The 121,896-nt window shown below is 33.4% G+C and overlaps 2 protein-coding genes across 2 annotated transcripts; one reads left to right on the top strand and one right to left on the bottom strand.

The window, feature by feature from the left end:
- Positions 1 to 2,096: 2,096 nt before the first annotated feature.
- Positions 2,097 to 3,821, bottom strand: LOC125053273 (centrosomal protein 20). The gene is made up of 2 exons (XM_047654564.1): positions 3,645 to 3,821; positions 2,097 to 2,517 (listed from the first exon to the last, which is right to left on the bottom strand). The coding sequence occupies exons 1-2, from the start codon at positions 3,738 to 3,740 to the stop codon at positions 2,179 to 2,181; spliced, it is 435 nt and encodes a 144-aa protein (XP_047510520.1). The 5' UTR covers positions 3,741 to 3,821; the 3' UTR covers positions 2,097 to 2,178.
- A 3,274-nt stretch (positions 3,822 to 7,095) lies between these two features.
- On the top strand, positions 7,096 to 64,388 carry LOC125053302 (acid sphingomyelinase-like phosphodiesterase 3a). Its single transcript, XM_047654615.1, has 10 exons — positions 7,096 to 7,241; positions 31,294 to 31,395; positions 47,659 to 47,727; positions 48,839 to 48,998; positions 49,982 to 50,184; positions 51,477 to 51,634; positions 59,126 to 59,294; positions 60,629 to 60,741; positions 62,981 to 63,168; positions 63,876 to 64,388. The coding sequence occupies exons 2-10, from the start codon at positions 31,326 to 31,328 to the stop codon at positions 64,096 to 64,098; spliced, it is 1,353 nt and encodes a 450-aa protein (XP_047510571.1). The 5' UTR covers positions 7,096 to 7,241; positions 31,294 to 31,325; the 3' UTR covers positions 64,099 to 64,388.
- The last annotated feature ends 57,508 nt before the right edge of the window (positions 64,389 to 121,896 follow it).

Below are 121,896 nucleotides of genomic sequence, written 5' to 3'. Positions count from 1 at the left end.
TCTAACCCGTTATAATATTATAACCTCTTTTATCAAGATCAAGATCAAGATCCTCTTTTGTCAATCTTATAATTTTGGCACGAGTTACGTGTGCAGGAGGCTATATAATGTTAAGGGACACAGCCGCCCATGGACACTGTTAGTAAATACAATGCATTTACACTCGGCGTCAAAAAAATCGCACCTTTTCTAAAATTCGTGTCAAGCGATTATAACTCCGAAGATCCTTCCTGTACCCTATCATTATTAGTATCATTTGAAAGCTAATGAAATCCCTTATTTGAAAACGGAAGGAAATTGGTAACCACCCCCATAAAAAAAGAAAATTCTGGGAAAATGTGAAACAATGTGTATTCTGATCAAAATTACAAAGAAAATGAACAATACAAAAATTAAAAATAAACAATAACAATAATTAAAAATTAGTCTTAAAACCTAGTGTTGCCTCCTCTTGCCCTCCGGCCAGCTTCCAAGCGGCCAGTCATGGACCTGATGAGCGTCACGACGTGTTCCTGGGGAATATTGTCCCACTCCTCGATGACGGCATCTCGAAACTCATCGAGAGTGGCAGAAGCTGGATTACGGGCCCAAACTCGCCGTTTCAGCTCGTCCCAGAGGTGCTCGATAGGATTGAGGTCTGGGCTTCTTGCTGGCCAGTCCATAACCTTCGACGTAGGTAGTCCTTGATAATCAAGGCTGTGTGGCAGCGGGCGTAGTCGTGCATGAACTCGAATTTGGCGCCAACAAAACCTGCACATGGGACCACAAGCTCCTCCAAAATCTCGGTGATATACCGGTGGGCAGTCAGAGACCCCTGGCCGCGACCATCTCCAGCTCTGGAGACGCACACGAGGTCTGCTTTGCCGTCGATAGAAATGCTGCCCTAGAACATGCAGGATCCTCCTCCATACCCGACGGTTTCCACGGTGCAGGCTGGTGTGAAACGCTCCCCTGGTCGCCTGTAGACTTTCTCACCCATGTCTAAGGTGTACAGGCACACTCGGGTTTCGTCGGAGAACAGGACATTCCTCCACTGGTCGAATGTCCACGGCACGTGCGTTTCGTAAAATCGCTTCCTGTTCGTCCGGTGGATGGCAGTCAATTGGGGGCCTGTAGCAGCTCTCCGGGGCAGAAAATTCTTCTCTCTCAACCTTCTTTTGATAGTGGAGACGCTGTCTGCTGTCCTTCGAGTAGCTCGAAGACACTGCTGCAGCTCCACAGCGTTGGAGAAGCGGTTCCGCAAAGACGTCGAAAAAAGTAGCGAACATCTCTGACGGTAGTGCAGCGACGTCTGCCGGATCCATGTCTCCTCCAGTCCTCCAGATGTAACCTCCAGTCTCTTGGAACCGTTGGTATACCCGTTGCACTCGAAATCAGCTGATTTTCAGTTGCCTAGCAACTTCAACCTGCCGTAGTCCGGTTTGAGGTAGGGCCTCCACTTGAGCTGCTTCTCCTGCCATGGTATCCATTTTCACTGGGTTTTTTACTGTCGAAGTTCTTCAGGTGTGACCTCTGTGACGTCTGGATAGCGAATAACCCATAATTGACTTTTACCCCCTCGTTTTATACGCGTCCAGGGTGGTACAATTAGTGAGCCTCCAAATGCGTACATCGCCACTTTTTAATCAAAGTGCTGGCGATTTGTGGTTTTTGACTTTACGTAAACATATGATATTTTTTTTAAAGCTTATTAATTGAGCTTTTAAATGATACTAATAATGATAGGGTACAGGAAGGATCTTAGAAGTTATAATCGATTGACACGAATTTTAAGAAAGGTGCGATTTTTTTGAAGCCAAGTGTATGTAAATCTTATAATTAAAATATCACGCGTTCAGTTAAAGTTGTGATAATTTTTTAGAGAACAGGTGGTAAATGGAAAGGAGACTTACAGAGAGATATGGACATCGCCACACATGGACCATGCAAGTTGCAACTTGCAACCCAACTTCTAGGAAATGGTACGACCTTTAAGCGCATTTTATTTATTCCTTGAAGGATGCTTGTCGAAAAAAGATACTTGTCGTAAAACTCGGGATGGGAAGAAGTAAAAGGTTTTATAGTAAACTGGGATAAAGTGTCAATAATTTATAAAATGTAGGCATATAATATATTTTATTTCGCAGACAAGTACATCAAAAGCATTAAAATTTTTCATAAGCAGTTGTAATGACTCAACTATTGAGTTACTTTTTTCATCCTATTGATTTTCCGTTTGATTCTTTCAGTGTAGGCTGCAATGATATTTGATAGTAGGGGTAACGTTGACGATTTCTCATCATCCTTGACCCCTACTTCCGCACATAACTCTCTTCGAGGACGCTTCACGGGCGACATTCCGGCCTCTGAACTCATAACAGATGCGGTATATAAGTACCCATTCCATTCGAGATATTCTCGAATCAATTCGTTGATAAGCAACACTTCATCTGATAGTTTTGGCGCGCCCGTGTTTTTATAATTGGGATTGAGGGCTACTTGTCTATTCTGAAGGATTTCGGTTACTTTGGCCCTCATCTAAAATAAAGTTAATCAAGTTGAAGTGTTTTCTAATATAAATTTATACGCACAAATGTTACGTGCTAATTTCTTATCTTATATATAAATAAAAACAAACGTTTCTGAATGTTTCTTTGATACCCTATACTAAATAATGGAAATTAGATGAATATCTGTGCCAACTTAAGTGTGAAACAATTATTGTTCACTGGAAAACGAACTTCAGACTTATGCTTATGCTGCGGCATAAAAGGAAGGAAGGTTACTCTTCTCCGACCTAAAGGAAAGATTCTGGACTAATCCAATCTCTGACTGGCTGGTTCAAAGGTAACTAATGTCGAGTTGTATATAGCTTGGTTGGAATAACTTTGGTAGCGCTTTTCAGGATATTATGATAATGTTATCACAGTAATTGTGGTTTCGAATTATAGGTGTCGCTACAGGATTAACTTTACATTTAAATGTTCTATACAAAGGTAATGGATATATTACATTTATTATTAATAACATAATTGATCGATTGATAAAATATTAACTACTAGCAGACCGGCCAAGCGTTGCTGTGGCTGAGGTTTTTGTAATATTCATAGTAGCAAACTATTCAAGAGAAACGGCAGAAGAACTCCAATCCACCATGCTTTTTTGGTGGTTATGCCATTAAATTTTAGCTTATGTGAAACGTTGGTGCTTTAAATACCGCGTCATCTGTTAGAATTGTGACTATCAAATAATAAACAAATATTTTGCAATAAAATAATAATGTGGGTATAAATTGAGATGTAAGCTATCCTATCTATTAAGTTGGTTCAAACTACACACGTTGTGCAAATTTGATTGATATCGGTTCGGTAGTTTAGGAGTCCATAGCGGACAAACAACGTGACACGTAATTTATATATATTAAGATTATAAGTTTTATAACATATTCAAATATCTTCCTATTAGCATTGTAAAACAGTCCAGTTTCATTTAAAAAATGAATGTGTAATCTATGTAATTAATAATTACACAAATGTAGAATAAATTATCAAAAATGGGCCATTGTGTGTGTCTGTCTTGAACCTTTATGGAAAATTGAAAAATAAATTTTTTCGAGCTTTTATTCTGTCCAACATGATTAATTATTTCATTTTATTCAAAGTTACCTCTGCTTGAAATTTATTCAGGTGACCGCCTTTTCTCAAAAGATTTTTTATCGCATCCAAAAGCTCTTTTTCCGACACCGCTTTGTTTTCACTCATTTCGCCGAAATTTAATTCCAAGAGATAAAAATTGATTTAATATAGGGGCCTTCAAATACAACCCTTCGATTTCAATGGCATTGGCGTGTGTGTCATTTGTCAGTGGTTAAAAAGTATATTAGACAGCCAGTATTATAACCAAATTCTATTACGATATAGGTGGAAGTACCATGATTAGGATTTTGGGTAACATTTTGGGAGGGAACTTCTTTAATAACGTTGGTATTTGATTTATTCATAAAAGCTATTAAAATAGATTGAAAGCTACATAAACTGACTAGTCACATAACCTAAAGAAAATAGAAAGAAGAAGAAATAAGTCAAAGAAAGAGAATTTCGATGAAATTATTATAATCTATAACATAAAAATGTTTTTTTCTTTAAACTGAGACATCATTGAACATTATGTTGTAAATGTATTATACACATTAATATTTAACATTTAGACATTAAGACACACTTGTGTTCTTTTTTAACTTACCACTGTTTAGCACTTAAGATAAACGCACTAACACTTATTCACTAATCCAAATAGTTTAGTATGTTTCAATCTTCTTACAAGGCACGTTGTATCAAGAAGTTTGAAACTAATAATAAATTAAAGATATTCACTTACTTTAGGTTTTTATTATTATATGATGTACAAATGAAACTTTGCTATACTTTAATACATTATTAAACCCTCCATAAAACATATATAATATAGCTTTGATTTTAATTATCTGCCTTCACAAGACTGTATTTGTCTTGATTTTATTGAAACTCGACCCCTATCAATATCACTTTCCCTAAGCTGGGTCTAACGAATCAAGGAAGAATTGAATTTATGTTGCACACATTATTTGTGGCGTGCACCCGGTAACAAATGCCATGGGTATTAAGGCGAGACAGTTTGATCTTTGAATCTTTTTACCGCGTACGATTTAAGATTGAGCAACCGACAACGGGATACATACAGAGTTTTTTCATAGACAAATTTATCGCAAAGTAGTGCATTTCATAAGAATTATATCATTATAAATATCAATATTAATAATAATATAAAAGATAACTAGCTAGAATTGTAAAACTAGAATGATACTCGCTAGAATAGGATTAACATTTTGGAAATAAATAAAACGTACGAGTTACATTTTTATTATGTTTATTTAAGATAATAATGTTATATAGAGGAGGAGATATCACTTCTAAGTTCTTATTAACTTCTGATTAAATTTTATTCAGTAATACTGCCTTGATGCGGTATTAACACAACATCTTAGGACGTTGATTAATATATATAATGAATAAATAAGCTATGAACTATAAACTACTCTATTGATATTGTTAAACTAATTTATTTAGTAAATTAACCCTCTTTGAAAAGCTACTCAGTATTGCTTTTCCTATTTATATAAGTCAAGAAAACCTTTTAAAATGTCATAATTATGTAAAACTCTTTTAAGGTATCACGTATTAAGTATCGCGGTAATTACTCCAAGTACATAGCCTTTTTAACCTTTTAAGCCTTGCTCACATTTCCTATGACCCAGTTGACTAAAGTAGGTAACTAGTTTCGCTATAAACTCATGCTTTTTTCTTTGTTGGTACTAATTTCTCTCTTTTATATAATGTTCTATACTCTTCTATTGTCTTACTTAATTACGCATAACTTTAAAATAATCCAATATTGGAAAATATGTTAATGAAACTAAATCTGATATTGTTCCTTTATGGAAAACCCACTAAGACCACCTCGGGAAGTTCCTATAAGCAAGGCTGGGGCCTTGGTTTATACCATCACCATTAAGTATTTTTTTTAGTAATGTGTGATAGTTATTATTCGGAACCACGTATTGTATTTATAGCTTAATACTTTTTCTACTTCTTGTTTCATTTATTATTACAATTTTATGTTAACATGAATTTCAGTTAGATCAATAAATTAAGAATATTGATTATCCGAAATCAAGGGTGCTTTGATGTAAAACTTAACAACATATATTTCAAGAACTTTGAGAAGAGCGCCTGAGGGATTTCTTCTTTAAGTAAATAAATAATTTGTTGAAATATGGTGCAAGGTATAATCTTATATCTATTTTCCCTTCAAAGTGGCACGAAAGAGTCTTTAAGGTTCACTAATTTTACTACTTTGAAAGAGACACATGTGTTAGATCGAACAGTGTTAGGCTTGTGTAAGGCTGCTTTTTATCTATTGGGCACAGAGATTTATATACAAAAATATAATATATATGTATATATAATGAATGTGGTCATAACTACAATAAAAAAATACCTATTTCAAAAATTTGTATTGCCTTATTATCATTATATCAATCTCTTCCTTACGTAGTAATTCGAGAAGCACGAAAGCATAATTGTGAAATTGTTTAAATACCGGCATTTTCCCGACAAAATGATTTTAAATGATTTGTTCGTTATATATCGTATATTTTAAAGACCTTCAAGATACGTCCAACAAATTACTGCGCACGGCTCTTGACCGCTCTTAAGATCTGTTGTAGTCTTACATTTGTTTCCAATGACCATGCGCTGTAGATAATGGGTGCTCTTAATAATATGCTCTGAGAAGTATTGCGTAATTTAAAAACGGAACAGGACATATTTAAATCAGTTTTCGTACAGATCTACGGATAACGATGTATTTGTACAGATAGTCTCATGCGATCTTGTTATAACGTTACCATGGTAACAAACACGGTATTAAATTCAATACACGTTCCATAATACAATCTATACATACTTACTTTTATATTATGTATGTTTTTCTCAGTAGAAGTCGGTTAATAGCTATGTATTACGCACTTGTAAGTTTTAAGTCTTTGGAGAAGTTCGGCCATAGAGGACAGTCATTGCAGCCCATGGATACCCATTCAAGGGGGACGTTGGCGGCCTTTGACGGCGGAGTATCTTCCAGGAAAGATCCCCACCGGGAAACGATAGCAAAGTTCGCAAAAGAAAATGTTTTGTGAAGTGACCGTGTGATTTTATTATATAATATTTTAATATATTATATTAATAATAGTTCTCCAGGCAGTTTTTTGTGGTTTTCGGTGCCTTTTATAATAATAAAACAGAATGCAAATAGGTAATTAAACTAAAATCTTCTCTATAAATAGGGAAGCGCTAGGAGCTATTAGCCGATTTATTTTGCAATCTCAATCTATATAAAATTCAACTATTTCAATACTGCATCACCATTTACGAAAAATTTCTCTTCCAGATTCAATTTTTCAGCTGAAAGCCTTCAGTTGTGAAACTTCAGAATATGCGAAGCCGAGCTTTTCCGAAGAGTGCCGAGAATTTACTTTGGAATGACTTAAAATGGGATCGCTGCCTCAGTTTAACGTTGATAGTCGACGAGGGAGCATGTGATGTTTAGTGTCCGTCTCTCGATCGTGTGTGAAATGAAGTGTATAGTGATAAAACTCGAGACATAAGTGATCGTTTCAGATTTCTAGTGTAAGTGACGCTTTAGTGTAAAGCAGAGTTAATTTACAGGTCAGTGATTTTGTGTAATCAAAAGTTGAGTTTAACATAAAGTTTTAGTCATTTTATGGGTTGAACGATGTTTTATAACCAAACTTTAGCTAGTGCACATTAAATGTGTGTTTCTTTTTGTGCTATGAAGTTCGCATCTATCAGTGATAAGATATCATAATTTAAGCTTTACCTAAAATATAATGTGTATAATTCTGGAAAATATTTTATAAATTTTAATATCAAACCCTATTTTATAGAATTTAATAAATATTTGGTGAAAAAAATACATAAAGCAAACGGGACACTCAAAACAATTATGGCAAAAGCGTAGAAGAATAATTACGCAGTGAATTATCTACAAATCCATCGATTCATTAAGTCAAATACTACAAATTTGACATGAATGCTTTCAAATTATAGCCGCATAGAAACGAGAAATATAATGCCAACAATCGATTTATAATAATATAATAAAGATTTCGTGCTACTCGACACGCGATCAACAGTAAATAATAAACAGCGAGGTGGTTTACAGATGATTATCATTTTAATTATGAAGTGTATTTTACGAATATACTAGTAGTATGCATACTAGTATTTGAATTTCGAATTTTCGAATTCGACGTACTTGGCTATATTAAGGTGTACTTTGACTTGTGTGGAATTGAATAATTTTTGAGTATAACGAGTATGATTGCAATATCAAACCTCTAAGCGTAGCTAAATTTCGTTATTTTCGTATCGAGATGATTCTTTAATTTACCTAAGTATATTCCAAGACAGGGAATGTTAATTTTAATCAAAATCGGTTTGGTATTGGTTTATATCTACGCACGTCTAGGGGTGGGGGGGGTTATAAATTATATAAAAAATAGGCATTGGAAGCCAGTTTTTTGTTAATTAAAAAGCTATAACTTGAAAATAGAAGGGTATTTATTTAAATTTTTGTTGACATAAATCCCCGTTCACTTGAAGACGTCTGGACTGTTGGGCAAATACGTTTTTATTTTTCCAAGTGATCCGATAGGCCATGAGTCAAATGAGAGAATAAGAGATTAGTTTTTAAACTGATTTTGAAAATATTTGGAAATTTACCGACTTATGCTTTTAGTAATGGCCATTCTAGTTCCAATCTGTCTTTTTATAAATGCACCCGCCATTCAAATAAACAATTACTAATAGCAATATATATTTAACTTAATTAACACAACAACTTACAAACTTTAAGGTAGGTAATTTCTCAAAAAAAAATTGTAGTTACACTTTTTATGGACTGTAGTTGAGTGAACTTATCTTATGTTTAGGAAGCACTTCTTTGATATTACAACTATATGCAGACGAATTCTCAAGCATTAGCTAGCAGAAGCTTGAAAGGAGGCAAAGATATTATAGAAATAGCATAAAATTTATTACTAACGAAACATACACAGAGAAACACACAAAATAATAATATTTTAAGTGTGTAATGTGTGTGTGTTATGGTTCTAACTGGGTCTGGCAGACGTGTTCCATAACGCTGCATTCACTGCGCGTTATGGAACACGTGCCGATGCCTCAGACGCAAAAAAAATAATGTAATAACAATAATAGTATTGAAAATAATAATAGTAAAAATTAACAATTAATAAAATGGCTTATTGAAATAATTTCAAATTGTCCATATTTTCCTGATTTTTTATCGATTAGTTTCGACAGGATTAATAAAACTGAAAATTTTATTTGAGAGAGACTTATGAACATCTCACTTCACATGACGATATTAAATAGAGGAAGGCTGTCAACATTTTACTCATTACGACGTAAGATTATACAAACTACGTGCTAATTAGTGAAATAAAAATATGAATTTTTATATGTATACTCGTATATTATAGTTGTAAAATTTAATTTCTGTACGTACTACTGGAACGATATTAATAATTATTTCACAAATTGAAGCTTAAACGGTCGCTGAGGCTATTTATATTTACAAAATATTTTAAATAAACGTCCAACCAGAATTAGGAACAACCCGTTAGTCATGAATGCATTATAAAATCTAAAGACATCATTTCGTTTAATTGTAATTTGCATTTGGTAAAACTTTATATTAACAATAAATCATATTTTAAAAGTATTGTTGTTGCTTTAAAATTTAAATATAGCTTACCCTAGCTTCAGTAAGTTATAGTACGGGAGGTAGCAACGTTTGACAAAAAAGAATTTTAGGTCAGCTGATTTTGTGATATGTCTTCCTTCTTGCACTTCCGGTTAGAGTCTGGGCAATCTGGCTGGCGGTAGTGGTTGCGTTCATTAGTGCGCATCCTATCTGTCCAGGTAAAAATCCTGGATTTTAAAAGCATTTTAAGAAGCGTAATTTTTAATTTTTCGTTTTTAAATACGTCTACCTGACATACTTTTTTTATTGCCAGACATTTTTCACGTTGCTAACTATGTGCCAGACGCGATTTTAAGTTTTATTTTTATAAAAATTTCAAAGCATTTTAGAATGTCTGTAATTTTAATATTATGTTATTTAAATATAAGGAAAACTGAAAATGAATTTGCCAGACATTAATTCGGTTGTTAAGTCTTGAATTAAAATGATAAAGTTTTGCAGTATGATGAAGCATTGCATTTTAAGAAGCGTAATTTTTTATTTTTCCTTTTTAAATACGTCTACCTGACATACTTTTTTTATTGCCAGACATTTTTCACGTTGCTAACTATGTGCCAGACGCGATTTTAAGTTTTATTTTTATGAAAATTTCAAAGCATTTTAGAATGTCTGTAATTTTAATATTATGTTATTTAAATATAAGGAAAACTGAAAATGAATTTGCCAGACATTAATTCGATTGTTAAGTCTTGAATTAAAATGATAAAGTATTGCAGTATGATGAAGCATTGCATTTTAAGAAGCGTAATTTTTGATTTTTCCTTTTTAAATACGTCTACCTGACATACTTTTTTTATTGCCAGACATTTTTCACGTTGCTAACTATGTGCCAGACGCGATTTTAAGTTTTATTTTTATAAAAATTTCAAAGCATTTTAGAATGTCTGTAATTTTAATATTATGTTAATTAAATATAAGGAAAACTGAAAATGAATTTGCCAGACATTAATTCGGTTGTTAAGTCTTGAATTAAAATGATAAAGTTTTGCAGTATGATGAAGCATTGCATTTTAAGAAGCGTAATTTTTGATTTTTCCTTTTTAAATACGTCTACCTGACATACTTTTTTTATTGCCAGACATTTTTCACGTTGCATGAATTATTCATAACTTACATTTAGTAATTAGGACAATTTAAATAAAGTGTTGATTATTAATTTTAATCTAATTTTATATTCCTTTTTATGCTCGTACTACAAGCATTATACTGCAATACTTTTTCATTTTAATTCAAGGCTTAGTAATCGAATTAATGTCTGGCAAATTCATTTTCAGTTTTCCTTATATTTAAATAACATAATATTAAAATTACAGACATTCTAAAATGCTTTGAAATTTTTATAAAAATAAAACTTAAAATCGCGTCTGGCACATAGTTAGCAACGTGAAAAATGTCTGGCAATAAAAAAAGTATGTCAGGTAGACGTATTTAAAAAGGAGAAATCAAAAACTACGCTTCTTAAAATGCAATGCTTCATCATACTGCAAAACTTTATCATTTTAATTCAAGACTTAACAACCGAATTAATGTCTGGCAAATTCATTTTCAGTTTTCCTTATATTTAAATAACATAATATTAAAATTACAGACATTCTAAAATGCTTTGAAATTTTTATAAAAATAAAACTTAAAATCGCGTCTGGCACATAGTTAGCAACGTGAAAAATGTCTGGCAATAAAAAAAGTATGTCAGGTAGACGTATTTAAAAAGGAAAAATCAAAAATTACGCTTCTTAAAATGCAATGCTTCATCATACTGCAATACTTTATCATTTTAATTCAAGACTTAACAATCGAATTAATGTCTGGAAAATTCATTTTCAGTTTTTCTTATATTTAAATAACATAATATTAAAATTACAGACATTCTAAAATGCTTTGAAATTTTTATAAAAATAAAACTTAAAATCGCGTCTGGCACATAGTTAGCAACGTGAAAAATGTCTGGCAATAAAAAAAGTATGTCAGGTAGACGTATTTAAAAAGGAAAAATCAAAAATTACGCTTCTTAAAATGCAATGCTTCATCATACTGCAAAACTTTATCATTTTAATTCAAGACTTAACAACCGAATTAATGTCTGGCAAATTCATTTTCAGTTTTCCTTATATTTAAATAACATAATATTAAAATTACAGACATTCTAAAATGCTTTGAAATTTTCATAAAAATAAAACTTAAAATCGCGTCTGGCCATAGTTAGCAACGTGAAAAATGTCTGGCAATAAAAAAAGTATGTTAGGTAGACGTATTTAAAAAGGAAAAATCAAAAATTACGCTTCTTAAAATGCAATGCTTCATCATACTGCAATACTTTATCATTTTAATTCAAGACTTAACAACCGAATTAATGTCTGGCAAATTCATTTTCAGTTTTCCTTATATTTAAATAACATAATATTAAAATTACAGACATTCTAAAATGCTTTGAAATTTTTATAAAAATAAAACTTAAAATCGCGTCTGGCACATAGTTAGCAACGTGAAAAATGTCTGGCAATAAAAAAAGTATGTCAAGTAGACGTATTTAAAAAGGAAAAATCAAAAATTACGCTTCTTAAAATGCAATGCTTCATCATACTGCAAAACTTTATCATTTTAATTCAAGACTTAACAACCGAATTAATGTCTGGCAAATTCATTTTCAGTTTTCCTTATATTTAAATAACATAATATTAAAATTACAGACATTCTAAAATGCTTTGAAATTTTCATAAAAATAAAACTTAAAATCGCGTCTGGCACATAGTTAGCAACGTGAAAAATGTCTGGCAATAAAAAAAGTATGTTAGGTAGACGTATTTAAAAAGGAAAAATCAAAAATTACGCTTCTTAAAATGCAATGCTTCATCATACTGCAAAACTTTATCATTTTAATTCAAGACTTAACAACCGAATTAATGTCTGGCAAATTCATTTTCAGTTTTCCTTATATTTAAATAACATAATATTAAAATTACAGACATTCTAAAATGCTTTGAAATTTTTATAAAAATAAAACTTAAAATCGCGTCTGGCACATAGTTAGCAACGTGAAAAATGTCTGGCAATAAAAAAAGTATGTCAAGTAGACGTATTTAAAAAGGAAAAATCAAAAATTACGCTTCTTAAAATGCAATGCTTCATCATACTGCAAAACTTTATCATTTTAATTCAAGACTTAACAACCGAATTAATGTCTGGCAAATTCATTTTCAGTTTTCCTTATATTTAAATAACATAATATTAAAATTACAGACATTCTAAAATGCTTTGAAATTTTTATAAAAATAAAACTTAAAATCGCGTCTGGCACATAGTTAACAATGGGAAAAATGTCTGGCAATAAAAAAAGTATATCAGGTAGACGTATTTAAAAAGGAAAAATCAAAAATTACGCTTCTTAAAATGCAATGCTTCATCATACTGCAATACTTTATCATTTTAATTCAAGACTTAACAACCGAATTAATGTCTGGCAAATTCATTTTCAGTTTTCCTTATATTTAAATAACATAATATTAAAATTACAGACATTCTAAAATGCTTTGAAATTTTTATAAAAATAAAACTTAAAATCGCGTCTGGCACATAGTTAGCAACGTGAAAAATGTCTGGCAATAAAAAAAGTATGTCAGGTAGACGTATTTAAAAACGAAAAATTAAAAATTACGCTTCTTAAAATGCTTTTAAAATCCAGGATTATTACCTGGACAGATTGGATGCGCACTAATGAACGCAACCGCTACCGCCAGCCAGATTGCCCAGACTCTAACCGGAAGTGCAAGAAGGAAGACATATCACAAAATCAGCTGACCTGAAATTCTTTCTCGAAAACGTTGCTACCTCCCGTACTATTATATCAGGTCAAAAATGTCGCATTAAATTTCCAGTTTTCATGCATTATAATAATGATGTCATATTTAAAGAAGTGTAATGCTACGGTTTGCTACGTCGTAGCGAAATTGACCTTTTCGAATTTGGAATTTTATATCACATAAGGGAAATAATTCGACATAACTTTTAAATAGTCAATTTATGAAGGTAATTTAAGATTTAAGTTGATAAGAAACACTTTATTTTATTTATATGTTTTCAAAATTTGAAAAAATTTAGTATAATCTAAGGGTAATTTTAAAGTCGAAACATGGCGCTTATTAATTATGATTTGACCAATTCGTTTTTGACATACAAAAATCATACTTAATAGCACTAAGTCTTGACTCTAAATCTTATCCTAGAGCCATTGCATCGTCAGCTACAACACGTAAAGGTCTAGCTAAAATACAATATAATAACAACACAAAATGAAATATTAACTTAATTGCTGTACCATTAATGAGAAAAAGTATACATGCGTGAATTCAAAACACTTTATACTCTTATAATAAAAAGCGATACTTTTAAATTTTTTATTAAAGTTAATTTACTACATATAATATTAAAAATTTAATTTTTACCTTTTATGCTTTTGACAATACATTTTATATTTTCCCCTAAAATAAAGTTCACAAAGAGAGCAATTACAATTTAGCTTATACAATAATTATGACTAATAAGTAATATTGTTTTGACTTAATTTTCTACAATACTAGTGAATAGCTTAAACTAAGGTAATGTTCATTAACAGTCTTAGTGTTCTAAAATGTTTTGACACTATGTTCGTGTGTCCGAGATACCGCACTTGCACTTATATTCACTACACTAGGTTTATTAGCTCAAAAGGTTTAGTTCTCATTAGGCGTCTTATTCCAGTTGTGTCAAGAAGTTTGATTGCCTCAGTATTCACATGGCTATGTAATCTGTTTAAGTGAGCTAAGGCAAACCGTTTCGCCGTATTTAGGACTGTATCCACATTAAGATCCTTGTAGATACTTTCATTTTTAATATACCATGGTGCAATGCAAAGACATTTGAATTTAGCACCTAGGGTCAACCCCAAGTATTTAGCGGTATTAGCTTATATTTATATTTAAGTATATTAAATGATGAAAAGGTATATTTTTCGTAACGGCGTCGCGTGTCGCCTGAATGTAATTGGTAATACCATCTCTAGTACTGTTGAAGAGACGCAACCCGATCCGTTTTTCCTTAATAATTAAATAAAATGCGATTTTGTCTTTTGTTTTACATCACAGTTTAAAATTGAAAGGTTAAGTACATATTATGTCGATTTGATATAAAAAATATATTAAGGTATCAGGATTAGTCCGGATATCAGCAATCAAACAAAAAATACGATCATTATAAATCATAATTTGAAAACTCAGTTTAGAACAAACACTATTTAAAATAAAAGAAAATAAATTCGGATACCAGATCTAATTTTCTCTTTAGCATCAATAAAAAAAAGATTTTCAACATTGTGTTCCCCAGTTTGTTTTTGACATAAAAAAGCAATTTATCAAATATTGTCATCAAATCAAGTTTATCACTTAGTAAAGAATAACTTTAAATCATCGCAGTCAGTCCAATCTCCCCTCGACCTCAATCAAATTAACTTTTTGCGCATCGCAGCCACTTTGAGACACGTCCACAATCCTGCGAAACTCGAGACTATTACGAAATACGGAATAGAAGGAATGTGTGTAATATTATTATTATTTTGGTAATGGGTTTAGTCTTGAAACATGTTTAAGAATTTTTGATGCAGTCATTTATGAAGAGTTAAACGGTAGGAAATTGATTTTGATATACGGGACATATAGTATTGTCTTTTATTGACATAACCTTTACACATTTAAAGAAAAAACTTTTTAACCGCCATTTCTGCCAAAACCCTCGCTCTTTTAGTCCATACATACTCCGGGGAAATAAGTACAGATAATGCAACTTTTTCTACAGCTGTGATACTTTTTAACATCCAACACCTTTTGTCTTCAGCACCGTGACCACGCACGCTGTAAAGCACGCGAAACGTCGGTTAAATTTAAAATTATGTTAAATATAATTGTAAATTTATAATAATACTTAACTTTAATCCGGTAAAAAAGTTTTTTCTTTAAATACGGGATATAGTTCTCAAATCTACCCTTAGGTATTTTGCTTACGCTAAACATAGTTTCTTGTATTATAATAAAAATACATTCTATATTTGCAATGAAAACGGTAGATAAGTTGGATTCTGGGTTAACAAATTTCTGATTGCTTAGAAAGAGCTCACACTAGTCCTTACGTGTATATTCATATCACTCATCAATGTGTAAGTTACGTCTAAGTACGCTGCATAAACCTTGCCTTAAGATTTCTCCTCCTAATTTTTCTACATGGGCAAACACACTGAGGAGAAACCAACCTATAAATCTAAGAAGAAGGAAAAACATGTCAAAATAAGATTTGATCTATTTGGATCTAAACCTTATATGACTTATAATTCCTGCAAGTAAAGAGCGTACCAATTATTAAATTCACATGCTGGTTGTTTTTAACCGTCTGTAATATTATCAAATGAAGAGTACCGTTCGCATACATTTGTAGAAGTCAATGACAAAAGACGACATTATTTGGTCACATAATAATGACAAGATGCTTGTAGTTACTACCTAATACTCGACGGCGTAACGCATCAATGGAGCAGTGTTAGTGACTTCACTGTGGGGCCCTCGCCTGAACTCGTAGGTCCGATCCCCGACTGTGAATGAATGAAAAACCAAAGAGCTTTCGACTGCCAACAACAACGACGAAAAACATTGTGAGGATATCGGGATGCTATAGACCCAAAAAGTAGACGCCGTATGTCAAGCATAAATGGCTTATCAAGTATTTGCCGGCAAGGCAGATACAGAAATCTGAGCCCCGGAAAAGATCGTCAAAGCACGTGAGTGAAGGCGGGTTCTTACCAATAAAAATCATCTAGAAAACAGATACTGAGATCTGTGGCCATGCGATATTGATTTTTTTAAATAAATGAACTGAGCGTTTTAATCCTGCTGAAGTGTATTTTAAGTTTATTCAGTAGCTTCGTTTATAAAGCTATTCTCTACCATTGAACATCTGCAACAGTTTTTTAAGTTTGGAGTTAGCGAAACTTTCCTCTTACCCGGAAAGAGGAAAAACTCAAAGCACTTTTAAATTAAACTTTGTGCAATGTTTAATTTAAACACCGTTAAACACTGCTTCTTGTTTATGTAATTTGGTATTCTATATTTTTTTTAAGAATATAAAAATAACGGGGAAGCGCTTTTTGGGATTTTTGCATAAGTGTGTCGGCTTTTTACTTCCACATAATATTTGAAATACGATTCCTTTGCAATATTATAAATATATTTATAAACTAGTAGACTCGGCCAAGCGTTGCTGTGGCTAAGATTTTTGTTATATTACATAGTAGTAAACTATTCAAGAGAAAAGGCAGGAGAACACCAATCCACCATGCTTGTTTGGTGGTTTATGCCATTAAATTGTAGCTTATGTGAAACGTTGGTAATTATTTTGATAAGGATCAATACCTAGGTACGAATAAAGAGACTTTTCTAGCGGTGGTATTTTAATTAAAAAAAATAATGAAAGGACGCTTATTGTGACGTAACTATAAAAGATAGAGACATGCTGTCGCGACATTTTTGTAATACATAATTTTGTTCTATCATTAATAGTTTTCGCAGCGCACGCGATTGTAGGAAGTTTTTGTATATTTTTTTACACCTTGGGTTAGATTATTCAAGATTTAGTAAGCATCCCTAATTTTTTTGAAAATGAAACATAGCCTATGTCACTCGGAATAGCGTAGCTTGCCAACGGTTAAAGAATTTTTGAAATCGGTCCAGTAGTTTCGGAGCCTATTCATTTCAAACAAACAAAAAATCAAACCTTTCCTTTCCTCTTTATAATATTATTAGTATTAGTATAGATTTAAATCCTCGGCATGTAAATTAATTGTGTGTTTAAAGTATCAGCAAATACAAAGTAGAATACATAGAAAAAATACAAATATAACAAGAAACTCACATAATAAATAAAAAATACTTCCTTATAAGTTTGACGTTGAATAATCGTTAGATTTGCGTGTAATAAGATTCAAGAGTTCCGGGCTATGAACAGAGTGACGAAGGATTTAACGTCACTAGCATATGGCGCGTGACGTATTCATGCATTTGTTACACCATTTAATGACTTGACTTAGTTTTTGGTAAGGACTAAAGGGGATAGAAACAGATGAAGTGAATAAATTGATAAATTTTTCACTTTTAATATAGTCGTCATGACGACCATATTTGTTTGCAGGGAACCTTGAGGGAAATGCCCGATAATTTTGAAGCTCGAGTGGTATTCGGGGGATTATTTTTCCGACCCAAATGTCGGCCAATAGAATTGCACCATGAGACGAAATGTACAGTTAACAAATAAGAATTTCATAATGAATAAAACAACTACTTAATACTTTTCTTGAAGCAACGACCAGAGAAAATTTTCACAAAAAATTTTCAGTATAATACCATGTAGGTTGTACCACGTGACGTCGAATGGTGCAATTCTATTGGCCGATATTTGGGTCGGAAAAATAATCACCTTAATCTCACGTACTAGACTTATTGACCCTGTGTAACATAAACTGTATTTATTTAAGAGATATTAAAAATTCCCAACAGCTGCCATAAGAAAGTATAAGTAATATTTTTATACTACTAATGAAAGTGACAAGTACTCGTAGACCACAACAATGGGGCAACGGGACAGTTATTGTTGCAATGATCAATTAAATTGTTTAATGTTTATACTATGAATAGTTATATTTAGTATGATTTGTTAATTATAATATAATCTTAAACACAATATCTTAGTAATAAATCTATACAGAAGATTTTTATAGACGGTCCAGTTATTTCTTTATTTTTATTTGGTTTCATCCGTCACTAGCATTTTTGATAAAACTTTTTGCCATTCCCTGTCGAAGTTCTATCTCTTCTATTCCTAGGATGTGTAAGTTAGCCAATAAATATTTCCCCTCTTATCACAGCTTCACATCATTTTGTCAAGAAACGTTATCATTTATATATAGTAATAGTAATGATCAGATTTTTTCATTAATTAGTATTTTTTTAATTAGTTATTAAATACAAATCATGCACTGCACTTATTAAAGGGTGTATGTAATATTAGTATACTCCTTGTTGGTATAACAAAAATATGAACACAAAACTATAAATCTTTCCTATTGATAATATTAGTGTTGAAAAATCTTCTACATTGGTTTACCAAAATTCTTCACATAAAGAGATTTCCAAAAATATTACTAATAGTATAATAGCCAACTTACGCCATTACGCGAAGTAGAAACGGACATAATGTTAGTTTTGCGGTCCTTTTCGTGATAACGACTCCATCGGAAGTTTTAATAGAATTCCTATAACAATGAGAAGGAATAAGAATATTGTTCGAGTTTTGTTTCGCGATTAAGCATAGTAAAAGTAATTTTAGATTGGAATGCAGCAGTGAAGGCCTAGTGGTAAAAGCGTGCATTATACTTAGGGGTATATTAATAATAATTCAATGATCTTCTAGTAGTCATCATTAATAATCGTGATATTGATAAATAATGAAACCTATTTTCGTGATATATAATAATTGATAATAATATATTCGTAGAAAAAAATATTTTATGAATAATTTTGTTATTTTTTACAAGTATACTCGTACATTATATTATAAAAGCAAGCAAGAAAGTGAAAAAAAAGCAAAGCGGTTCCCCCATTTAATTATTTTAACTCATAGTTAGTGTATAAATTCTATTTGATCTGATTCCACATCATTCGTGGCCGTAGAGGACCGTGATATTAACGGCTGATCCCGTGGCTGGACGCGGACAAGGCTACGCTGTTACCGTGTCCTGCCCCGGACGATTGCTGGTGGCGCCGTGGGGTTTTAGTGGGTATGCACAACAGCGTGTCCCACATAACCCTTCCACACCAGGTCAACCGTGCCGCGGGAGGGTATGCGTAACGCATTTCCCCACGAAAAAAATATAACTAATATATATTTAAAAACTGTGGTAATTCAGTATACTATGAAGAAAAATTTGTTTTTAACTTCCTTCCATGAGGTTTGCATTTTACTAAGTATTTCAAAATCAGTTACTAAAAATAAATGTAATTATTATTTAATAAACTAATAACTCATCGGGCACGGCAGCTAATCTATTGAAACTTGCATATTATGTATATGTGCATAGGTATTTATAGTAATATGCACTTTTGAAATTCTCATACCTCCCTATATCGACTACTGCGACACTACTCTAGTTTAAAGACTTTTAAATTTACGCATTCTTCTGAGGTACAGTGGACACCGCAAAATACCTGACACATTTCCTTATATAGTTTCTTAGGTAAATCACAGAGTTGTTATATTTTGTCCCAACTGGGATTCAAACCAGGAGGCATATACTTTATTTATTTAGCTTATTTTGATTTCATTCTATTGTAAATAAAAAACATGATATTTAAGCTAGATTTCACCCTGCCCAAAACCATAATAATTCAACAAATAATAATTAGACAGGTATAATTTATTCTCACTTAATTCGTAATTAACTCAAAACGTAGTCGGTAAACATGAATAATTACTTAATTTACAATTTAAATTAAATAAAGGTTCAAAGCTGTTTAATGGTCAAGGCAGTGTTGATGTTTTAAATATTATTCTACAGTCTGGTTAAGTGCACATTTTAACCGTGAGAATATTCGGGCAATGCTCACGTTTTATGAACTAGTTTTCTATCATGGCTTGATTGTATGGTGAACAAGAACATCGTTGGCATGTCTTAGACCCAAAATTCGACGATACGTCGCCAGAAACATAATATGTCTAACCCATATATTGTATATATGATAACTAGCAGACTCGGCCAAGCGTTGCTGTGGCTAAAGTTTTTGTTATATTAAATAGTAGTAACCTATTTACGGGCAATGTCGAACGCCAGTCATGGTTATGTCATTAAATTGTAGATTAAGTGAAACGTTGGTACTTTCAACACAGCGCCATCTCTTAGAATTGTGACTATCAAATAATAAACAAAGAATTTGCAATAAAATAATATTGCGGGTATAAATGAAGATGTAAGCTGTCCTATCTTTTTTAGTTAGATCAAACTGCACACGGTATGCAAATTTGATTGAAATCGGTTCAGTGGTTTAGGAGTCCATAGCGGACAAACAACGTGACACGTAATTTATATATATTAAGATGATTCATGAATCTCATGCAGAAATCTAAATTAATTGTAAACTAATTAAGTTTTTCTGAAAGTGTAATAATGATGAAGTAATCGAAATACATACGAAAATGAAAACGGCCTAGATTTTGAACTAAACGTTTATGACACATTTATGATGTAGAAGAGAATCAGACATTATTATTTTAACACATTTGTAAGATTTAATATTGGGGCCGCCTCAATGTTATATTGTTTATATTTCTCGCCTTTGGTATAAAAATATTTTTGCATTCGTTTGAGTGGTCCCCAAGTGTCATCGTGGCACTTCAGCTGGGTCAAGATTTCTTTAACTGGTGAAAACTGTAACACAGTTTTTAAGAACACTCTCTCGCTTGATGGAGAGCGGTATCTCAATGTTTTTATGTATTTTTAATTAAACAAAAACAATGTAGGTTATTTGATTGTGTAAGTTTTTCTTTATCACTCTGGCGTCTCTCAGTTGTATAAACAAATCCAATGGTAAAATAGGAGTGGACATGGACGCCAGCTATTATAAACGTACGTAATTGGAACGAAGTTCCTTATCGCGCGTTGTGAAAGGGGGCTAGACGGAAAAAATTCTTACGAAAAGTTGTCACGACACTTTTTTGCTATTTGCTATTGTAATACACCGGTTCTCGTCCGATCACCAAAGTTAAGCAACGTCGGGCGAGGTTAGTACTTGGATGGGTGACCGCCTGGGAGCACCTCGTGGTGTTGGTTTTTTTTTTTTTTTTCGTCGTAAGATTGGTGTCGAGAAAATCTATCATACAGTTATGATACCAATTAACATATAAATTAATCGAAAGGAATTTCGTTCCATCCGGGTGTCCCTTGACACCTCTAAAGTTTTTTTATTTTAATATATTATATAATTTCAATTGAATTAGACCATTTTTCAATAATTTAAGGAAAGAAAACAGCCACCCTAATAAAAAAAAACAATTGCATTAACAAAATATGATAGCACTTATACTAAAAGTCTTCTTCTTCCTTTAAAAAACTTGAAATAAAATTATTTGAAGTATCAATATGTAATTGAATTGGGTCTCGTCGATGAAAGTAAACCGAAATCGATTTGTTAATGGTATCTAGTCTATAATTTCTATAATTGTATTACAAAGTTTCTCCAACGATTACTTTGAATGAAATTACACTAATGCATTTAGTCTCCCCAACTCTAAAAAGTATAAAACAGTTTGCAATTTCCTTATTTATGTCTGCACGCGATCCTCGCATCAACGTTTACATGTTTTTATAATTGCAATATACATTTTCATCTTTCTAATATTAAAATGTTACTAGAGAGGGAATTTATCTGTGAAAAACATGGACACTTTTCAGTGTCTAGACAAGGGGTCTTAACCATCATCATGCATTCGTAACACAGTACACCAATAGATGGTCCTTTTAATGTGGGCATTTGACACTTGCTCGTACGGTGAGGCAATAAATAGCGAAGCTAAAAACTTGGCTCATCACCTACTTGCTACACACGTAATAGAAGGAGTATTATTATAAGAGTATTATTATTATAATATTCATTGCATAAAATCACCTGCATCAAGAGCATACCCCACATAGATAGATACCTTTTCGTACTTACCTTCAATTTTACACCATCAAACTACACAGCCAAATTTGGTATCACTTAGTTAAATATATGGAATAAATTTTGTTGTTTTGTTCCCTTTTGTAAATATTTAACTTTTTGTATGTGATTACGAAATAAATAAATTATTAGCTTTTTATGATATTTAAAATTATTTAGTAATTACCAACGTAGATACACGATTCTTAACGACTAATTCAAATATAAATGGAATAGAAGACCATATATAACTTTATTCTAACAAGAAAAATAATATTTAATAATGCAGTATAATAAACTCAAAGGTCATTAAAGCTTAAAGCTTAATATAAGTCTACATACTATATGACATATTTAATTATTAGACTAAGATTAACTTAAGGAAGAGATCACTCCAGGTGAAGTGGTAAAGGATACTTGAAGCTAATTAGAATCAAGTTTCCTTGAATCCTTATGATAAGAATTATATTCAGCTATTACAACGGTGTCTTGAGTCAATCCATTCGATTTATTGATCGTTTGTGTTTTGACATGGGTCTTAGGACACGAAACGAATCAAGTTTATTTGTTTGTTAGATAACAAAAAACGGATTTAATTGCGTTATAGACTACGTATTAAGGATTTATTTTATTTAAATTACGATTTATTTTGCCTAAAATTGATCTAAAAATAAATTTATAATTTTCTGTTATATAGGTGAGCAAAATCACTAGGTATACCATAATACAACATTAAAAACGTCCAATCGTAATTATTTTATAAACTAATAGAATGTCATGTATGAAATTTGGTGTGACAAATATAACAACTGTTGTTTAAACTTTATGAATGATAAATTAAATAAATTAAAGGGTAATTATTTTATTTTCTTATTGTTCTTGTCTATTATCAAAATAAATCATCATAATAATCATTGGATGAAGTCGTAGTAAGAATGTATTATCAAGTCTTAAATTATAATTTTGTAATAAAAACGTTATATTATATAACAAATAATCATTTAGACGGGTCTTTAGTTAAATTAACAGTAAATTTCATGTCACGATTTACATTCGTTAGTTGTAGCTAGTAATATTACATTGACCAGAGTACATTCAAACATCTAATGTGTCAATAAGGCTTTCATCTAAGGCTCTCATATCGAACTCAAATCCGACGACGGCTCAACGACTTAATAGTCGGATTACTGGACAGATTCATGATCGTTTTGGATGGATCGGTAAACCCTAGGCTGTGGCTCTACGGCACAATGTCTGTTGCTTCTACTAGCAATGGTATTGGCAATAAGCATTTTTTCATACAGTTTCTATGGAGTTTCTCAATATCGCGCTACGCTGATGAAGCATCCTAGGTTTCGCGAATATATTTTTGAAGTGAAACTTCTTTATCGGGGTTGGAAAAAATTTAGTGTAACATTTTTTCGTTACGCGTCACGTTTTTCGGTTACGCGCCATGTTCCTTTTTGAAGTCAAACTTCTTTATCGGCGTTGGAAAAAAATTTACCGTCACATTATTTATTATTTATTGAAGTGAAACTTCTTTATCGGGGTTGGAAAACAATTTAGTGTAACATTTTTTCGTTACGCGTCACATTTTTTTAATGACAGTTAAATACATTAAATTCTTAACATATATTCCTTTTTCCGTCCCTCTAAGTATCGGAAATCTCAAGTTTTAGATTTGTATAAATATGAACAACACTTAAAGATTAGTTTGCCACAGAAATTTCACTTCTGACATGTGTACTTTGTACACACACACTTTTTTTTATTCTATTATTTAGTACTCTGATGAATAATATACATATATTGCACATGACTAATACAACTCATTTTAGGGTTTTGAACAGCAAAAAGTTATGTATATGTCGCAGCCAACTAGCTTAATTAGCCGTTCAATTAACAGTCTAGCCGTTTAACTAAACGGCGCCGTTTAACTAGTGGTCTGAAAGATGTTCAGCCAGTTGATCAAACAGCTAGGCAAAGACTTGGATCGATGACGTTCAATTACTTGCCTAGCCTGTTGACTATTAATTTAAATTTATGTCCACTTTCTGCCACTCTCAAACTCAAAACGAAACTCTTCAAACGGCCAATATGGCGTAGGCAAACCACAACTTTGATGGTGTTTTTGAAAGATTCAAGTAAACCAACAAGTACAATGAAATAGTGTATTGCCAATAATAATGTGAATTTGAGACAAGAAATTTAATTCTAAAAGAAATATTTGTATGTTTCATCGTTTTTATTTCTGCCTAATAATAACTCTATCGTACGAATGGCCTAAACATTAGCCAGCCAGTTTATTAAATATTGTAAAAAACGCTACGGCTGAATATCTTTCAGGCCGCTAGTTAAACGGCGCCGATTAGTTAAAAGGCTAGGCTGTTAATTGAACGGCTAATTAAGCTAGTTGGCTGTGACATATATATTACGCATAAAAATATCTTTTTAGTGTGATGATTTACGTGACCTACCCAAAAGTCATACAAAACAGCTTTAGCTTTAGCAAAGCTTTTGGACGATTATATTTTGTAGAAGATTGTTGTATAATCCAAAAATCTTTTCAATATTATATACTATATAATATTATATACTAAATAATATTTAATATACTATTCGCTACCTAAAGAAAGTAATTGAATATAATTTCTTAACATTAGTATATGATATATACAATTTGCTCGCGACTAATAGAAAATTATAAGTCGTAGCAAATATGAATATTTGCGATCTTAATATTATGAGACTTATACTTCAAAGGCTTCTTTGTACACACATTACCTATTTTCTTGTGGCTTCCATTAGTTAATTAGTTTTAATTTTACTCTTAAAATATAACGTAAACGTTAAAGTTTTTCAAACACTAGAAATGTATCTAAAAATGTGTAGCAATAAATAAATTTTATTGTTATAATATATAGCACACGCACAAATTAGACAAAACTGCGTACCTACATGAAATTAATATTTGTTTATTTAGAGATAAGTAAACTCATCTTTACCTTAACATAGTCAACATTGTTTACTTATCTAATATATAACATTCTCGTGTCGCGGTGTTTGTGGTTAAACTCCTCCGAAACGGCTTGACCGATTCTCATGAAATTTTGTGTGCATATTGGGTATAACTGAGAATCGGACAACATCTATTTTTCATCCCCCTAAATGTTAAGGGTAGTGCACCCCTAATTATTTTTTTAATTTTTAGATATTTTTTTTTATGATACAGCATTAAAAAATACACACAACCCCTAATTTTCACCCCTCTCCAATCAACCCCTATTTTTTATTATAAATGATAAACATGGCATAACGACGTTTGCCGGATCAGCTAGTAATTATATATAAACCTAGACTATAAATTTACACTGCCTCGTAAATCAAGGGCGTTGAATATAGCTAATTGAAATCTTCTATTTGAACGTCCTTAAATCAGTTGTTAATATATTGAGCTATTTTTCATGTTAAGAAACACAGTTCGTTAGAATATATATTAAGGTAAAGGACTTTGAATTGACCGGGTAATTTTTGCTGGTGCTTATTTACCAATTCTAGTTAGGGTCCTTTAAGAAAAGAGCGTGCCAATTCTTAAAAGGCCGACAACGGACTCACGAGGGGCGGTACATGGGCTCACTTAACATCAGATGAGCTAATAACATAAAAAAAATAAGAAAGCAGAAGTTAGATTTCCTCCGAAGTATTAATTTTTTATCACCTATTTCTTGCCATACAAAATTAACAAATGAAAAAATATTTTCCGCATATGAAAGGCATGTCCAATTGTTGGAAGATGTATAAGCTAATGCAACATATATAAGTAGTTAATATATTTAAGTCGGCAACATAATTGATAGAAATCCATTTAAAACCTCAAACAGTGCATTTCATTAAAGTAAACCTTCAATATATGTAATCTCTTAAGAAGCTTGACCAATATCTAGTTCTTTCATGTCAGTCTCTAAGATTTTATTCAGGAAATTGGATTCTTTTACGATCGCATATAAATCTCACTCTCTTCGCTAAGTGAATCTATTTGTTGGCTCTTTTCAATACTGGATTTTTAGATTGCTTGGAATAAAATATTATTTTGGCGATTCATGAAAATACGTTACTCTTATGTTACTTCAATAGAAATCATTGATGAAGAACAAATATTTTCTAATCCTATGTGACTTGTATGCAAAATATTTTTTGTCTGAATGCGTACTTCCGAAACGTACTGCGTACTTACGAAAAATTATATACATTATAAGTCTAAAGGAGTTTTGTATTAGGATGGGATATATTGTTTTAAAAATATATATTTAACTAGCAGACCGGCCAAGCGTTGCTTTGGCTAAGGTTTTTGTTATATAACATAGTAGTAAACTATTCAAGGGAAACGGTAGGAGAACTTATGTGAAAGGTAGATAGCTTATGTGAAACGTTGGTACTTTTAACACAGCGCCATCTGTTAGAATTGTATAAAATAATAAACAAATATTTGCAATAAAATAATATTGCGGGTATACATTGAGATGATAAAAAAATACCTAATATCTTTTAAGTTAGATCAAACTGCACACGGTGTGGAAATTTGATTGGTATCGGTTCGGTAGTCTAGGAGTCCATAGCGGACAAACAACGTGACACGTAATTTATATATATTAAGATTGGATTCCACAATAAGTTAATAGTAATACTAATGCAATCCGTGAGAGCTCAGTGGCTAAGGGTGAAATTTTAAACCAGGTTGTGTATTTAAGTCCTGGCTATCTGCAACTGGAAGTTTTTCTGTATGTTAACTTTCTCACATTGAATAGAGAAACCATAGGAGACCGTTCCTTGATACAAAAATGGACGTGTAAGGCAGCCACGGTTAAATGCCTTCATGCTACAAAGAACTATTAAATAATAAACAAAACGGATTGAGTGGGTCTCATCGGATGGTTGCGTGTGTAAAATGAAGTAAATGATTTTTTAGTTTGTAAACTGTCACCAAATTACTTAGATTTCTACGACGTAGCGCATACTTCGCGCGACCCAGTTACAACTCAAGGTTACTTTCGTCTTCAAAACAATATAACCCTTATGTTAAAACTGTTGCTTAAAACCGAATATATTTAAACTACATAATATGCCATATCAATCAAATCAAAATAATGTATTCATATAGGTAATAAAATGTACATTTAAGAACGTCAAAAAAGAAATACATATTGATTCTAATTTTACATTTACTGCCAGGTCTCAAATCAAGGGCGTAGAACGGAAGAGAAGAACTGGCAATAAATTCTCCGCCACTCTTTTTAATTGCCAAGTTTTCCACAATGTTTGTAAGGAGCTGCAACCATTACGCCATGTTCCACATGACATCTTAAATAATTAATACTAAATTTTGTTAGTTGTCAGTTGAATTAGGAGTACGCACTTACATTCTTGTAGGAACAACACGCAAATGCATAGTCAAAAATAACTAGCATCACCGCATATACGAATTCAAGTCCGACCAGTCACCACAAGTAGCACCCGTTCACGAGTATGACGCATGGCCAGCCATCGGCCCCCTCGCCATATTGAGGGAGAGAGACAACCCGACATAGTACGGAGTACCCTACTCGGTAGAGCGCATTTTTACGTGCGCAGTTGATACTTTATTTATAGACGGGATCACATGCACGACGGTGATACCACCCATAGTTACACATGAATGAGCGCAACGCCCGGCTTTAAAGAATTGGTAATAATTCGTGTAGGAACCAAAGTCCGATTTCTGGTTTCATATTGTGGTTTTGCGCAGCAGACTATTGTTTTACTTATTTATATCCTGTATATTTTACGTAACATGTACCAATCGTATTATTAACCACCAAGTTCCCTGTACTTATAATTAATTCGCTACCGATTCGTTATAAGTTTCGAATTAAGCTGAACTAACAGAAAGCCGAAACCACGAGGAACTGTTTGAAATTTTTGGATAAAATTAAATTGCTTTGTAGAAAACTCCAACGCGGATATTGTACACGTTTGTGGCATACTTACGAAATACAAAGACGGCCCAATTCACAATTTTAATCGGATTTTTATGAAACTATTCTTCCGGTCGCTTATTATTATAATGAATAAGTACCAATCAGTTTTATGATAACATTCATATTCATATTAGTCTAATACATAATCTCTGACTATAGATTGGTGTTCAAGCATCAAGACACTTAACAGCTATGAAAACCAGATTAGGTTTTACTTTAAAAGTATTGTAATCATTAATATAAATCTATTGAACTTAATACAACAATTACATAATTATTTTGAATTGTAGAAACGTCTATATATTATCATTGTAATGTAAGCTGACGTATACGGTTACGAACAGAAAATTGTTATTAATTTACTTTCTACCGTCACATGAACTTTTGTTCTAATTAAAAAAATATACGTCATGAGTTAACTGAGGAAAATTTTGTTGTAGGTTTGGGAAACCTACAACAAAGTTGTTTCTTTGCCGTGATTCTCTTTGAATGACTTTTACTAAATCTCATATTATGCTCATTTTGTGAGTACAATCATCAAATTATACAATTAATTGCCCCATCTGCTATCGCTCTTTATAAATGTGATAAACTTAAAAGCTACTATAATGTCATGTCTGAATTCATCGTGTGTATTGAAATAAAACGATTGTTGTTTTTATTCATAAAATTGCAAAAATACGCGTATTCCATGCGAGTGCAGATACTGATAATTTCAGATAAGACAGTAATACATTTTATGTTGGATGAAATTAAAAAACATATCAAACTAGCATGCAAATGTAAAATGAAAATTAAACGCAATTAAATTATTTTATCATGCCGTTTCCCGTAGAACTCCCGCGCGTTACGATCGCGTTATGAAGCACAGTACGTTGAAAAATCTTATCTAATTAGTCTATTAGTCTTCGTTTATAGTCATTTTTCAATATTTTTTGAGTGATTAGATTATTTTAAAGATTTTAAAGAAAGTGAAAAGATTTCAATTTTCGCTACGAACTTATCTCTCGGCATCTCGCTGTTGCTACCTTTTTTAATATATCCATTCGCTTATTAAATTTGCCTATTTATTTGTCTATTCGATATTTACGTAGTTCAAAATTAAATTGTCAAATCATTTGGTACTGATTGTACAAAAATTCACAAACAAAATAACATTTGTTTAAATTGGTAATCGCCATTAACAATGTACGTACAAGCGAAACTAAATGATAAATATGTAACGCCTCTATTTCAAAACGTCAATAAAAGTACAAAACAGCCATTTTGCGGTTGGAATCGCTGCCAAGCCCATGAAAGGCTTTGTTTGGCGAAAAAGATTAAATGGCTAAAGTCTGAAACAAAAGCCTGACGTTTCGTAGCGGGGTTACGGTTCGGAAGTCACTTAACTTTAGCTCTGTTTGTCTAGGTAAAGGTTTGGCTTTATATATATATTCATATAGTATATTACACAATGCAATATTAAATTAATAAATTGAGGATTTACACTAATAGAAAATTGTAAAAAAAATTATGTGAAAAATAGAAATTTACAAATATGTTTTAATAACAACCAGATTTTTTAAATAGTATTTTCTACTGTATGTATACGAAATATAACTTATAAGTGTATAGGAAATAAACAATGAATTATATTTGTATATTTTCCTACACCTTATTTTTACAATGTGCAAGTAATTTACGTGTTTATTGGGGCGTTGTTTGGAATTAAGACATGACAATATTATCACTTTTATCGGTCTCATCTATAAATACCATTATAAAGGGTATTTCAACAAGAAGTTTGTTTTTCAATTGTGGCAACACCGAGAACGTGATAGTTTTGACATTTAGTTTTTGGCGGTATTCGTAGCAGGTGCTTTGGCAATTATTACAATGAATTCAATTTCGCTCGAAAATCGCATTAAAATAATTCAAATCCACTATAAAAATGGTGGTTCTGTTAAAGTTACATTTCGTAAAATTCGTGATATTTTCGGCCAGCATAATCGTCCTTCTGAGACCGCTGTTAAGAATTTGGTCGCGAAATTTGAGTCGACAGGCTCGGTACAAAATGTGCCAACACCAACACGTGTTCGACCGGGTCGTTCAACAGAAAACATCGCCGCCGTGAGCCACAGTGTTGAAGTAGATCAAAATTTGTCAATTTCACGACGTTCTCAACAATTGGGGTTATCCAAAAGCACAACATGGCGAATTTTGCGAAAGGATTTGGCTTTGAAGCCTTACAAGATTCAACTGATGCAGGAATTAAAGCTGATCGACCATTCAAATCGCCGCAGATTCGCTCAGTTCATTCAGAAACAACCTGCTGGTTTTTCTGGAAAATCATTTTTTCAGACGAAGCCCATTTTCATTTGTCAGGGTACGTCAACAAGCAAAATTGTCGCATTTGGGCTTCTGAAAATCCTAAAGCAATTATTGAGAAGGCTTTGCATACTCAACGTGTTACTGTGTGGTGCACTATGTGGTCTGGAGGCGTGATTGGGCCGTTTTTTTTCGAAGATGAGGCTGGAAATGCGGTAACAGTCAATGGATCACGGTATCGCGAGATGTTAACCACTAAATTTTGGCCTATTATTGATGACATGGATATCACTGAAATGTGGTTTCAACAGGACGGTGCCACATGTCACACAGCCAATGAAACGATCAATTTATTGCAAACCAAATTTCCCGAGCGCATAATTTTGCGAAATTCAGCTGTTAAGTGGCCAGCCAGATCGTGTGATTTAACACCACTGGATTATTTTTTGTGGGGCTATGTTAAAGACAGAGTCTATACGGAGCCAATCGAATCGATTGCAGCCTTAAAACTCAAAATCCGTGATGTCATTAACGAAATAGACCCTCCATTTTGCCAAAAAGTGATTAAAAATTTTGATGAAAGAATCAACATCTGTCAGCGTGGTCGTGGTGGACATTTGCCAGATATCATTTTTCATTCATAATTGCCAAACTTTTCTCTTTGTAATACAATAAAAATTTTATTCATTTTCCTCTAAATTCTTTGTTTTATTTTGTTTTAGAAAACAAAGTTCTTGTTGAAAAACCCTTTATATAGACGTGTAGTAATACTCAAATAACTTAAGCATTATTTTAGATAGTATCTTATGGAATTTCCTTTTTTTTTTCAGATTATATTGGCAATGACGTAATCGCCTTCAAAATGCAGTCAACAAGCCTAGTCCTGACCTTCACATGTGTTCTTTTGCTGACCTGCACTCAAGCTAAAATAGGTAAATAATTTTATTACACTAGCTGCCCCGCGAACTCCGTTTCTCCTTATGCCTAGCCTACCTTTTTAGTACATACCAACATGGAACATTTTGCTATGCTGCCCCAGAGACTGTTCGGTTTTCCGGATTGAAAACTATTTAGGTTTTTCTGTGATTTTTCTCTACATAAACCTCAGATTTCAATTTATAAGTTCTTAACTTACAAATAAAAAATAGGGGTTTATCGTAGAGGGTAGATGAGAATTAAGGGTTGTATAAATTTTTGTATGTTGTATCATAAAAAAATAAAAACAAAAAATTTTATCTAAAAAATAAAAAAAAAATATTTTTGGGATGGACACCCCTTATCGCTTAGGGGTTTAAAAGAAAGATAGTAGCCGATTCTCAGAATTACTGAATATGCATAAAAAACTTCATAAAAATCGGTTGAGCCGTTTCGGAGGAGTATGGGAACATTGTGACACGAGAATTCTATACCTATCTTTAGAAAAAGTTTTATATCTTATAGCTGTACTCAGAGTCGTTTGATTCGTTGAGATTCAAAGGTTATTTTAGTAGTTTAATGAAACAGGCAACCCGCCCCAGTTTCGCACTAATCACGCTCAACAACTTTTCTCTGGATCTCAATTAATATTTTCCCATCGCTAAAGCAGCGATTTTTTTTGGAGAACAGGAAGCAAACGGCCAGGCTTACCTGATGTGGTAGCGCTGCCCATGGACACTCAATGCCAGAGCGCTCGCGACTGCGTTGCTGGCCTTAAAAAATTATGCTCTTTTCTTGGTGGACCCTAAGTCGAATTGGTTTGGAAATATTTCAGTGGGCAGCTGGTTCAACAAAGAGGTGGTGCGCGGAAAAAACTGCTTTAAAACGCTCAGTTGTGGAACGTCGGACGTCGAGGTGATATGGATGGAATTTCGTATTCAGCCTCGACGTTCGATGAAAACGTCCGGTCATAAGAAACGTTTTCATCCGACCGTCTTCTCCTATTTACTTTGCTTTTCCAAATACCACGATATTTTCATACACTTACGAATAACTTTACTGTCTATTGGTAATATAAGTTTCTCTCAGAGACTCTTCCTCGTTCGCTCATTACAAGGTTATTTAGGTATTAAAGTTTTTATCTCTACCCTCATTTTCATGCAATACCAAAACTTCATTCAAACGGGCTCGGCCGCGCACCATAAGTCTACCTTAGATAGTCCTGAGAGACTGTCATACTCTATGATCTGAAACGCTCCAAGACCTACTACACTCGGCGTCAAAAAAATCGCACCTTTCTTAAAATTCGTGTCAAGCGATTATAACTTCTAAGATACTTCCTGTACCCTATCATTATTAGTATCATTTAGAAGCTCAATTAATAAGCTTTCAAAAAAATAATCGTTTGTTTACGGAAAATCAAAAACCACAAATCGCCAGCACTTTGATTAAAAAGTGGCGATGTACGCGTTTGGAGGCTCACTAATTATAACACCCTGGATGCGTATAAAACGAGGGGGTAAATGTCAATTATGGGTTATTCGCTATCCAGATGTCACAGAGGTCACTCCTGAAGAGCTTCGACAATAAAAAACCCAGTGAAAATGGATACCATGGCAAAGCAGCAGCTCAAGTGGTGGTCCTACTGCAAATCGGACTACGGCAGGTTGAAGTTGCTCGGCAACTGAAAATCAGCCAATTTCCAGTGCAACGGGTATACCAACGGTTCCAAGAGACTAGAGGTTACATCAGGAGACATGGATCCGGGAGACGTCGCTGCACTACTCTGACGGTAGTGCAGCGTGATCGCTTCATTGTGTCGACGTCTTTGCGGAACCGCTTCTCCAACGCTGTGGAGCTGCAGCAGCGGCTTTGAGCTACTCGAAGGACAGCTCACAGCGTCTCCACTATCAGAAGAAGGCTGTGAGAGAAGAATTTGCTGCCCCGGAGAGCTGCTACAGGCCCTCAATTGACTGCCATCTACCGGACGAAAAGGAAGCGATTTTACGAAACGCACGTGCCGTGGACATTCGACCAGTGGAGGAATGTCCTGAACTCCGACGAAACACGAATGTGCCTATACACCAATAACGTTTCACACCAGCCTGCACCGTGGAAACCGTCGGGTATGGAGGAGGATCCTGCATGTTCTAGGGCGGCATTTCTATCCACGGCAAGACAGACCTCGTGTGCGTCTCCAGAGCTGGAGATGGTCGCGGCCAGGGGTCTCTGACTGCCCACCGGTATATCACCGAGGTTTTGGAGGAGGATGTGGTCCCATGTGCAGGTTTTGTCCGCGCCAACTTCGAGTTCATGCACGACAACGCCCGGTGCCACACAGCCTTGATTGTCAAGGACTACCTACGTCGAGTTGGCATCAAGGTTATGGACTTGCCAGAAAGAAGCCCCGACCTCAATCCTATCGAGCACCTCTGGGACGAGCTGAAACGGCAAGTTCGGGCCCGTAATCCAGCTCCTGCCACTCTCGATGAGCTTCGAGATGCCGTCATCAAGGAGTGGGACAACATTCCCCAGGAACACGTCGTGACGCTCATCAGGTCCATGACTGAGCGCTTGGAAGCTGGTCGGAGGGCTAGAGGAGGCAACACTAGGTTTTAAGATTAATTTTTAAGGATTGTCATTGTTTATTTTTAATTTTTGTATTGTTCCTTTAATTTGTAATTTTGATCAGAATACACATTGTTTCACATTTTCCCAAAATTTTCTTTTTTTATGGGGGTTGTGACCAATTTCCTACCGTTTTCAAATAAGGGATTTCATTAGCTTTCAAATGATACTAACAATTAAAGGGTACAGGAAGGATCTTCGGAGTTATAATCGCTTTACACGAATTTTAGGAAAGGTGCGATTTTTTTGACGCCGAGTGTAGTTTCAATATTTATCTTCCGTGACAATTGTGGGACATTGAGCCGTAAGAGAGAACTAGAATTGAACAAAAACAAAAAGTTTAAGGTCAGTTGAAGACATTAGTGTTTTAAGTGCTTTTTAGTGAGTGATATTTATCTTATTCGAAATTTCGAGAGAATTAAGAATACTTTATTACACAAATATTTTTATGGTTTCGAATAATATTAATAAAAAATCTTATACAATATATCTGATGAATTTTGTTTATTACCACTAGAGTCACTTGATAGACACACTTAGTGTTCGTACACCAAATAAGGTTTATAGTACTACATCATAACTTGAATCTTAAATCGCTTGACTGGGAAATTTACGCTTTTATCTAATGAATCTTACGCATTAAGGCAGAATATACTTAGGGATCCAGTAATTGTCTAAGGTTAATCTTTAAAAATAAAGACCTACAGAACCTCCGTGAGTGAAAACCTGATTAGAGAGCCGACTATTGGTTTAGGACCGAGTTCTCTTAACCTACTTTCTATTTACTTACTCTAATGAATTTTACATTACTTGCTTTGTATATATTTAGTGTAAGTGAGATGTGCAGGGGGTTTGACTTTGTTAAGATGAAACTAGTTTAAATATGTTAATGTTATAAAAATGATTTTCACCTATATACAAATAAGGATGAAACCAAAAAATTATTTTTTCTAATACAATTTAAAGTTATTACAAGTTCAAATGTGTGGGTGTAAATAATAGATACTTTACCAGTTGCTCCAGAGCAATAAGCATTTATTTAAATGATCCTATGTTCTCTTTATTTTATGTATATAATGTTTAAAGAACTTTATTTCTTATTACAAATAAATGTATTTTTTACATGAGAAGCTTAACATATACAAACGAGATACACGTCGCCATCAGACAGCCGTCCTAATTTTAGTCTACTAGTCTCATTCTGATATGTATCTTTCATGCCCTTTTAAATTGGTTAAACGCGTTAATATTACGAATTTTAGACGGTAATTGATTAAAAAATTGCACACCCTCATACTTAATAGACTCTTCAAATAATTTGTACACGGCTTCGGCAAGATAAGCAAACTCGCTCGACGAGTATTGCGTGTAGTGGTGCGTTTGATTTTTTAATATGAAAAGCTGCTATGGAGAGAATTATTTAATTTAAAAAAAAATTATGTACATGTGCTTTAAACTTATGGTTGTTAAATCGTCATAATTTTGGTTTCTTGGTAGATTTTATTAGTCTGTGTTATAAAGTTGTATCGAAATAGTGCTTTTATTAATTTATTTTGTAGTGTTTGTATGTAGTATTTATATTTCCTCTAATCTAAGCTTACAATGTATTCTAAATTACTTCAATTACTTGGCAAAGAATGCAGCTATTAGAAATGTTTTTCTTTGTAAAACATTTTAGTGACGTCATAGCAAACGCGTCATATTTAATGAAAGCAGTAATGGCGTCACGATCTTGACCGGGTGTTTCAATGGGAAGCATTCACAATATTCTAGAGCAAGTTTCAAGAAAACCTGTTTTTAATGTTCTAGTTTCAGACGTTAGGTGTTTTTATATTATACAAAATGTGATGTCTCAAAAAGTTAATGAAATCACTTCATTATTCTTTTATTTGTTTTTGAAAAAAATATTGTATATATGGTATTTGAATAAAACCCAAACTCAAAATAACTTTATTCATATATGTAACCAATGAACGTCAATAGAAAATAGGTTCGGTTGAGTCTAAATTTACATTTACTACCATTTCGCAAGTCAAGGGCGTAGAACGGGCAAAAAGAACTGGCAAGAAACTCTCCGCCACTCCTTTTAGTCGCCAAGTTGTTTGTAAGGTAGAGCAGCCATAATTAATTGAACTAGAGCAAATCAATCTCGAGGATCAATTATTTAAATAATCGACGTAATTAAAAAAGCTTCATTGATTAATTAACCTTTAACGAGAGTTTTGAATTTATTCAGTGATAATTCTCTAATTTCGCTTGGGAGTTTTTTGTAAAAATGTATACAATTGCCATAATATAAGTTTATCTTCTAGAGCCTGGTTGCTCGTGACACCGTCACTATTGGTTTTAAAATCGTTTATATTTTTTGTACATACATGGGCTTCATGAATATATCCAATATCTAACATGATGACGCATTGCAATACGAAACAATGATTGTTACTATCCACACAAATTTCCTCTTTTAAATCTTTGAATTGCAAAATTGCCTAAAAAGCATTTTAGGGTAACGTCAACTTTTACAGTTGTGAGCTTTCATCACAATGTAACCATTTGACATGTAATTTAATATAGTTTTATTATTTAATAAATTGATTATTAACAGATTACATCAAGATGAAAATTTTAGTATAACTGCATAAACACAATTAATTTCAGAGACAAAATAATTTTGAGTCTCCCGAGTATTTCACATTAATAGCAATCCCGTGTTCTACACGGATCGCACGGAATGATAAATTATTCTGTACTATGAGAATATAAAGCTGCGATCTTATAACAGCGATTGGCGGATAGTGACATGGGCACTAACCATTTATTATTAATAGAGCAATTATTCCCATAATTTTAATTTTAGGAGTAATGAGAGGTTAATTACTGGCATTTTATTTGATAATATATGTACAAATTTGTGTTTAACTCTAGTAATTTTTAATATGTTTTTTAATTGAAATTACATAGCAAATCTTTAAACATGATTTACTTATCAATGGCAATTTCACAATGATCCTCAATTGCACTGCGTATCGCTTTATTGTTTTGTAATTATATTATTATGTCACGATGTTTCAAAAATGAAATCGTTATACATTTATAATCTAAAATGGTATACATATATATTTAACCTCACAAATGTTATTTTATTAGTCATATATAAAGTGATTACGTAGCTAAATTATAAAAGCAATATTAACACTGAAGAAACCACTCAATTAAAATATATTTTATTATTCAATAAATAATTAATATAATTACTTTCCAACTATATATTACCTTTGAAGAACATAACGCCATTAGGTTTTATTCGCCTCCGCTACCGCTTCCGCTACCTCCATATCTCTCTTAATGTTAGGCCCAGCCTTACGAGTTTCAAACAAGACCGGTAAACCCAAATTTGGGGTATATTAGAATTTACAAAATTAGTAGTTATAGTGTTTTAAAACTGGATAAACTTTAATAGAAGTTGTTTAAAGTTAATGTTTATTTGTCGAGTTTGTTTGAATTTCCGGGCTTATCCAACTTATGGTTGGCGATTAAATAGACTATTCAAAATTCAGAATAAAATTCTACAATTTGCTTAAATATACACAACGGAAAGAATATGTTAAGTAGTTTTTAAAGATTTTACTGCTGCTTACATTGCGCTACGCTTACAGAGATTTTGTTTCAATATATCAAGTGAAGCATGGCATGATGATTGCAGTTCCTTAAAATAACCATACACCAAAACTTGGCGATTAAAAAGAGTGGTGGAAAGTTTCTTGCTAGTTCTAATCGACCGCTCTAGGCTGTTGATTTGGGAACTCGTAGTAAATGTAAATTTACATCCTTCTTAAAAATATTAATACGTACTTACATATGATCAAATAAATTTGGAATTAATTTTATTTGAATGATAAATATTGTTGTATGTTTATAGGTATGGTAATAATTTCTCTATCAAATAATAGTTAGCAAAATTTATACTGAAACATTGTTAGCATAGTCTTTTAGCGTTATTAAGCGTTTAACCTGGATATTGTGAATTTAAATCCAGCTAAATAGATTTGTAATTCCATGTTCTTAAATAAAACTTGCTCCTACAATGGCGTAAAATATTGTAAGGTACAAGAATTGACGTGTGTCAGGCACTAAAGATTGATTACGTACAGAAGGCAAATAACCATTAAAACATAGGGTATAAATATACCCTATGTTTAATAAATGTAAATATATATGTATGTGCCTATGGCGCTACAGCCTTTTAGTATTAGGCCTCAGATTTCTGTATCAACCTTCTGTGCCGGACAAACACCGACGACTTTTTGGGTCTAAGGAATGGCGGTTTCTTTATCAAAATTTGCCGAAAAAGATTATCAATTCGTATTTTTAAAAGTAAAGGCAAGTCATATAAAATAAATCAATCTAATTGCACCGCTGTAACTAAAGTATTTGGGTAAAACAAAAAGATAAGAAAGATATAAAGAGATTTATCATTAGCCTGATTTACCTAAACAAAATATAGGATAACTTCTATTTGAAATCTCTATTGAGATTGGCACATTTCACTTATCCTACAATTTATCTACAGATCGTCTTAGACTTGCGGGAAATTATGTTCACATAAGACAGCGCAATTAGAATTGAAACGAGCAATTCGTCCTTCAACGCGCGCCATCAGAATTTCATATAATCCCCGAGGCTATTCTTACAGATCTTGATAATACATGCGGGTTGGATTATTTCCCCTACTGTGCTTGGCACATACGTCACTGGATAATTTAGGCACGCTAATCACAGACCGTCTCCCTTTGTTGAACTTGATTGATGATATGTATATTATCTTGGCTGTATTGTTAGTGCAGGAAATGTACTTGTGATGGATTTTATGTCAAAATTAAAGGCAAAACTATTCTGAATATTCGAAATTATAAAAGTTATGCGCAGAGCCCTTTGACTGGGGCATATTCAAATTGAAGTTTACTACTCGAATCTAATATTTTGCGCACAACTTTACTGATTTGCTCTTTATTTATTTGAATTGAAAGTGATTATTTAATATAATAACGAAAGTAAGTATTATTTTATAGACTAAGATTGTATATTTTTTTAGTTAGCTTTAATCTAATGTATTTATGTTATACTAGCTGGTCTGGCGAACATCCTACCGCCTAACAATCTATTCTTTATTTTTTTTAAATACTTATTCTGCTATTCGGGACACCGGTCTAGCTAGTAAGATAAAAAAAGAAAGTTGATAAGACAACAAATACATTATGTCAAAAATAAAAATTTACCTTCCCGGAACCCCACTAACACTTGAACTCTATGATATGGTATTAAAGTTCAAATTGACTTAAGTATTATTATTATACGAATATTTTGTATGGGCAAATAGAAAAGTTGTTTTTAGACTTTTGCACTCAGTTTTTTTTAATTTTTCCATTAAACCATCCTCGTACTTCAAGGAATATTATAAAAAAAAATCAGACAAATCGGTCAAGCCGTTTTCATGTTATGTCGTGACAACGGAAAACGGGTTTCATTTTTATATATATAGATGATAATATTTTAATAATAAAGTTGCTTTCAACAAAGGAATAAAAAAAATAACTTCAAACACCTGTCAACTGTAAAGTAATTCTTCTTCTTTTAGTGCCTCTCCATTACTGGAGGTTGGCCGTCAGTATCTTGAAACGTGTCTTGTCCTGTGCCAGATGCAGCAACTCTTCTGCAGTTGCAATACCTGTCCATTCTCTAACGTTGCGGAGCCATGATTTCTTCCTTCTACCAACACGCCGTTTACCCTGGATTTTACCCATTATAATTAATTGAAGGAGGTGGTAGCGGTCATGGCGCAACACGTGGCCCAGGTACGCAACTTTCCGTTGTTTAATGTTCTGCAAAAGTTTTTTCGACATTCCAACTCGTTTCAGAACCTTCTCGTTAGAGACCTTCTGGATCCAGCTTATTCGAAGCATGCGACGATAGCACCACATCTCAAATGCTTCTAAGCGCCGGCGGGTATCTTCTTTAATTGTCCAAGCTTCACAGCCGTACAGAACAATTGGCCATATGTAACAAAGGAGAAGTCGGACTCGGAGTTTAATGGTCATGTGACGGCAGCACAAAACTTTCTTCATTTTGTTGAAAGATCCTCGGGCAATTTCGATTCGAGACCTAATTTCCTGATCAGGATTCCACTCGTTTGTAACCCAAGTTCCCAAATACTTGTATTGCCGCACCCGTTCCAACGTTCTACCAGCTACGGATAAATTAGGAACTAAAGTATCGTTTCGGGAAATGACCATCACCTTCGTCTTTACTGCATTAATAGTCAGACCGTCTCTTTCGCTAGTTTCATGAACTTTATTAACAAGCATTTGTAAATCATCCATTGACGAGGCTATTAAAACAGTGTCGTCTGCATAGCGAATGTTGTTGATTATCTTTCCGTTAACTTTCACACCAACCTCTAACCCCTCAATGGCCTCTGATATAGTTGCTTCGGAATGTACATTGAATAGCAACGGAGACAATATACAACCTTGACGAACACCACGGTAAATGCCAATCTCATCCGTTTCCTCGTGATGCACTTTCACGGTTGCTTTTTGGTCTTTGTACAGGTTTCTGATTACTCTTAGATCCTTTTCATCGAGACCGGTGTCAATTAAACGATTTATGAGAACGTCATGCTTTACCTTGTCAAAAGCTTTTTCATAGTCTATAAAGCATAGGAAGACGTCATTCTGCATATCTTGACACTTCTGTACAAGGACATTCAGAGCAAAAAGAGCCTCACGTGTGCCTACACCAGAGCGAAAGCCAAACTGGTTATCTCCCAATTGTTCGTCACACTTGCTTCTTATCCTGTTATGTATGACGGTCAAAAATAACTTTAGCACGTGGCTCATAAGACTAATTGTACGATATTCCTCGCATTTTCTAGCGTTTTTCTTTTTCGGGAGGGTAATAAACGTAGATCTTAGCCACTCGGATGGGAGGTCACCTGTGTCATAAATGTGATTGAATAATCGTTTGAGCAAGTTTATGTTCTCCTCTTCCAAGAGTTTAACGACCTCTACTGGGACAGACGGCGTGGTGGCAACTGAAAAAATGTATTGGCAATTATCAGGTCTTTTTCTTGACAGAATTGTATCAAGGTGTCGCCCCTACCATTTCGGTTCCCTAAGCCATAGGCACCAGTTACCTCAGGAACTAACTTTGAGCCAACTTTGGCATTCATATCTCCCATAACGATGTTTATATCATGTTTATTTGTGTGGTTAATAAGCGTTTCTATGTCTGCATATAGATCTTCTATCTCGCTCTCTGGTTTTTGCTCGGTTGGTGCATAAATAAGCCGGTAAGCCGGTCGGTAAAGTAATTACAGATATGTAATTATGATAACGTTGATATACATAAGTGATTAACCTTAAAAATATCTCCAGAAATGTGTGGATGCCCATATCCACTGTATCGATTTTGATGAAACTTAAACAGTTCCCTCAGAAATCAAAAAGGATCATAATATCGATATGACTTTAAGTTTCCGATAAATTTGTGGACCGACATGCTAAGTAACAATTTTAATAGGTATAGGAAATTAAAAGAAAAAATTTTTTTGTTTTAATCCTTGAGTTGCTTTTTTTTATTTATTACAAATTTAGTGCTGTTAGCTGTAGTGACTAAACATAAACCTGTAAACTTTGTTTGTAATCCTACTTTGCATCCTATAACCAGTTCCAATATTGACCTCAAACTAATGCATGATACATGCAATGGCCAATCACAAGCGTGCGACCAATACACCTGTGGTACAAACGTGTCGTGTCGGGAATGACTGATTTGATTTGAAACAAATTACTTTCGCAAATAGGCGATGAACAGTCGTTTTACCATAACCCCGTTGCTTAGTACTGCCACCGTAATGCAGAATTTATAGCATCATTGTAGTTATGGATATGAATTTTAAATTATATCTAACGAAATTTAATTGTTAATATCGCACTTGCAATTTAATACATCAATAATATTTTAAAAGTTTTTTAAATAGTAAAACATAACGTCTTATGAGGAAATGAGATCGAAGAGTTGATTTTTTCAATTTTTAATACGTTTAACTGGGCTCTGATTATGAGGAAGTTATATCCTTAAGGCTTGCTAGGCCAGGCACAATCTAACTTAATCATCAAGTTATTCCAAAGGAAATGCAACATTCATATGAAAAATGCCGAAATTCCATAAAGTATATAATTCATTTTCATTGATTTAACAGCAACTAACAGAACTTTAATATATTATATACAACTAGCTGGTGCCCGCGACTTCGTCTGCGTAGTATTTCGAGTAGGTCATATTAGCACGGCGTAGAAACGAACTAACATTATGACATTAAAATTATCTCATACATAATTTTTGAGTCGCATTTGAAAAATATAAAAGCCTGACATTATTGAGATGCTACAGTCACACTATATTAATATTGTCAACATAAGAAATATCGTAACTGCACCCTAATCATAAGGTAGCTACTGTAATATGCTCCGAGAAACTATATTTAACGATTTTTTTTTCTTCAGCATAAACATGCAGATTTTTCGCTTTGGAAACAGCTCGCAAATGGTAGATTTTTTCCTACTTACTTGATATTTTAGACAATTCATACAATATACAGTTTATAATATTAGTAGGGCATAAGAAGAGGTATGTACGTTTCCTTTACTTATCTTGAATCTTTTAAAACAATATCATGCATCAATCTTCCGTTCAGTTCTTTTGTGAAGGTGCGAAACATTAATATTCAGTGATTTATATCAGAGATTCCGACCACTTACCTTTATTTAAGACGGCCAGCCATATTACATTCGAATTTATTAGATTGTACTTTGTTCAAGTCGCAATCTGATTGTAATTTCTTGTAAAATATTTATTAAATAAATGTATTTTTATAGAACGGGCAGCCCACCTATTGTTGAGTGATTCCGTCGTCCATGGACACTCACAGATAGCTCGCGAGTGTCCGAGTCCTGTATACCTTGAATGGGTCATGGAGTAGACAAATTTCTGTGTCTGTTACATTAACTATATTTATTTAGATAAATAGTTAGCCCTTGTGTGCGCGACAGACATCAATATGTGGGTCAAAGTCAGCCCTGCGATTCTGTAACTCACTTTTCGAACTCACACAGCGGTTTTCGCATCGGCGGTCGCTCTCAAATCAGTCGTGAAGCAGTCTTTTTATGATTTGGCATTCTGAAAAGGTGGGAGCTTGTAGTTTATTGTTACAGAATCGCAGGGCTGCTCAAGATGTGATCTTCGTGTACGAGCAAGTATTTATATTCCATACAGCGTCAGAGTGAAATTCACATATAATGACAGATGACAATGCTAAAACCATGTATTAATGTGTTATTGTCTACTATGTCTAGTGAGATGTGTTGAAATTCATAAAATTTGCTAAGAATTGTGAATTATTAGGGTTGTAGTCGCTGCGGTCACATTGCCCGCGTTTATGACGAGAAATGGCTCAAAATAACCCTTACTTGGAATGGCCTAGTAACAAGATAAAAAGAGAGGACACCCACCTGGGAAGATGGAATAAAAAGTGTAGCGGGAAAGGACTGGAAACTGGTGGCGAGGATGAGAGAAGTGGAAAAATTTGGGGGCCTTCACTCCGTCGGAGGTCGTGTACTTATGTTAAACATAATGACATAGACTTAATGTAATCCTGATCAGTGTTAGCCTAGTGGCTACAGCGGGCCACTCTCATCCCTGAGATCATCTCGTAGATTACATCGCTGGCTGTGCACCAATGGACTTTATTTTCGCATTTAACATTCGCTCGAACGGTGAAGGAAAACATAGTGAGGATGACATCGGAAGGAAAACATCGGCGTGTGTTAGGCACTGAAGGTTGATCACCTTCTTGCTTATTATAGATTGAAAAATGATCATGAAACAGATTTAGAAATCTGAGGCCTAGACCTAATGAGGTTGTAGCGCCACTGATTTATTTATTTTTTAATGTAATCCTGATAATGTGGTTTTCGAATACAGGGTATTTTTTTGTTTTTATAACATCTTGTTTATTTAATTAATCTTTTTTCCATCTGTGAAAAATTTTTACGATCCATCCATATATTCTAATAAAATAAAAAAAAAAACGAATAAATGAATGGAAAATCTCCTGACCAAGTTAACCATAAAACTTTACGTAAAGGCTGAACACATAAGCTAAGTATTTGTTGCAATTGTATGTTCATGATCGTAATAACAATAAGAGATAAATAAGTGTAGGGTCACCGTAATTCCAGTCGAATAGAACATTCATAACGTCACCCCACAACCCGCAATCTTGTGGTTACTGCGAGAAATAATTGGATTCGCTTTGCAACTACAAATTCATAACCAGTACAGTGGTTCAGATACAGATAAAACTTAATATACTTCCTCAAATTTAGTGTTGAATTTGGAAATATATAACTTTTAGTAATAAATGGGAATGTGCAATATTGAGCACGTAAAATTAGATTTTGTGCATAATAACTTGTTTAAATATGTTTTTTTTATGTTTAATATGATAAAACTGTACTGGTTTATGACCTGGGTGTTATAAGGTCAGAGGTGAAGCAGAGAGAGGCTGATTACTACTATAATTTATGAATATAACAAGACTGTACGTGGCGTGATATCCCAACTTGTTGTAACACATTAATACATAACTGTTTTTAAATAAGTAAAGTAAAATACCAAGATGTTTATAGAAAAAAGTTATTTCACTATTAGAGACTTAGACTTGCTATTGATTCTTTGAAGAAACGTTGGTCCTCTTTGCGACGAAGGTGTTTGGCGTATGAAGAACTTTATAACATCCTAGTCAACGCCAACATCGTCCAACTCATAAAGTGCAACAGGCTCAAGTGGCTGGGACATATGCACCCAATGGCGAACGACAGAACTCCAAGGGTTCAAATCCTTCAAATCCTTACCTCACAACCCGGTGGCAAAAGAAAACCCGGTAGACCAAGGCTGCGTTGGTGGGATGAAGTTGTCAAGGACCTCGAAGCAATAGGAGTTCGAAATTCAACGCGGGAAGTACTGGATAGATTCCGATTGCGAAGTGTACTTGAGGCCTAAGGCCCACAAGGGGCCATATAACCATTGATGATGATGAAGAATTGCTATTGGAGACATTGTTAAATTTTTATTTGTTTTTAGTTAGTTCTGGTTAGTTTAAAATGGGGCTTGATTGTTTGATTGATGTCATTAAGAGACAGACAATAAAATATACAACAAAGATCTACTATAGCAGCTCCTTACAAAGTTGTCTAAAAAAAACATGGCGATTAAAAAGAGTGGAGGAGAGTTTATTGCCAGTCCTTCTTTTCTGTTCTACGCCCTTGATTTGAGAACTGGCACTCAATGTAAAATTAGAGACATTAATATGTATTTCTTTACTGACGAGTCATAAGTATACAATGTGTTACCTATATGATTAAATGATTTTTGAGTTTTGATAGGTCCCTACGGGCCCTGTCCCTCAGTAGGTCACTGATCGATACATTAATTATCCCTTGTCACCTTTATTTATAACGTATTACTGAAACCAATAATATATAATATATAGAATAGAATTAAAAGTTCATAAATTAATGTGAATGAAAAGTTGCAAAAAGTTAATGTTTTATAAATACCTAGACGAAAATTCATAAACATGTTTATTTAAAAGTCAAAAACTGTTGAGTAACAAAAAAGCGTAACACGGTTATCGTGTGTTTGAGTAATGTGAATATTATTCATTTTATTATGTTCCGTGAAAATTTTCCTGTTCTCCGTTCCCAGCTTACTGTTCATAAATCACAATTACTGTTTTATTTCACTCGTATCTTCTGTAATAATTAATTTAATACAAGTCTATTTAAGTTTAAAGTAATATGGTTTTGGAAGATTTATGAAGTTAATATTGTCTTAAATGGCATGGAATCCTGTGTCTTTTTTTATAATTTCATGATTAGATCGTAAATGTTTGGAACGTAAGCATGCGTCAGTTGCAGGCTCCTTGCGATGTTTTCTTCATTTTTTTACGCAAAAGAAAATGCAAGCCACGATTCAAATGTTTGACACGGTTGAGAAACGCATCTTAATTTATTACACACGGCCAAGTATATAGGTTTAAATGTATATATCGCTATTGCTACCAAAAATTATGATTTCCTATTCAAAATTAACTAATGCGAAATATATATTAGTATAATTCAAAATAGTAGAAATGGAATTTTTTAAATTAAATATTTTACTATGTTCCAAGTGAATCAACCTTAAATTATGTATTTATAAAAATCAGTTTATTGCTTTATGACTGAAGCTAGAAATAATTAATCAAAGCATAAATTAAAATATTTTTTGTAATACGTAGGTGTATTATAATGATTTGATATATGATTTAACTGTTAACGTAATTAAAAACACTTAAATAAAACAGGATACTACAATTAAAAAATAAATGATTTATTATTACATGTATCTTAGTTTTTGTGTCTTTTTTGCAATCACAATGATTTAAACTCTATTTAAACACAAAATATGTGCAAATTAAATTAACACATTGATCTTTCTCTACTTTAGATATGTCGATATCATTCGATTCCTTATATATTTTATACAAATACTTATATGAAATACTAAAAATGTACGATTTGATTAACTTTTCATTCTGTCAACATTCATTATTTAACCAGTATAAAGGTGGCGCTTCTAACCGTTCGTTAGTCTACGAATAACGCTACGAATAACTGCTACGTACTTATTTGTGACACTGCGGCGTTGCTACGTGGCATCGTGGCCTTTGATCATTCTTGATTTTAAAGCTACGTGCTACGAATAATATCTAATAACTCATTATTTACTAGACTACATATTTCATTTATATCATATTTATATATCAATCCGAAGGTCGACTTCAACCTTTAATATAGTTGTATTTTATCAGATATTTAAAGCGACGATTGTTGAGTTAAAAATTGCAAAATTGCATTCGCTCGAACGGTGAAGGAAAACATCGTGAGGAAACCGACATGTCTTAGACTCAAAAAGTCGACGGCATGTGTCACGCACAGGGCACGCTACTTGCCTATTAGATTGAAAAAAAAATACATTATAATAACATCCCTAATATTAATAATAGCATATGGAATAACAATTGTAAAAAAATATCATTATAGGCTTGTATTTACAATGCTAGCAAAGGTAGTCATTATATTTTCAACGTTTCTCTCACAGTGAGTTAAAAAACGATTGATTAATGACGTAGCCGCGGACTAATGAGCGTGAATGTTCGAAATATCTTTTGGGAATCGTTAAGCACACGCTGCCACTTTTTGTATCACCCCGGAAATGTTTGAATACGCTTTTCAGAGTATTTAAATGCCTATTTCCGTGAATGATTTTCAAAAATGGAAATTACACCCTTTTCATTGATGCGTGCTTTAGTATATTGCTGTAATTAAAACTTGATGTATGAGCATTAATTTTTTTGTGTAATTACGTAGACGTTATAATTATTTAAAAAATATTTTTTAATATAACTTCAAATCTAATGCGTTACCAAAAAGTATTAAAATGTACAATAAATAGTTTTTGTATATTAAAATGACGTTTATTTGTTACAGGTTATTTCTGGCATATAACGGACTTTCATTATGATCCATTGTATTCATCACAAGGTGATACAAGAAAACGTAAGTATCCATTACTTTAATATGAAATGAACGAAATCGAAGTTACATTCGCGTGTTTTAAATTCTATGTAAAAACAAATACCAGTGGCGCGTTTGATCTTAACCCTTAAATTTCTGCGTCTCGATAAATTTTATTAAAAGAAGGCTTTGTGTATGGTACATTCATTTTCATTAGAGAATCGATACCAGGACTATAGAGACCGCACTTACGATGTCAAGTGCAAATTTATTAAAAATCTCAAAGAATGTATTTGCGAACATATAATTTAAAAGTCGCCTGACTTTATACAGAAGCTTTTTTTTAAATACTATTAGTAAAGTATTCTAATGGTGAAATAATTTTTAAAATCACTTCAGAATTAGTCAAAACATATATTATAATTAAGTTTGGACGTGGGTCTATTACAATGATTTGATATATGATTTAATCTTAACAATTAAAAACACTTAAATAAAACGGGATACTACAATTAAAAAATAAAATATTTATTATTACGTCTGTCTTAGTGTTTGTGTCTTTTTTGCAATTACAATGATTTAAACACTATGTAATTACAAAATATATGCAAATAAAATTAACACATTGATCTTTCTTTACTTCAGATATGTGTCGTTTATTCATTCGATTCCTTATATATTTTATACAAATACTTATATAATATACTAAAAATGTACGATTTGATTAACTTTTCACTATATCAACATTCATTATTTAACCAGTATAAAGGTGGCGCTTCTAACCGTTCGTTATTCGATTTCGATTTTGAATTTAATTGTTTCAAAATACAATATGTGAACTTTTTCTTTTTCATGAGTCCTTTTTTATTATTGTCCTGTTCACTGTTTACATATGTTTTAATTTTTTTTGTTTTCTTTCATTAGTTTTTCTAAATAACTATGTTTTATATATTTTTGCACTTCTTACCTTATCTAATTTAAAAAAAACTCACAGTGGAGGCCTAGAAGAAATCGCTCGAAAGCGATAAGGCCACCAGGTCCTTTTTATTTAATTATGTCAATTGTATTATATTTCTGTACATGCAACGAAGTGTTCATAAATAAAACAATATTATGAAATCACCCATACAAAATGTATTTTTTATTCATTTAGATTGCCGTCGAACTGATGAACGAGGCAGTTCAGGCCACCATCGGGCGCTCGGACGATTTGGTGACTACTCATGCGATAGCTCATTAGATCTCATACAATCAGCACTGCGGTATATGCGTACCAGGCATTCGGAAAATGTTGAATTCGTGCTATGGACTGGGTAAGTGTCGTATGAAGTGTGAACGCATTTGGTCCGTTGTGTGTGCTGGCTATTATTAGTCAACAAACCCAAACAAAGACGTTTACACAATAAAAATGCATACCTGTTCTGAACTGATATGTATATCATGTATATAAACTATGTAACACTTAGCAAGGCAATATAATAAATAAAATAAAATAAAAAGCCTTTTATTTCCCAATATAGTTAATTAATAAGGTACATTTCTTTATGTGGTTTTCTAAACCTTTGCAAAACTTAACAAAATCTATTAGTAAATGAATAAATATTATGACTATATTTCTATCATGCTAAGTATTATTATTTACAGTTTTTGATATTCTAATTATTGTATAGGAACCCCTCTTCAAGTGAAGGCCTCTTCCAGCTTTTGCCAGTTTTCTCTATTTTGCGCTATGTGCTGCCATTTGGGGCCAGCTATTTTTTTAATATCTTCTTCCCAGCGTGCGAAAGGTCGCCCTTTGTAGCGTTTTCCTTTAGAGCTGGTTACTTAGATTGTTTTCTTCGGTGATGAGTTGGTAGCAAGGCAATATATTTATTATTAAATCGTAGTAAAACTAAGCTGTTGTGAAAATAAAGTAGCTGAAATAGCTAAAATATATCGTGAACTGTAGAGGTGCTCGCCACACTACAGTCAACTAAAATGCACTTGAGGTGCTTAGTGCAATTAAAGTTCACACGTGTATAAATGAAATATTTTCCATAAACATAATATTTCGAAAATGTATTAAATTGCTAGACTCAAAGGTGCACCAATCGTAATGAGACGCGAAGTTGATGTTTAGGTGACTTTTTGTATCGAAGAAGTCGCATAAATTGAATAATTCACTATATAATTAACCATTGCCATATATAATTTAACTAAATAAAGTGAAACGTAAGATGTTTAAGAAATTAATCATTATAAATTTAAAATTTAATAAATAAATTTAAAATTTATTAACTTAATTAATTAATTTCAGAGATATCATAGCCGCCGGATACCATACGAATGAGGATGACAGGTACCAGGCGATAAGAAACATGACGGAGTTGCTACGAATGACATTTAGCTCGCATTTCGTTTTCCCCGTATTGGGGCATACGGATCCTGCCCCTTCAGAGAGGTTAACGAATTTATGGAGCCATTGGTTGCCCATGGAAGCTTTGCAAACCCTGAAAAATGGTACGGCTTTATAGCTTTTTTATTCAGACGACTTTTATATTGAAGAATGCCCTTTTACTCGCCAATGGAGGTTGATTTAATAGAGGATTCTGCTTTAATATCCCGTAAACGTTATAGATAGAGTGCCAATTTGTGACTAAAGTGTGTATGGCACTAGTGCCAACAATCCCCTAGGGGATTGTTTGAAAAATGTACCGATGTTTAGAATTTTTAAAATTTTGTACTGTATTTAGATATCTTTATTTAGGTATTTTGGCATGACTTTGAGGTTCCAAGAACTGACACTACACAGTGCACGGTCATAACAACTCTCAGCTACACTCTCAAATACATTCGCATACACACCCATTCACACACTCACACATTCACTCATACTTAATGTATTATAAGACATAGTTTTAACGCTAAAACTTACTTTTATGTTCCACGGAATAATTATTTTCTAGTTACCCAAAACACAGGGACTCGATAGCGATATATATGAATTTTGTCTCAACCCTTTTTGTCATAAAAAAATATTGGTTGTTTGTAAAGTAGGTTTACGATCGAGATGTTTACGTGATAACGTCTTATTGGTGATATAAGTTTTTGGGAAGTAAGGAATTAATGAAGATAACAATTTTTTCAAATTTTAAATTACATCTATCGTTTTATTCACACTTTTGATGATAAATTTCGGGTGTAAAATGACAAGTTTACTTATTCGACTATGATATACATTTTTCTTCATACATTCACGGAATGACTGGCAGCGCTCGAGATGAGACGGGAGATCGGTCCGTCTCTCTCTCGTTATACCTGCGATCGCGCTCGTGAGGTTTTGGTGTGACACAAGTTTCTGAACATGTCACCCGACTAAAACGATTTTAAAGACGTTATCACGTCAAAAATATCAAGATTTGATTATTTAAACATCTGAGCTTAGCCCATGGTTTTACATGTTTTTTTTTAAAGTAAAAAAGTTAAATCGGTAATTTAAGTAACACACTTCTATAAAACTGGACATTAAGGCCTTTTTGTCTGGTAATATGGTATTTCGATGCAGTGTATTGCTTCGAAGTTAAGCTATCTTTTCTTAAAAAATAAAGATATTATATATATATTTGTATATACTCGGAATATTTGCAGATTAGTTATCTAGTACTCCACTCATAATAATATCTGTCAACATGTGGCACTCTAAAACGTTGAGTAATGTAATTTATGTAAAGTGTATTAGGTATAAACTTTACATTCATTACAATACATTACTTACTTAAAGGATTTCTATTTAAATAAGGTCATCTTTACAGGTGGATACTACACAATAGAGCAAACACAGAGCAAACTTCGAATTGTAGCTCTAAATACAAACCTATTTACACTACGAGAAGAAAATACGCTACCTGCCCGTCGACAGTGGGAGTGGCTGGAAAAAGTCCTCGATAAAGCAACTACAAATAAAGAGATGGTAAGCTTTTTAAAAGTGGAATAATTTTACTTTGTCCTACGTACTAAATTGTTTTGTAATATATTTAATAATATTAATATATACATAATCTTCTTTACATCAATTTATTACTCACCCAAACGGTGTATTGTAGTGAATAACGTAAACATACATAGAATAAATATGCATATTATATTTATTCAGAATCGCACACCCTGTCTTGTACCTGCCAATAAACGTATATATGCTCTTAGACAAAAGTTAATAGCCCAACTTATTAATAATGTCAGTTTATTATTTGAAGCAACAACGATTACTTTATTAATAGTAACGATGAAAATGTTTTAGTTGCAATTTAAATACTTCTCAGCTAAACCGCTGTCAACTGTTGTGTTTTGTTTATTGTAATAAATCTTTTGTTGTGTCCTTACAGATAAAGTGTCGTTGGTCTCCTTCATTTGACACGTTTTTATTCAATTACGCAACATAGCTCGTTGTTGTTGTTGTACTTTTAAATAATCATGTTTAATTTTATTACCAAATTTGTTTTGTTCTTGGTTGTCATTATGAATATTTTTTTTAGCTTTGGTATTTTTTTTATAATTTTCACACTTCACACAATTCCCTTATTTATTTTAACTTATAGGGTTGCACCACGTAATTTATTAGTATTCTTGTATGTGCCATAAAGTTTTCCACAGATATTCAGATAGACATCTATTACATTATAAATCAAAGATATTTGAAAATAATCTATGTAATATTATTTTAATAATAATACAGTTGATTATAAAAATCCGTAATCTTGTATCTCAATAGACGCTTGCCTAACCGTCTCAAAGATGAATTCCAAATTTGAAAGTTGGTAAGTGGTAAGTTTTTAAAAAACTTCTTTGAGAGCACTATTGTATAATAACGAAATATTTATAGTTCTCGAAGTATGAATTTATTTATTAAAACTAAAGTGCAAATTGAATACCCACAATAAGCACATAATTAAATATAAATGACAATAAGCTGGATTGATCGGTATAAATATAGTTTGTCATTCGACTGAATGTAACAAATATTTTGGTGATCCGTGCGTAGCAGTATTATTACTACGAGTCACGTATTATTATATACGGTATGGACAGAAAAAAAATATTACTTAATTGCACTACAAGTAGTAACAATTAAGAACGGGTAAATAGAAAACTACAGTAAATTGACAAAGCTTGCTCTCTTCAAGGTTTGTAATAACAGAAACGAATTATTCGGTAAAATGATTTATTTTTGTACATTTTAATTAAGCGAAATAATGGTCGAATCTTTAGCAACGTAGCAATTATATAAGACCTCTTTAGATCAAAGTATTAATTGTATAAAATTTTCTCATCGTCTGCAAAACTAATTATACGGTTGACGAAGGTGAACTGACGGATGATATGATTGCCTCAATATGACTAACAAATTCCAATATCTTTCAATAAAGCCCTAATGTTGCTTGATGTACAAAAACAAAATTAGATGAATTTAATATGTGTATTTAGAAGTTTATTTTAATCATGGAATAACTTTTAGAATGAAAATTCGCAAACCCAAAGATCCTACAGACCAAAGGTTTACGCTTGGCCAAATTTTAAAATTCATAAGCGCTTCATATCAGTGGGTGAAATATATAAATTATTCAGTAAAATATGTATTCAATCGGACTTTTCGATAAATATACTCGATTTTCGTATGCAAATCGATTCGAAGTTGATCTGTTGTGTGGAATAATACAATCGAATGTGGCAATTTATATCCATCTTTTAATGTCATGCATTATTTAAATAAGTGAAATTGTAAAGAGTAGTGTTGGTCTAGTGGTTTCAACGTGCAACTCTCATTCCTGGGATCGTCGATCCCCGGACCAATAGACTTTATGTAATTTTTTTATAGAACAGGGGGCAAACGGGCAGGAGGCTCACCTGATGTTAAGTGATACCGCCGCCCATGGACACTCAATGCCAGAGGGCTCGCGAGAACGTTGCCAGCCTTTTAAGAATTTTTTTGATTTTTTTTTATTAAAAGTCAATTCACACCAATTGACCTAGTCCTATGATAAGCTGGTGAAGCTTGTGTTATGGGTACTAGGCAACGGATATACATACATATTATAGATTGATAGACATATAAATACATATTTAAACACCCAAGACCTAAGCACAACACCAAATGCTCATCACGTCGATGTTCGTCTCAGCCGGAGATCGAACCCGGGACCCATGGATTCGCAGTCAGTGGTACTAACCACTAGACCAATGAGTCATCAAAGCATTGGTACGCTCTTTTCTTGAAGGTCCATAAGTCGAATTGGTTCGGAAATACTTCAGTAGGCAGCTGGTTCCACATAGCGGTGGTGCGCGGCAAAAACTGTGTCAATGTGCGCATTTACGCACGTACGGTAAAGGAAAACATCGTGAGGAAACCGACCTGCCTTAGAACCAAGAAGTTGACGGAGTAGACGGTACAGAAGGTTGATCATCTATTTGCCTATTACAAATTATCACGGAACAGACAGTAACATAGTGAGCAGGGGCCATTTTGCGTTAAAAATATAGTATTTTTGTGTGTTTTTTTAATGGAATATAATGGTGATTATATTTTTTAAACAGTGTTTCTATCGTTCTTAGATTATAAACTTCGACATACAACATATAAAGACCTGATAAATAATGTTAATGAACATTTAATTTTGTATTTATATGCCAGTTTGATATATCTGATTGTGCTGTTCATTAAGCTCATCCATCGTATTATGTACCATAGCAAATAAAGAATTTATTAAAGAAAGAACATACCAATATCATTGTTTGTTGGAATTAGCTATACTCAAGAATACTGGTGAGAATTGAACTGTTATTGTATATTTCGCAGCCAACTATTATATAATATGTCATATGTTTAATTTTTTTTATATGTTACGAATCTAAATATTTTTATCGTACGAATGGCCTAATCATTAGCCAGGCAGTTAATAAATGTTGTAACAAACGCTACGGCTGAATCTTTCAGGCCGCTAGTTAAACGGCGCCGTTTAGTTAAAAGGCTAGGCTGTTAATGGAACGGCTATTTAAGCTAGTTGGCTGCGACATATTATACATATTATTGATCTATTTATAGATACAGATTACAAAACACGTTGATAAATAGAGGCAAAGAACAGAGTATACAATCTAAGCAGCGTTATATTATTTATTGATTTATTGGGTTGTCTAGAACATTAATCGTTTAAAAAAAAAAAACAAATGAAAAATAATCTTAATCATTTGTGGGATTTTCTTAATTAAAGCCTCGTCTTTAATCATCAAGAATATCTTCACTCGAACGTTAACTAATAACGCAGTATTTACTTTCGTAATCAAATTACATAAAGTTATGTGAAGTGTACCTCAAGTTTTCGAACTCAACGAAATTATACTTAGTTAACAAGGTCGTTATCGGATTAGGTGTAATTTACTACCTATACAGGCCCTTAGCAATCGTGTTAGTCGATAAGGCTGAAGTAATTTTCGGGTAATAAAAAAGTCATATTCATCATTTTCTGCTGCGGGTAAAAGTGCGCTGTTGATTACGTCCTTAAAAACAAGGTCTATTATATATAAAACAATCTTAATTTAATTACAAACGTTGTGTAAAACAAAAAACTTGGCGATTAAAAAGAGTGGCCGAGAGTTTATTGCCAGTTCTTCTCTTCCGATGTACGCCCTTGATTTGAGAACTGGCAGTAAATGTAAAATTAGAAGCATTTAATGTATATTTCTTTTTTTAAGTTCATAAGTGTACACTGTATTACCTATATTATGAATAAATGACTTTTCACTTTGACTTGGAATTAAAACGTTATAAAACACATGTACATAAATATCTGTTCATTGATATTGATACCAATTCTTCCTTAAAAAAGCCCTAGGTATATTTTTATAAATGTTTAATGAAGGGCCATTTCACGTGAAGTGGACAGCGAAAAAAAGTGAGGTCGTAGAATATGTTTATATTCGGGTTAATCATACCTCTAGTGGGTATAAACGCAAATACGTAACATTTTTTTTTGATGTTTATTTTTCAAGCCTTCAAAACATAATGCTAATTGAAATTCCGAGTTTTTTGGAGTAGATTTTCTAATAGGATTTCTTTAAATATCACGCTTTGCTGTTTGTAAAGATTATTCTTTTTCCTTTTTGATTATTAAAACATTTCGGAAAGAAATTGGTCTCCAAAACTGGAAGTAAAAATTTCAAATAAGTTTTTAAAAAAACTTCAACCAATTTTTTTTGTGTTTTTAGTGTGTGTCATGTATGTACCTTCTCCACGTATCTTTCTAACTAGTAACCCACTATGAAACATTTTGCATACTTATAATATACTTTAAGATATTTTTTAATACACATATTTAATTGTTGGTAAATAGATTTTTGGTTGAATTAAAATTTGAGAACTCAATAAAACATGTTAATGTTTTAGATATCAGACGGTAAGTTTAGTTTCATTAAAGTTTAAAGTTCAGTTAAACATAAAAATATTGTATATTAAAATATAATGATAGAACAATGTCAGAACAAGTTTTCTGGTCCGTCCCTTTTGTCTGACAGATCTGTCTTGCAGCGGGCGCACTACAGACGCGCATTCTCTATTTATACTAAGATATTATATTCGATTTTTGAATCCTTATTTATTGATACAATACTAATGTCGCTGTATTAATGGAAAACGTACCACTATTTGAGAAAAACATGTACATATAAATAACAGAAATAAGCATACAATCTTATTTTTAAACTAATCAATCAAACATATCATCTTTAAATGAGATGAGAGTCTAGTAAACGAATTCCTAAATCGATCTATTGTATCTTATGCGAGTTATAATTGATTTATTAGACGTTTGACTATACCTAAAGAGTTGCTCGGGCTTTAAAGGCAAATATCGTGAAGAAATTGTCTTAGCCCCAAAAGTTAACACTTCTCACGCACAAAACGCAAAACTTACAAGAAATATTATCAATGGAACCGATGGAAGGCCAAGAGTCGTACCGTCATTGGAATATTTATATAATTCATTGTATTTATTATTGTGAGTACTGATTATAATGCGTTACATGTATAGTTACACAACGACGCTTTAATATTTTTTTTGTTAATAGAGTTGGGACAAGTTAGCTGTAAGTGCTTCTCATCTATTTTACGCTTTATATGTATTTATTCACATTCAATATAAATTGTTTCACCTATATGATGAGGATATTTGGGTTTAATTAAATAGGCCAATAAATTCATAGGCCATTACAATCAGTATACGGGTTTAATAGACTTAGTTTCGTGAGGACTATAACAACGGAAGTAGAAATTACGGTTACCGAGTCTAATAAATTATAGATTAGAAACTCGTTAATCTAACAGCCTTTGAAATTGGAGGAAAGAATCCATGTTAGCTCGGATTTTTCTTGATGTTTTATCGCCGGTCTTGTACTTGACTTAATGTTTTTAGTTAATTACCGTGCTCCAATTTATTAAAGAAAGAAAGCTGAGATTCTTTGGGCTTACTCCTACGTTGAGTTTTCTTTATTGGAGACATTTTTAACTTTTAAATCATTTTCTTCACTACACTTTTTAGTTTTAAACTTTTAAACTAAATTACACATTAATTTACCTTGGATCATAAAATTATTACAAATAGGTACTGAAAGTTGCGTTGTATACCTATATCTCTAATAATTTTCCTAAATAAATGAACGTGATGGCATAATATTCGACGACCAAATGTTTTTTTAATTACAAAAAAAAAATTGTTTTTCTCAATCGATTCTTTCTTACGTTTTAAAAGAATAAATTGTAAATTTTGCCTTAAATATTGTTTTTACAAATACACATTTTAAACATATCTGCATAGATCAAAACAAGTAGCCTATGTACTAAAATATACGCCAAGTCCCTTTAATGTTTGCGTGCAATCTCATAATATGAAAAATGAGTTAGTGAAAACACAGTGATCTGCAAATAGCGATTTTGTTATAAAAATTTTATAATTATGATTAACTAAAAATCGAAATAGTGGATTGTTCATTTATTAAGGAAGAAAAATCATAACTACGAATTATTTCAATTAAAACCTTACAAAGTTTCCGATCATTTAAGACTTCTTTATAATTAATTTAATTATAAAACAGCATTAATTCAATTTTGCAAAGGATGTTATTTTTCTCTTCGTCATTATTTGCCCTTAAGTGCTTGTTTTATAATTATATTTAACGAAAAACGAAATAAGTTAATGAAATAAAATCTGTTTTTGGCTAAATTTAAAATTAGAATTGCGAATACTTTAAACAATTTGGGGACATGGAAATTTTACTGTATCCTCGATATAAAACTTTTCCAATTAGTACAGTTACAATTATTATTAAAACATAGCAACTCACGCCCCGACGAGCAAAGGGTTTACGAATTCAATTTATTTCTATTTTTTCGCCGCCCTAAAGCTCGGGATTTGAAATTCATTTAAACAGAAATAACTCTCGATCGTGTCAGGAGGTCAAATTTCCTGGTGTTTACATAACTGTGTTGCCATGTTCGATTGGCAACGGCTACAAGTATATTTAATATTAATTACAAAGTTATGCACAGACTAATTAAGTGTATGCGAAATTTAATGAAAGCTTTTATTGATATGGTTTTAATTATCTATTAATGCTTTTTAAAGTTAATAAGTTGGGCTAGTTTTTGGCGTGAGACATTCATATATATGAATAAGTTTTATTAACTATCGAATGTGAGATAAAACTAACTTTAGAATTAGTGTGTAGAATTGAAATATTTTTTGTGAATAATATAACCTTTTACAGAAACATAGACTTTACATTACACACACTGATTTCAATATATATTAATTACAAAAAATGTCGATCTCAATGGTGGTGTAACAAGTGAAATTAAGCCAAATTGAAAATATTGTGAATACAGTCAAACCTGGGTAAGTGAGAACTGGATAAGTGAGAAAACTCTATAAGTGAGAGTAATAGCCGAGGCCCGTCAGTTTAAGCTCCCAATACCTCTATTAGCGAGAAACAGAAACCTTTGTAAGAGAGAGTCGTTTTTCCCTCATGGACCTCCGTAAGTGAGACTGCTACATATCTTTACCTCTATAAGCGACAGTCGGGCTTAATTTATAATATGTACTTTAGATGCGTTAGAGACGGTCGCACTTGCTGTGACTTGTTATTGTTGCGTATCTCTATAAATGTACCTGCATTAGCGAGAAACTCGGTTTAGTGAGAAACCTCCATAAGCGAGAATGAGATTGTGCTCCCTTGAACTCTCGCTTATCCAGGTTTGACTGTATACACATATACAATATAGCAAAAACCGTATCAGCATTACAGTGCCTAAGTAGCATATATGAATAATTTTTATTTTTTATATAAGTTTTGAACGAACCTCAGGGTTCTGAATAAAGTATGTACTAACTTTAATATATATTTTTATTTTACACAGGTATACATAGTGGGCCACGCTGCACCTGGTTCGGATTCCCGGTACAATACGTTGTCCGTGGACGCGAACGGGAAGTACCTACGATTGGTTCGCCGCTACGCCCGTATCATTGCCGGTCAATTCTTTGGCCACTTGCATGCTGATACCTTCCGTGTTATATACGATAAAGGTACATTTATCTACGGCACTACAAGCTCTATCACTTTTTTTTGAAGTGAAACTTCTTTAAGCGCATGAGGGTAATTTTTTTACGGATGAAACGCTATAATAATATTAGCATCACGAAGACGTGCAGCGTTTTTGTCGAACAAAAGCGAAAGAGCGATTTAGACCGATTGAGAGAGAAGAGCGAATTACCTTATAGAAATTCTATTTTTAAAATTAAAATTTCATTACGAGAATTTATGATATATTAATATTTTATATTTTATGCTAAATAATTTACAGAAATCTCAAATGACGAATTGTAAATTTAAATGCCACGTGTTTTTATTATCGAAGAAAGAAATTTAAAAAATTAAATTTATAATTTGTATTAATTTTCGACACTTTTACTAATATTTTAATGACAATTAAATTCATTAAATTCCTGACATATTTTCCTTCTTCCCTCTATCTAAAGTTTTAGTACATGTGTACCTACATTGTACGCACGCACTTTTTTCTTGAAAGTTAGGACTGAAACGTCTTCGACTTTCTGGGTCTAAAGGATGCTGGTTTGCTCTCAAATCATGTTTTCGGTATGCGCACACAGAAAGAAATATTGGTGCACAGCTGGGGTTCCAACCTCAGGAATGCGAGGCGCACCCTCAAGGCACTAGGCCAATTCTACCCAAAATAAAAAAAAATATATAAAAAAATTACTTTATTTTATTTTATGTACGAGGTTGTTATGTTAAGAGAAGTTTTCGAAAACCACGAGTAGCGTAAGGTTCTTAGTTGTTTGAGTGTTCTACTCTTCTATGATATTTTTAACTTTCATTTCAAAATAAAAGTTATGTATATTGAGAGTAAATTTTCACAAGAATGCCTTTGACACGCGGTAATTGTTCGTAAGTTTTCCAAACTTTCTTTCTAGTTATTACAAAGGTTCTCTTATTTCATAGTTTTTGTTTCAATTTTTAAGTTATCGTTGAAATATTATTGTTATAATAATTTTAATTAAATACAACCGATTAATTGTCTTTTGCCTTTTACCATTTCGGTTTTTGTTTTATTTATTAATTTATCAGAATTGTAATTTATTTATTTACATTATGGGGGACTAAAGTTTAAGTATGATATACAGTATTAGTTTAGTTTGATTAATTATAAATATTTGGGTATAAGAGCGGCTGTTTTGTTAATAGTTCATTATGCTACATATTTTTATTAATTCAGTGTTGGAGCTCCCTTGAATATTTTAAGGTACTTAAAAAAAATTACTCACGCTGAATTATCTAAAATATAAAATTATACTGCAATAAGTATATTAGAAGGAACTTATAATACTTTTTCTTGCAGAAAACCCTGTATCCTGGGCTTTATTAGCACCGTCCGTTAGCCCACATCGAGAGCGAGGAGGATCTTCTAACCCCGGCCTCAGGCTGTATAAGTTTGATACCGACACAGGAAAGGTAGTCCTTTGTATTTGAATTTCTTATTCTCACAATGACAAACACAGATCTTCATCTGTTTCGCTGATACTTTTTTCTTACCATCCAAAATATTATAGCTGCAATAATTATGTTTGGAATCTGGAATAAACTCTTGGATAACTAAAAAATTGACATGCATTATAAAATGTAATACGTATATTTAGATGATTTACAGATTGACTGTATAGTTTAGATAAAAAAAATCAGTGGCGTTACAACCATTTTTAAGTCTGGGCCTCAGATAAGTTTCATGATCATTCATCTAATAGGCTAGAGGTGATCAGCCTCCTGTGCCTGACACGATGTCGATTTTCGGTCTAAGGCAAGCCGGTTTCCTCACGATGTTTTCCTTCACCGTTAGAGCGAATATTAAATGAACACATAGACAAAGTCCATTGGTGCACAGCCGGGGATCGAACCTTAGACCTCAGGGATGAGAGTCACACGCTGAAGCCACTAAGCCAACACTGCTGCTCATAGTTTAGATACTTTTTCTTAAAACACCACATACACTATTTTTCCTTTCTTAAACTACTTTAACACTATAATCTACATTTATAACTACTTATATTATTATCTAATATATAAAATTCTCGTGTCTCGGTGTTTGTGGTTAAACTCCATGAAATTTTGTGTGCATATTGGGTATGTCTGAGAATCGGACAACATCTATTTTACATCCCCCTAAATGTTAAGGGTAGTCCACCCCTAAATATTTTTTTTTAATTTTTAGATATATTTTTCTGTTTTTTTATGATACAGCATCAAAAAATACATACAACCCCTAACTTTCACCCCTCAATCGACGATCAACCCCTATTTTTTTATTATAAATGATATACATGTCAAAACAACGTTTGTCCGGTCAGCTAGTTATATATAAAATACAATATTTTATTATATTATATATACTAGGTTAAATTAATATTTAACCAACTATATATATAGAATCAAAACCTAACCTTTAGTGGTTCATTAACCACAAAATGATGGCCCATCTTTATCCATCATAAAGATGATGGACAATATTTTTTATAACCAGTGACACCGTGGTTCTAAATCCGATCACTTCTGTCTGTAAAGAAAAAGCCTTACAAATACGTTATCAACGAAAAAATTATTTTAATAAATATTCTTCTATCATTTAGTAATATTTATTCGTGTAAGAAACCTTTTCTGAGCAAGAATAAAATGATCCTTATATTTTTTGTTTACATTGCCTTTATCTTTCGTGTCCTTTATTGTATTTTTTTTAACTTTTTCTATCTAAGAATATCTTATCACAAAGACACTGAGGGTTAATCGATCCTAGTACTTGAAAGCTTTGTGCACAAGCCCACTACTAGAATACGTTAGCCGATCTTAGTTACGTGACTTGAGTGGGAAACTGAATCTGGGGTTGGGTAATAGAACTGGAGTTCGACAATGATGCACTATGGTTGGATTATTTAAAATTGGAGGAAACCGTCCGTCATATCCGTGTCGGAACTGCTGTCATTCCAAATTCCTGATAGTTTGAAAATCGATGTTTGGTTGATGTTTTAGAGACGTCGAGCTAATGATACTGCACCTAATATATACGTAAGCTGGCTGTTTGCTGTCAGTTATTGAGGAAAAACAATCATATTTTTCTACTTCTTTTTGCTAAAAAAATTATTTCATTTTGATGTTCATTACTTATTAAACGCTTCATTACTTAATTTATTCATTTTTTAATTAAAGTCATAATAAGTTTTAAACAATTGCTTTTAATTTTATGAAACTCGTGTAAAAACTTTTTTATTTAATACCATCGTAATATATATAAATTACGCGTCACGTTGTTTGTCCGCTACGGACTCCTAAACTACTTAACCAATTTAATGATATTTGCACACCGTGTGCAGTTTGATCTAACTTAAAATATAGGGTAGCTTTTATCTCAATATATACCCGCAATATTTTTTTATTGCAAGTTATTTGTTTATTATTTGACAGTCACAATTCTAACAGATGGCGCTGTGTTGAAAGTACCAACGTTTCACCTAAGCTACAATTTAATGGCAGTAACCACTAAAAAGCTTGGTGATCTCCATGACTGGTGTTCTCCTACTGTTTCCCTTGAATAGTTTACTACGATGTAATATAACAAAATCCTTAGCCACAGCAACACTTGGCCAAGTCTGCTAGTAATCATACAAAATAAAGCTATTAAAGTAAATTTAAACAATTTTTACAGGTCTTGGACTATACACAAATCTACTTGGATCTAGAGACGGCTAATCGTGCAGATTCAGGAGCGGAGTGGATAGCGGAATATAATCTCACTCAGTATTACGGCCTTCGCGATGTATCTGCCGAGTCTCTCCATAATTTAGCTGAAAAACTGCGAATTGCTTCTCCACATGAAATGTCGTACTTTAACAAGTAAGTGTTTTTGACGATTAATTTAATAAAAATTACCTACGAATGGTTTAATTTAGTGATGAAACCGTAATTTATTTATTTATTTATAAGTAATCTTTAAGCTAACATACATATTATAAAACAAAACACTTAGAGAATACAGAAAGCCAAAACAGATTATATAGATAAACAATATACAGGTTGGTCAAAAAGTCATGGACCAAACGCAACTAGGGCTGAGCTTCGAGGCCTCCCGTAGAACAATTTTTTGCAGGTGATGACCTCATCTATCCCCTATTTGCGTTTCATCCACGACTTTTTGGCCATCCTGTATATGAAACAGAAAAAAGTAAGAACATTAATAGACAAAAATATGTTTAAAAAAACTAACGAAAACTGAAATTTAACATTTGAAACAACAAATAATACTTTATATTTTAAATTACTGCTTAAACAAAATCAGAGTCTTCCCGCCTCTTCAAATACTTTCTCACATCTTCTTTAGTAGGTGGAAAATATCAATATCCTTATAATTGGTGTCATAGTTAGATAAAACCCGAAACATTGGCGAATTATGCAGGTAATTTGGGTTTGTACGAGGTACATGAAACAATTTTGTGTATCTTGTCGCATAAGGAGGTGGGATTTTAAAAGAAATTAACGACAGCAATAGTTCCTTCAATTAATATTTAAAAAAAAATCCATATACTCGAAGTTTTCCTTTACAGGTACATACGAGCATACAGCGTTAAATATGACAGCGCACACAACTGCGATGGTGCGTGTGCGCATCAACACTTCTGCGCAATCACGTGTCTTGAGCATGTAGCGTATAGACAGTGTGTGGAGGCTGCAGCTAGCGCCCTCGCAGCTTCTGGGCGATCTGTTGCGCTGACTCCGCTTGTGAATGTAGTATTTACCCTTTTATTTATTGTACTTAGCTTTTGTTAGGAATCAAAGTGACTGAACAATTTTAGTATTAGTGGGAAAATGCTCAGGCAGTTTGTGATATTCAAGTATTTGAGAGAGTGAAGGTTTTTCTGCTACAATGTTATGCTGTCTATTTGTTAAGTTACTTTTTATTAATTTAAAATGTTATGTACTGAAACAGATTGGAAATTATTTGTGTAACTGTTTAGTAATATTCCACAGCCTTGCGATTCTGTAACTCACTTTTCGAACTCACACAGCGGTTTTCACAGCGGCGGTCGCGCTCATATCAGTCGTAAGGCAGTCATTTTACGATTTGGCATTCTGATAAGGAGGGAGCTTGTAGTTTATTGTTTATCGAAAAGTGAGTTACAGAATCGCAAGGCAGTTTTAGAAAATATTGATAATTTTTACTATTATTAATTTAGAAATATAGCCAAAATATATTACGTTAATTACCATTATTACACGCAAAGCAAATAATAAGTATGTTTTATTAAAAAATGCGAGACTCGCGATTGTTTAATAATCAAAACGGGTTATATGTAAATATTTTTTATTAATCTGCTAATGCAAATGCATTTTGTAAAAAGCTATTCGGGATTTGCAGGTTATTTATTACCCAATGTTATGAGAGTGAAACTTGTGTTTATCCAATGTCAATTTACTTCCGGTTTGATAGTTTAAGACCTTAGAGTTAAACAATATCTTCGTAATCGTTGTAAATTAAGTATTTTATCTTATTGTAAATATTTTAGTGTGTAATTCATAGGCGTTGTAATAGCAAACGTAAAAACAGTGTTTTAATTCACCCTCAAGCTTATAAAAATAATAGGTATATAGTGTGAAAGTGTGTGCAGGCCACAGCCGACGCCCTCAGAGTTTGAAGGCAATTTACTGCACTCACTTCACTTGTGAACACAGTCTCTACACGTGTGTAATGTATTCATTCCATATGTTTTCCCCGATTAGGTTAAATGCTTGTAAAGCTTCATAATTTAGAGTTAAAGAGAGATGTAAGTCAGAACCTCTTTGGACAACAGCCTTGCGATTCTGTAACCGCTGTGTGAGTTCGAAAAGTGAGTTACAGAATCGCAAGGCCGGTGTGAGTTATATAGATAAAAATAACCACTAAAAATAAGTCCACGGAGACTTAAAATATAAAACCTTTTATAGCACATTATTTTTACATTATAATAACATCAGGTTATAATAGGATACAATTTGCACGTTGGATAACGTGCAGTTTTTTACATGTGCGTAAAATTTGTTGCAATCCATACTAAGCGTTGAAGTTGCATTTAAAATAATTAGACATTTCATAATTTGATTTTTAATTTCGTAATTTTAAGAAATTTGTGTATATAAAGTATATTAAATTTGTAAACGTGGAACAACTAGTCAATAAGATATTATTGAAAGCTTTTAATTTCAGGCCATTTATTTTTCTCGATCGTGCGATAAAAAAAAATTTAGTATAAGTTTGACGTTATCGGTCATTAAAAACTAAATGAGCCAACGAGCATAACTTGTCTATCATAAAAGCAATTAGAAAAGCGCTCACTACTTAATTGTGTGTCTAAAGGTGGTTTCACACCGACAGAATCAAAAACAACTGAATATAATAAATTTCGAGTACGATCTTTAATAAAAAATATACATCGAATTGTTTACATTCTAATTTTTTTTAACTCGTCTATGATCGACAATTTGTTCGTTCATTTTTGTTATCTCTGAATGTATTATGTGTATGTTACAATCAAAAGCCAACTGAAATACTTTCGTTAGAGAACTTATGGCGATCTTGTAACGACATCATTTTATTGTTTTATTAACAACTACGCTCGATGTAAAGCCATCTTTAGACAACAAAATCTATGATTAAACCTTTCGCTCGAGAAAAATAAGTACGAGCCACACGGCCGAGACCAAAATGCTGATTAATTTTGCTGTAATATATTATTTATAATATTGTTCCCGTTGATGACATTAAATGTTTTAGTTAATAAACGAATGTATTCTAATGCTTGTTTTATTCCTTAAATCATTTAATTAATTAATTCGTTATTCAAAACATAATTTTTATGTACCAGGTACGACGGCGATCTTTTTAAAGTCTAGATAAAAAAACAGTGACCCTACAACCCTTTATATTAGCTTCAAAAACATCGTGATTGTTGTTCTTAATAGCAAAGTTGATCGGCTTTCTATGTTTGACAGTCACCATCAACTTTTGGGACTAATGGATACTGGTTTCTTCACGATGGTTTCCTTCACCGTATAGCGTGAATGGAATGCTAATGTTATAAATATTATCAAAGTCAAAGTCAAAACATGACTTGATTTAATGTCCCCAGGTAGGGTAGAGGGCAACCAGCGTAGAAAGCCATCCTGGGTTCTGGGCTGCTCTCTTAATTTCATTCCACATCATTCCTGCTTCCTTCGCCTTTGCAATGATGCTTCGAAGCCAGGGCTGTTTCGGCCTTCCTTTTGCCTTGAGGATTGGTCGAGAGCTTGCAATGGCAATGTAACTTGGATACCTCTGGAGCATATGGCCCACCCACTTCCTCACTGTCGCTCATGTTAGTAGCCAAGTTTAGGTTACACCTTGGATAAATAGTAAAATATATACGTATATATATACCTTTGGTCATAGATTAGACAATGATAAGTACATTCATTCATATATCGAGTGTTTAATATTTTAATAGTGCCTATAAGATTTCTTAATAATTTAATTGCTTGTCCTGTAAAGTAATTAAATTGCATTTATCTTATTATTATTATTACTATGGCTATAGAATTTACATATATTATTTGGGTTTATTTAAGGGTATAGCTGAGGCAATGCAGTTTGCGCCTTGATCCAAAAAACAGTGGCAAGGGTGTATTTTGCTTTTATTTTCGAAAATAGCGAATATCTTAAACCGAGAGACTTTTATGAAACATTAAACATATTTTTCTGAACCGCCGCAATGTCTTCAACCGGCAGGTAATATATTATCCATTTATTACGCCACACACACAGTTATCACAGACCCGAGATAAAACATTTTTGTTCGAATTCCACGAACACCCTGTAATTTTCGTATACAGAATTAGAAAATACAGAAATAGATATAAAATAATATACAAACATAACTCTTATATTATTTACAAAATAGATCTTCTTAGTTTCATTTTGTTGTATTTATGAGAACAAAGTGTAAAAAGCATTTAGATAAACTGACACAAAAACCCATTTGCGCAGAAATATTCCACCCTTATAAGCTCCTTTCAATGTGTTGCGATTGTTATTTCAATAAAATAACATCCTCAAGTACAATAGGATTCTACACAAATGTAAGGCTCAACAAAACGTGATATCATGAAATCTTCGAAGCTTTCATACAAGCATGGATTCACAAGAAATATCTTTCGATTAAAACAAAATAAGCTTTTTCATTTGAATTTTTATTTTGTATTCCTCTGTTTAAATCTGTTAGTATAAAAATTATGTTTACTAGGCAAACTCGGCAACGCCGGCTTTGCCGAGAGGTTTCGAAGACTGAGAACTAAACATCCTTATCTAACACGTTTGTGATCCTCACTGCTAACTTCTAAATTTATACGGACGGGCTACTGTTAAACCTCAAAATTTAGTATTTTAATTTTTTCCATCCGGTTATAGACGGGACTTCATGACGTGTAGTCAAATATTCTCATCCCTAGACTTATTACAATATACATTATGATGACGGTTATAATCTTTAACATGGTAAATTATAAAAATATTAATATTGGTACGTATTTTTGTAAAAACGGTGTAACATAAGCATTACGTTCATGGGCTTACTGACCGACACGCAACAGGCACTTTACAATCGAGGAAGAAAGTTTTGGAAAATTACTTAAAGTGGAATAATAGTAATGCAGTCTACAAGGTTGGTCATAATTATTATTTCCATGATATGGTCCTTGTATTTAAAAACATGCGGCGTGGAAGAAACTGAATTTTCATAAAGTACTAGCTAGTAAACATTATCAAGAATACGATGAAGTTTTATAGGCGTGGTTCTATTAATTTAACTAATTACTTGAGTTTTAATCTTTAACTGGCGTTCGTGGTACAACCTGTATACAGGTAAAAATACTTTATACTCGGTGTCAGATTTTAATGAATTTACTCCGAGATAAGCTATCAGTGCAAATCTGGAAAGAATCCGGTAACAGATTTTGAGATTAATGAGCACATTTACCAAAAACAATGTCGCTCCGACTTTCTATATTCTCAGATCGCATTGTCATTTCCTTGAATTTATAGGAAATTACAAGGCTTATGCCTTCTGTACCTCACATAGATTTGAGCCATCGTACACACCAAATATTGCTTACATTCTATCAATTTATCTTTATTGGCAATAGGGACTTTAAAAAGACTTCTATAAAACAACAATATTGCCCCAAAATATGTAACGAATTTTAAAAATTTCCAAACCTTTGAGACATTTTTCTAAAGTCAAATTTTCTGAATGTCCTCGGGGTGATATCATTTTCTGCAAAGTAAGCAACTATAGAGCATCTTGTCATGCAAATTTATGTAAAATACAAAAGTCGATACGCTATCTTGATGAAACACGCATCGCATAACATTATAACCTTAGCCATAAAAAATCTTGCGTCATTTTAAGATTATTTAATAAGATAATCTTTTAGTATGCTGTGGTTAAAACATGATGCAAAAAATTACAAGAGAGTTTTTTTTTAAATATAATAGAGGGGCAAACGAGCCTACGGGAAATAGGGTAGTCATCGCAGCCCATGCATTCATAATAAAATCCCAGAGGCTCTTTTATCTCTGCCTTTTAATAAATTTAAGAAATGAAAAGCTGTGTGAAAAGGCTTACTATAAAGTTAACGATTATCTAGTTGATAAAAGGGCCTGGGACTAGACAGGCTATTTCTTATTAATTTCCGATAGTTGTTTTAAAATAAGTGTTGTTTGCCATAGTCATTTTGTATGATGATTTGCTATTTTAAAAGAGTACCGAGAGCTTTTTACACCGGCTTTTTGTCTCGGCCTACACCCTCTGTCTTTTGTGTCAATGAGCAGGGATGTCTACCGATTCAAATCTAATGACGTGGAATAAGTGAGACCTGTATCTTTCCATAATAAACATTTCTTTTTTCATGGACACCCATTTTTAGGGGATGCGTTGCCGGCCTTTAGTTCCATGTAATACAGATTTAGGTTGTAATCCTGTTCAGCAATGTTATTTTCTTATTTAATTTTTCATTCTTAGGTTCATAATAATACGACGGCTTATTGGTCTAGTGGTTAGTACCCCTGACTGCGAATCCATGGGTCCCGGGTTCGATCCCCGGCTGAGACAAGACATCGATGTGATGAGCATTTGGTGTTGTGCTTAGGTCTTGGGTGTTTAAATATGTATTTATATGTCTATCTTTCTATAATATGTATGTATATCCGTTGCCTAGTACCCATAACACAAGCTTCACCAGCTTAGCATGGGACTAGGTCAATTGGTGTGAATTGTCCAATCATATAAAAAAAGGTATATTATAAACATACCTTATTAATTATAAAGAATTGTTTTAGCTGGTTCGTTCTTCCTACCTAACAAAGTAACAAGGAAATTGCTGTGGCGTAATAATTTACTTTCCGACCTACGTCTTTAACGTTGCGGTAAAATGTCACCGTACCTGCCTTTTTGGATCAGGTTTTCACATATATTTTTTTTAATTTAATGAAAGCTCCGAAAGGGAATCGATTCCGATACCCAGTCACAGGACAGGCATCATCATAAAGATGCTACGTTCCCGCGCCATGTCTTTACACCTTCACAAAAACAAATGAATTATATTCAATGTTTGTATCTCGTAACAAACACGTGTAAAGAAAGGAACATTTGTCCTAGTACGTAGTGTTTGCGTTCAACAATATACACATAACATTATTGTATATTATTTTAACACAATATGAAAGAAGAAATTATGTCAACATTTCTACAATTACGGGCGATTAAGAACTTAATTTTCACGTAAATAAGACTTCAATTCGGTTAGCAAGAGTTTTTTATGGGCCAAATCAAGGTTACACTTTGCGTGAACTCTTCTATTGAGGCGTGAAAAGCCATCACCCAATTCAATCCCCATTACTGCTTGGACAAATTATCGACGGGGAATTATTTTCGGTAGAAATTGAAATATATTTACAAATATTTTCTTGGCTTTTAGTTTAAGTTCAATTTAGTCAAGCAGAGCCCTGCGATTCTGTAACTCACTTTTCGAACTCACACAGCGGTTTTCGGATCGGCGGTTGCTCTCAAATCAGTCGTGAAGCAGTCATTTTATGATTTGGCATTCTGAAAAGGTGCGAGCTTGTAGTTTATTGTTTATTAGAATAACAAATCATAAAATGACTGCTTCACTACTGATTTCAGAGCGACCGCCGATGCGAAAACCGCTGTGTGAGTTCGAAAAGTGAGTTACAGAATCTCCTGTGCCTTCCAACCTTTGTCGTTCATTGACATCAAAAATATAAATTTCTATTCTCTAAGTGATCACGCATCAGATTTCAGTATCAAGTAAGCAGCTTTCTTTATAAGCCACAGTTCAATTTTCGTTGAGATGTCGTCTTTCTCACGACGTTAAACTTCATTTTACGCATGGAATTATTAGTACCAGGGTTCAAACACTTCAGGGTTGAGAATAACCCGCTAGACTAAGATATTTTTTGTTATATGTGACCAGTAAGCCACGAAGCCTTATTTAACTCTTCTTATGTTAAACAATTTTCCCCGTTTTTTATTCATTATTTGTATGGCATAAGTTTTGAAGTGAAACTGCTTTAGGAGCATGAGAGTAAATTTTTACGGAAACGTCACGCAGATGTGCAGCGTTTTTGTCAAAGAAAAAAGAGATTGAGACCAGAGTTGAGAGAGAGTGAGAAGGGTAATCCGCCCTTATAGATATTCTATTTTTAAAATTGTTTATTTTAATAAATTCTATACATTATACATTGAAATAAAAATTAACATTTCGTAAAGAGAATTTATGAAAAAATAGTATTTTATATTTTATGCAAAATCATTTATTGAAATCTCAAATGACGAATTGTAAACTAAAATGACACGTGTTTTAGTATCGTAGAAATAAAATGTATAATTTGTATTTACTGTCGACACATTTAATATTTTAATGACAATTAAATTCAGTAAACTCCTTACATATCTACCTTTTTCCCTCCCTCTAAGTCTCGGAAATCTAAAGTTTTAGATTTGTATAAATATGAACATGACTTAAAAATTAGTTTGCCAAAGAAGTTTCATTTCTGCCATGTGTATGCCGCCATGTTTACTTGGTATGCACGCAGTTTTTTTTCTATATAAGTCAACCGTTTAAAATACAATGCACATAAATCTATATCCCTTTACCTCGAAATTTACGGGGCAGGTTGACCAATGTCGTTTGTAAAATATTTTTTCCTTAACCGGTAACAACTGCTAAAGAGGGAAATATTGCAGCAATAAATTATTACTTTGTATTGAACCTTTGTACCCTATTTCGTACATTTGGGACGCGAACGGAAAGCTTAAGAGAAGAATAAAGGGAATTGATTATACCTTTTTAGAGTTGAAACTTATTTTTATAGCATTTTTATTGGTATGACCAAAAACAAACGAATTACGAACGGTATTTTAATGAATCCATCTATGTTCGTATGAATGAACTCCCTTATTCATATTATTAAATACTAAATTTGGAACTTTTAACCTTCCGACTCCCAGAACCAACATTGGGTTCCGTGAGCCTCTTCACATGGTGTGTTCTGCCTTGGATTCTGCCACTAACGTTGACCCTTTTTCGCACTCCTCTACTGCTTCATTAAAGAATAAGTTAAAACTCTTAATGTCTTAAGCCTTGTATTTTCCTGGTTTTTTTATAGCTAATTTATAAATTTTGTGCTGTCATGTTTTGTCTTGTTTTGCTTTGTATTGTATTTTTATCAGTGAAACTTTTTGTGGAAATGTCCAATGTGTTTATTTTATGTTTTACTTTTATTTTATTTTTACTGTATCGAGATGTATCTGTTTAGTTGCCTTAATAAATAAATAACTCGTTTCTGACGGCCAAAATATATTTATTGATCTACTGTAATTCTCATAAACGTGAATTTGTTTAAGTTTTGTAAAGAGGTTGATGGTTCTATAACTCCTGGTTCTAAAACCACGGAACTTAGTCGCGGACTCGTGGTTCATAAACATTTTTAATCTTTCCATACAATAATGATACCTTAAGTACTAGTGTGTGCAATGCAACGACGCATTATTTCAGAAGTAATATAAAGTTATTTATCTTCTTTAATAATGATACCTAAGGTATTACTTGGAATACAGTGAAGTTTATTGATAAAGTTTGTGTAACAAAGTCAGCCTTCAATTCGATTATAAAGCCGCTGGACGACCTTTACTCTCTTTGTTTATTCCTTGATACGATTTAGCTTCATCTGAATAATTTGTAAAACAAAATTATTATTTTAGACTATACAAGTATTCTTCCCAACTTTCGGACAAATACATGTAACTCGTCTTAATATTACATAGAAATGTGGAATGTGGTGTAATGGTTGCAGCTCCTTACATAAAAAGAGTGGCAGAAAGTTTATTGCCAGTTCTTCTCTTCCGTTCTATGCCCTTGATTTGAGAACTGGTAGTAAATGTAAAATTAGAATAATTTAATGTATATTTCTTTTTTGACGTTCATTGTATATTGTGTAAGCTACATGAATAAATGATTTTTTATTGATTTGATTGATTAAAATGTGTCTGTCCGTTAAATTATTAGAAGTAAATTCAATTCAAAAATTTAATTATCTTATTAAAAACTCGGCAGTACACACCAATGAAACAGTTTTCAATTTGTTTTCAGTTATCCGTATATTTTAAGACAACTTTTATAAACTTCTTTACCAAGAAGTCTAAAAAATGTCCTTTAAGATACTTTCATTGTGACAACTTTTTTCACTCTTTTAGAATTGTACTTAAGAACGTGAATAAGTTTTTGTGATGATAATATTATTTATTCACGCGAGTATTACTAATATTTTCTTGTTACAAACTTCAAAAGTTTCAGTAATACAACTGGGGAATAGTAACAAAAGGTGCTAGAAATCCATTATTTTATAAAAAGTCCTTTTTCTTTTGACAAGCGATATATTCACATAGTCAAAGTTTGCGTACGTAAGTTTTGTGTAAAGGTAGTGATTCGGAAGGGATTTTATGATTACTTTGGACCGCTGTATGTAAATCTTATGACGTATTTATATTACGATCGAGTTTCTACTTCGCGTAATATTACGTAAAGAAGGGATAGGGGATTTTTGATAAGAATTTTTAGATTCCTCCTAAAGCCAAGATAAATTGTATGGCATCTTGATTTTGATCGAAATGCAACGACGCATTATTTCAGAATTTATATAAAAAATAATAGTTATTTATTTTTTATATTTATTCTCAATAATATAATTTTTTGCCTTTGAATGTTCTTAAGAAAGTTTAAGATCGCGCGGATCAAATTAAAAAATTGTAATAAAACTAGACATTGTTTGTTTTAATGCATTTTACGATAAACATGTACAAATATTTAATACATTTATTTCTGTTGAGATATATTCTTAAGTGAATTGTTTACTTAACATCAGATGAACCTCCTGCCCGTTTGCCTCCTGAAAAAGCCTGCTGTAGGCAGTACATGTCTCATTTGAAAGTTACGCAACTATAAACAAATTAATATCGTTAAATTTATATAAATAATTTCAATATGTATTTACGTTCATAAATTTGCTTTGTGGGTTTGTTATTGTAAGGTTTCTATAAAAGAAATCAGAGAGTTTTTTTTTGGTCAATGGTATGACTGTGCCAAGATCTTCAATCAAATTTATAAAATAGTAGATGTTTCGTTTATTTAGACGCTACGGCCAAATTAATGCGGCTAAAACCACAAGCTTTTATAAAAAAAAGAAAACATGCTATCATTAAACAGCATTAAAGTATAAAAAAATTCAAAACATCTCTAAAAAGTTCATATTTTTCCCGTCGGATCGGATATCCCGACACATTTTTATTTATAGTCCTGACCGCTGCCAGGCTATTAATGTCCCCACTTTGAATAATTACACTTTTTCCCTCAGGCTGAGCTTAAGAAGCGAAAAACGACTATGTCATAGCAACAGTAATTAAAAGCGAAACAAACTATTGTTAAGCAGAATATCGCCCGAGTAACAAGCAAATTGTCTTTTAATTGAAGCAAAATGGTCTATTTTATTGCAACGTTCGAGTTGAGTTTCTATGAAAATTATTTCCAATTTGCTTAATTAATTCTCTCGTTCATTTTATATGATAATTGTTCGTACATCTTTAATACTACAAGGTGATTAATTATTTGTCTCATTCTATTGTGTCTGGTACGGTGTTTAGCATGGCCAGTACTGTACCGATCTCGTGACATCACGGTCATATCAAACATGTAGGTACCGTAATATGAAATTTATGGACAAGTGGAGGCACTGCCAAACACACTTATGCGTAATATCGTCTACGTTGTCAGACTCGAAAGAGATAAACTGAAGTAACCTACCCTACAACTGTTTAATATTATTAAACAATTACGTTTCTTTTAGGTCTCATACATACTGGGGAAATATATATTAAGAAACTCACATACTTCATGTATTAATAATGCTAGGTGTTACGTTATTATTAGATAAGTTAGTAAAAATGTTTAGTAGCGTTAATGAATTGTTGAATAACGCTTAGCCTGGCGCAATTATGTCCTATTTCATCTTAGTGCGATGGCCATTAAAACGGGATAAGACAAGTCAATATTAATAGAGACCAAGATAGGAGGTTATTGTTCTAAATCTACGAGCTATAATTCGTAGAGTCAGACTAGAAGTTGCTATTAAGTTTAATATTTCTTGGAGAACTTTTCCTATCATATATTCTTTAATTTGCGTGTATTTGTAGATACTAAATCGAAACAAGGTTACACACTGATACAATATTATTTAATAAGGGCAAATTTAAAAACCTAGAAACATAAACAAATTTAAACTAACATGTGACCTATATAAGAGTCTTTCCTCCAACTTCGACCCTCTGAAGTAGAAACTGTTTGGCCGTGGGGTTCAAGTGTACAGGCGCTAATTAAATATTTAAGTTGGCACCGGGTAGATAGTACCGGTGACCCCAGAGCTGGTGCTTTCCTCGCTTAATAAATATGTATCGCAATACAGCGATGAAATGCTGTCAGCTTAAAAGGTACACTGCCACAGGGACCAAACTTTTTAAATTTGTTTTTATTTTTTTAAATTAATTTTATTATTACAATGTAGGTTAAGAAAATTTTAAATATATTTGATTGTTATGATTACTGATAAACATATTAAAAAATTACATGTGGCCTCGATAATTGGAAGGCGTGAACAAACACAATATAATATACTTATGTTCAAACAAACCAAATATACAAGAAATAATATTTATGGGTAACTGAAAATTAACAGAAAACCCTATTGAATGAGCAGTCCGAAAGGGTGTAAAGTTTTTCTTTAATATTTCATTCCCAAACATGATTTATGCACACAACACTTAATATTTAATTTGTTAAATCGTTCACTCACCAAGCCAAATAATAAAGACTACATACATACAAATTGCGAATATATTGTCATGAGAATTATAATGTGATAATATTAATTATTTTGTACCACGCACCAGTGCTAAGTATAATTGACTTGCAACCCTGTACACGTTAATTATGAACCATCTACCAAAACATGCTCATTTTAACTGTTAACTTTCCAACCATCAAGTTTTTTACGAGGCCCTATCACGCGAAGTTACATCTGCGTAAATTTTTTAGTGTTACACCGCAAATAAGCGTTATTTAAAAAAAAGTCAGGTTATTTTCTCATTATATGAAATGTACTTTTTGGCTGTGTATATGTATATCACCACATACCGAATACAAAAGTGGTCATATGAAGAGGGAATAGAAGCAAAAGTGGAACAGAATCGTACCGGAGTGGTACCCACGAAGTGGGAAACAAAAGAGGGGTAGGCAGATAAGAATATCGGAGAACCATATAAATATGGTAGCGGGTGCAATGTGGTTTTAACCTCTAGAGAACGCCAAGCAAAATTTTTAGGAGGCGTTTGACGAAGGGCAAGCTGTAATTAAATAAAAAACCGATTGCCGATAGATAATAAGTACAGATTCAGATACATTACTTTATATATAGCATAATATATTTATTTATTTATAATACATTTATTTACTTATTATTATTATTACAGAAATACATACATTATCCTTACAGACTATGCCAATACGATAATGTCGAGAAACATTAAATAAAATATAATAAAGTAGGCACATATATAATATTAAACACATAATATACACAATATCGCTACTGTGAATTCACTCTGCGAACATATAAATATGTCGATAGTGTCGGAGACAGCATTCAGTAGGCGCAACGTCTTTGATACCGGGGATCTGTGCAACAGACTGGTTCTTGTCCTATATATGCCCTTAATAAGTATAATTGTTTTTTATTATATAATTTATGTTATGTCTAAGAACATAGGTGCATTAAATACCACTGCTTTAAACTTTAAAGCTACAAGTTTTAACTGTATCTACATTATTTAAAGAACTGTACTGAAACACCATTGGTTACAGGTAACAAGACAAATAACTTTAATTGCTTATTTAAAAATATATAATAAATTTAAAGTGTTTTAATTATTTTGGTAACGAACATCTGAATATTTTGTTCATCGTTCAGAATCTATTATGAACAAAATCTTATTTTTCAATTTTATCGCTCTTTGAAGTTATCGTGTTATTAATACCGTAGGGGAATAAGATTTTTATATGGAAAATCTTTTTAAACTTGCTTTTAGTGAGATCATAATATAATAAAATCCCGTCAAGTAAACATGTTTACGAAATTCTCGCTCACCAGAGTTTATCTCGGATCTAATCGAATCAGTACTCGACTTACGTATTCATATTACCATCATTATATTATTAAAGGTTGATTCTTTCTTGAGTGATTTTTATTTTATTTTATCTCATGTGAGATAAAACGATTTTATATTTATAGACCAAGGTAAAGAGATTTCATTAGAATAACATTGTTCTATGAAAAGAATTAAGTGAAAATATCTAATAACGTAAAGTCTTCGAACAATTCCAAGAAATTTGTTTAACCGAAGAGAAGCGATGAATAATCTGAAAGACGCGCATTTTCTATATTCTATACTCTATGGTATATATATCACGCTCATGCGTTTTGTTACATAGTTATAATGCGTATAAAACTGTTCATAGATACTTAAACATACGTATTTTATTGACATAACCTTTACCAATAAAGAAAAAACTTTTTAACCGGATTAAAGTTATGTATTATTATAAATTTACAATTATTTTAACATAATTTTAAATTTAACCGACGTTTCTATATATCTCTCCTTGTCTATAGAGGACGCCGTGAGCCATTTCTGCCAAAACCCTCCATCTTTTAGTCGATACCAACTCCGGGGAAATAAATACAGATAATGCAACTTTTTTGTACAGCTGTGATACTTTTTGACATCCAACACCTTTTGTCTTCAGTCACCGTGACCACGCACGCTGTAAAGCACGCGAAACGTCGGTTAAATTTAAAATTATATTAAATAATTGTAAATTTATAATAATACATAACTTTAATCCGGTTTAAAAGTTACTTCTTTGAATGTTCATATACTTGTGTAATTTGCCTATTTCCTTATAAACAGACATTGTATATGTTAGAATTTATTCTTTATGATTTTTTACGGCTATGGTTTAGTTTTCGACTCTATGGAAATATTGTAAGCTAACCCTCATTCGTAAAAACTAAAAATGATAATTGCACCATTTTAACTAAATCTCTTTTCAATACAATGAAAACACAATTTGACAGAAAGAGACGAAAGAGAACTAAATAAAAGAGTACAATTACTGTACAGTTAGAGTCATTTATGAGTACCTAGTGAATCAAAATGTCAAATACTTAATTTGACATTACACACTTATTTGACATCACTTCGTTACCATAATATACAAAATCTTACATATTAAAAACAAAAACAAAAAAAGCAGGTTACATAAGTTATTAGGCAACGGGCGGCCTTATAGCTAACAAGCGATTTCTTCCAGGCAACCCTTATATGGAACAATAAAAAAAAAGAAACACCTACAGCGGGTAAAAAAAAGAAGTGCATAATTAATTAACAAAAAAAAAACTCGTAAACATGTAACTAAAACTAAATTTAAATAAACTAAAATATAAATAATAATATGTATAAACAAAAATGTAAAAGCTTATCTAAACGTTAATTGAGTCACAATTAATAATAATAATTAGTCAATAAAAAATAAATAAATCAATTAGTCATAATTTATATGTATATAAGTAGTAGCTAATTACAAGGCAGAAGAAAAATGATCAAAAAGAAGATTTTTAAATAAATTTAAAGACTGAGCTCGTCTGTTATCTATTGTTATATTAGTATTTTTTAACTAATAAAGTTGAAATCACATAGCTAGATTCCTCCAGATTAGATTAATTTTAAACTCGACGGTGAAACAAGAAGGGCAAATTAAAAACGCCAATGTAGTAGATTGCTATGTCAATCAGCTTGCCTTAAAGGCAATCAATCTTCATGAGGCCTAAGTCTTTAAGAAAAATAAATTGCCTGTGAGTTTGGAGAGACAATATTTAAGCAAACGGGATTTCAAATAACTAATAGAATTTGTATACATTCTATATCGATACTGATGAACTGAACTGCGAAATTAAATTGATATTTTTAGATTGTGCCAAAAACTTAAAATTATATTAAAATTTTACTTGAGTGTAACTTATTCTAACTTAAATCTAATCACTGATTTGTTCCTCCTAACCCAATCATAGTGTCTATATTTCACGTCTTCTATCAAATCTTTAGAAAATTTGACATTTATCATTGCTTGCCATAGATGGATACCTTGGAACTAGGAATGTTTATCGGGTATATCTACGCTATTATAGTTTCCCATTTAAAATATATACATTTCCATAAATAATAGGCAAGTTTTAAGGGATTTCTGTTGGATTAACTGTGCCATCAATCGCACAAAATGAGTGGTACAGATGCCGCCGACGCCCGCGCGGGATTAACAAATTGCTAGTTGTTTGATAAACGATATCCGAAGCAGATCGCTTCGTTGTTCATGGTATCCTGGTACTTTTGCTTAATACAAGTGACTGTCGATAGATAGAAAGAAATAGCTTTTTTATACCATCTAGGTTTTGTCAGATTAATGATAAAATGACTCTAACTTACTCTATTCTATCTACACTTAAATGCTAAAAATACAGTAGAATTAGAATAGTTAAACATTTAAGGATAACTCTTGGCTTTATCGCTTTCGAGCGATCTCTTCCAGGCAAAAATTAAAAAAGGTAAGCGCAAGAAGTGCAAAACTACATTATACATACAATTACTTAGACATAAATAATGGAACAAAACAAAGCAATTAAAACATATGAAAAGAACAATAAAAAAACAGACATTAGAATAGATTTTCAGATTATTATTAGATCAGTTACTATGAAAGTTAGCGATATGGTGTGTGTGGTAGTAATGTTTTTAACTAATTATTAATTAAAAGCAGTTTCACGTGAAAAATATAAAAGGAACGCAACGTAGTTATAAATAAAGTAATATTTTATTAAATAATTCTTAGTATTAATAAACTGTTAGTTCATAAATTAATTACTTCAGTTCGCGTATATGTACTGTATTTCTTGGAATAAATGGTGAAAATTTAAAAATTATTAATTAAGATTTTCTAAAGGAAAGTTGCGAGCACAACAAATTAGCGACAGTTTTATTTAAGACTGACGTAAATAGCGGACGAGCACTTTAATTAAAGCTGTAAAATAACCTCTCTATGGGACTTTTGACTACGGATTTCACTTCTTAAGGATTATTTGTTTTTACGCTTACGAAGCTTTAAAATCTCGCAAGTTTTATGTGAAATGGTTCCGCTGGAATGGTGTTTTACTAAAGCGCTGATATTGTTGCAGATCGTTAATTTGTAATGGATATAATTTTACATTTGAGTAGCGTATAACAAAGTAGCTTTATTTTAGAGCATCCAAAAACTCGTTGCAGAACCTAATTAATAACTTATAAATTTGTGCTTAACGAAAGATAAATTGGTACAATAAAAAAATAATTATGCCGTTTTAACTAAAACACTTATCTGCATCAACTTATATCACAGCAAACACAATGACAGAAAGTGAAGAAACAATGCTTTAGAAAAGAGTGCAATAAGACAATTTTACTTCTTATGTGTAATATAATAAGGAAACTTGATATTACAGTAATCTAATACATGAAATGTTTGACAAATTTGTGCGTCAGTATGACACACAAAAAAGCAATAATGCGAAGTGGTTCTGTGTTACCATGGCGACGATCCCTAAAAGTGAAATATGGCCAACGTTTGCACAAGTAAGTTGGTAATTGGCACAGAATAAACTTTAAACTTTTGTCTCCTTTTTTGTAAAAACCCGGAGTTCCAAACTAATGTTTTGTATTTTTTGCCCATTCGCTTTTGATAAGCTGCAAGGATAAATGCAACAAACTTTGCAAATATAATTTGTTATTTCTTTCAAATTTTAAGCTATTCAATTTGTTCTCGGATTTTTCTTTAAATTAAAATAAAGTAATTAGGTTACTACAATCTAGATGCTATATCTTAGTTGCATCTGAATTATTGCATGTAGGTATGAACCTTATAAAAGTCAAAATCATTTATTAATTTAGGTAACACAATGTACACTTATGAACGTCAATAAAGAAATACATTTTAAATGCTAATTAATGCTTCTAATTTTACATTTACTGCCAGTTCTAAAATCTTCATTTTGTTTCACACAATGTTTGTAAGGAGCTGCAACCATTTCACCATGTTCCACATGACATCTTAAAATTATTAGTTAATTAATAATAAAAAAAATTAAAAACAAAGATTGGTCCTCTATCAGCAGCAGTAGGCATGGTGAAATAGGAGCACACACATTCTCGTGGGAACGACACGCAAATACATAGTCGAAACACCTAACATATACCTATTGCGATTAATTAAACAATCCTTTGTTGGCCACCACCCGGACAAGATGGTAGTCGTCAGCAAGTTGGAAGAAAAAAGCTTCCAGCCCGCTCCACTGGCAATTCTCCTCGTGTCACAGCTGTCCATGGGCGGCGGGAAGTACCAAGCGATCCGTCTAATCGATTGCCAATCCGGTTCAGTTTCATAGCACCTTTTTATAAAAAGGAGTACCTACATAAACAAAATGTTAATTTAATCATATAAATTTATATCAGCATGCTAAAACATCTTAATCATTTTCCTTTTTTAGCAATCAGATAATCAGCCTTTGGACTAATAAATAATTAGCCTTTGTAGAAGACAACGGAAAACAGATATTTATTTATTTATTTATTTATTCAGGAAACTAAACAATTACATCTCGATACATAAAAAATAAAATAAATGTAAAACATAAAATAAATAGACACATTGGGCATATCCACAAAAAAAAATTTCACTAATAAAAAATACAATACAAAGTAAAACAAGACAAAACATGACAGCACAAAATTTAACACTAAACTAGCAGCTATAAAAAAAAAACAATTCCGCTTATAAACAGAATAAACGATTGATGGAAAGTCTTTTCGAACATACGATACGCTAAACATTAGCTTAACAGATGGATATTATAGCTATATAACTTCTTCATACATGAATTCCAAACATGTGTAGCAAATAGGTCAGTAAAAATTGTGTACAAATAATTGTTTTCTCCTGCCCTTTGTTCCACAAACAACGCCATTTGGCAAACGCAGATGTGTCGCGGTGCCGATAAATATTGTAAATACTCTAGCAAACAATTTTATTTTTGACAGTACGAAGTCGATGAGAAAATATTTTTTAAAGTTTTAAATGTTCCGCTACTAAAAATATCAGAGGCGCTACAAACCTTGGTCTTGCTGATGGTTTTGTGATCAAGATGTGTGTGTGTGTTTTTCCTAAAAGGCTTTTGAGCAGCTTTCTGTGTCTGACACTGTCGTCGACTTCTCAGGTCCAATGCTTCCATTACCGTCTAGCGAGTGTGTAATGTGGACAAATCTATTGGTGCACAGCAGGGGTGCGAACCTTAGGAATGAAAGTTGCACGCTCAATACATTTCAATACTAGAAAGGCAATTAGCAAAAGCAAACTATTATTCCAAATAAAATAATCTTATGTTATTTATTCGGTTAGGCCAAAGATCAATTCCACGAAGCGTATATCCAACAACAATCCTTTATAGAGAGCGGTTTTATCAGCATACAGGGCTAGCTCCACATTGGGAGCTCTAGGGATGTCGCCGGTGAATAGCTTGAACATGATGGGTGCAAGGACTGAGCCTTGCGAGACTCCGGTCCTGACGGGTCGAGGGGATGACAACGTTCCCTCTACACGATAGCGAACAATTTTAAAACAAAAACTTTATGTTCTCGACGTTTGCTTGGATTACTATAAATTTTAAACCGACTCGTAATACTTCAATTGTAAAATTTTGCTTGAAACAGCGACAAAGTACAGTCGAAGTGTTTACCTTACATAAAATATTATTCAATACGTTTTCTACTTCACAGAATTTTAAATGTTATTTTAGCGTTTATAGCATTCGCCTTAATTTAATTAACTAGGTTACCACAAGATTACCACAATGTAATGAAAGGCTCTTAATATCTTCCCTTCCTCTTGTCATTGATGGAAACCAAATTAATTAATTATATTGCACCTGAATGCTTCGTTCTATTTAATAAATTGTCCGGTAATTTTTAATTGGTACTTCAATTGGTATAGAGGTTGTACTAATTATGGTAACAATGTAGGTAAAGATGGAGTTAGTAGGTCAAATTTAGAAAATATTAGACACAAATTGAAATTGAAAACCAGTGATCCGATTTTTAATTTTTTCCTAATTGGAAGTCTTCGAGTGCTTTTTATGCCTGGTTGAGCGAAACAAAAAATAGCTAGATTAAATATATTAATTATTTCATATGGCGTGGATATGAAATGCAAATATAAAATAAATACCTAAAGCCTTTTTTGTTTAGTTTTAGTATTACTAGTTTAATTGACTAATTTTATGAGAGCGATTTTATATTAATTAATATATTGCCTATACAATAATAATATTAAACTTATTATCTATAATACTAATAAATACCTTAAACTAAGATAATATTCATTAACAGTCTTAATACTTATATTAGAAATGCGAATGTTTGTAAGTATGGATGGCTGTATGTCACTCTTTCATATAAAAACTAGTGAATGGATTTTAATGAAACTTTGGTTTTCCGTTTACATCGTATCTAAAAGTTAATTGGAAATTAAAGTTTAACCACTCACATACGATTTAAAGTTATTCCTTATTTAGATTTAATCGGAAGCAGTGGAATGTTAAATGAAATGAAAATCATTTTGACTGTGAACAACGTTTCATTACATCTTGAAATTGAAATAGGTTTTTTTATTTCCCGCCGAGCGGAGACGTTGAATGCAAAACTTATTCCGCGGCTCTCTTTGTGACTCTAATAGATTTTTAACTGTTCCACTTTAAAATATTGTTTCTTCTCGGTATTTATTTTTAAATGCTTTCAATATATACAAGTACAACTGTGTAATTATATAATTATAAAAAAAATGTGTGCGTGCACTAGGTGTACACACGTAAGAAGTGAAACTTATTTATGACCTTATTTTTCGAAAAATGATCTACTATATGCAACTTTACAGAAATTGGTTAAATAAAGTTAAATTAGATAAAGTTTAACAAAAGGATTTTATTATCATAGACATGAATACAAATACAATTATTTCATTTTAACTTATTACTGTACTACTAAGATTATTACAGAATTTCATTAATTGTAATAGAATTATTAGTATTACTATCATTGTTATCGTTATTATATATTTTTGTTACTAATGGCTTCGAATCTCTTCGGATCAACCGTGGTAGGGTCAAGAAAAAGATGGGGCATAACCGAACAATGTGACAAATGTGTGTAAAATTTTTTCCAACGCCGATAAAGAAGTTTGACTTCAAAAAGCAACATGGCGCGTAACCTGCTACAAAATTTCTCCCATACGTCGATAAAGAAGTTTCACTTCAAACGATGGCGCGTAACGGAAAAATGTGACGCGTAACGAAAAAATGTTACACTAAATTTTTTTCCAACCCCGATAAAGAAGTTTCACTTCAATAATTTGTTAGGTTTTTACATTACGTACTTAACCTGATTATAAAAAAAAACAAAATAAAACCTCTACAACCATGATCTGGGCCTCAGATTTCTGTATCTGTTTCATGATCATTTGTCAATCTAATAGGCAAGTAGGTGATTAGCCTTCTGTGCCTGACACACGCTGTCGACTTTTTGGGTCTAATGCAAGCCGGTTTCCTCACGATGTTTTCCTTCACCGTTGGAGCGAATGTTATATGCGCACATAGACATAAAGTCCATCGTTGCCCAGCCGGGGTTCGATCCTAAGACCTCAGGGATAAGAGTCGCACGCTACAGCCACTAAGCCAAGACTGCTTAACCAAATTATACTAATATTGAATCTGAAGAGTTTGTTTTAATCGCTAATTTTAGTAACTTTGGGTATCAACTGAAGACTTATTTTTGTATTGAATATTAAAGTTTAAGCTATTTAACAATGCGCTACGATAGCATTTACGCGAGAGTAACTGCAGTTCATAGGACAAATACATCAGGTAGATATGTAAGTGATTTTGGGATTAAAAACCTTAAGGCCAATTGTAATAAATTGACAACTAAATATATTGTTCTACCATGCATTTAATTTATAATTTAAGGGATATTATAATTTGTTAAAGACAAAAGATAGCTAGTTCTCGTATATGTTATGTTTATTATGGAACATAAGATACATGTATCACTTATATATTAGGTGATAAAGTTGCTTTCTGATTGTAGCCAGTTGATTTAATAAATAAATCGAAAAATCTAAACCTAACGGATATACTAATAATGATAAAACAATATTTCTATTGTAAGGTTCAGATTATTATCTACCAAATATAATTGGTGATTAGACGGCAGGAAATAAATAGGACTATATATTTAATGAGTCAAAACATTTGTCGGATATCAAAAAGAACAACGGTCCATCGTTTATTTGACTAATCACAATAAAACGCGCAGTCTACATTATTTTCGTCTCAACAATATCTTTATACGAATTTTAATTTGCAAGAAATGAAAACCACATCGTTCGAACGCATGCTGGTTTTACAATATTTATTACCATGGTAATAACTATGATCATGGCAAGTCAGTTTTATTACAAAATCAAGGGATTATTACAATGTAGAGCAATGATTTATGTTGGACAATGTACGGGAATGTAATATCTGAGACAATAAATAATACCGCTATGCCGGTAAGTAACTTATATCATAGTTACAATATGTAAATCATAGCTACATAATATTAATATATTTCGTTTAATAGTTATAATTTCCCTCGATCGAAACATATACATAAATGACTATCTATATATAAAATTAATTAAAAGATATTTATTTGTTTGTTTTTGCTTGAATTCTTGGAACCCTAATAAAACATATGTCAACTAGCTTAGCTAAGTAGCTATGACAACAGAAATTACACAAAGCTTTTAAGCTCATGAGTTTGAGATTTCGCTTATCAAAATATTCGAATAGAGCAGATATAGAGCAGTGATGGCCTAGTGGCTTCAGCGTGCGACTCTGATACCTGAGGTCGTAGGTTCCATCCCCGGCTGTGCACCAATGAACTTTCTTTCTATGTGCGCATTTAACATTTGCTCGAACGGTGAAGGAAAACATCGTGAAAACCGGTCTTAGATCTAAAAAGTCGACGGCGCGTGTCAGGCACTGGAGGCTGATGACCTACTTGCCTATTAGATCTAAAAATGATCATGAAACAGATTCAGAAATCTGAGGCCAACTTTAAGAGGTTGTAGCGCCACTGATTTATTTATTTTAAATATTCGAATAGGCAATACAAAGAAACTGCCAAATTCATATAACCTTGTTCGTATAATTGCTAACTGTTTCCGTCTAGTAAATTTTACGCTGCCTTTAATAAGTGCCGTGCCAAGTCAGTGTATCTTAGTAGGGAAATCGCGCGCGGAACCTTTGGGCGCTTGCCAAATGAGTTAATGGTTGATAAGCTAAGGTTAATTTAGCTTTGTTTCTGCGTCCCGCCTTGATATTACGTTTGCTAAACGGTACTGAGATCTGGAGAGAAATAATTGTTTCATTGTATTTATGTATGAAGAACAATTTTAAAATAAATGGCTTTTCTTCTATCTTCAAAATCCTATTGCCCAAACATTTTGTAATGACCTGATTGAATTCAAAAGTGTCGCTTTATTCATAATTTATTATAAGAAACTTTCCTTTTTAATTTATTCTTGTTTATAATTAAATTGATAAGATATTCTACATGTCTATATGTACTATTATTATTCGGGACACGACATATAGACAGAGCAGCTATATTTGTAATTTCTACATCCTCAAAACATCTTTTCATTGATATGTTTCATTACATTTCGGTGGCATGTTACAGCTATACCAGAACTATTCCAATTTATTATTTAATAAAGTCTGTAATAAAGCTTTGCGTTCGGATCCGAGCTGTGCGCCAATAGTTGTCTCTTTCTAAGAACGCAATTAACAATTTCATGTTCGATGACAGAAAATAATTTAAGAAAAAAAATTCTATCAAAAACATTTACATTTTTCTCTTTAAATAAATAATATATATGATGGGATTAAAAAAAATAGTTTCATATAAAAACAACCTTATTAATTCAACATTCCTAACACAGCTTTAAACAGCTATACTTAAAAATTCTCATACATTTCAAAACGAGTTCTATAAACGAACATTATGATATCAAAACTGACGTTTTTCATATAGCGTGACACTGAGCCTGTATTCGAATGTATTTGTTTAAAAATATGGCGTTAAATGGATTATGTTGAGCTGGTTATTCTTGTTTCGAAGTAAATTCATAACATGTCAGACTCTATGAATATTGTATGAGGTTGCAGGTGACCAGTGAAAACTTAAATTCAGTGGAACGGATTTAACGTAGCTGCTTAATTTATGTAGGAACCTTTTCAACAAGAACTTGACTCTAGTGGTTAGAACATTCAACTACAGTTCACGAGTCTCAAATTTGTTTCCCGGTTACAACAATTACAAAATACTCCATTTTTTGTAAGAAATAAAATCAGTGTCAGTTTATATAAGTCGTTTGATCTATGTTGTGAATAGCGTGTCGTTTTATCTTTTAGATTTACCATAACGAAACGAGTGATCGCTTTTTGTTTTATATTCACACCTTCCTGTGTTATGCGTGAATATAGTGGTTTGTCAATAGTACTATGTGAACGACATCACGAATTAAATGCTTTTTAATCGTTAAAAAAGTCAACCTAGACACAACTAGATACTTGGAATAATCTTGATTCGATATTGTTAACTAGTTAATACCACGATGCGATACGTAGTTATGTCAATACGTCCCAAGATGTTCGACATATATCCAGTTTCCTATAAATTAACACTTGAACAGGCATGCAAATATATGTACAAGTTGTGAACCGAAGACAGTTATAGATTTATATTATGTTGATCTGAATGGTTAATTTTATTACTAACATTGACTTCACCCTCGTAGAATCGAAACGTCACTTCAATTTTCGTATACCCGATAGTTGTCACTGTTAACAGATCAATACGACTAAAAGTAATTAAATATCATAAAGAGACTTCTACGTACTTTTTGACGTGACAACGTCTTATAAATCAATGGAGCCGGCTGCACGCACGAAAAAACATGCGACTCATGCGGCGTTACCTCGCTCTGAGGCGTTACCTCACTCTGAGGCGTTCCATTTAAGGCTTGAAGTGCAAGCGAGAGCGCGAAGCGACAGAGAGGCACAATCGGACTCCGCGTTCTTCAGCGTTCGACATCTGTCTCTCTCCTACTTGAGTGAGCAATTCGTGACGTTGTCACGTTCAACTATCGTCAGCAAACCGACTTTACAGACAACCGATTTTTTTTAATAGATCAGGGGGCTAACGGGCAGGAGGTTCACCTGATTTTAAGTGATAGTGCCCATGGACAGTCACACTGCTTGCAAGGTACACGGCAACGCGTGTGTGTCTCAACGCTTGTAAATAAATGACTTGTTGGTTTATTTAATGTAGTACAAAAATTATCAAATAGTAAGGAAAGTCATTCAGAACAAAGAAAATCCTCGAATGCCTTAAAGCGCTTTGAAACTTAATACGCCGTCAAATAATGTCATTAAGTTCACAAAATCAAACTGTATTCGGCGCAGCTGTAAATTCCGTCCGTTTTAAATAGCATCTTAATACTAAGCGTTATTAATCTCCCAAGATCTTAATATTCGCGCTGGCAACACAGACTGATTAAAATTTTCCCTCTGAAAAGGTTCGGTAATAAAATACAAATGTTTCCGCGTCAATTCCAAAGGGCGATTGATGACAGCCGACATTTATAGAGCATCGTTGAGAATTCAAAATTTCTGTCCCTGATCCTTTGATATCTTTGTTATGAAGCGTATTATGATAATGAGATATATGGTTGGCGTACAACCAAATCATAAAATCTATTGTTAATGTTAGTACTTAGTAGTAATGTATTTATAGTGCCAGAGGGGACTATCTTAATATATATAAACTACGTGTCACGTTGTTTGTCCGCTATGGCCTCCTAAACTACCAAACCGATATCAATCAAATTTGCACACCGTGTGCAGTTTGATCTTACTTAAAAGATAGGATCTTACATCCGGAGAGCTAACATCTCAATTTATACCCGCAATATTATTTTATTGCAAAATATTTGTTTATTATATTTTAATAGTCACAATTCTAACAGATGGCGCTGTGTTGAAAGTACCAACGTTTCACATAAGCTACAAGTTAATGCCATAACCACCAATAAAGCATGGTGGTCCCCATGACTGGTGTTCTCCTACAGTTTCTCTTGAATAGTTTACTACTATGTAATATAACAAAAACCTTAGCCACAGCAACGCTTGGCCGGTCTGCTGGTATAATATTATGTATCTCAGTCATCATGATTAATAATAATTATAAATACTTAATTTAGATCACAAAAATTACAAAACCAAACAGGTTATTAGATTATAATGTTAATAAGAACAGTTTCTAGCAACATAAATCATAAAACGAAATAAAATTAGTAATAAAAGTTACTTAGTTAATGAAAATAGTGTTAAAGTATAACCTGCAGTAGGTAAGTAAAGTATAGCCCCGCGAGGGATACACATTTGTCGTGGGCGTTAATTAATATTTTAAAACCATGTGAATGAGGCCTTATGTTTTAATAATAATTACTAAGCCAGGAATCTAAACCAGTGTCTTACGTCTTCGGATTTTTTGATAGTTTTTTAAAGACTATATTCTTACTATTAAGAACTAAAGCAAATCTTCTGTGCATAATCAAAATAATAATTCGTCAAATAGAACTAGAAACATGAAATTCAACCGCTAAGCTTCAAAAGCGATGTGACAAAACCTAACTAAATCGTAGATACTAAAAATAATATTGGAACATTTCAAAAAAGCCAATGCTTAAAGCATAGGTTTTGTTTTTGAATGTACAAATTGATCAAGCCTTTTTCAAAATACACACGGCATTGAACAAACGGATAGGATTGAAAAATGAAATATGACGAGGCTGGTTTCCAATTTCCTTTCTGTTTTCCACAATTCGAATGTTAGGTCTTGATTTTTCCTGACTTTTACCGAGCTCTAGGTTGTTGTAATACTCTAATAGTTACCAATATTCGAAGTAGATTTCGTAGTATTGTGGGGTATATTTTGGTCAATGTAGAATTTCTGTGTCCTGCTGTATAACCTGTTTAGGGATGTTGCTTCGGGTTGATTTGCTTCAGAGTTATTTGGTCGATGTTAAAATAAAACTCCCTAATTACTTGTAGAGAAGAGGTGAAGACGGAATAGTGAATGATTGAATGAATGATTTTATTTACAAAACTGTGTACAATTATACTTAAAAATTATCCTACACTTACAACTAATATTGACATGTGGTGCCAAGATGCGGAGCGTTGATTGGTTGCGCAGGTACCAGAGTAGGCGATAAAAATGCGGCGCGGCAAAAAGTTGCCCTTTTTCTGCACGCAGCCGCCGAAGCGTACGAACGTGTTCATCTCAGAACACTTCGGTATCGTAGCCTTACGATAACGCTAAAAACTGTCCTTTTCAGGACAAATTACGTTTCTCGACTAAACGTCTAACAACTGTCCTTTTCAGGACAAATTATTCTTGTTTCACGACGAAAACGTTTGAAAACTGCCCTTGTCAGGGCATATTACCGTGTCTTGCGACACGATGAAACTGTTCTTTTCAGAACACACGACCGTATCTATTCTGATATGTTCTTCTCAGAACACATCACTGTTTCAATACGACACGTTAATCAATCACCTACAGGATTCCCCCTCTAGCGAAGCGTACCGGCAGGCGTATAACGCGGCCTCGGCGAGTTGTCCTTGTAGGTATTGAGTTGTTCAGGTCTTGTTGTTTCAGGTCGTTGTCATTTTGATGTTTCAGGTTGTTATCGTTTTGATGTTCCAGGTTGTTGTCGTTTTGATGTTTCAGGTTGTTATCGTTTTGATGTTTCAGGTTATTTGATGGTTTAAGTGGTTCGCTCGCACTTGATGTGATTTGCTTGTTGCAGGTACTCGGTATTGTGTCAGTGGGCACATCTGGCTCGGCGATTGTGTAGGCGGGTTTGAGTCTGTCAATAGAGATCTTTGTTTCACGGTTAGGTAACTGCAGCGTGAATATCTTGCTGTCTCGTTTCAGCACGCGATAGGGTCCGTCGTAGGGTGCTTGTAATGGCTTCTTTACGGCGTCTATGCGTACGAATACGTATTCACATGTCTGCAGGTCGCGGTGTATGAATATAGGTTTTGTGTTGCTATGTGGTTGGTTAGGCATTGGTTGCAAGTTACGTATTGCGTCGCGCAGCTGATCGATGTAGGCAGAGTCCATAATGACGTTATCGCGGGTCGTTGATAAGAAATCACCGGGTAAGCGTATGTTGCATCCGTAGGTAAGTTGGGCAGCGCTTACGCCGGTGTCACTTCGCATAGCGGCGCGTAATCCGAGTAGGACGGTTGGTAGCTCGTTAATCCAGCTTCTTGCGGTCTGTAGTCTTGCCTTTAATGCGGCCTTAAGAACACGGTGCCATCTTTCGATGATACCGTTACATTGTGCGTGGTATGATGTTGTACGCGTTTTTTCAATTCCGAGTAAGCGAGAAAGAGATGCAAATACTCTGCTTTCGAATTGGCGTCCTTGGTCCGTTGTTATTGTAGCAGGGCAACCGAAACGGGAAATCCAACCTTCGTATAATGCTTTGGCGACGTCTTCAGCAGTTATTTCGCATAATGGGTATGCTTCGGGCCATCTCGTCGCTCTGTCGATCATTGTCACTAGGTATCGATGACCGGTGGCCGCGGTAGGTAGCGGACCAACGATATCGATGTGCACGTGTTCGAATCGTTCGGTTGGTGAAAATATTGATAATGGACTTGTTGTATGGCGTTGTATTTTGGCGCGCTGACACTGTAGGCATACTTTTGCCCACTTGCCGACATCTGCGTTCATTGAGGGCCAAAAGTAGCGTTGCGTAATTAATTTCCTCGTGGTCTTTATTCCAGGGTGGCTAACGTTATGTACTGCGTCGAATGCGGTACGTCGGTATTCTTCAGGTAGGTACGGACGTATGCATGAGGTTGAAGTTTCGCAGAGTAATTTGATGTTTGACGCGGGCAGGCTTACTTCCTTGAAGTATAAGTTGCTCTGTAAACCGAGTGCTTGAATTGTATCGCTATCGCGCTCTTGAGCTATTGCAAGTTGATTGTAGTCAATCGGCGATGGACATGTGATTGCGTCGATGCGTGATAATGCGTCTGCGGCTGCATTTTGAGACCCACTGACGTGTCGTATATCAGTGGTAAATTCGCTGATATAAAGTAGTTGTCGGGTGCGTCTCGGTGATTCGCTGTTTGTATTTGATTTTGTATAAGCGAAAGTTAGCGGCTTGTGGTCCGTGTATATTATTATTTCACGTCCCTCGAACATTTTTCGGAAGTGTTTGACAGCCATATAGATGGCGAGTAGCTCTCGATCATATGTACTGTAGCGAGTCTGTGCGTCGCTGAATTTCTTCGAAAAATAGCCGAGTGGTTGCCATGTGTTTTTTACAAATTGGTTGAGTGCGGCACCAGCTGTTTTGTCGCTCGCGTCGCTGAATATAGCAAGCGTCGCATGGTGAGACGGATGAGCGAGTAAAGCGGCGTTTTTTATGCTCTCTTTACATGCTTCATATGCTTGCGTCGATTCAGCGGTCCAGTCGATCTTTGTTTTGTCACGTTTCTTGATGTTGTGCAGGTAGGTATTTAGCGGCGCTTGTATGGTGGCGGCGTCTTTGATATTTTCGCGGTAGAAGTTTATCATACCGAGAAAACGTCGCAGCTCTTCTACGGTTTGTGGCTTTGGAAAGTCTGTGATAGCCTGTACCTTCTCTTGGGGTGGCTGTATTCCTTCCGCCGTGACTTGATGACCGAGGAATTTGACAGTTGGCTGGCCGAAAACACATTTTGATGGGTTGATGGTGATGCCGTATTCTTCTAGTCGCTGTAATACGGTGCGTAGGTGTTTTCGGTGCTCTTCCTCGTCAATTGATGCTATCAGTAGGTCGTCAACAAAAGGGAATACGAAGTCGAGTTCGCGCAGTACTTCGTGAATGAAGCGTTGGAACGTCTGTCCGGCGTTCTTTAGACCAGGACACATACGCGGGAACTCGAATAGGCCGAATGGTGTTATGATGGCGGTTTTCTCCACATCTTGCTCGCTGACTGGCAGTTGTTGGTAGGCGCGGTTGAGGTCAAGTGTGGAGAAAATTTTCTTCCCTGCGAGTTGGTATGTGAAATCACGTATGCGTGGTATGGGATACCGATCGGGCTTGGTTATAGCGTTGAGCCTTCGGTAATCGCCACACACGCGTAACTCTCCACTCTTCTTAGGCACGACGTGAAGAGGTGATGCCCAAGGGCTTTTGCTTGGTCTGCATAACCCTTGATTTATCATGTTCTGAAATTCTTTCCTGACCATTTCGTAGCGATGCGGCGCAATGGGGCGTGGCCTGCAGTGAAGAGGCGGTCCATTTGTTTCAATGAAGTGTTCGACGGAATGTTTAGGACTAAGCTTCATTGAAGTGAGCCTAGTTGTGCCTGGGAAATCGGCTAGTATGCTGTGGTAATTTTGCCCAATGTCTATACTGCGAACTGTAGGTATGCCCGCAGTACTGAGTTGAGCGTTAGTTACCAGCTGTGTTTTCCCGTCGATCAATCGTCGGTTTTTTACGTCGACAATGAGGTGGTGGTACTGTAAGAAATCTGCTCCCAGGATTGGCTTGGACACATCTGCTACGACGAATTTCCATGTGTATGGTCTTCGAAGGTTAAGATCGAGTGTGAGTGACTTCTCTCCGTATGTAGGAATTACAGTGTTGTTGGCGGCGTAGAGTTGAAACGGCAGTGGTTTTTCGCGTGAGCCTTTTTTCTTTGGTAGCACGGAGATATTGGCTCCTGTGTCGACCAAAAAGGTAAGTTTCGTTACCCTGTCGGTAACGAAAAGGCGGTGTGATGATTCGGTAACGCCAGTTCCCGCCGCGGCCAGCGTTACTTTTAGTTTTCCGACTGGTTAATGGGCTTGACACTGCATGGTGGTGCGCATTTCTTCGCGTCCATACCGTAGCGTTGATGGTAATAGCAGTACGGCATTGGAGATTTTTTTCGGCTTCGGTCTTCCATCTGCGACTCTCGTTGGTTTTCGTTGTGATGTGGAGATGCGTTCCGCGAGCGTGATAGGAAATGGTGGCGAGGGCGACGGTTGCGGTAGTTGTCGCAAGGTTGTGCTCGTAGCTCAGCAACTTCCGAAGACAATCTTCTTATTTCACCGATGAGTGTGTCGATGGTAGATTGTTGCGGATGAGGTGGTGGCACGCGGAGCGACAGTGACATACCGGAGACTTCTTGGCTTGACGGTGTTGATGAAGTTTGACGCTCTGCACCGGAATTTTCTGTTGTCGACATCTTCAATGTTCTTGGTGTTCTTCTCGGGGTTGTTCTTCTCGGGGTTGTTCTTCTCGGGTTGTTCTTCTCGGGTTGTTCTTCTCGGGGTCACCACTTTAGGGATGTTGCTTCGGGTTGATTTGCTTCAGAGTTATTTGGTCGATGTTAAAATAAAACTCCCTAATTACTTGTAGAGAAGAGGTGAAGACGGAATAGTGAATGATTGAATGAATGATTTTATTTACAAAACTGTGTACAATTATACTTAAAAATTATCCTACACTTACAACTAATATTGACATGTGGTGCCAAGATGCGGAGCGTTGATTGGTTGCGCAGGTACCAGAGTAGGCGATAAAAATGCGGCGCGGCAAAAAGTTGCCCTTTTTCTGCACGCAGCCGCCGAAGCGTACGAACGTGTTCATCTCAGAACACTTCGGTATCGTAGCCTTACGATAACGCTAAAAACTGTCCTTTTCAGGACAAATTACGTTTCTCGACTAAACGTCTAACAACTGTCCTTTTCAGGACAAATTATTCTTGTTTCACGACGAAAACGTTTGAAAACTGCCCTTGTCAGGGCATATTACCGTGTCTTGCGACACGATGAAACTGTTCTTTTCAGAACACACGACCGTATCTATTCTGATATGTTCTTCTCAGAACACATCACTGTTTCAATACGACACGTTAATCAATCACCTACACCTGCATTACTTGAGCCCTGGCTTACATCATCATGTACTTATTTGCGTTTGTCCGCTGTTTTACATACATTATTTTGTTATGTAAAACAGCGGACAAACGCACAGAAGGCTCATCAAACTTTGAATTCCACCACTGCCCATGGGCACACAGACAGAAGACTCAAGTGCGATGCAGTATTTTTAGAAATTAATAGATTTTTTGAATGCCTCTAACCTCTAAGCTACGATATATCTTTTTATATAAAAAATATGAAAGTGTATTGAATAAGATTTGATATCATACTTATAAAAAGCTGGCTATGAAAAGTTATATTGAGTGAATATAAATAAGACAAACAAAAGGACATATGGTTGTTTAAAACCTTTTAAAGACTTTTAAAGAATTGTGCATAACAAACATTATGCTAATCAGACGTCATCTTCATTTAATTCTTGTTCGAATATAGGAATACATCCTGTATTCGAATGAGATATAGATTTAATCTCGTCAAGAACAGGGTTATTGCGTCGGCTAACTGTGGAGCGTCAATGTTTCAATTGGTTTGTGACGTTCTACGTACAATTTTAATGGTTAGAATGTTACTCGTAAAGTGTATATTTTAATATTGCGTCACTGGCCTTAGTATGAGGTTAGTTATTTAAATATGCTCGACGTCCTGGTGGACAGAGATACTGTGTCCAGTGTGTATCTCCACCTCACCAACTTATTTTCTATTTAAGATCATGTATACGTATAATAAATAAATAAAAATAAAAAAATCTAATTTCCTATAACCTATAGATCCACAGTAAGTCTATGAGATATAGATCATATAAACAAAACAAAATAAAAACGTAATTTTAACAAAATATGGTCTTTGGGACAATAGTACTAGATAATTAAATAATGTCTCGTATATAACTTATAGTTAATACTAATAAAAAGGAAAGTTATTAATCTTCAGGTGCTGACAAATCAATCTATAGATCTTGAAGATAAATTTGTTTTTACATGGGAGTAATTTATCAAGGGAAGTTATTATGGATAGTAAATTATGCTTTTGTATTGATATTAATTGATTCTACGAAATCATAGGGAACTTTACTTAATAAATATTGCTTCGGAATATTTTTATCTAGTTTATCATATCTTGCAAATATTATTTATTAAAATATTCTTTTGTTTTATTTAGAAATTAATTTGTTAGTACCAGAATTCTATAATGCTATGAATGGTGGACAATAGCACAACTATCTAAAATTGCATCCTTTACTTTGGCTTACAGGAATAATACAAGAGAAAGAAAAATAAAATCTATTTAAAGGATATAAACGTGGATTTATTAGCAACAGCTACAATGGTTAGCTAGACTGTCATATCAGAATTGACAGATAAATATTTGTAATGATGATTAGAGATATAAAGATTATTGTTTCGAAGTTAATATTTAGGTTATTTGAATCAAGTTATCATCATACTTCAATATTTTTTTTATCTTAAGTAAAGATTTTTTTCGAATCCTTTTAACACAAAAAATTTTTAGATAAAAATATACATAACATAATACAAACAATTGTGACAATAATTAATAGTAACAAATTAAACAATAATGGTTTGATTCTCCATACTAAATGATTTTAGATAAATGATATTATGATTATAAAACAGCAATGAGAATAATCAATAGAAAAATGCGGAACTTTTTTTACTATAAACAAAGAATTTATGTCACTGGTTCAGAAGTATGGAGACAAGTATTTTGTTGTCTCTTGGTAAAAAAAATACGTTATGCTATTACTCCATCACACCGAATATAAAGGGAAAAAAAGACTTAAATTTCTACTGGCGCTGAGTAAATTGAATTATCACATGCACACTAAATAAAACTTTTGTTAAAAAATTTTGAAGTTATGAGAGTATGCGTAATAGATAAGTGAAATTAAAGTTTAGCGCGACCAAACCTACTCGGGTAGTTCCCTAGGAGCAGTTTGTGCAGGAGTTCCTGCAGTTTGTTGACACTTAAACCCATTAATAATTTTGTTATTACAATATTTCACTAGGCACCTAATACTAGCAAAATACTTAAAAACGCAATCAAAACTTCATTCTGGTTGTACAAATGTATCCTATTATTATTCCCAACCTTAGTATATACTGAACCAATTTATATACCTGTACAGTACTTTGATTTAGTTCTTGAAAATTTAAGTGAACCATCGAATCGAATTGCCCTCATTCCACGACGTATCGACGTATTTTTCACATCAAACAGTTTTTCGTACGAAAACACGTGTTCTGCAAAACCAATATGGCTAGAAAAATATCGAACGAATAAAGCGGTAAAAACTGACTTTATTATTTGATTGATATGATTTCATGTGATATTTATACTAACTTTCCAGTTTTGGATTTGTCTTTGAAAATATCTATTAGATGTTGGATTAGCTTAAAAATGCTCTATATCTTGCGTTTGTTTCTACATAATCTTATAAAATATTTTCGTCCTTTCAAACTATTTGTATTGAAAGCTTTTTTAAATATTTATTAGCAAACAAAGAGGTGCTAATATTGAGTATATTACCGTAAAGATTCCACTTATATGTGACAATACACAATATTTTTTCCAACTCCAAGGCCCCTAAAAATTACCCTTTAATTTATGTAGTTTTATTTGTTCGCAAAGGACTAACTCTGTCATCTAATATATAAAATTCTCGTGTCGCGGTGTTTGTGGTTAAACTCCTCCGAAACGGCTCGACAGATTCTCATGAAATTTTGTGTGCATATTGCTTATGTCTGAGAATCGGACAGCATATATTTTTCATCCCCCTAAATGTTAAGGGTAGTCCACCCCTAAATATATATTTTCTTTCTGTTTTTATTTTTTTATGATACAACATTAAAAAATACATACAACCCCTAACTTTTACCCCTCTACGATCAACCCCTATTTTTTTTATTATAAATGATATACATGGCAAAACGGCGTTTGCCCGGTCAGCTGGTATACGTATAAATATCAAGTCACCTGTAACACAGGAACGAAATTTAATTTATTTTTAAACAAATATTTGACTTACAGCTCTTCGTCATAACAAAACTAGTACAATGAGAAAACTATAACAATAAGAAGGGCAACAGGGGGTCGTATATGTAAGCGTTTTGTTTTGATTATGAGAATAATGTGAGTAATACTAATTAATTTAACTAATTTATTATATGTATGAACTAAAACATTAACTATACTAAGAATACTGTTACATACATGAAATGAATTTATAAGTAATGATTAACTAGGAGAAACAGGTATTTCAAATATGTAGTAATAATTTTGACGACTGTAGAGTACGGTTGTCATAGTGGCTAGGAATGAGACTCTTAACCTCGAGGTTGTGCGTTTGAATCTCTGCTGCGATTCAATCGATACCACCACTTGCTGGCTCCCTTTAAAAAAACGAAGGCCACAACAGATTTTATTATTTTGTTAGAGAATTCTAAGGCTTGAACAATTCTTAATTAGAATAAAGCTTCAAATGATAAATTTCGTTATAATGATAGTTTTGATAACCGTAAAGAAAGTAGCAAGAAAATATTTCAATTAAAAAACAATAGTCGATGACTTACAATGATTCACTAAAACGAAGTTCGTAGATCCATTCTTCCAAAAACATTGCTTCTTCAAAAAGACGGAAAATTTGCTTATTTATTTAAAAAAATATTAGACACGTAAATCAAATAAATACAATGTGTCCGCGTAAAAACATTATTTCATATTAATATATTTTTTAAATAAAACTTAACTGATTTTATTTGCTGCTTTTCTCAGATCACCCTTCAATAGCAATCAATGAAATTCAATTTTGTGCTTACGTACCACGGAATTGCGAGTCAGCGCTATGAACATTGAAAGAACCTAGATGACGTCATACTTTTGGCACTTTATTAAAGATTCAGGAAATTATTTCAAAAGTCAAAAGTAAAAAATCATTTATTCATATTGGTAACACAATATACACTTATGAACGTCAATAAAGAAATATCCATTAAATGCTTCTAATTTTACACTTACTGCCAGTTCTCAAATCAAGAGCGTAGAACGGAAGAGAAGAACTGGCAATAAACTCTCCGCCACTCTTTTATATCGCCAAGTTTTTTGTTCTACACAACGTTTGTAAGGAGCTGCAACCATTACACCATGTTCCACATGACATCTTAAGTAATAAATAATATTTAAAAAAATTTAAAACAAAGATGTGTCCTCTATCAGCAGGAGGCACGAAATAGGAGCACGCACTTACATTCTCGTGGGAACAGCACGCAAATACATACTCGAAATAACTAACATCACCGCATACACGAATTCAAGTACGACCAGTCACTACAAGTAGCACCCGTTCACGAGTATGATTAATTCTTACACCAGTATTAGTGTTTTAGAGTGGCCTGAAAGCAAACATATTACATTCAGAAGAAGTATTGGATTATCGTTGACTTCCCATTTTTAAAACGTTTACAATTTGGAATGCAACTTAAACATTTTAATCTTCACATAGGAATCGGGAGCTATTCAAGGACCTTGCAAATTGCAGACATTTAAGTAGTCTGTTTTTGTTCTTGAAGCTAAATTAAATAGAATGCACAACGCTAAAGCTACGAAAAAAGTTAAAAACAAAGAGAATACAATCTTATGAACAATGTTTTAAGCTTTTAGAGTTTACAGTTCAGTTGTTCGCACATACAGGTCGTTAATGTTCAATGATAGTAATGATTGTTATTCCAAGTAAAAGTTGTACTTGCTTACGAGTTGGCCTAGACATGATTGAGCCTGTGACTTCGAAAGCTTCTGTTAAGCTTTTAGATGCCAGTTATGCACTGCGATTTCTATAACCGCAATTAACGTTTACACTAGCTCATACAGTAAATATAACTTAGCCAAAAATTTGCAACAGTTTAGATACATTCAACAATCAGACAAAGTCTATGTGCCCCTCTCACGATGATTACCAGCTGGCTCCCATACACCGGGGATGCTCCGCTATTCCACACCACCTAAATTGCAATATAAATAAAAAAAAAATTAGAGTAATTTTTTTTCATAGAACAGGGGGAAAACGGAAGTGACGCTCATCTGTTAAGTGATACCGCCACCCATGGATACTCTCAATGCCAGAGGGCTCACAAGTGCGTTGCCGGCCTTTTAAGAATTAATACGCTCTTCTCTACTTGAGTGAAAACTTCCTTAAAAAACGCTCAGTTATGGAACGATGGACGTCGAGGTGATACGGGTGGAATTTCGTATTCTGCCGATTATAAAATTTTGCCTAATACGCATAAATATATCTCATATTGTAACATCATAAGAGCAAGCAGAGGCTCTTTTATTAAATTATAGTGTTGAATTGTTGCCGAAGCCATACAGCTGAAATACTAGAACAAACAATACGGACGATTTATCTCAATTTGTTATAACATGAATCCTAATGCACATCACTCATTCATTCCTCATTCACTCCATCAACCTGACAGCTTTTGATGACGTAGCTTTCAGGATTCTAGAATTATATTTAACGATTTTCCTACACAATAACACAAAGACACATCTCTTTTATTTCTGAAAAAATTAAGGTATGATATACGTATACGTGCTAATACGGCAAAAAAAAAATTCGTAAACGAACCCGGAGGCTGCGTAATGCCTTTGTAGATTTAGAACGAACAAAATAACATTGAAAGAGCTTTCTATACAATTACTATTACGTTTTGTCTGGTTGATCACGTTGAAGTACAAGTTGAATGAAATATTTTACTGTTGTACTCTATCTTTTGAGTAATACACCATAACACTGAATAAACGCGGATAGAACGACCGACGATCCATGTTACAAAAACAGGTTATGACAAAATAAATAATAATTCCGTGATACACAAGGGGAATTGTCAATGCAAAGGAAAATGGAAAATTCAAAATGAATTCCGTGTGATAACGAGAGAGAATAATTCAATATTGGTGCGTATCGATAAACTCTGTTTCAATTACGGAATACAGTGTTTTTAAACGAAATCTGTTATTATTCGTATGAAAATAGGTATATTGCCTTATAGATAATTCTATAAAGACGTTTATTTAGAAGATATTTAATTTATCATAGATCGAATCGCGTTTGACTCACATGCATTTGGAAATAGCATTTAAGCTGTAAAATGCACTTTAGTTGACGGAAATATTTACGTGACCATCTCCAAGGGTTCTTAAAAGCGTGTTTGTGAGGGTTTAGTTTACTTTCTTGGGCCCACCTGTCACCTTCTATTCCCGATATACAGCGATTCTCAAAATCCTACATAACATGCAAGATGTCGTTTAAATATTTCTGTACTGTTAAGTTCGTAGTAGTATTGTTTGACAGCAATGTTGGCTAAGTTGTGCGTTTTAAAATATGCTTAATTACTTACTTGTAATATCCTAAGGAAACATAAATATGTTCACGCCTCATAATTTTTTAAAGCAAACTGCTTTAAAAAATGTATGAGGCTATACAACTGGCCAACAGACCGGAAAGGTGGTATTTTCCCGTGAATAGCGCAAGAGCGTTTCCTGCGAGATTTGGACCTCGGCTTGGGCCGTCGTGAGGTTGGTAATCGCCTGAACGGTAGGACGGAAGCTCACTCCAGTGAGCGAAGTATATAGTAAAAGGAGCCCGCTTTCCCTGGTGAAGGTTATTTCTTACCCATGACTGAATTGACTTTGCCGCGAGGGCGGCTTTTAATTTGTCGTTAGCTATTCTTATTGCTCCTACGGCAAGGGCAACTTTTTTGTCAGAAAAGGATAATAATTTATATAATTAGGCTATGGTCCTACCATATATAAATAGCTCTCGAGCTCTCTAGCTCTCTAGAGCTCCAAGTCGTGGTAGAGATCGACGTCCTTCATGTAGAAGGGCGCACCGGTTGATGTTGGAGAAGTAGAAGTAAGAATACGCAAAGACTACGCTAACGGCTAGGTCATGCATGGTCAGATGCAGACCTTGTAGTGTCACCTTGGGTCTAGAGGATAGAGCAAGAGCGGCATAGACCATTTATCCAGTTATCCTTCACTCCTACGTAACACTTGAAATTTTTCCGCGTATTGTATTGCTTACTACATACCATTCATACACAATTTGGTACAAAACTTATTAAACGAAAAGTTTTAGAAGCGCTGTGATGTAGGGAATACGCAGAAGTGCTACTCCATTTCCATATATCGTGACGACTGAGTTTATTGTTTCCAACACTTTAGTGCAGGCGTCGTATTACTGCAAATGTTATATACACTTGTAAATTATCAGTGGAATTGGTAAGACAGCACTCTATTTGTGGTTAAAAGTTAAATTATATATTTATTTTGAAAACAAGTTACGTCCAGTATTCTATCTCATTCTGCATCTCAATATGCCTAGCTTTTCAGGTCTATATTGATGTCGTTTCAAAAAAGGTACATAGAAGAAATAGAAGCGGTAGCAGAAAGCGAATGGAGAAAGGAAGCCATAGACAGAGTGAGTTGGAAAAAGCTGGAGGAGGTCTTTACCCGCGAAGGGGTTCCGATCGACGTTACTGAAGGTAGCTAGGATATAGTATATATATTATATAGGATAACAAGATAAAAATTATGTATAAAATGTAAAAATCTTAGCTGTATATTATCAATTTTGTCAGGATTGGAAATTAAACGGGCTAATTATTATTGATGTCGTGGAAATTTGATTCGCCGTACAAGCAAGTATTATACAAACAAGTATTAGAATGGCAGGCAGACTCCGAATGTATGATCTCAGGCTGGAAAATCGCATGCAGGCGAATACTGCTTTTGTCTTTTGAAAAATCTTTCCATCACTGGTACCAGATATTCTTTATTGTTTAGTAAATGTACATAAGTCTTACTTACCAAGTCAATCTACTTACCGAATCTATTATTACCGAGTAAGTAAAATTTGTTTTCGACTGTCCTATTTTCGCTATTATGTAAGACAGGACTTGAAACGATAGACCCGCAGGCTCCTTGAGTGCAGACCTGGGCAGAACAAAAGACTGCGCAGCCTCCCACCGACTAGGTGGACTGGCGACATCGTCAAGGAGGTTGGTACCCAGTGGATTCAGAGAGGCCAGTGCAGGGCGTACTAGAGGAAAATGGAGGAGGCCTATGTCCAGATATGAACCAAAAAAGAGGCTGATGATGCTCTTTTTAGAAACCTGAAAGGAATTGTTTCCTTATGATTCTCTATATCTGTTCCTAATAACTTTCACGAGTTACTTACAAAGAAAGCTACTCTACCCAATAATGAATTCCGGTCTCTGAGGACCAAGATTGACAAGGGCTGACAGAAGAAAACAAGAACTGTCTTTTGGGACATGATTGAAATTTACATATGACAGGTTATTAGCACAAATTAAACATTCAACCCTCTATACTTAACCCTCCCAGTTGGTTTTCGAAGTGAGGTTAACTTGGGGTTTGCAACAAAAATAAAATTGTTATATTTATTACATTTACAAAATAAAGTTCTTTTTTCTTGTACCCGGAATGGAAATGAGTGTATCGTTTGTACTCGTAAACAAATTTAAAGCATGAGATACTAAGCGAGCAGATAACACTTCAAACATGCGATACATTTTTGTCGTCATCAAGGATTCGCTCATTCCAGTGAATTCCATTCTCAATCTTCAATCAACAGGGTAGGATATTGGAACACCTTGTTAGTATTTCGATACTTTCGTGTTTTCAATTTGCAGCTTAAAGTCAGCAACGGGCGGGAAGTGGCTCAGGACAGGGAGTTTCTCGCTTCAGAGGTATTTTTGATCGTAGAGCCAATTAGTATGTGTATAATCGAACCTCATATTCTACAGTCGAACGTGGTAATTAGACCAAATAAGCTGTTACAATAAATAAAATATCTGTATGTTAAACGTGCAATATTCATAGTTGGTCAGACGTGATTCCATTGTCTCCGCAGCCTTTGTTTCCTACTTTTATTCAGTCTTTGTGAGCACTAATAATATTCATATCTACTTGTGTGATCTGTATGTCTATTGTCTGTGTTTTTTTATTTATACTAATATTTTGCCACGCGCTTCTTTGGCGATAGAGATCCAGCTTTTAAAGTAAGTTTTGCGATTTAAGCGCAACGGTTATTGAAAAATGCAATTAATAACGTTATTCAAAGTTACCTTACACCAGCAATATAAGTGTTCATGGGCGGCATTATTTAACTTAAAGTATCTATTTCACAACTTTTAACTAGCTTATCATGTAACAGCTTTTGTAACTTAGCGGTTATTTGGTTTAAAGTTTGTCCAAGTTTAAACATCGGAAGACGCTCTTCGTATAATAAAAAACTTTCTTAAAGCACATCGATACTTACTAAGTTCGTGTGAAAATATAAATTGAACAAATAAATGTATTAAACTAGTCAGGAATGTTTTTAAACATCACAATAGTCAAGCCACCATAACCATACGACCTAAGATTACATACTAGAGATCTTTCCTAAAAGGGCTTGAAACAAAAGTTATTTTAAATCATCTAAAATACATCTAATACACCTTCTATGTTCGGTCGTGACTCATTGAATTGACCACATTATCCGATATTTCTCGGAAAGTACAAACTATCCACGCCAACATATCGAAGCCTCAAAGTTGACTGCATTTGAGGTGAGATCTCGGAGCTATTTCCGGCGTAGGGTAAAATTACTTGTGGTTCCCTTAATATAGCGGCGTTGGTCATGCGCCTGGTTTCGTGTTGATAAACATAGAAAAGAGTGTACGGCTGTGCATACGCGATGCTAGAATTTCCCATGCACACTTATCTCAATAGAGATCATCCGCTGTAGACAAATACACCTGGATAATGTACTACCTTGTTATATATATTACAGCACGAATTAGCGCTAAGCGCAAAAACGACAAACCAATACCAAAATTATTATTATTATCTATTTGACGATCAAATAGAACAAACAAGAGCTCTCGTTGTACGTATTTAAAGCAAAAATATCGTATTTCTGAGCTTTTAATATTAATACAGTTATCAAACAATATAGTTTAATACGCTAAGTGATAGTAAACATTACGATAAAAACAAATGAACAAAGTAAATCCCAAGCTTGCAGCTAGTATGCAAAGAACTTTGTCTAACAAATGTATTGTTCGGTATAATAAGCGCCACGCATTGTTTGGTTTATTTGGTATAACTATAAATAAACGCCAGCTTTTAAACTTTGTACTAGAAACAATAGATTTTAGAAATGGAAGCTATTTAAAAGGAACTTTAATTTAGGTTTTGGGTGTCCGGGTCAGGGAATATTTAAATTGTAGAACTCACATTCGTATTAATGATTATGTTATGAATAAAACAAAAACATTGCTTCGGGTTCAGAGTCGTGTGTCTCGATATTAAATTAAGGCTCAATCCCAGCACGAATTGCCGTGTCAAAAATTGGCTATGTATGGATTTTTTTATCGAGCGGGGTTATTTAAAACGTCTTTAAAATACATAAACTACTTAACTCCACCATATATTTTTTCCATTCGCCCTACTTCAAGAAACAGTGACGAAAAATGGAAAGAAACAATGTACTTTTTGGAGTTTGGCGACCAGATAGGTCCTTAACAGGGGCATGTGCTTTAGTAAAGTTAGGAAATTATTTGTTAGAGAAAGGAGGGTATGATTATATTAATTCTATAAAACAGAGTCATCCTTATCAGATTCTTATAGTTTGATGGAATTGTTTCAAACTATTTGCAGGCATTTTTCTCATGTGAACTTTCTCAATATATTGAACTTGTTTGTGGTCATCTATTGGGCTCTGGGGAACTGTAACTCAGTTGTCGGAATGAGAACAAGTGTGTGACCAAAACAAATAAACATTTATGTCTTAACTAATTTATCTCCCTGACTTCGTCTGCCTAAAATCGAGTTTGAAATTCAGTGAGATGACCTAGGGCCTTTGAAGGCTCCCTTATGCTTAAAGTGTATTTCTGAAGGCTTAGCATTACTTGATAAAGCTCATACGTTTACTGAAATACATTTTACATTTTATAGAATCCTTAATTATAATACATATATTCTGTATTTCCACGAAATGTAAATATATCACTGCATTTCACTTGCAAATGAGTCGCTTCGAAATATACTGGACTATTCATTTTCTAATGAACTTAACTATATTAAATACCTACTTTTAGTGCAACTGTTATATGTAAATATCTTAACATTTTCCCTAACCACGAATTGAAAAGTAAATAATGTAATAAATTCGTTTTCTTATATATTGAAGATGTTTTATTTGAGTGACATTAAGTACAAGGTATGGGAAAAAACGTAACAGAGAGGAACTTGAAAGAAATCATGTTCAACAATATGTTAAGAGGCATCATTCTGGAATTAGCTGTAAATGTTACATAAAAAGTTATAAAATAGGTAGTAACCAATACGTAAGTAGTACATATACGTAAGTTATTTAATACGACGACAATATAGTCGGGGAATTACTTAGAAAAAAAAAGTTCCTCCCTTAAAAATATAAAGTAGTAAAATTACTTAATTTAGTTTGATAGTATTGTTTATTTGGAGTTAGTTTAATTGGAAAATAGTTGACCAAAATGAGATGAAGAGGTAATTATTTAACGACTCGTTCTTTTAACTATAGCTATATTTAAATATATTTTATTAATTTTTTTTATGTTAGTTAATTGGTGTGGGGATAATTAATGTATCGTTCTATTGCATTAGTAATAACTGTAAAGAAAGATAATGATGTGGAATAAATAAATAAATAAAAATTAATATATAACTATATTCTAACTATTTATTTTTATTTATTAATTTTGGAGTTAATTCTTGAAAGAAATCGTTCTATTTATTTCTTCCGAAACTAGGACATCTAATAAACATTTTACTTCTATTCAATTTAAGAATTTTTTTAAATACAACGGTGGATCCATTGTACGTAAAAAATCCATTCAAATATCCTAATGATCCCGAGGCTGTCTCATTAAATATCTCTCTAACAGACTGAAGCAAATTGAATAAAGTGATTCAGTAAATTAGGGCCTTTCGAGAGGCTATTTACAAATCAAATTTTCAAAATCACTACCTTTGTACAATTTCTGGGTCAATTTAGCTCATATTATAGACAAACCCGTTGTTTCGCTGAAATTGGAAAATTCTTTTGCATGAGACAAAGCTTGGAACGAATTGAATTCATCGATCACGTACGTATTTTTATAAATATTTGTAAAATTGTTTCCTGAACTGTTCGTATTGAAATGTTTGTGAATTGTTTGCTCAATGTTGGTCGAATATTAAAAATTTTAAGTCATTTTGAATACTATGAAACTGGCTATCACGTATTTAAAAAGTAGATCGAACTAATATTCTCCATGTTTTTCGCACTGCACATTTAAATAAAACTTTTTGCGTTTCGAGTGTTTTATAGCAATCAGAGAATGCTACATAAAGTTAACAGATGACTTTGTATGTGGAGTTTGTTGTTAGTGGACTGTGAAATGTGTGTTAAAATTTATATGTATTCAATGTCAGGAGTATCTGAATAGTATATGTAATGTATGTATGAGCAAGCTGCACTAGATGACTAAATATATAAGAGGGTGAGGACCTAACAACCCTTCGGATCCCAGACGTACCCTAACACATAAATAGTGAAAATAAGTACGGGATGTCTGCACCAAAAGACCTAAGGTAACAGACGGGGCCCTACGGGTAGGATCAAAGGTTTAAGGTGGTGGGATTATCTCAAAGCTACCGAGCAGGCTGCCCCGCAGGCGGCTGAATCGCTGCGATTCCTTGCATATGTTAAAAAACGTAAATTAATAAAGTTAATATTAAAAATTAAATTAAAAAATCGGTTGTCTGTAAAGTCGGTTTACTGACGATAGTTGAACGTGACAACGTCACGAATCGCTCACTCAAGTAGGAGAGAGACGCTGAAGAGCGCGGAGTCCGATTGTGCCTCTCTGTCGCTTCGCGTTCTCGCTTGCACTTCAAGCCTTAAATGGAACGCCTCAGAGCGAGGTAACGCCGCATGAGTCATGTTTTTTCGTGCGTGCAGCCGGTTCCATCCAATTATAAGACGTTGTCACGTCAAAAATGAAATGTTTTGTACGAAGAAATTCCTTATCTTAATACGTAAATTCTAATGTTAAATTTAGATGTAAACAGGGTACGTTGGAAGCAAACACGAGAACGAGGCGACGAATGCAGTTTAACTGATGTTAAGTGCCATTTGTATTGCATTTCTTAGGGGATATATTGCGAAAACAAAATAGCTTTACACGACGCGGCTAAGTATTGTTCAACGTCTGCTTGAACTAAAATAATAATATTAAATCTGTTTATATTAAACATACAATTATAGATATATACCCTTATACCCTTGGTCCGTGGGGTCCTAGCGCTTTAAGGCTTTTTAAAGAAATTTCAAAAAGGTTAGTAGACATTACAGGAGACCGAAGATCTGGCAGCTACCTCGGACAAAGAATTAGTCTAGCTATTCAAAGGCGCTTCCAGTATCTTCGGAACGTTGCCTAAAGGGACTCCTTTTAATAATATATTGTAGTTATTATATGTTAAGGTTAGTTATTTATTTCAATATATATGTATTTTAAAAAAAATCATTGTAAGATATTAAGTGTATATGTAATGTAAAATAGACGATTTACTGTCAGATATCTACGAGTCGTTATAATTTCTATTGATAGTTTCATTATTATAGATACAAATAATAACAATACTGGATGTTAGCTTGCAAATATGCAACTTTTTAAGTGACTTTTAAAATATTCGTTATTAGCAATTTATCTAATTTTTATTTTCATTCAAATAAATTTTTTTTTGCAAATACATAATTATGTCGGAGAGAAAATAATAATAATAGCAAATAATAAAAAAAGCAGCAAGGTTTCTAAAACGACTCGGCGAAAGGTCACTATGGAGTTGCTTAAAATGTCAACCAACTTTTTATTGTAAATCCGATACAATCTGTTTACATGATTATTAAACTTTGAGCACAAACGTAATATAGGGGCGTGTAAAGGGGATATTTGTTTCTAGTCAACAGTGGCTTGCAGTGGATTTGGGTTTTAGCATAGAATTCCGTATGAATATCACTATTTATAATCTTCTTCGTATACACTGCAATCTAAATCAATGACGTCACGTCGCAATTCAAGTGAAACAAGGTCAAATCTTTCAAGGTCAATTTAAATGTCTTAGTATAAACCTGGAACTATTAAATGTCTTATTAATTTAAGCTGTAATATAACATATATTCTTATTAAATATATATGTCTACTTTTATATGCAATCTCTTTTCCTGGGCTTGTTAATAAATTCACCTAATCATTTATAAATATATGTAGGTATTTTCAAAAACAAAAATAGTGGCAACCCTAGGTCATCATCATTTTTCTGAATCGGTTTCATCATCATTTTGTCTTACGACTACGATTTCGTTCTGAGCGTAATACGCCATCAATTTTTGGATCTTACTTGGGTTTTTGTATTTGACCGATTTCCTCACAATATTTTTCTTCACCGTATTATTTGTACACATACAAAGACATCAATCGGTGGACCATCAAAGTTGAAATGTAAGACCAAAAAGGTGGAAGGTTGAAGGTTACGCGCCTTAGAAACTGACAGTGCTGATATACTTTAATTTATTTCTTTATGTCAAATAATAAAAACTCAAAACAATGAAAAGAAAACACTTTTTAACACTTTACAGCGTGCGTGGTCACGGTGACTGAAGACAAAAGTTGCATTAGCTTTATTTATTTCCCCGGAGTTGGTATCGATTAAAAGATGGAGGGTTTTGGCAGAAATGGCTCACGGTGTCCTCTATTTTCAAAACAATGAAAAATCCACTATTAATTTCTTAAAGCAACAAAATGATCATATTACTTTTACCGTGCGTAATTAGTGTAATTTCAAAGATGTTTTATAAATACGACAGCTCGTTATATGAACTCGTCTAGCTGATAAAATTACAATTAAAATATAATGAAGGTCTTGAATAATACTTTTATTTGAGAGCGAAATAAATTTTGTTCTGTAAAATATACCTATACCTATATGCTATGATATTTCGACTAGATGTGTTTGCGTGTTGTTCCCACGAGAATGTAAGTGCGTGCTCCTATTTCACCAATGCATTTAATGCTGATAGAGGACAAATCTTCGTTTTTTTATTATTAATTACTTAAGATGTCATGTGCAATGGTTGCAGCTACTTACAAACATTTTGTAAAACAAAAAACTTGACGATTAAAAATAGTGGCGGTGAGTTTATTGCCAGTTCTTCTCTTCCGTTCTACGCCCTTGATTTGAGAACTGGCAGTAAATGTAAAATTAGAAGCATTAGAAGTATTTCTTTATTGATGTTCAAAAGTGTACATTGTGTTACCTAAATGAATAAATGATTTTGAATTTGAATTTATACATATATAGATACATATAATTTCCGTGTTTTTTTCATTTTTAATCTAAACACAGTGACGTCATCTAGGCCTCAGATTTTTGTATCCATTTTGTTCTTCTAGTAGGTGAATCGGCTTTCTGTGTGACACGGGCTGTCAATTTTCAGGAGTCTAAGGCATTTCGGTTTCTTCGTGATGTCCTACGCCGTACGAGCGAGTGTTAAATGCTGGGATTCGTACCTACGACCTCACGGATTACAATCATACGCTCGTCGCTTAAACCACTAGACCAACACTGCTTTTTAAAGGTATCCTTATTTCAATTTCTAACAACTTCGAATGTAACTTGTTTTAAAGTATGCTCCAGTTAAATATACAGGAATTAAACACTATTCCAAAAGTATTTATCAATTCGTCCCAAGAGGATGGAAACTAGAAGCTCGAACCAAAAGCAGATTTCGTTAACTGTCTAATGTATGGCGGGGATTATTCTGTAGCCGTGTGAACAAACAAATCGGTTTGGACATCCTTTGTGTCCCTGGTTATTCGAATAAAAAAGTAGATGCTTGCTTTTAGTAAAAGGTAACAGACGGTAGAGAAACTCTTAATATAAACTTTATTTCTTACAAACGGAAATTAATTTTGTTTATATTTTAAAAGAGTAAGTGTGGAGTTTCTTGCCCATTCTTCTCCACACGAAACTACCTTTTGGAAGGGGCAACTAGAATCTTCTTTATATTTTTTTTTTGACGTTCAAAAGTGCCATTTTAGATGGTCTAATTGAAATAAATGATTTGATTTAACAAAACTATTCTATTGAATTTATATTACAACTTAATTATTTAATGAGCATAAAATATACATTAGTTTTAATTAGCATAACGTGCGATTATTTAACATAACGTAATTATTGTGCCTGTACTCGTAGCTTTAAATATTTTAATTATAATGTTGTAAAATTAATACTAGAAACTGAACAAATATCTCTAAAACTACATGTTTATTTAATAAGAACTTACGAAACATATTTTTTACGGGAATATGTTTTCATAAACATAAACCTGTATTTCCAAGAACCAAGACGACTGAAGGTCCTTCAAGAAAAGGGATTACCGACTTCTGAAGGCCGGCAATGCACTTGGGAGCCCTACCAATGTGAGTGTACATGTGTTGACACAATTCAATTAACATCTGATGCTCCAACCCGTATGAAAACGTACATTAACTATAGTAGCAAATAAAAAATCGACGCTTCAAATGCTATAGAAGTTCTGTTTAAAAGTAATTCACTAGCTGAAAACATCTTTTACGCCAAAAATTATATTACAAACGAGTAGATAAAATGTAATGACGCACTTGTGTCATTCAAAATCCCGAAACTACTCAGAGCGATCATGCAGAACGATCATCAAAATGAATGCCATTAAAATTTTCAATTAACTTTTAAGCGAAAAACGTGTGTCGTCAAACAGAAACGAAGCTATCAAGCGTCTGCCCAGCGCTGGAGCAGTGGGACAGGGGCATGTAACAAAATGTAGCTATTAAACACTGAAGTCCTACCCTGGGAATTCATTCAATTTATTCCGTTCTAGCAAGACTTGGCTGTGAGAACGTATTAAAGAGTTCTCGATATTTTTGTCTAGTATATTTTACAGTGACCTAAATATTCGAGAGTTTGAAACATTATGTTTAACATACTCAGAATCATTAGTTTAAATGTAACTAGCTGACTTGGCGAACTTCGTTCCACCTTACAGTCTAATAATATCGTGTTAACTTTAGTTAAACTTATTTTAGGATTTCATTAAGGTAATGAATACAACTTATTTTTGCAAATATAGAAATGTTTTAATGCTTGCCATTGCGAAAGAATAATGGCAGTTTCACAGATTAGGCCTCTTCTCTCTAGCGCCAATATTGCGATACTGCATGTTAAAGCATTTTCTGATTTACAACATTTTTGGATGAGGTAATCTTTGATCAAGATCAAAGCCTGGTTACGCATCTCCTCATTCACCTCAAGATCGGAATTTCTTGAACTGACACGAATTCGATGTCCAAATGATGCGTAGTTTTGTCAACAGACCACTGCTGTTTGCATTCGTGAAATTAATAAATACATTTTTTGTTATTCGATAACTTATCCGATATTTTATTACTTATTCTGCTATTCGGAAAGGAGAAGAATTTACAAAAAAAGAGATAACTAACATCGGTCCAGCCGATCTTGAGTTATAAGTGGTGTAACTAACACGACTTTGTTTTAATATATTTAATAAGATAAGATAAGATTAAGTAACAGCTTATCAGCTAATTTAATGAAGCCAGTGAAACCTTTTTTGTTGGCAATTAATACAGTAAATTGTATTGTCTTTTATTTACATAACTTTTAGACATAGAAAAAAACACTTTTTTAACGAATTTGAAGTTATGCTTTATTATAAATTTACAATTATTTTATAGTCGATACCAGCTCCGGGGAAATAAATACAGACAACACAACTTTTTCTACAGCTGTGATACTTTTGACATTCAACACCTTTTGTCTTCAGTCACCGTGACCACGCACACTGTAAAGCATGCGAAATGTCGGTTAAATTTAAAATTATGTAAAATAATTGTAAATTTATTTTAAAACATAACTTCAAATCCGTTAAAAAAGTGTTTTTCTAATACAGTAATTTTTTTTATTTACGTTTAAGTAACAAGTTGAGACGACGCGAAAGTTTATGTACGAGTATACTGTTAAGTTACGGAAAGTCGCGTATCTCGGAGACATTTTGCGTCATCGATACGACTTTAGCTTATAATGATGGAGAAAATTCAAGACATGAGACGCGCTGTTTGAACGAGGAAGTCGTGGTTGCGGAACGACGGTGGACCGGCACCACATCCGCTGCTTGGATATAGTTGGAATTTCGTATTCTACCGTATTCTTTCGTATTCGACGTCCGAAGATAAAATTCAGCTGCAGGTATTAATCCGAACAACTCCCCTGAACACTCTCCATGGTAAATGCGGTAAAAGATACCCCATATTTTTACGCAAAAAGATTGGTCGTCGACGAATCGAATCGCTCTTCGTTGAATACGGTCAATATATAAGCGATATTATAAGGGTTGGTTTAGTGGTGCCACATTTCTTGTCATGGCTTAGTATATGCAAAACGAATGTTGTCTGAATGTGAACGTTGAGACTCCCATTTGTGGTTTAAGAGCTCTGTTGTTAAGGAAAAGTTTCCTTAACAACAGAGCTTTTATAATTACTTTCTAAGTTTTCTGCTTCGTACCACCAACTTAATTATTTCTATAAAGAATTCATAAAACTGTCAAATTGAATTCTATTAAATCTTACCGGCCAAAATAACGGCTATGCCGAACACCAATAAATTTGAATAAACCATTTTTATTCAGTTGTTATTAATATTAAATAATTTAATTTAGTTATAACTGAATACAACATATGGTCCGTGTTTTTGATAATTGTGAACAATTTTTAAATGTATATTTTTGCGGCACATAATCTGATGATACTCCGACTAACTTTTTTAAACATAGATAAATATTTTTGTATTAAACAGCTTCAACGTCTAAATGGTTTTATTTCGAACATAATATTAGACCCTTAAATATAAAAAAAAATCTCTATGGTCGTTATCGTGGTTGAATAAGGTCAATATACGGCGTAGAAAAGTGTACCAGTGTCCGTGCCCGTGTCTGTAATTGCGCCTGTGTAACAAAAACTAAATAACTTTGACATTCTATTTAGTATTTTATACAAAAAATAAAGGTAGCAGATATATTCTTACCATCCGAGGTGCGAGGTCAGCATAGATTTTCCTCGTGACGTAAATTGACAACGTCTTCAAATTAGGGAGGAAATCTTGTGAACGAAGATTAGGTATCGGGGAGATTTGAGAGATTTATAAAATGAGAAAAATTCCTTTGGCGTAAGATATTTCGTTATGAGAAAGCTCTATAGACACTAAGATGCTATTATGTTTATACCAATTTTAAATGAATGGAATGAATTTTGGTTTTCGCGGCTAATACACAGCAACTACTTAAATACAACTTTGCGACAGGCTTTGTTCAACGAGAGACTGTCCACAAAAACTGCTGTACAGCATGTAATTATCTAAACAAAACTCTGAATATAAATCCTAAAACTAAAAAATGTGTAAAGCAAAAAATGTCTTTAAATTTTTACTTACTTTGAACTATGACCAAACGGAAAATCTGCTAGATGTAATAAAATAATTTCCACATATCATGGTCTCAAGCGTGTGCCTGATAGCAAACCACACACACCCTCCCAAATACTCACTCACACACACCCACTCACTCACACTTTTTTGCTATGACTGAGTATGACTTTGCTGTGAAATGGAAGCCTGGTAATCCATATTACAGGTTCTTACCTAGCGCGGAAACCAGTCTCCCAATACCTTCTCAATTGTAATCGTACTGTTATATGGGAGAAAATAAAGAATTATTATTATTATCTCCAGTTATTATCTAAAACTAATGAAAATGGGCAGGCCATGAGTTTTTTTGCAAGAAATAAATAGGCTTTTTTTTATTTTTATCTAAATCCGATGGCTGGCCATGCGTCATACTCGTGAACGGGTGCTACTTGTGGTGACTGGTCGTACTTGAATTCGTGTATGCGGTGATGTTAATTATTGCGACTATGTGTTTGCGTGTTGTTCCCACGAGAATGTAAGTGCGTGCTCCTATTTCACCATGCCTCCTGCTGAAAGAGGACAACTCTTTGTTTTTAATTTATGTTATGATTATTAATTACTTAAGATGTCATGTGGAACATGGTTTAATGGTTGCAGCTCCTTACAAACGTTATGGAAAAACAAAAAAAACTGGCGATTAAAAAGAGTGGCGGAGAGTTTATTGCCAGTTCTTCTCTTCCGTTCTACGCCCTTGATTTGAGAACTGGCACTAAATGTAAAATTAGAAGCATTAATATTATGTATTTTCTTACTGACAAGTCATAAGTGTACAATGTGTTACCCATATGATTAAATGATTTTTGAATTTGAATTTAAAAGGTTATTTTGTACTTTATATCCTCTTTACTGAAATATTCAACTTAAAAATACATTTTATAATACCGAAAAGGATATTTAAACAATTTTATTTTTAATAAAACCAATTTAATAACATTTCTTCATTTGTTTCATCATCGGACGTCAAGGCAGTATACGAAATTCCACCCGTATCACTTCGAACTCCGCCGTTCCACAACTGAGCGTTTTTTAAGGCAGTTTTTGCCACGCACCACCACTTTGTGGAACCAGCTGCCCACTGAAGTATTTCCGAACCGATTCAATTTAGGGTCCTTCAAGATAAGAGCGTACCAATTCTTAAAAGGCCGGCAACGCACTCGCGAGCCCTCTGGCTATTGAGAGTGTCCATGGGCGGCGGTATCACTTAGCATCATGTGAGCCCGTTTGTCCCCTGTCCTATAAAAAAACTTCAATACTACTAATTTCATCGTAACTAACAAAAACAGCTGCTTTATAGGATACAGACAATATGAAATATGTATTCCTTTCTTCTCAATTATTTAAATATCGGATGCAAAACATAAATTTTCTATTTATGCAAGGTCACATACAAAGTCACTCTGATAACATAAGTACTGCCGGTAAATTTGAATATAATTATTTACTTTTGTATTCGATATACGATTAGAAAGTTTAAGGACGGATCCACATATTCATTACAAGCTAAATATTTCGACGATCTAAAGAAAAATAAACTGAAATTAAATTTTTCTAATTGGATACTGATTTGTTGCTTTATTGTCTTATAACCTGGGTAACAAGGGTTTGCTTTTCTACGCCATGTCGTTCTCGCTTCCCTATAATTCTTCGTTAGAATATAAACCGTGCCGCGTGATTGAAAAAAATTTACTTCATAGGTTTTGAATATATGTAAATTTAATATACTCGATGGAATTGGAAGCCTATTCACATACATTACAGATTTGCCTACTGAAAGACGTGACGAAAACCTTAATTTTGTATAATTCGCTCATTCTTTTCACACAAAGGGTAGGTACTATAATTAGTTATCACTAAACATTTTCATTAGAAAGATGTAATTACCTTTGAATATGTATAAAACATTACGTAATACATCTACGCCAGTAATATTTCATACAAATAGCAGCGAACATTGTAATATTAGTCTGGCAACGCTAATTGTAGTAGTTTTTATTGTAATTTCAGAGGAAAATTTAAAAAATTTCCACGAAAGTAACTCGACAGCGCTCGCCCGGCTACGGTTTGTTTTACGTCGCCGGTTGTAAAAATATTCATCTAGCACCTTATAAACTTTGTGCATTTTAAAAAATCATAATTTAGCTTGCTGTTAGTTTGAAAATTTTAATGAAATTCTTTATTAACTCATCTCTACAGTTATGTTATTCAATGTAAGTTATTTTAAGAATAGATTCTGCACTTCACAGAGAGAAGATACATTGTTGAAGTGAAACTTCTTTATCGGGGTTGGAAAAAAATTTAGTGTAACATTTTTTCGTTACGCGTCACATGTTTTCGTTACGCGTCACATTTTTTCGTTACGCGTCACATTTTTCGGTTACGCGCCATCTTTTTCTTGTCCCTACCACGGTTGATCCGACGAGATTAAAAGGCATTAATAATAAAAAAATATAATAACGATAACAATGATAGTAATAATTACAATTAATGAAATTCTGTAATAATCTTACTAGTAAAAAGGTAAAATAAAATAATTGTATTTCTATTCATGTCTATGATGATAAAAGCCTTTTTTTAAACTTTATCTAATTTAACTTTATTTAACCAATTTCTGTAAAGTTGCATATAGTAGATCATTTTTCGAAAAATAAGGTCATAAAGAAGTTTCACTTCTTACGTGGGTACACCTAGTACACACACACATTTTTTTTTAAATTATTAATTAATTGAGTGACAAAGCGAAGTGATTAAAATATATTAGATAGAGTCAGTCATTATAGTGACATAAAACATGTTTTTTTTTATGGCTCTGGCACGACTTGCGCATTAGCCAGCGTCAAGTATAGGATTTTTATAATTCGTGCTTGTCTTTAGAAATGCGACCGTTTCCTCCATGTACGGTTTAGGCACTCGCCCGGTACCGCACAACCCTCCCAAAGGCCGAGAACAAATTTAAATTAAATTAAAACTTGCCCTCGAACCGGTAATCGAACCCGGTACCCCTCACCTAGCTGCCACTTAATAAGACCGCTAGGCTATGAGGCCCCTAAAAAACATGTTTTCTTTACTAGAAAACAGATGGCGCAAGTGAGATTGAATCGTATTGGAAGATACACATATTTTGTTATTATTATTATTTAATAATATAACAGGAGGCCAACGGGCAGATAGCTCACCTGATATTAAGTGATACCGCCACCCATGGACACTCATATTGCCAGAAGGTTCGCAAGTGCGTTGCCGGCCTTTTAAGAAATGGTGCTCTATTAAATAATTCAATTTCCAACAATTCTTTGTTCTAACAATTTTTTATGATTAAAGACTTATTTTTGCTAAAATCTCTTAAAATAATCTCTCAGTTATGGCGTATTTAAATGTTAAATAAAACGTTGATTAAACCCCGGACCGCGCAGCCCAGAAAGAATTTGGCTTAATGGTTAATTTTATTCTGTCGTCAGTATCTTATGTGATTTGAAATACATATCAAGTTAAATCGATTATATGTTCTATTGGGTATAATTAGGAAAATTACAAAGTTAGTGCCAATTTGATAGCTTTAATTTGCGACTTATTTGTTTTTATCTAGAGGAAGGAAGGACTCAATCTTCCTATAATCCCACTAGACTTAGATACAGTTTTGGTCATCTACTTCTAAATATATTCTCGCAGTAAAAATACTCCTTACAATAATTTATAAACACTATTAGGTGATTTATCATAGCGAAGACAGCGCGTAATGGAACGATGCATGAAGCGAGGTTGCGTCAGTGGTATTTTTTGCATTTTCATAATTAACATTCACAAAGACGAAAAGTAATGGAGTTATATCTTATTGCAAATGTTAGTTGTATAGTTTTACCTTGAATAAATTTTATAGGAAATTAGAATGTAATGAACTGTCTACGAACATAGTTGCTGATAATTTTTATCAATTAATGAAAAACGTGCAAAACTAAGTAAATTTGTATATTTAGTCTTATTATGTATGTGAAAAATTCGTCCAAGGCTTAGTGGTTAGCAAGTTTGGTGGCAGATTTTAAGGGTTCAAATCCCGAATGAGGCCGATCTCACGATAATCTCACGAAGAACATATATTTAAGAAAAAATTCTAATTCTAAAAGTAATACTGGTACCCCACTAATATATAAATCAATTATGCGTGAAGGTTTGGGTGGTTTATTAAATCAATTATTTCCTTCCAGAAGTTATAGGCTTCTTGGTTGAACGTCGAGTCGTCCAGGATTTTCTGTTGTTGAAAGCTGATATATACCTATATATTACTAGCTGACCGGGCAAACGTCGTTTTGCCATGTATATCATTTATAATAAAAAAATAGGGGTTTATCGTAGAGGGGTTTAATGTTGTATCATAAAAAAATAAAAAACAGAAAAAAATATCTAAAAATAAAATAAAAAATATTTAGGGGTGGACTACTCTTAACATTTAGGGGTATGAAAAATAGATGTTGTCCGATTCTCAGACATACCCAATATGCACACAAAATTTCATGAGAATCGGTCGAGCCGTTTCGGAGGAGTTTAACCACAAACACCGCGACACGAGAATTTTATATATTAGATTTATTTACATTTATAGAAAAACAAATAACATTATACATACAAATTATAAGGGATGTACCGGGCGGCCTTATCGCTAACAATCGATCTCTTCCAGGCAACCCTAGTAAGGAAAAAATCTAAAAATATAAATATGATGGGTTAAGTGCAAGAAGCGCATAACTAAATCTTAGAAAAACCAATTTTAATCTAAAGTAATACAAAACATTTTTGTAATAAAATAACTAAAAATTAAAAATGATGATGATTTTGATTTTACATGATTTTCGATGATCTTACAGATTCATGAATTGCGATGCAATACAAAATAATAAGAAATATATACTAGAATTACGAAAGTGAGCGCGGGATAGAATATTCTTTAGAAGAGTTTTAAAAGTTGTTAGGAGGTAGCCAATCGTATGGAGTCTGGCAGCCTATTCCACAACTTAATACATATACGTTTATTTTACAAAATCCTTTAACAACTAGGGATTCAATAAATTAATTAATAACAAACGTTATCCTTAAAATTAGAACATGTTTTCCAGAACCAAATGATTTCCCAAAAGAGATGGCTCTAAGGGAGGAAATTATAAATTTTAAAAAGATGCATGCGTTTAATAAACGGGTTTAAAAATATATTTGCTGACTTTTTGTTTCTTATGGTAAACTTATGTAACTAAATTAGAAAGCTCAAGCAAGACTGAATGGCTAAAAGCCATTTATTATTCAAAATATAAAGATATTTGTGTGTACTCAGTATTCAGTAAGAATTTACAATGTAATCCCTGAGTTTCGAGGATGAAATGTAAATTAAGGAAAACGGGTCAGGGGAATGTTCCAGAATTAATTAAGTCAATGTATTAATAACTCTCTTTTGTTTTATTTGTTGGGATTGATGTGAGCAGAATTTATACTTTATATTACGTGAAATATATTCGGTAATGAATTTAAATATCAGGACTTTCTCTCTGTTAGTTGAATTTTTATTTACAAGAGAAATTTAATTATTAACATCTTTGATAAACTTTGCTCACCTTTATATGTTATTTATTTAAACAACACGGTCGTAATCATTTAAAGAAAATAAGTTGTGGACTCCAGGCCGACGCACACACATGCCTCATGCATGTATGACGTATGTGTAATGGTGGCTGTACACACTCGGCGAGAGCTTCTCGCCGGGAGTCTCGACCGAGAGGACCGAGGGAAGAGCGCAGCCTGTACACACTCGTTACGTTAATTGTATTTAAAACACCGTTGATAATGGACGTGGCAACCGCTGCTGCTGTTTGTCTTTGTGCAATGAGTTATTATAATTTTCTTCACGTTAACCATTAAAAAAAATACGAAGCCATGGCGAAGAAGAAGATGGTCACTATACACCGCAACAGAAATTGGTAATTAGGATCATAAAGTTTTAATATTATCCAAAATTTAATGATTGAACGAGTGTGTACAGGTCGCTCTCGTTTTACTCGCGAGACCCTTTGACTCGTGCGCAAAAAACCGACAGGCGACCGAGAGAGGCGAGACCAACTGCGAGGAAGCGAGGCGAGACGAGAGCTCTACTGTACACTCTCGCACTCGGCCTGTCTCGGGGTGTCTCGACGAGTGTGTACAGCCACCATAATGTGTATAGAAACGTCTCGAGTAGCATACCACGATGAGACAGATGTTAGACACGATCGCTGTATCACCAGAGCACACGCAGTACAGCTTATCGTGTACGAGGAACGAGAGAGTTCAAACATAACTTCTATACTTAGGGCTACCATAACTTTCTTCAAATAGACAAATAAAGTAGTCCGTTTAATAGTTTATTAATTAAAAGACGACTCATTGGTCTAGTGGTTAGTACCCCTGACTGCGAATCCATGGGTCCCGGGTTCGATCCCCGGCTGAGACGAACATCGATGTGATGAGCATTTGGTGTTGTGCTTAGGTCTTGGGTGTTTGAATATGTATTTATATGTCTATCTATCTATGTATGTATATTCGTTGCCTAGTACCCATAACACAAGCTTCACCAGCTTAGCATGGGACTCGGTCAATTGGTATGAATTGTCATTAAAAAAAAAAGCGTTAGTTATACGTAAAAATATTTCTTTCACACCACATTCTATTTAATTCCCAAAGAATTATTTGGAAAACATTACACATTATTTAACAGCTCTAAATTTGTATAGATTCCACGCGTTAACTGATTAATTTTAGACTCACTGCAAAAAACGTGAAACAATTATTTATGGATTGTTAAACATCTATTTAGTTTCTGATTAAGTTTTATTTTTAGATGTTTACTTACTTGTAAATACTTACTTAATTGTAATTTTGTTTACCTTGATAAAAGAAGCTATTTTTATCCTTATTCCATGGCGATATTTTTTTTTATTTGAATAATAAACAGAACATATAAGAAATATCGTTTAAAACAAAATTATTG

This window comes from Pieris napi, chromosome 10, assembly GCF_905475465.1.
Source record: "Pieris napi chromosome 10, ilPieNapi1.2, whole genome shotgun sequence".
NCBI lineage: Eukaryota > Metazoa > Arthropoda > Insecta > Lepidoptera > Pieridae > Pieris > Pieris napi.
The sequence above is the reverse complement of the archived record's forward strand: the minus strand, read 5'-3'. Positions and strand labels throughout refer to the sequence as shown.

Excerpts from the sequence above, each read along its gene's own strand:
- LOC125053273 (XM_047654564.1), bottom strand. The coding sequence starts at position 3,740 with ATGAGTGAAAACAAAGCGGTGTCGGAAAAAGAGCTTTTGGATGCGATA. Across the intron at positions 2,518-3,644 it reads TGAATAAATTTCAAGCAGAG|ATGAGGGCCAAAGTAACCGA; the intron begins GTAACTTTGAAT and ends ACTTTATTTTAG.
- LOC125053302 (XM_047654615.1), top strand. The coding sequence starts at position 31,326 with ATGCAGTCAACAAGCCTAGTCCTGACCTTCACATGTGTTCTTTTGCTG. Across the intron at positions 51,635-59,125 it reads CAACTACAAATAAAGAGATG|GTATACATAGTGGGCCACGC; the intron begins GTAAGCTTTTTA and ends TATTTTACACAG. Across the intron at positions 59,295-60,628 it reads CCGTGTTATATACGATAAAG|AAAACCCTGTATCCTGGGCT; the intron begins GTACATTTATCT and ends TTTTTCTTGCAG.